The 144,179-nt window shown below is 45.1% G+C and overlaps 1 protein-coding gene and 2 long non-coding RNA genes across 3 annotated transcripts in view; all 3 read right to left on the reverse strand.

The window, feature by feature from the left end:
• Positions 1-27,430: 27,430 nt before the first annotated feature.
• Positions 27,431-78,609, reverse strand: LOC130295548 (uncharacterized). Its single transcript, XR_008848901.1, has 3 exons — positions 78,560-78,609; positions 27,717-27,850; positions 27,431-27,622 (listed from the first exon to the last, which is right to left on the reverse strand). It is a non-coding gene; the product is annotated as an uncharacterized LOC130295548 (long non-coding RNA).
• Positions 78,610-87,481: 8,872 nt separating this feature from the next.
• On the reverse strand, positions 87,482-100,596 carry LOC130295549 (uncharacterized). Its single transcript, XR_008848902.1, has 3 exons — positions 100,550-100,596; positions 88,022-88,112; positions 87,482-87,616 (listed from the first exon to the last, which is right to left on the reverse strand). It is a non-coding gene; the product is annotated as an uncharacterized LOC130295549 (long non-coding RNA).
• Positions 100,597-133,823: 33,227 nt separating this feature from the next.
• BRMS1L (BRMS1 like transcriptional repressor) overlaps positions 133,824-144,179 on the reverse strand; it is a 37,873-nt gene continuing 27,517 nt past the window's right edge. Inside the window, exon 9 of the mRNA XM_056545040.1 lies at positions 133,824-138,452. Coding sequence (XP_056401015.1) covers positions 138,335-138,452 — 118 coding nt within the window. The 3' untranslated portion in view covers positions 133,824-138,334. The remainder of the gene's footprint in view (positions 138,453-144,179) is intronic.

Genomic DNA, 144,179 nt, shown 5'->3' on the forward strand with positions numbered 1-144,179 from the left:
CCGCGGCTTCTGGGTCCGGACGCCAACTGAAAAATACCTCCAATTGGCGATTGAGCCGAGAGGCAAACAAATCTACGGCCAACGGCCCCCATAACGACTGTATTGACTGGAACACCGCCGGATCCAGCGTCCAATCGCTGGAATCCCTGAGGTACCTGGAATTCCAATCCGCAATGGAGTTGGAAATCCCAGGTAGGTACTCCGCCTTCAACACAATGTTCCGTTGAAGACAGAAATCCCAGAACTCCGTCGCCAGATCCGCGAGGATTTTCGACTTCGTTCCGCCCAGTCGATTGATATACTGCACCGCCGCTACGTTGTCCATACGTAGCAGAATGCAACAATCGGACCTGTGGGATGCAAAACTCCGGAGCGCGAACGATCCCGCTAGGAGTTCCAAGCAATTGATATGCAACTGCGTCTCCGTCCTTGACCATTTGCCTCCCGTGGAGGAAGTCCCGCAACGAGCGCCCCAGCCGGAAAGACTGGCGTCCGACTCCATCACTAGGTCCGGTTTGGAATTGAAGATGGTCTTCCCATTCCAATCCTGGACATGCTGAAGCCACCAGAGGAGTTCCTCCCTGGCCTCCAGAGATATCGGAACCTCGTCCGAGTAAGACAGGCCCCCTTGCAAATGTCTGATTTTTAGACGTTGCAGGGCCCGGTAGTGTAAAGGTGCCGGAAATATCGCCTGGACGGATGCCGACAGCAATCCGACAATCCGTGCGATAGCTTTCAAGGACACCCTTGTCCTGCGGAGGATCCTCCGAATCTCCTTGCGTATCGTGGTCAACTTCTTGACCGGAAGACTCAGAGTGGCGGACTGAGTATCCACCAGAAAGCCCAAAAACTCCAAGTTCCTTGCCGGTGTCAACACCGACTTCTTCCCGTTGATCAAAAAACCTAAATCCATAAGGAGTGAAATCGTCCACTGGACATGCCGCCTGGCCAGCACGCATGTAGGAGCCATGATCAAAATGTCGTCGAGGTAGACGATTAACCGAACACCTCGACTTCGGAGCACCGCCATGGCCGGTCTCAGCAGTTTGGTGAAACACCACGGAGCCGAGGAGAGGCCGAACGGGAGGCATGTGAACTCCCACTTGCGACCTTCCCAACAAAACTGCAGGTACCGACTGCACGAGGGATGGATTGGTACAGTAAGGTACGCATCCTTCAGATCTACCTTCGCCAGCCAGTCGCCCGGTTGCAGCAGATCTCTGAGGAGGTGTATACCCTCCATATTGAAATGGCGGTAGACAACGCATTCGTTGAGATAGCGCAGGTTTATCACGGGTCGATGTCCGCCGTCTTTCTTTTTGACCAAGAAGACATTGCTGACAAAACCCGGGATGTTCCAAGGCACCTCCTTGATGGCACGCTTTTGGTTTAGCTCCAACAGTTCCGCGTGGACCAGATCCCTGTCCGCGTTCGTAAATTGAATGGCCCTTGGCCAATGGGTCTGTACAGGATTGCATGTGAATTCTATGCAGTAACCCGACACCACCTGGAGCACCCACGGGTCTGAAGTGATCCGGGACCAAGCGTGGGAAAAATACATCAGACGGCCCCCTACCGGTATATCCGGTAGTGGGGTAGAAAGTCTCACCTGTGCCTCTGGTTCTGGGAAAACCACGTGTGGAACCTCGAGCCCTCCATGGACGACCTCTGGTCGGGAAGAACGGGGTAACCGGTTGCACAGGTGGGGTGGGTGTATAGTGCTGTCTGTCTGGTGTGAAGTGGACAGTTCCTCTATGGTAGGGTCGGTAATACGAACCACGGCTGGAAGGGCGACCCCTACCCCTTCCAGCCCTGTTGAAAACCTTCCCCTGAGAAGACTTTTTGAGAGAGGACTGGGCCTTGTCGAGGCTGGAGAACAGCCCGACAAATTTATTAATGTTTTTAATGAAGGAGTCGCCAAAGAGCAGTCCTTCTGCACTCGGACCCGGTTCGTCAGAGGCCAAATGGGTCAACTGAGGGTCCAAGCGCATCAAGATAGACCTGCGGCGTTCTGCCGACATGGCCGTGTTGGCGTTGCCGAGCAGACAGATTGCCCGCAACGCCCACCCCCTTAGGATCTCTGCATTTACAGGGGCGCTAGAAGCCACCGCCTGTTCGGACATGTCTAAGATTTTTGTCAATGGACCCAGAATGTCCAGGAGTTTGTCTTGCACCCCCTTGAAGGACTTATCAATCCCCTTCTTGGGGTTCTTCCCCGATTTGAGGAGATATCTGACCAGGATGGGGTCCAGATCGGGAGTCTTCGCAACACTACTGCCAATAGATGGCCTCGGGCATTCCGCCCTCAATTTGCTGCGGTTCGCGCGATCCAACGATCTGCGTAGCCAGGTTTCAATGTACTTAGACACTTGGGGAGAAGGCGTCCACTCCCCGGATCTAGGATGAGTAATGTCATCCGGATTAAAAAAGGGAACACCCAATGAGTCCACCGGGGTTCCGGAGGGTTCTGCCTGGGGAGCAGGGGCAGAGGAAGGGCCCGCCTCCTCCTCTAGGCTCTCGTCATCCTCACTCCAATCCGTGCCCTGATGATCTGACGTCATGTCAGATTCGTCTTCTGACAACTCTACGAAAGAGTTAGGTTTAACTCGTTTGGAAATACGAGAAGCCCGACCATTGATGTAATCCCCGTGGGCTGGGGGTCTGATATCCGCAACATGATTTTCCTCAGGCGGTACTGAGGTCTTAGAGTGTGTACCACCGTCTCCCTCAGCTGGCAAGGCAACGGGACGGGTAATAATGTCTATACAATGTCGTCTCTTCCGGCTAGACTTACCGGGTCTTAAAAGGCTGGGCGCCTAAGTCGAAGCATGGGGCACAGAGGGCGGAACTGAAATCGCCGTCGCCTCCTCCTGGCGAGGCGCAGCCAGCGCCAGGGAGACAGAGCGAGATATATTAGCGTTGACTGCTGACATAGCAGACGCAATGGCTGAGTGCATTGATTTGGTGAGTTGCTGTAGCAAGTCAGAGGAAGGGACCTCTGCCTCTAAAGTGGGGGATGGTGCACCATCCAGAGGAATAGGCAGATTATGCACAGACATAGCGACAGTGAATTTGTAGTATACGGAGAACACGGGGCTGTGAAGACAAAAGGGGGCAACAGGATCTGTTAATTGGTGTATTTGAATTATAGTAATGTATTGTATTTACTGTATATAAAGAATTATATATATATAGCTATATAACCCTACATATATGTATATATATATATATATACATATATATATATATATATCTATAGGCCTGTATGGTATACTACGTGTATACAATCCTGTCTATTGCACAGACAGGTATTATAAGGGAATTAAAGAGAACTAGGGCCAGTAGTAACAAGTAGTAAGGGCGCATATGCCCGCGCCCTCAGCGAGACGTGCGCTTCTGAGAAGCACACGACCCGGAGAGCCGCGAGACCGTCGTTGCTACTGCAGGCGAGCGGGAACTCAAACCCGTTCTGCGCTGCAGTCAGAGAGGGAGTCGTCCCCACCCCCTCTATTCCCCTGTCCCCGCGAGAGCCGCGCGTCAGCGACACGCCCCCACCAGAGCGAGCGAGACGCGCGCTCCAGATCTCGCGAGAACAGCGGCGAAGAAGAAGTGCCGACGTGGGGAAATGGCGGCGGGCCCAACGGAAGTAATGCCAAACTAAAGGTAATACCAAAAGGGAACACAAAGAGGGAACACAAAGAGGGGGCCCGGTGTCTACAGTACCGACACCAGGCAGGATAAAATAGTATGAAAGACAGAAGTATGAAAGTTTGTGGAAACAGGTATGTGTGAATCCTATGAAAACTCTATAGGTGTAGAGGTCAAGAAGTATGGAAGACCGCAAGAAGCGGTCCCTAGATATCTAGAGAGACAGGAATTAACCACAAGTAGAGTACTTATCTGATATGCACACTGCTACTGAGCAGAAAGAAAGAGGAGGAGCTGCAGCCAGTTTATATAGGACTCCCTGTGTGTGGTCATTGGTGGAGGAGAGAAAGGGGAGTCACTATGGTTGCTAGGTACCTAGTTACCAGCATTTTTTCTTTTTCTGTTGTTAACACTTGCATTTCTTTCTGCTATTGGGCAAAATAAAGAAGGAATATGCATCTGATACGAGCCTCCTGTCTGTGATAAAATTGTTTCAGTCATTCAGATTCATCATTATCAGCCTCCATTCTCTTATTAATATTTGGCAATGTACGGCCAATAAAGATGATTTTATTGGTCTACACCAAAGATGCGATCAGCTGACAGCTTGCTCGTTTGATGACTGATTGTTGGTCCTTTAACACAAGTCGATTATCGGGAAACAGTGTCCCTAGGAATACCCATGTAATAAGGCCTTTAGTGACAACTGAAAATTATGGTTGAAGAGTTAAGCAGGCCATACACATATGAGAACAATTACCCAAGCATTTATTCAGCTGACATTTATCTTTCCTCACCACTATTTACACATGCAAATGGACTGAGTGTGAACATCATAACCTAGAATAACATTCTAAAGCTGACCAAGCACTTTAAATAAATGTCAGTCACACATCTCAACTTCAATAGGACCGGCCAACCATCATGCAAATGATGGGCTCCCGACTCCCCTGATAATAGATGTTGGGCGAGAGAAGGATCAGGTATGTTGCACTTCAACTCCACAATACTTTTGTTCTTGGGAAATAAGTCATCACCAGAGGAGTCTGACAGTAGTTTGGCCCTTGCCGCAACCCAACCTGCTTTCAATGATTGGCAGAGGGCTGAAAGCCGAGCCCTGTGAAAGAAATTGAGCAGCTTACCCAGAACCATCATATGAACTCCTTACAGTAACTTTTAAGGGAGATCACATATACCCCTTATTGATTTGATTGTCGTTCTATTAACTTTTTCTAGCTATCTTAATTTTGTTAGGATCTGTTACTCAAAGCTGAACTGCATATTCAAGATGTGATAGCAGCATGAGTGCGGTAATGGGTTGTCCAGGGTGCGGAAATCATCTAAGGCTTTCTGCTCCCCGATGCTCTTTTCACCCTCTCCAAGTATACCTTCTGAAATGAGAGAGGGCGAGTTGCAAATGGGGCACGCGATGTCCAATACGAGTAGCTGTATGTAACAATGTGCAGCTATCAGTCGTTGTGTACTGGCGTGGATTCGCTTGCATGTGATGATCGGGACGGGCACCTGCCTCCTTGTCCTAGATGGTTTATGTGGACATACCTCAGGTGACATCACAGGAGAGCAACTAGAATCTGTTGATGTCTGAAGTGAAGGAGACACACACTGGCTCACATGTGTACTAGCGCTTCCCTGATTATTGAACATAAGGGTGCAGTTTTTACACATCAAGCTATAGTCAAGTCATATGTCCCACATCTTAGCTACTTACAAATAATTTTATAAAACAATGTGGGAGATTTTGTAATCAGCCTGAAACCCTAATTGTCTTATTTTTCCCACAGCAACCAATCACAGCTCAACTTTTGTATCTTAAAGGGGTACTCCACCCCCAGCCATCTTATCCCCTATCCAAAGGATAGGGGATAAGATGTCTGATCAAGGGGGTCCTGCCCCACAATTTCAGCTGCAGCATCCCAGACATCCGGTGCACAGAGCAAACTTCACTCCATGCTGGATGGCTGGCGATGGGGGCAGAGGCTCTTGACATCAAGGTCAAACCCTGCTCATGACGTCATGGCCATGCCCCATCAATGCAAGTCTATGGGAGGGAACGTGATGGCCGTCACGCCCCCTCCCATAGACTTGCATTGAGGAGGCGTGGCCGTGACATCACGAGCAGGTGCGACCTTGATGTCACGAGTCTCCGGCGCTGCACCCAATGCTCTAAACGAATGCTGGGTGCAGCATGGAGATCGCAGGGGTCCCCAGCGGCGGTACACCCGTGATCAGTCATCTTATCCCCATCCTTTGGATAGGGGGATAAAATATCTAGGGGCAGAGTACTCCTTTAAGGAGCTCCTGTAAAGTAAAAGTTTTAACAGTATACTTCCGAGATGTGTAGAGCGCCAGGTAGCAAGTTAGACCTTTTTGCTTCCCGAACAACCCCTTTAACAGAATAGTAAAATTATACTTTTCTCTACGTGCCATATAGTGCTTGATTTTTTTAATGAAGAAGCCTAGCATTGTCTTCTATAATTTAGTTTATTTTATATAGGTGTAAGAGAATTTTCACCTATATATATAGGTATATATAGCAGTTTACAAAGAAACTTGACATTGACCACTGCAAACAACAACCCAGAGATAGGTAAAAATTCCCTATAATACTACACAAAAGAAAAAAATGTACACAACCATTAAATAAGATGAATAAACAAATCTTTATTAGAAAAAAAACACAAATATAAAACATCACATTGAAAAATGTAAATGGACATAAGCACACATACTGGACAGTATATTCAGATCAAAATACTAGAACCCTAGACACGCGAAAAGGTTAAACAAAGTATAGCGGATAAGCAAGTATTGCAAGGCAGTTAGCACCAAATGATCATGTACAGAAAGTAAAGTAAAAGCTTAGAGGATAAAGGAAGGTACCTAAATACTGGAAAATGAAGGAGAAGTCCAGCACTGCAGTGAAGGCAGCTTTATTGAGTGAGAAGCACACAGTAAAAACACACTAGTCAGACATGTTTCAAGCGCGAACGCTCTTCCTCGGTGACCAAGGTCACCGAGGAAGAGCGTTCGTGCTTGAAACATGTCTGACAAGTGTGTTTTTACTGTGTGCTTCTCACTCAATAAAGCTGCCTTCACTGCAGTGCTGGACTTCTCCTTCATTTTCCAGTATCCGGGGTGCCTGGCCGGGCACCGGTCCGTGCATAGCACGATACGGGAGGTGAGCTGGACTTTCTTTATTCTTTGCTAGGTACCTAAATACCATGTGTGGAGCCAGATCCATACATACATACGGCAACGCATGTTTCGCAAGGGCGGAGTGAAAATTCTTTGTAACCCAAAATTGTTACATTTCTGAATACTTACATCTATGGCTTTAGCCTATACCTCAAACTTAAACTAACAAATATCTGGTAGGTTTTAGAAAATCAGTACTATGGAAGGTTGTATGAAACACATTATGACACTTTATGAATCATAACCAAAAAAAACTGGAAGCACTGGTACAAATACCGAGGAATAATGATAATAGTCCAGTGGTACAGCCAAATTAATCACCTATAAAAAGAAAAACCACCAAATACAAAATATAATGAAGTATAATGTATACAATCTTTATTTCATAACATTATTCCAGTAAAAGCTGTAACAATCACAAGAGGTATAGGATAGAAAAAAGAAGAAGGGAGGGTACTGGGGAGGGGGGTACTCAAGGGCACAAAATGCATTTGGCCAAATACTTGTACAAATTTAGAGAAAACATAGTTATAGCTGGGTGACCATGCAGGCTATAGTATCATAATAAGATGTACAAATCTATGCATGGCCCAAGAAGTACAAAGTGATTAGTACTCAAGACAATAAAAAAATATGACCAAGCTGAACAAGCTAAAGTGCATGTAGAGTACAGTGAAATACAACATAGCCCAATACCCCAGTTACCCACTACACCACTGACACGTCTTCCCAGAGAAACTTGTATATTAGGGTATATGTTTGGCTTTTATTTCAGTGTTTACTTTACATCTTATGATACTATACTCGGCATAGTCACCCTACTATCACTACGTTTTCTCCAATTTGTGCATGTATTTGGGCAAATGTATTTTGTGCCCTTGAGTGCCCCTCCCCAATACCCACCCTTAATTTTTTCTATACTTTACCTCTTGTGATTTTTACAGCTTTTATTATGTTATGAAATAAAGGTTATATTTATATTAACATACACTTTATGGTCACGCTATGCTGTAGTTCAGTCTATGCCAGTTCTACCCAAGAGCTGTTTGTGAAATAACAGATTAAATCCAGTAAACATAAAATACATTTGTATTCCTACCGGTTTTGGACTACTAAAGGAACTCTTACTATTTTGCGTAGCTGTGAGAGCTGCTTCATTCCCTGCTCTCTGCATTTGTTAGGGGAAGGGATTACAAGTACAAGGTAGGTACAAGGACTCTTGTACTACTGTGCATACCTGGATATGTTCACTTAATTTCTATGTACCTTCCCTCCTTAGAGCCCAGCAGTCTCGTAATCACCCTTATTTTGTACTGTGAAAGTAGACACAGGTTGTGTTCGCCTTCCAAGCCTTGTGATATTCAGTCATTTAAGGAGAGTCAAAAAGTGACCATACTGGAGGTGAAAGGAAACTATTTTTCAGGGGTAGCTGACTACATCGTATACTATAAAGACAATTGGTTACCAACGACGGTAAAATGTAAAAACTATTTTGCTACAAATCACATTGTAAATGCTTTTCTATGTCACGATGCCGGCTGGCAGGAGGTGGATCCTCTGTGCCAGAGAGGGATAGCGAGGACCGTGCTAGTGGACCGGTTCTAAGACACTACAGGTTTTCACCAGAGCCCGCCGCAAAGCGGGATGGTCTTGCTGCGGCGGTAGTGACCAGGTCGTATCCACTAGCAACGGCTCACCTCTCTGGCTGCTGAAGATAGGCGAGGTACAAGGGAGTAGGCAGAAGCAAAGTCGGACGTAGCAGAAGGTCGGGGGCAGGCGGCAAGGTTCGTAGTCAGGGGAGATAGCAAAGTTCTGGTACACAGGGTATAAACACACAAAAACGCTTTCACTAGGCTCTAGGGCAACAAGATCCGGCAAGGAAGTGCAAGGGAGGAGACTAGATATAGCCAGGAAACAGATGGGAACCAATTAAGCTAATTGGGCCAGGCACCAATCATTGGTGCACTGGCCCTTTAAGTCTCAGGGAGCTGGCGCGCGCGCGCCCTAGAGAGCGGAGCCGCGCGCGCCAGCACATGACCGCAGGAGACGGGAACGGGTAAGTGACCTGGGATGCGATTCGCGAGCGGGCGCGTCCCGCTGTGCGAATCGCATCCCCAACGGCCATGACAGGGCAGCGCTCCCGGTCAGCGCTGACCGGGGAGCTGCAGGGAGAAAGGCGCCGTGAGCGCTCCGGGGAGGAGCGGGGACCCGGAGCGCTAGGCGTAACAGTACCCCCCCCTTAGGTCTCCCCTTCTCTTTATCGGGTAACTGCCTCCCCTGGGATGAGGACACCGGGAAAGGAAGGAGGGATTCCTCAACGGCAGGCAGAACCGCAGGAGTAGGAATGGGGAGAGAGGGCAGAGGGCGAGACCTGGCACGGGGCAGTGTGACACCAGGACGAGGGCCATGAGGGGACACAGAAGCTTGCCTGGGAGGGGGGGAGGGGCATTTCCTGTGGCAGGCAGAGTCCTTAATGACCTTAGGGGGACCGGATACAGGAGGAACCACAGAGTTACGGCAAGGGTTACTGGGAACCGGTTTTAGACAGTTCTTGGCACAAGAGGACCCCCAACTCTTGATCTCCCCAGTGGACCAATCCAGGGTTGGGGAATGAAGTTGAAGCCAGGGAAGTCCAAGGAGAATTTCCGAGGTGCAATTGGGGAGGACCAAAAGTTCAATCCTCTCGTGATGAGATCCGATGCTCATAAGAAGGGGCTCCGTGCGGAAACGTATGGTACAGTCCAACCTGGCTCCGTTGACCGCGGAGATGCGGAGTGGCTTGACAAGACGGGTCACCGGAATATGGAATTTATTCACAAAGGACTCCCGAATAAAATTCCCAGAAGCTCCAGAGTCCAGACAGGCCACGGCTGAGAGGGGAGAGCTGGCTGAAGTGGAAATCCGAACAGGTACCGTGAGACGTGGAGAAGCCGACTTGGCATCAAGAGACGCCACACCCACGAGAGCTGAGTGTGAGCGTGCGTTTCCCAGACGTGGAGGACGGATTGGGCAATCCACCAGAAAATGTTCAGTACTGGCACAGTACAAACAAAGATTCTCTTCCTTACGGCGATTCCTCTCTTCCAGGGTCAGGCGAGACCGATCCACTTGCATGGCCTCCTCGGCGGGAGGCCTAGGCGCAGATTGCAGTGGAGACTGTGGGAGAGGTGGCCAGAGATCTAAGTCTTTTTCCTGGCGGAGCTCTTGATGCCTCTCAGAAAAACGCATGTCAATGCGAGTGGCTAGATGAATGAGTTCATGCAGGCTAGCAGGAGTCTCTCGTGCGGCCAGAACATCTTTAATGTTGCTGGATAGGCCTTTTTTAAAGGTCGCGCAGAGAGCCTCATTATTCCAGGAAAGTTCAGAAGCAAGAGTACGGAATTGTATGGCGTACTCGCCAACGGAGGAATTACCCTGGACCAGGTTCAGCAGGGCAGTCTCAGCAGAAGAGGCTCGGGCAGGTTCCTCAAAGACACTTCGAATTTCCGAGAAGAAGGAGTGTACAGAGGCAGTGACGGGGTCATCACGGTCCCAGAGCGGTGTGGCCCATGACAGGGCTTTTCCAGACAGAAGGCTGACTACGAAAGCCACCTTAGACCTTTCAGTAGGAAACTGATCCGACATCATCTCCAGATGCAGGGAACATTGGGAAAGAAAGCCACGGCAAAACTTGGAGTCCCCATTAAATTTGTCCGGCAAAGACAGGCGGAGGCTAGGAGTGGCCACTCGCTGCGGAAGAGGTGCAGGAGCTGGCGGAGGAGATGGTTGCTGCTGCTGTAGCTGAGACTGAATCTGCTGTAGCTGCGACTGGAGTTGCTGAGTCATGGTGGTCAAGTACGACAGCTGGTGATCTTGTTGGGCAATCTGTCGGGCTTGCTGGGCGACCAGTGTGGGGAGGTCGGCGACAACAGGCAGAGGAACTTCAGCGGGATCCATGGCCGGATCTACTGTCACGATGCCGGCTGGCAGGAGGTGGATCCTCTGTGCCAGAGAGGGATAGCGAGGACCGTGCTAGTGGACCGGTTCTAAGACACTACAGGTTTTCACCAGAGCCCGCCGCAAAGCGGGATGGTCTTGCTGCGGCGGTAGTGACCAGGTCGTATCCACTAGCAACGGCTCACCTCTCTGGCTGCTGAAGATAGGCGAGGTACAAGGGAGTAGGCAGAAGCAAAGTCGGACGTAGCAGAAGGTCGGGGGCAGGCGGCAAGGTTCGTAGTCAGGGGAGATAGCAAAGTTCTGGTACACAGGGTATAAACACACAAAAACGCTTTCACTAGGCTCTAGGGCAACAAGATCCGGCAAGGAAGTGCAAGAGAGGAGACTAGATATAGCCAGGAAACAGATGGGAACCAATTAAGCTAATTGGGCCAGGCACCAATCATTGGTGCACTGGCCCTTTAAGTCTCAGGGAGCTGGCGCGCGCGCGCCCTAGAGAGCGGAGCCGCGCGCGCCAGCACATGACCGCAGGAGACGGGAACGGGTAAGTGACCTGGGATGCGATTCGCGAGCGGGCGCGTCCCGCTGTGCGAATCGCATCCCCAACGGCCATGACAGGGCAGCGCTCCCGGTCAGCGCTGACCGGGGAGCTGCAGGGAGAAAGGCGCCGTGAGCGCTCCGGGGAGGAGCGGGGACCCGGAGCGCTAGGCGTAACATTCTACACTGTCAGAAACTCAACATGTAGATAAAATAGGTCTATTAACCCTTTTGTTAGCCAAGAAGCCAAAAAATTGCTTATTGCAGCTTGTCTCCTACATGGAAAGTGTACAGCCCCTGAAGTGTGATAGTCATTAGTCATTAGCAATGCTTGACAACCATTCAAATGAGTGGCTGTTAAAAGCAGACAATGACACTTTCGTGAATGTGGCCCAAAAAGTCAACTGCTATTCATATATATAGTCAGCCTGAGCGAGTAGGATTGTGCAGTCCTGCCATCTAGCGGCAGCTACATTAATAGGAAATGTCAATTCTCTATAAAGCTACATTTACGCCATTTGCTTAATTCATATTTACAGGAAATTCAAAATAGCCTTAGCACAAAAGCTATGTCCCTATGTCTACAGAGTATTGTGCAATATATTGTGCAATTCAGTAAATAATACATTTATCTCTAATCCTTTATTTTAAAATCTCAGAGAAAGGATCATATTTATTTTTAGTTTTGCATATCATATAATGTTAATTAAATCTATGGGGATTTGCTTCTAATCTGGACACTTTCAAAATATTAACTTAAAATATAAAATATTTACAAGAACTGATTAAACAAACAAAAAAAAAAAAAAATTTAAATAATCTTAATCCTTCCAGTACTTATCAGATGCTATATGATCCACAGAAAGTTATTTTCCTTTAGAATTTCCTTTCTGTCTGACCACAGTGCTCTCTGCTGACACCTCCGTGTCAGGAACTGTCCAGAGTAGGAGCAAAGCCCCATAGCAAACCTATCCTGCTCTGGAAATAGACAAAGGTGTCAGCAGACAGCACTGTGGTCAGACAGAAAGGAAATTCTAAAAGAAAAGAACTTCCTGTGGATCATATAACAGCTGATAAGTACTGGAAGGATTAAGATTTTTTTAATAGAAGTAATTTACAAATCTGTTTAACTTTTTAACACCATTTGATTAAAAAAATATATTTTTTCTGGTGGACTACCCCTTTAAGGTCCAGGTGTCCGGGTGCTCGGCTAGGTCCAGGGGTCTAACCACAACCCTGTAAGAACAGCCAATTTCCCCCCCCCAAAAAAAGGTGACGAGATCCAATAATAAAGTGGTTTATTCACACATTTGTCAGAACATGGTGCAACATTTCAACCTTCTCAATTAGGTCTTTTTCAAGCTTGCACTCTGGTCAGTGAGGAGTTACAGTCCCGGGCCAATCAGCAGCTGAGGTGCAGTATTTAAAATCCACCTTACCCTTCTGGCTTTGCTCTTCATTTATTTAAATGTAGCTTTGTGCTGTTCTTAGTCTTGTTTGTTTCAGTTTTGACAGCTTGATTTTACCATGGCTTTGCAGGTCTGACCCATTTATCTAGTTTTTAGTCTTGTCCTGTCTGTTTTGTAATCTTTCCGTACATATGGTAAATTGTATCCTGTTTAGTTTGTGTCTATTCAGTCTTGTCTTACTTTAACCTGTATCCTGACTTGTAATCTGACCTGTTTGTGTTTCATACCTCACCTTGGTATAGGTCCTGATCCATTGCTCTTCTTTGCCCCTAGCCTTGTGTGTTATACTTCTGTTCGGTTTGACCCTGAACCTGTTAATTCTTTATCTTTATAGTATCCTGACTTCAGTTACCTGTTTACTCACCCCTTTTTTCCTGGTAAACCTGCTGCTATATCTTTCTGGAAATCTGTTTGTCATTACTCTCATACCTGCCATATTGCTTTTCTCCCGAACATGTTAGTCAATGCTCTATATACCTGCCATTATATTTTCCTGATACCCATGTGTTACTACTTTGCATTCCTGCCATTATATATTATCTTGGTTCCCTTTTTGTTTGACCTTGCCTGTTTTCCCTTCGCGTTCCAATGGGACACACACATACCAAACGTCTACGCATTCATCTATTATCATTGTATCATGGCTGTACTATGGATAGCTCCACCATATCCACTCTAATAGTCTGACTGCCTGACGGTATAATATGTGTTTAATCAGTTCTTGTAAATATTTTATATTTTAAGTTAATATTTTGAAAGTGTCCAGATTAGAAGCAAATCCCCATAGAAAACCTCTCCTGCTTTGCTGACACCTCTGTCCATGTCAGGAACTGTCCAAAGAGCACTGTGGTCAGACTGGAAAGAATTTCACAAATTTCTCTGAAGAATATCTGGGCATGCAGCAGCTGATAACTACTAGAGGGGTTAAGATTTTTTAATAGAAGTAATTTACAAATCTGTTTAATTTTATGGCACTAGTTGATTTAAAAACTTTTTTTTTTAACCAGAATTCCCCTTTAACCCATTCCTGCTAAAGGGCATATGCATACGTCCCAGCACCCGACACATTCGCATGTATGCATATGTCCTAGCGATCTCCTGCACTGCCGTGGGCAATGCAGGACATCAGTGGGCGGACCCAGCTGTCAATCACAGCCGGAGTCCCGCCGCAGCTCCCGAGCCGCGATCGTACCGGTCCCGGCAGCATTAACTCCATAGATGCCGTGATCAATCCTGATCACAGCATCTATGGTGTTGACAGGGGGAGTGTTCACCAATGGCAGCGCCGTGATACGATCGCGGGTCGCCGTTGGTTGCTATAGCAGCAGGAGGTCAGATCATGCAAAGGATATCAGCCTACTACGGAAGCCTGTCAGATCCATCCACAGGCTGGATCACACAGGCTGTACTGTGTGCAGCTGATCGGGTCATACTGTGCTGCAGTACAAATGTATTGCAGTATAGTATAACCTGCAAAAAGTGTGAAAAAATAAAAGTATGAAGTGGGAAAAAAAATGTAAAAAAAATGCCCCTTTCCCAATAAAAGCCGCTTTCCCAATATTATCATCAAAAAAGATCAAAAACACAAATCATATACATAATAGGTATTGCCACATCCATAATGACGTGTACTATAAAACTATAATGTAAATTATCCCGCACGGTAAGCGCCGTAAACATTTTTACAAAAAAGCGCAAAATTTGCCAATTTTGGTACAAATAGCAGAATAAAAACTATCAAAAGGTAGCACGTATCACAAAAATGATACCAATAAAAAATACAGCTCATCCTGCAAAAAATAAGCCCTTACTCAATGGCGTCGGACGAAAAATAAAAAAGTTACGGCTGTTGGAAAATGAATGGCAGAAAAAGAATTTTGCTCGGAAAAGGAAAAAGCATTCTAAAGTTATTACCATTTAAAGATACCCAGTCAAAAAAAAAAAAAAAAGAGCCTAGTCATTAAGCTAAAAAATGGGTCCGTCCTTAAGGGGTTAAAGATTATGTAGACACAGGTCCATCAAGTCCAACCTACAACCCTTCAGTTTTACATTGTCTCCTCGGAACATTTTATTAATGGTTTTACATAAAGTTTCTGGTAGCTTTGTTTACTTGGATGTTCTTACAATAGTTTTATAACTTCTAGACAACAAAGCAGGTCACAATATGTCACCCAGTGGTCACTCACTCTCTAGTGTTTTTCCATTGTTCCTTGTCATCCATTGAGAATCTCTTAAATATGAAAGACAGATCTGTAGTTCTAAGTTTAGGTCTTTGTTCTGCAGAAATAAGCTTGATCTATGGTTAGTCTACCAATGTCTTAATTTATGCTAGTGGCCTTCAAAGGTTGTACTAGACATCTATAGATAGTAGCTTGAACCAGCTACTGTATTTTGATATAGATCTGTCAACAAGAGGGGTATTAAAATAGGAGGTAGCTGTGGTGCCTAGAGAGTTGCAAGAAACAGGGACAACCTGTCCTGAGAGAAATCCGTGTAGTTTAGCAAAAGGACCCTTCGAACCGGGCACTGCTGCCTCTAAAGTCAAGGATGGGATGAAGAAATCCAAAAATACCTCTTACTGCAGAAAGGAATAAAATGGATACAATTACAAGTTTCAGGGTCACCTCTCCCTTCATCAGAGGGAGGTGATGAAGGGGCAGGGGACCCCCGAACACGTAATTGTATTCTTTTAGATTTAGAAAAGACATGTTTCTATGGATTTAGCATATCACAAAATGGCACCAATCATATCATTGCCATGGTTTACACATTTTATTTCATTACACCCCATAAGGCTGCAGTTGACCTGGTCGGACGTGAATGGCCCAAGTTGTCATGAAAAAAAACACAGTGACATCACATTTCTATAATCGTGTAATAAGGGTTAATATTCATATAGTTAAATGGATAAAGTATGGACTTGAGGGTCACAAACTCCCAGGTATTCGGGATAATTCTATGTGATGTTATGATTGCCGGAGCTATTCTTAGCTCGCTGTAATTCTTTCTCTTGTGTGAGAATCAGAGTTATAATTATCCTGCCGAACTCAGCTAAACAAATCTCACTCCCAGTGCAAAGTTCACACTGCACATTACAAATCCGAATTTATATTACTAGTTTACTAGGAAAATGAGCTTTGAGAGTCTTTTTCCAATACCATTGAGCATTTCACAGGATCGAGTGCATATTACAATGTGAACGTTATACATATTGTCAACGTCCTGCCCCTGAAAAAACTCTACATTAATAAAAAGTTATGGAGTCGTCTTCTAGGTGATAACCAACATGGCAGCAGGGATCGTGGATACTTGCATAACTTTGTTATATTTTCATCCACAGAGTAATACAAGGGCTTGTTTTTTGCGGGGCTTTTTAATGGCACCCTTTCTTTTACCAAATATGGTGAACAAAAAATATATGTGGTGTAAAATAGAAAAAAATGCAGTTCTGTAAAAATGCAGTACAAATTCCATACTAACTTTACTACAATTGTATTATCACCAACCTTATACAGTTTTTCCTATACCTATACCACTGTCGGTGGTTTCACGCAAGGGGATTATGCGCTTCTTCCAGCCTCGTACTAGGAACGAGGCCGGAAGAAGTGCGTAATCCCCTTGCGTGAAACTGCCGGCAGTCGACTCTGAGCGCCCCACGCCAAGTACACCTGCGTGTCGGATGAGATGTCCATGAGAGGAGCCGAATACAGTGTACCTAGGCGGTGAGTGCAGGATTGCCTTTTGTTCTTTATTCATTGCACATTCTTATCCTGAATTTCATTGATCCTAGCAGCACCACAGGACAAGTTCTTATCTGTTACGCACCGAGTGTATCCTTTACTGTTCCATGGATAGTGGTTGTATGAATGTCCAGACTGGTAGTGGTGCCACTCGGATTTCTTTTTGTTACACAATGATGGCAATAACAAATTTACTTGTTTTACTATGGACCTGTGTAAGGCTTTCACTTTTGCATGGTGAGCTGTAGTTTCTATTGGTACCATTTTGTACACATATGACTTTTCAATATTTTTTTTCCATATATTTAATTATCTAAGTTTGTGTTTATCATGGGTAAAAAATATCAAGATACATTGACAGCTCACACCACAGACCCAGAAATACCAAATGTATAGCTATTTTATCTTAGTTATTATTTTTGCTTTTTTCTTGTGATTGTGAAAAAGGGTCCAACTTGACAACTAGGTGATGCGATCACTAGTATAAGCAATTATTCTGTATCGCACTCTACTTGGCTATGATAACAATCCTATAACACCTTGCCTCTGGCAACAGAAGCATAATAGACCTGGCGACTTTCATCAACTCCCTGACTGCCATCTCAACTGCTATACATGATATGACATAATTGGATTGCTATTGACTACGGCATTAAGTGGTTAAACAGATGGGAATAGACTTATACACAACTGGTACCTTCCATTTATGGAGTGGGCTTAGGTCCTGGGTCTGCTCTATGCTTCCCACCCAACATATTGATGTAACATAGGAGAATGTAGATTTGGTCACTGAAGGAATAAATCTTTAGCATTCTGTTAGCACATGTATGGTGCAGGATTTAGGATTTTCTAACTTCATTCATTTCATAAACCTAAATTACAGTAAAAGTACCGGAAATCTTCATGGGTGGTAAACAGTGATGTCAATATCAAGGACTTAATTTTTACTCTCTTGGTGGAAATATGTGACATGACAGTCTGAAAGGCCCATCCAGAGAAGTCCTCCCCGACTTGGTTGACAGGCTGGCAGTGGTCTGTCCAGAGGCCCAATGAAATTCAAAAAGGCCCTTGTACGACTTCTCTTTTCTGGAAAACACTCTCCCCTTGGAGGTTTGAGACAATGTAGGAAATGACAATGTTGCTCCCAATCTCAGGTGCTCTTCTCTTACAGATGCTGGTGGTCAATTACAATTACTTGACGCAGCAGTGTCCTGCCTCAGCCAGTGATTGGCTGATTAACACTTGCTGTATTGACCCCTAGTAACCGGAAGATGAGAGCACCAGAGACCAAAAGTAGCCTTACTGGAGGCACCAAGAGAGCATGTACAGGTTTGATTTTTTTTTCTTTTTTTTTTATAATAAACAGCCTGGGTATATTCATAAAAAAAAAAAAAACCTTCTGACAAATAACTCCTTTAAGGGCAGCCATTCTGGGGTACATGTGGTACTGGCTGGAGCTAGCTAAGGCACATGTGTTTCTCAAAAAGGTCAGAACTAGACTACTGTTGAACTGGTTTGGGTCTACCTTTTTCCCCAGGAGAGGAGTATTGGACCTGTCACTTTATTCTGCATGTACTGGCTAGCAGACTACATATAGCCACATCAACCTTTCAGCTGTACATGAAGAGTTAAAGGGGTACTCCCATGGAAAACTTTTTTTTTTTTTTTTAAATCAACTGGTGCCAGAAAGGTAAACAGATTTGTAAAACACTACTATAAAAAAAATCTTAATCCTTCCAGTACTTTTTTGGGGCTGTATACTAAAGAGAAATCCAAAAAAGAAATGCATTTCCTCTGATGTCATGACCACAGTGCTCTCTGCTGACCTCTGCTGTCCATTTTAGGAACTGTCCAGAGCAGCATATGTTTGCTATGGAGATTTTTTGACTGGGTGACTAAAATAATAGATGGCGGAGGGGCAGTAGACATCGCATATCTAGATTTTAGTAAGGCTTTTGACACTGTCCTACATAGAAGACTTATCAATAAACTACAGTCATTGAGCTTGGACTCCAATATTGTTGAGTGGCTGAGTAACAGACAACAGAGGGTTGTAGTCAATGAAGAATATTCAGAGCAAGGTCTTGTCACCAGTGGGATACCTCAGGGATCTGTACTGGGACCAATAATGTTTAATATCTTCATTAGCGATATTACAGAAGATCTCGATGGTAAGGTATGTCTTTTTGCTGATGTAACAGGGTTGATTTTCCTGGAGGGATCCACCAAATGGAAAAGGATTTAGGCAAACTAGAAGAATGGTCAGAACTCTGGCAACTGAAATTTAATGTGGATAAGTGCAAGATAATGCACCTGGGGCTTAAAAACCCTCAGGCAGAATATAGATTATTTGACACAGCCCTGACCTCAGTATCTGAGGAGAGGGATTTAGGAGTAATTATTTCAGAAGACTTAAAGGTAGGAAGACAATGTAATAGAGCAGCAGGAAACGCTAGCAGAATGCTTGGATGTATAGGGAGAGGTATAAGCAGTAGAAAGAGAGAAGTGCTCATGCCACTGTACAGAACACTGGTGAGACCTCAATTGGAGTATTGTATGCAGTACTGGAGGCCGTATCGCCAAAAGGATATAGATACTCTAGAGAGAGTTCAGAGAAGAGCTACTAAACTAGTACATGGATTGCAGGATAAAACTTACCAGGAAACATTAAAGGACCTTAACATGTATAGCTTGGAAGAAAGAAGAGACAGAGGGGATATGATAGAGACTTTTAAATACATAAAGGGAATCAACACGGTAAAGGAAGAGAGCATATTTAAAAGAAGAAAAACTACCACAAGAGGACATTGTTTTAAATTAGAGGGGAAAGGTTTAAAAGTAACATCAGGAAGTATTACTTTACAGAGAGAGTAGTGGATGCATGGAGTAGCCTTCCTGCAGAAGTGGTTGCTGCAAATACAGTGAAGGAGTTTAACCCCTTAAGGACCAAGGACGTACCGGTACGTCCTTGGTCCTGCTCTTCTGATATAACGCGGCGTTACACAGTAACCCCGCATCATATCACGGCGGGCCCGCCGTCATAGTGAAGCCGGGACCCGCCTCTAATAGCGCGCAGCGCCGATCGCGGCGCCGCGCGCTATTAACCCTTTAGCCGCGCGCTCAGAGCTGAGCCGCGCGGCTAAAAGTGAAAGTGAAAGTTCCCGGCTAGCTCAGTCGGGCTGTTCGGGATAGCCGAGGCTAATCGCGGCATCCCGAACAGCTGACCGATCGCCGAATGACTGCTCAGTGCCTGAGATCCAGGCATGAGCAGTCATGCGGCAGAATCGTTGATCACTGGTTTCTTATGAGAAACCAGTGATCAACATAGAAGATCAGTGTGTGCAGTGTTATAGGTCCCTATGGGACCTATAACACTGCAAAAAAAAAGTGGAAAAAAAAAGTGAATAAAGATCATTTAACTCCTCCCCTATTAAAAGTTTGAATCACCCCCCTTTTCCAATAAAAAAAAAAGCACAGTGTAAATAAAAATAAAAATAAACATATATGGTATCACCGCGTGCAGAAATGTCCGAATTATAAAAATATATCATTAATTAAACCGCTCGGTCAATGGCGTGCGCGCAAAAAAATTCCAAAGTCCAAAATAGTGCATTTTTAGTCACTTTTTATATAATTTAAAAATGAATAAAAAGCGATCAATAAGTCCTATCAATGCAAAAATGGGACCATTAAACACTTCAGATCACGGCGCAAAAAATGAGCCCTCATACCGCCCCATACACGGAAAAATAAAAAAGTTATAGGGGTCAGAAGATGACAATTTTAAACGTATTAATTTTCCTGCATGTAGTTATGATTTTTTCCAGAAGTCCAACAAAATCAAACCTATATAAGTAGGGTATCATTTTAATCGTATGGACCTACAGAATAAAGATAAGGTGTCATTTTTACCGAAAAATGTACTACGTAGAAACGGAAGCCCCCAAAAGTTACTAAACAGCATTTTTTTTCCAATTTTGTCGCACAATGATTTTTTTTCCCGCTTCACCGTACACTTTTGGGCAAAATGACTGATGTCATTACAAAGTAGAATTGGTGGCGCAAAAAATAAGCCATCATATGGATTTTTAGGTGCAAATTTGAAAGAGTTATGATTTTTTAAAGGCAAGGAGCAAAAAACGAAAATGCAAAAACGGAAAAACCCCCGGTCCTTAAGGGGTTAAACATGCATGGGATAAGCATAAGGCTATCCTCCATATAAGATAGGGATAAGCATAAGGCTATCCTTCATATAAGATAGGGCCCGGGACTATTCATAGTATTCAGATTATTGGGCAGACTAGATGGGCCAAATGGTTCTTATCTGCCGACACATTCTATGTTTCTATTAAACCCATTTGTGGTCTCTCTGGACCCAAACTGCATCTGTGACATCTAGACAAGCTAGAATCTGTTTTAGTCTCATATAATTTTTGACATCATGTTTTCAAAGGTCATAAATCATTTTTGTGGTTCAGTCACCAGGTTAAAGGGGTACTCCGGTGGAAAACTATTTTTTTTAAATCAACTCCGGTGGAAAACATTATTTTTTAAATCAACTGGTGCCGGAAAGTTATACAGATTTGTAAATTACTTCTATTTTAAAATCTTAATCCTTCCAGTACTTATCAGCTGCTGTATGCTCCACAGTAAGTTCTTTTCTTTTTGAATTTCTTTTCTGTCTGACTATAGCAAACCTACCCTGCTCTGGACAGCTCCTGACATGGACAACGGTGTCAGCAGAGAGCACTGTGGTCAGACAGAAAATACATTTAAAAAGAAAAGAACTTCCTGTGGAGCACACAGCGGCTGTTAAGTACTGGAAGGATTAAGATTTTAAAATAGAAGTAATTTACAAATCTGTATAACTTTCAGGCACCAGTTGATTTAAAAAATGTTCTTCTTTACTGGAGTACCCCTTTAAAAGTTTCCCTTCCACCTGTTCGGTGTCTGAGCAAAGTTTACTGAGCAAACCAAGTTTTACCAGAATTTTGTTTACTTATTCAGTTTCACGGCGAGATATACACTGACTATTCACTTAGGTACACCATGCTAGTGCCGAGGTAGGACCCCCTTTTGCCTGTAGAACTGCCTTTATTCTTTATGGTTTTCTTTCCACAAGGTGCTGGAAATATTCCTCTGAGATTGATTGGATGATTGGACAGTTGCCCTGTCATTTCATTTCCACCAGCACAATGTGATGGATTTAATACCGTATGTCACATTTAGGTGCTTTGCACTAATAGTAAGAATAACAAGACAAGTATAACTACTTACGTTTATACAATAAAGTGGCGCACAAGTGCCTTCATTTCAAGTTCCATGAGCAATATAAAATTATTTTGTGAATAGCAAGGGGAAAAAAAAGTGTTCTGATTTTCAGACACAAGGATGCATAAGTAGCCAACATGCCAGGGTGAATGGGCCACCAGTGAGGTTTGCGATTGTCAGACACCGGAAAACTGTGGGTGGCCTGCAGCTTAGCTGGGAATTGGTCTTGTTAATTGAGTGTAAGCTCTGGCCTATTCACAGACATGAACTCACATAGACAAAGATCATCTATACACAGAGGTCAAAAGTGGACAATGCCTCCTCCCTCCCATTTCCCAGCACCTCAACTGATCCCGTGGTCTCCATCGCTTGGCTTATTCTTGTACTGACATGATAGCACCAGTGACATAGATGGTATGCTAATGCACCGCCATTGTGGATTGGGATTTACAAGGAACTATTAATTCTTTTCCAGGCATTGTATGGACTATACCGTTCTTCTTATTCCTACAACTGACCTTAGCAAAAGAACATTTTTTCATGTTACACAGTTACATTTAACGGAAACCTTAGTTGCCCCGTATTTAATAAATTACCTAGAAAGTAATTTCTTTAGTTTTTTTCTTTAATACAGCACAAGCAACAGTCCCATACAAGAGAAGAAGGAACATTGATGGCCGAAGCAACCTGGAATGAATCCATTTTTTTCTGAATTTTACAAAAGTTTTAGATTCATCTGAATATTTAGCTATTCGCTTTGGACAAATCCATTCAGGAGCTGTCCTTTTTCCTATACTTACTGAGGAGGGAGGGATGTACAGTATGTATATACCGTGCCTTGCGCAGAGCTTACAGCATCATCACCTCCACTTACATTCTGCTCCTGGTCCCATGAGTGTTCACTGAGCAGGAGGTATACAGTATATGGCTCCTGCACAATGTGTAGTTTTATTGGTGCCTTATTGTAGGGTATCACAGAAACTACAAAGAGGAGCAGGGACTCTTGTCACTTTGACAAGAAGTCACAGAAGTAGGGGTATTTTGGCATCATAAATTTAATGGAAAATGGACACAAGGTGCACTCAAAATAAAACTATTCTCAATTGACTTGATTTCCCACAGCTTCCCTCTTGTAGCACATCATTCCTGCAGCAAATGTCCAAATGGTTGGGTCACCTTTGCAGCAGACATTGGCTGAGTAGACATTTGTTCCAGGGACAACTCATCATAAGAAGAAAGATGTCATGAGAACCAAGCACTGTCAGACAAGGAGCTGGGGACCAACAATTTTATGGATCTAAGGCTACATGGGGTAGGCAGAGTGGACAGCTGTACTGTAAATTATTGGAGGCTGCCATTAATACTTGTCTCCAGACTAACTGAGCAGTAAGGCAAACAGCATATGCCTCACTGCTCAGTAGTTCATTTTTATGGTGCCCTAGGAAGTGGCAGCTAATAGAAATAGCCATCTGTCCTTCTTGTCAGGAAAAAAAACAGAGGCTCTGCAGTAAGAATGATGATACAGCTAAAAAGAAGACTTCTTAGTAGGGGGAGTAAGAGGAGTTGCAACCCTGTACCCTTGCTGTCCTGTCTGGCGGACTCTATTGCAGTGTCCCCTGAGTCCCCCTTTAAGCTGAGTAGTATAAATGGTTAACAAGTGCCTTGTATTATCTATTGCACTGTATGTATAATGTTATGTACCTTTAAATGTTGTTGCTAAGTCATGTAACCAGGGAAGGTGTCACTGACCAGATGACTTGTGGGTGACCTATAGGACCCCTCCAAAGTCTCCCCATATATAAAGGGGAGGAGCTAGTTAGTTTCAGTTTAGAGCATGCTTAGGAACAGTCAAGACCTGAGAGTGTCTGGTGTCCTGAGGAGACCCAACGCCTACCACGCAGCCACGCTTCCACTAACCAAGTGCCCCACAGGTGAATGTCAAAACCTGGTAAGCGACACAAGGGGGGAAGTCTAGTCAGTCCTAGTCAAGTCAGTCAAGATCAGTCTGTCTAAATACAGCCTGGGTCTCCAGCAATTAATCCAAGTCCACTACAAGTCCCAGCGAGCCCACAAGTCTCTAAAGTCACTCGTCACTTCCTTGGGCCTAACTGAGCTGTAAGGACTATTCCATCTGTCTACCTCAGTGAAGCTGCTGTTGTCCCGTAACTTGGCGTCGGAGTCATTATTTGCGCCGTGCCTAGCCCAGGATCCAGCGGCCATACCTTCGGGTGGTGTAGAGGTAAAACCTCACCCTAGCATTACAAACACAAGGGTTTAATGCCATCTGCCCCTGGGGTAATGACATCTGCCCTTCATCACATCCTCACCACAAATGTTGTCGTCACGAACAGGATACAGGTGTGCGCCTTATTCGAAAAGTACACAACTGTGTCCAGTATTGCCGAAAATTTTCACGCTGATGCGAAAGTAAATTGCGCCAGAAAGTGTATGGGACTTTGTCAGTGAAATCTGTTTATTGCGAGGCGCTTGTGAAATAGAGGGGGAGGTAAAGAAAAGTCTGCTATCTGCAATTGTGAACAGTAAAAGAATTGTGCAGTCATGTGCAAGATAAGTGCTGAAGTTATGCTCCGTAGTAAAATGCTGGCCATACCTGAAAGAGTTAAAGATGTGCAGGAGAAGCGCGCAAAAAGTCCCGCGCTGGTTAGCGTCCCGCCTCTGGGAATGGAAGTCATGTTGCAATTCTGAGTCCTAGGTGGAACCTTAAAGATCCGCCCCTTGTTGCTGGGGGAGCGGAAGTCAGCGCTGCACCGCTGACATACTTCGGCAGGCGGCCATCTTCCTGAAGTCCACTATAAAAGAAACAGCGCTGCTGGACCTCTTCAGTTTGCCGGAAGTCTGCGGAGAGAGCAACATGGCGGAGGAGCAAGCAAGCACGAAGTCTGAGAGTCCTAAGATGGCACGAAGCACCTGAAAAGTCACAGCGGCCACGGCTCAGATATTCCAGGAGCTGGCGGACCAGCTGCAGAAGATTTACATTGGGGCCTAAGACGCCTATTTAAAAGTCCCTCTGTCCGATGAGGATGGAGAGTGGCCAGCAACTCCGGCGGGTGGAACACCTGCATTGTCCAGAGGAGCGTTGCCGATGAGGCTGTCCCCACATCACTGGACCTGAGGATCTTGGGCGGAGATCTACACGTAGGAGTCTCAAGTGAGTACCCAAGCTGAGGCCACTTTCTCTACACCTCTATCTATTCCCAGCCCAGAGCATACCCCCCAGGTCCAGAAGCCCACAGCACGCCCGGTCACCACCGCTGCCCCGGTGGCTATTTGACGATGAGCCGAAACTCATCCAGTACATGAGAGAGAACCTTTTACCCCTGCCAGGGAAGTCCCATCCCCCAGTTCTGACAGCCCAGTCCAAGAGGGCTAAGCAAGTGGCCCAGATGGCTGCCATAGTGGAGGAGATGCGGGCACAGAGGAGGAAAGAGTGTGGTCCTAAACAAGTGCCATACAAAGTGTTCCAAGCGCAACAGAAGGACACAAAAAGTCTTGAAGCCCTGTATATCAGGATGCTAGAACACCCCAGACAGAGAGAGCCACCCCTAGAGAGGCGCAGAGCCACAGTGATTAAATTTAACCCCTTAAGGACTGAGCGTTTTTCCACTTTCATTTTTTCCTCCTTACCTTTTAAAAATTGTAACCCTTTCAATTTTGCACCTAAAAATCCATATGATGGATTATTTTTTGCGCCACCAATTCTACTTTGTAATGACATCAGTAATTTTACCCAAAAATCTAGGGTGAAACGGGAAAAAAATCATTTTGTGACAAAATTGAAGAAAAAACTACATTTTGTAAATTTTGGGGGCTTCCGTTTCTACTCAGTAAATTTTTTGGTAAAAATTAAACCTTATCTTTATTCTGTAGGTCCATACGATTAAAATGATACCCTACTTAGATAGGTTTGATTTTGTCGTACTTCTGGAAAAAATCATAACTACATGCAGGAAAATGTAAACGTTTAAAATTGTCATCTTCTGACCCCTATAGCTTTTTTATTTTTCCGCATACAGGGCAGTATGAGTGCTCAGTTTTTGGCGCCGTGATCTGAAGTTTTTAGTGGTACCATTTTTGTATTGATCTGACTTTTTAATTGCTTTTCATTCAATTTTTCATTATATAAAAAGTGACCCAAAATACGCTATTTTGGGCTTTGGAATTTTCTTGCACGTACGCCATTGACCGAGGAGTTTAATTAATGATATATTTTTAGAATTCAGACATTTCCGCAAACAGCGATACCACATATGTTTATTTTTATTTACCCAGTTTGTTTGTTTTTTATGGGAAAAGGGGGGTGATTCAATCTTTTATTAGGGGAGGGGTGAAATGATCTTTATTCATATTTTTTTCCACTTTTTTTTGCAGTTTTATAGCTCCCATAGGAGGCTATAATACTGCACACACTGATCTTTTACATTGATCAATGGTTTCTCATAGGAAACCATTGCTCAATGATTCTGCCGCTTGACTGCTCATGCCTGGATCTCAGGCACTGAACAGTCATTCAGCGAGGAGGAAGGTAGGGGACCCTCCTGCTGTCCTACAGCTGTTCAGGACGAAATTGCGGCGGTCCCGAACAGCCCCCCTGAGCTAACAGGCAGCATTTTACTTTCACTTTAAACACTGCTATCAACTTTGACTGCCGCGTCTAAAGGATTAATGGCGCGCGGCACCCCACGGGAGCGTACTCAGGGCATACAGGTACGCCCTAAGTCCTTAAGGAGTTAATAATGTGCGGGCGTTTGGCACCCTCATGGACTGCTGTCACAGGGATACCATTCCAGTAAACCGAAGGGCAATCAGAAGAGATTATCTCCCCCAACATCTGCATTCTCTGGAGAGCGAGGAGATAGTGGAATATACTCCGGTCAACAGCGTGAGAGTAGAGTGTGCGGCAGCAGTGACACGTCTGAATAACCTTACGCAGCTCCCTTTCCCCTACATTCCATCAAACGACTGGGATGGGAAGTTTCCAAGCTAGAGGTCTACGTGTGATAACTTGTTTTCTTACTGTTTAGTCGTGAGACTGACATTGTTCCGTGGGAGTACCACTGTTGTTTTCCAGGTTGACGCAACGTTTAAGAAAAGTGCATGGTGGACTAACCAAGAACTCTTGTAACCATTTTGCGTAAGTTTATGTGCCCAGATTATAGCCGAGATCCTTTACTACAGACTCTTCTATACCAGAACTGTGCAGCGGTACTCAAAACAACTTGCAGAGTATTATATTGTTTATCTTTTTGTACAAGTGAATGCAATTACAATTATGGTTGTGAAACTGTAATATTTGGGTCACCTTGTAATAAAGTGTATATATAGAAAGTTTTCACCAAATGTCTATAGTGTTTAATGTTCTTTTACCCATGGCATTTGTACAGGAGGTGTCCTGACCCTGTCAGGAGAAGCATACCTTAATCACTTTATCGCCATGTATGCTAGGTATAGAGCAGAGATGAGTGAATTGAATCTGACGAATCTGAATTTGTTACGAATTTCAGGAAAAATTCGATTTGCAACGAATGTGAATATCGCTGCGATATTCGATTGAGCGAATTGCTTTATTAAACTCCATTTATTGCAGTCCCAGCTCCAGGGCATCTAAAATGGCGGATCCACATGCGAGGACATGGTGCAAGGAATGCTGGGGAGGCGGGAACAAGGGTAGGTGGGATGACTCTAAATCACATGCAGGATGGAGCCTATGAGCAGCCAGTCACCTCTGTGATGCCACAGCCCGATATAATCGGCAACAATATTCCAGCTAGTCACTTCATCCTTTCACTGCAGAGAGATAGAAAAAAAAATCAAAAAGGGAGAGCGGACATTTTCGATATTAAGCTGCATTAATATAAAACAATCATTAAGGTGCACCTACTTCACTGAGGAGGGTTCTTACGTCCCCACACCCTCCTCAATCCTGCACGCCTTCTAACGACCAGTCTGAACACCACATGTGGGACCGGGCGTTCTCCTCGTGTCTTTTCTTTCCACTTCGAAGGTGTTTGGAAGCTTCAAATGCAGCCAAAAAAACAGGGGTTCTTTTTTCTTTTCAGATGGAAAATTATTAAACTAAAACATACATGAGACATACATACAAATAGAATAGAATACTAGTACAAAACATCCGAAGCATTACGGGGATTATTCCCCTTCCTCAGGGATATATTTAAGCTAGAATTAGGAACTTTCTTATATACTCTGAATTGACCCGGATGCGAATTTCTATTGAGCCACACCAACACCTGACATTTAATATAATTAAAATTTTTAAAAACTATTCATATACTTATTTTTCATAATATCTATCTGCAAATATTTAAGGGCGTTTGATACTCTCATTAAAACCGTTCGGGTATAACGTATTCAATTAAAAAATATAAAAGCTTTCTCTTTTGCATAAAGTAGCGAAACGCCGGAGCCCTTCTGTTATTTGCTCTACAGGCGTAACCCGTAGCAACTCAGGATCAGCATTATGGTGCACGGCAAAATGCCGAGATACACTATGTTTCGGATATTTATGTTTTATATTAAACCTATGAGAATTAATACATTTACGAAGCGTTTGGGACGTGCGTCCCACATACTGGGTACCGCACGGACACTCCAACACGTATACCACAAAATTACTGGCACAATTTATATGTGTTTTTATGGGGATTATCTCCCCTGTTGCCGCACATACAATATTCTATTTTCCGTTCTCTATGTGTGAACATGTACCACATCTCTTTTGGTTGCATTTGAATGAGCCTTTTTGTTTAATTATCTCTTTTTCCTTTTCAATTAATTTCGGATATGAAGGTGCTATATCTTGTGCAATATTTTTCGCTCGCCAGTAAATGAATTTAGGTTTAAAATGACTCGTGCCTAGTGCCTCATTTAAGTAAGGATCCTGCTTTAATATGTCCCAAATTTTTTCAAACTATACTTTCTACTTTTTTTGTATCTCCCGAATATCGGGAGATAAAAGCTGTGCAAAATTCAGCATTATTATAATCACTTTTATTCTTCTTATATTTTCTACTTTGTTTCTTTATTTGTTCGCTTCTCACAATGGAATCTGCTTTTTTCTTTGCTCCTTCTACTATAGCATGTGGATATCCTTTATCTAAAAATCTATTTTGTATTATTTTCGCTTGATCTTCATAGCTGCCGATTTCAGAACAGTTTCTTAAAATTCTGTTCAGTTGCCCGAACGGTATATTAACTTTCCAGTTTTTTAGATGGCTACTTTTAAAATGCCATTACCCATTGGCATCTATAGCTTTAAAAAAAAAATTTTGTGTTAATGTTATTGTCCTTAATATATAGCTCTAAATCTAAAAAAAAGTTGCAGTTTTTTATTGATGTGTTCCGTAAATCTCATACCCCATAGATTTTCATTTAGTTCACTAAAAAATTCATAAAAACTCTCTTTGCTTCCCTCCCAAATTAAAATCAGGCCGTCTATATAACGTCTATTAAATGTAATACTTTTAAGCACCCTGAAACGTGTTGCATAACTTTAATAAAATTCCTTTATACCGACCTGACGTGTCTGTCCCTGGTCAGCACCGTGGAGACCCACCATCCCTTTGAAGTCGATCCCTGAGGTCAGTCAGCAGCTACTGCCCAGCCAAGAAGTGAAGGTGACATCCACCGCTTCCTCCGCTAGGTGGGCAAGTAGTGATGAAGAGAGTGACTTGGGAGGTAGTGTTGCCATCATTCAGTGTCCTGAAGCAAACACTGTTGAGGAACCTTAGGAGGACATTAGTGACGTGCAGACACTTGTTGATGATGATGAAGCCGATCGCAATTGGGAGTTGGGTGCAGAAGGGGCTTCATCATCATCATCAGGAGAAGAGGGTTGCAGGTTGCCCGTGAAGCAGCAGCTGAGCCAGCAAGGTGGTAGCATGGTTGGCAGTCAGCATGGTGGCAGAAGTGGAAATTCTAGAGCCAAACAAGCGCGGGGGAGAACACCTGCTTCGCGGCAGACTACCTTCTCGGGAAGTAGTGGAACAGGGGTTCCTGGAGACGGCGGCAGTAGCAGTCAATTAGTGCGGACTGTTGGTGGGAAAATCAGCTACTCAACGGTATGGCAGTTTTTCATCAAGCATCCGGAGGAGGTTAACATAGCTATCCACATGCAAAATGTGTCGGCAGAAGGGGAAGCGTGGCCAGGGTCCCAATGTTGGCACCACGGCCCTGCATCAACATATGCTGCGCCACAATAAAATGGTCTGGGAGAACCATGGCTCCCTCTTTCAGCCAGCCAAGGCTCCACCACCTCAGCTGAAGGGAGCTGTGAGTCATACCCTCCTTATGTCGCTCTAGATGCTCCTGCTCCTCCTACTTTTAGTCATACATTCCGCCAGCAATCCATCGGCGAAGCCATGTCCAAGAGACAACAGTGTGCGCCCACTCATCCAATGGCGCAGAAGCTGAATGTGCTCCTGTCGAAGTTGCTGGTGCTGCAATCCCTCCCTTTTCAAGTGGTGGACTCTGCACCGTTCAGAGAACTGATGGCTTGTGCCGAGCCAAGGTGGAGAGTCCCAAGCCGTTATTTCTTTGCGAAGAAGGCAGTAACAGCCCTGCACAATTTTGTGGAAGAGAAGGTGGGCCAGTCTTTGAGCCTGTCGGAGTGTACCAAAGTGCACGGCAGCGCCGACCTTTGCAGCTGTAACTGTGGTCAGGGACAATACATGTCCTTTATGGCCCACTAGGTGAATGTGGTTCCTGCACAGCCACAACACCAACTTGGACAGGTCACGCTGCTTCCTCCTCCATGCTCTCAGGCTGTTGGTCCTGTGACAGTGTGCGACCCTGCCTCCTCATCCTCCACCGTGTCCTCAGCCTCCACTGCACGTACAAGTCTCAGTGCCCCTTCAGCATACCATGTGTGCAGGGCACGGCGGTGTCACGCTGTTCTTCACATGGTTTGCCTTGGCGAACGGAGTCACACAGGAGAGGAACTGCTAAAAGTCATTCATAAAGATATTGGAGCATGGCTTACTCCATGAAAACTGGAAATGGGAACCATGGTGACAGACAATGGGAAGAACATCTTGTCTGCGCTGCTACAAGGGAGGCTGAGCCATGCGCCCTGCATGGCACAAGTGTTCAATCTGGTTGTCAAGTGGTTCCTGAGTGTTCCTTCCATTTGCAAGACATCCTAACAATGAGAAGGAAACTTTGTATGCACTTCAGCCACTCATACCCCGCAAAGCACACCATCCTTGAGCTGCAGCGTCAGAACGGTATCCCCCAACATAGTCCGTTCTGTGACGTTGCCAAGCGTTGGAATTCCACCCTCCATGTGTTGGACCGACTATACGAACAGAGAAAAGCCATCACCAATTTCTTGATGATCCAAACAGATAGGGGTACTCCCCTGTGTAACTTCAATGTCAAACAGTGGCAGCTCATACGTGACACCTGCTGTTTGCTCAGGCCCTTTGAGGAAGCAACATTATTAGTCAGTCGCCAGGATTACGGGATGGACGTCATTCCAGTGCTTCATTTCCTACAACACGTGTTGGAAACGATTGCTGATCAGGGCACTGGAGACATGGCGCCCACATCTCACGGCCACATGAGCCCTGTGGGGGCTGAACTAGAGGAGGAGGGGGGGTACAGTAGAGCACAGTTTAGGTTTCGTTAAAGGGGTACTCAGGCACTAAGACATCTTATCCCCTATCCAAAGAATAGGGGATAAGATGCCTGATCGCGGGGGTCTCGCCGATGGGTACCCTCGTGATCTTGCACGCAGCACCCCATTACAATCAGTCCCCGGAGCACGTTCACTCTGGGTCTGATTACTAGCGATCACGGGGCCGGAGCATTGTGACATCACGGCTCTACCCCCGTGTGATGTCACGCTCCACCCCCTCAATGCAAGCCTATGGGAGGGGGCGTGACAGCTGTGGCGCCCCCTCCCATAGGCTTGCATTGAGGGGGCGGAGCCATGAAATCTCAATGCTCTGACCCGTGATCGCCAATAATCAGACCCGGAGCGAACATGCTACGGGGACTGACTGTAACGGGGTGCTGCGTGCAAGATCATGGGGGTCCCCAGCGGCGGGACCCCCGCGATCAGGTGTCTTATCCCCTATCCTTTGGATAGGGGATAAAATGTCTTAGCGCCGGAGTACCACTTTAAATGGGCAGTTTTTCTAGTCATCTTGCCACCTTATGGTCTCCTCATGCTGCCGCCACCTCCACACTGTGTCATTTAGCCACTATATGTTCTACTCATGCTGCCGCCAACTCCAGGCTGTGCCATGCAGCAACTACATGTTCTCCTCATACTGCTGTGGCCAACTCCAAGCTGTGTCATTCAGCCACTTTATGGTTTACTCATGCTGCTGGACCTGGGACATTACCTAAAAAAATTTGTGGTAGCACTAGCTATCATAAATTTCCAATTTAAATTTGAAAATTCATCTTTTAATCTTAGGGATTGTAAAGCCTTATTGTCTCCTCATGCTGCTGCCAGCTACAGGATGTGTCATTCAGCCACTATATGGTTTAATGATGCTGCTGGGCCTGGGACATTACCTAAAAAATGTAATGGTAGCACTAGCTACCATAAATCTTCAATTTAAATTAGAAAATTCATGTTTTAATCTTAGGGATTGTGAGGCCCTGTGGTCTCTTCATGCTGCCTCAACTCCAGGCTGTGTCATTCATCCACTATATGGTCTACTCTTGCTGCCGCCAATTCCAGGCTGTGTCATTATGCCAGATTATGGTCTCCTCATGCTGCTGTCACCTCTAGGCTCTGACATTGTGCCGCCATGTGACTCCTTGTTAGATTGGTTTTTATCGTCATACAGTATTAGTTAAAAGTAAACGCTGGAACATTTAACTTGGGAATCTTCTATAAATCTTAAATTTAAGTTTAAAAAAATCTATGTAATCTTTTCAAGACTGAGTCCGTATGGTCGTCGAAGTCACATTACCTGTGGAATTATCACAAGAATCCAATGAAATAGCTTGGAGCAATAACAATCAATCATAACTGATTAAATGAAACATTTGCACTTTCACAGAGAGGCAGGTGCTGGAACAGGTGGTGTCTCACCTGGCGGAGGACCGCCAGCTCGATGCTCATCAGAATGGCTAATCAAAAAATTTAAATAAATTTCAAATTAAATTAAATAAAAATTACATAAAAAATCTGCAACATCAAGATCTGCAGTGATTCTAATAGCGATGCATGTAATCTGCATGTCATACTGAATAACAGTATTATTTCACTAACACAGCACACTCCCTATGCGCTTTAGGAAAAGGCAAAGTGTTCTACACCCCTATTGAGCCTCTCTGTTGGCCAGAAAAAGCTGTTTTTAATATTGATTCACCGCAAATAAATTCGGTTTGAACCAATTTTTTTTTTCTGAAAATGTGGCGAATTGGCCGAATCAAATTTTTCAGAAATTCGCTCATCTCTAGTATAGAGAGTAAAAACACCTATGTGAATAAAAGTTATCAGTCTCATTATAGAAAAGCTAATTTTGTGTATAGTAACGTACATAATATATCTTATGTATCTAACATAGTCAAATATCACATGTTTAGTCAGGACTGTAGCTATCTAGTCAATGTATCCAGTCCATAATAGTTGTAACACCTGCACTCCAGTCAGACACTCCGGCCGTGAGCGCTCTCTAATTATGTCCCTGCTGTTGGCGGGCCTCCTAGGGCATGCTCGCGACGGAGCTCTTACATTTAAAGGGACAGTACTCATTTAATTAAGTGTCTACACCTGCACCCTGTCTTTAAGTATCAGCTCCTCCCTTTGTTCCCTGACGGATCTTTGTTGCTTTGTGCCCTAGTGAAAGCATACTGTGTTCCTGATATCCATGTTCCTTTCCTTGTTCCATTACCTGGCCCTGCACCTGTGCGACCTGCCCTGATCTACTGCTACCTTGACCTCATCTTGCCTGTTTCCTTTTGTGCCACGCCACATCCCAGCTACCTGTGTGGAAGAGTCGTGCCAGCGGTAGCGACCTGGGTGCCGTTTGCTGCAGCAAGACCATCCCGCTTTGCGGCGGGCTCTGGTGAAAACCAGCGGCACCTTAGATTCTGCTCCCTGGCACGGCTCACGTCATCATTCACACAGGCCCAGAGGATCCACCACCTGCCGTGACCCGTTACAATAGTCATTTAATGTCTAATGTCTATTGTTTCCTGTCCACTGTGCACAGGGTTCTCTTCTGCCAGAGAGTTCTCCTGAGAGGTGTAAGTAGCACGTAAAGTGACAGAGCTATTGTGTACATATGTAATATTTTCATGTGTTGTCAGAAAAATTTATAACTGATAGTCAAATGTTGTGGGAAGAAGTTACTTAAGCCGAAAGGCCCTAATAGCACAGGCATCAGGAAAAGGAAAAGCCTCAGGCAGCCCGATCCAAACTCATTTATACCACCAAGCAGTTATAAGGTCATAATACCTCAACGGAAACCTTTTTCAAATTCATTCTGGTCAACACCTTCAAAAGACTGAGCATGTATGGACATTGTGTACAAATGCCACATGGACTCTTCCCCAGTTCATCAGTCCTGTGAAGGACATTGGTGGAATGCCCCAGGAACTGTCTTGTTGTTTCATGGCCTCAGTGGCCACTTTACATTCATCCACCCTCCAGGACTGGGCACAGATGACGGCTGTTGTTAAGAGGAGTTTGCGGAGGACCAGTACAGGAGTTGCACTCCTGTACTCTTGCTGTCCTGTCTGGCAGACTCTTTTGCAGTATCCTGTGAGTCTCCCTTAACCCCTTAAGGACTTAAGGATCCAGGGCGGTCAGGATTGACTGGTGAATAGCAGAGCAGGTACAGAGAGTAACTGGAAGTCCAGGCAGAGCAGGGGAAGATGGCGGCGGCGACGGTCGAGGGGGCCAGTGTGGCAGGGGGACCAGCGGCAGTTACCTGATCACTGGCAGAAGGCAGCGGGGACTGGTGCAGGCAGCAGGGGACCGGTGCAGGCAAGTGAATTACGTGAGGGGTGTAGTTTCCAAAATGGGGTCATATGTGGGGGGGGGTCCACTGTTCTGGCACCATGGGGGCTTTGTAAACAGAAATGGCCTTCAATTCCAAACAAATTCCCTCTCCAAAAGCCCAATGGCGCTCCGTCTCTTCTGAGCATTGTAGTTCACCCGCAGAGCACTTTGCATCCACATATGGGGTATTTCCATACTCAGTAGAAATGGGGTTTAAAAACTTGGGAGGATTTTTCTCCTATTACCCCTTGTGAAAATGAAAATTTTGGGGTAACGCCAGCATTTTATAGAAAAAAATAATTTCATTTACACATACGACTTTAAAGGGGTATTCCGGGCATAAACATTTTATCCCCTATCCAAATGATAGGGGATAAGATGTCTGATCGCAGGGGCCCGCAGCTGGGACACCCGGCGACCTCCCTGCAGCACCCGCATTCTATGCAGGAGCTGCGTCTCCAGTTTCGGAAACCTCTGGGTTTCCAGGACTGGGGACGTGACGTGACGTCACGCCCCCTCCATTCACGTCTATGGGAGGGGGCATGATGGCCGTCATGCCCCCTCTAATAGACATGAATGGAGGTGGCGCGCATGACATCACGTCCCCAGACCCGGAAACCCGGAGGTTTCCGAAACTGGAGACGCAGCTCCAGCATAGAATGCGTTTGCTGCAGGGAGATCGCCGGGGATCCCAGCCGTGGGCCCCCCGCTATCAGACATCTTATCCCCTATCCTTTGGACTAGGACCAGGAAGCCTGAGACATGCGCCCTACATTGCACACGTGTTCAATCTGGTTGTCAATCGGTTCCTGAAGTTTTCCCCCATCTGCAAGACATCCTAACAATGGGAAGGAAACTTTGCATGCACTTCAGCCACTCATACACCGCAAAGCCCACCCTCCTTGAGCTGCAGTGTCAGAACGGCATCCCCAAACATGATTTGCAACGTTTCTGTCACGCCTCTGCATGCAGCGCTCCGGTCGGCACCACTGACCGCGAGCGCTGCTCCCGTGTCACCGGAGGGGACGCGATCCAAGGCACGGGACGTGCCCGCTCTCGGATCGCGCCCCATGTCACTCACCTGCCCCGTCCTCCTTCTGTCCCGTCTCTAGGGCGCGTGCGCGCCGGCTCTCTGAAATTTAAAGGGCCGGTGCACCACTAATTGATGCCTGGCCCAATCAGTGCAATCACCTCCCTACACTATATTAACCCACTTCCCCTTCCTGTCCTTGCCGGATCTTGTTGCCTTGTGCCAGTGAAAGCGTTCCCATGTGTCTTTTGCCTGTGTACCCAGACCCTTGCCGTTGCCCTTGACTACGAACCGTTGCTGCCTGCCCTGACCTTCTGCTACGTCTGACCTTGCCTTTTGCCTAGTCCTTCTGTACCGTGCCTGACTCAGCAGTCAGTGAGGTTGAGACGCTATTGGGTGGAACGACCTGGGGGTTACCTGCCGCAGCAAGTCCATCCCGCTTTGCGGCGGGCTCTGGTGAAAACCAGTAACCCCTTAGATTCCGTTCCCCTGGTATGGCCCACGCCATGACCTCACTGACATAGAGGATCCACTACCTGTGTCTACCCTGCATACCACTCCGGATCCTGACAGTTTCCACACATTGGAATTCCTCCCTCCATATGTTGGACCAACTACACGAACAGAGAAAAGCCATCACCAATCTCTTGATGATCCAAGCGGATAGGGGGACTACCCTGTGTAACTTCAGTGTCAACCAGTGGCAGCTCATACGTGACACCTGCCGCTTGCTCAGCCCCTTTGTGGAAGCCACATTATTAGTCAGAATTACGAGATGAACGTCATTCCACTGCTTTATCTACTACAACACATGTTGGAAACGATGGCTGGTCAGGGCACTGGAGACATGGTGCCTACATCTCACGGCCACATGAGCCCTGTGGGGGCTGAACTGAAGGGGAGGGGCACAGTGGAGCACAGTTTAGGTTTTGCGAGATGGACGGTTTATCTAGTCATCTGACAGGAGAGAAGGAGGAGGAGCATCTAGAGGGTTATGAGGAAGGCGAGACTGAGGACTCAGACACACTGTGGCAGTATGCAGTGGAGATGGAGGCAGGGAGTCCCTCCAAGTCACTTGCATAAATGGCACAATGCTCAGTTGCTTGCGTAGTGACCGGTGAATTGTCACCATTCGGCAGCGGGATGACATCTGGCTCTCCACCTTATTGGACCCTCGCTACCGACAAACTGGGAAATGGCAGTGTTTGTAGGTGGAAATAGGGAGAGGTTCAATTGTGGGGCCACCCTTTTTAGGGCAAGTAACACTTGCCAAGAAGGGAATTAATAATGCAAGAGTATGGCCTTACAGGGGAAGTTTTTATCCCCACCAGTTACAATAGACCAGATAGGGCTTAGGAAAACCTGGCAATGGAGTTGTAATGGAGACTTGGCAAGAAGGAACTAAGTGAAGACAACGCTTATGGCAAGAAGATCCCCAACTTTTAATGTCCCCAGTGGCCCAGTCGAGACTAGGCGAGTGACGTTGGAGCAGAGGCAAACCCAGAAGAATTTCAGAAGTACAGTTGGGCAGCACAGAAAATTCAATGTGTTCGTGATAGTGAATTCCCACACTCATGAGCAGAGGTTGAGTGCGGTAACGCACAGTGCAGACCAGCCTTTCTCCATTGATGGATGAAATGAAGAGAGGTTTGACAAGACGGGTAACTGGAATATTGAACTTGTTGATGAGGGAGGCTTCAATGAAACTTCCTGCTGAACCAGAGTCCAAGAAGGCCACAGCAGAGAAGGAAGTATTAGCGGACGTAGCAATCCGCACAGGTATAGTCAGTCTTGGAGAGGAAGAATTTACACCTAGCAACGCCTCTCCTATGTTAACAAGGTGCGCGCGTTTCCCTGACGCGGAGGATGAATAGGACAGTCCTTTAGGAAATGTTCGGTGCTTGCACAGTATAGGCACAGGTTTTCATTCCTACGGCGAGTCCTCTCTTGTAGGGTCAGGCGAGACCGATCCCCTTGCATGGCCTCCTCGGCGGGAGGCACAGGAACAGATTGCAAAGGACGCTGGAAGAGAGGTGCCAGGGGAGGAAACCGCGAACAAGATCCTTTTCCAGACAAAGCTCCTGGCATCTTTCCGTGAAACGCATGTCAATGTGGGTGGCCAAATGGATGAGTTCAGACAGGGTAGCAGGAATTTCTCGTGCGGCCAGCACATCTTTGATGTGACTGGATAAGCCTTTCTTGAAGGTCGCACAGAGGGCCTCATTATTCCAGGATAGCTCAGAGGCGAGGGTGCGGAACTGGATGGCGTACTCGCCCACAGAATAATTCCCTTGGACAAGGTTCGGTTCAATAGGGCTGTCTGGGCTGAAGAAACCTGGGCTGGCTCCTCGAAGACACTGCGTACTTCTGAGAAGAAGGACTGGATAGTAGCAGTGGCAGGATCGTTGTGGTCCCAAAGCGGTGTGGCCCAGTACAAGGCCTTTCCAGATAGCAGGCTGACCACGAACGCCACCTTAGACCGTTCTGTAGGGAATTGGTCTGACATCATCTCCAGGTGCAGGGAACACTGGGACAGGAACCCACGGCACAATTTAGAGTCCCCATCAAACTTGTCAGGTAGGGACAAGCGGAGTCTGGAAGTGGCCACTCGCTGTGGAGGTGATGCAGGAGCTGGCGGAGGAGATTGCTGATGTTGAGGCAGAAGCTGTTGTATCATAGCAGTCAACTGAGTCAGCTGTTGTCCTTGTAGCGCGATCTGCTGAGATTGCTGGGCGACCACGGAGGTTAGGTCAGCGACACTGGGCAGCGGGACCTCAGCGGGATCCATGGCCGGATCTACTGTCAGGATCCGGACTGGTATGCAAGGAGGACACAGGTTGTGGATCCTTTGTGTCAGTGAGGTGATGGCGTGGGTCGTACCAGGGGAACGGAATCTAAGAGGTTACTGGTTTTCACCAGAGCCCGCCGCAAAGCGGGATGGACTTGCTGCGGCAGGTAACCTCCAGGTCGTTCCACCCGATAGCGACTCAACCTCACTGACTGCTGAATCAGGCGTGGTACACAAGGATTAGGCAAAGGCAAGGTCAGACGTAGCAGAAGGTCGGAACAGGCGGCAATGGTTCATAGTCAAGGGCAACGGCAAGGGTCTGGATACACAGGCAATGGACACACGGGAACGCTTTCACTGGCACAAGGCAACAAGATCCGGCAAGGACAGGAAGGGGAAGTGGACTTTTATAATGTAGGGAGTGCTTGGAACTAATTGGGCCAGGCACCAATCAATGGTGCACTGGCCCTTTAAATCTGAGAGACCTGGCGCACGCGCGCCCTAGAGAGCGGGGCCACGCGCGCCGGGACTGAGCAGGAGGACGGGGCAGGTGAGAAACATGGGGCGCGATTCGAGAGCGGGGCATGGGAGCAGTGCTCGCGGTCAGCGGTGCTGACCGGAGCGCTGCATGCAGAGGAACGCCGTGAGTGCTCCGGGGAGACAGCAGGATCCGGAGCGCTCGGCGTGACAACTTCAGAGACTCTAGGGCTCGCTAGGACTTATAGTGGTCTTGGACAATTTAATGCACGGCCACGCTGACTTGACACAGATTGATCTTGACTGACTTGATTGAGACTGACTAGACAGACTTCACCCCATTTGTAGCTTACCAGATTTTGAGGTTGACCTGTGGGGTAGGGGACTTTTGGATGTGTGGCTGCGTGGTAGGCTTTAGGCCTCCTCAGGATACCAGACACTCTCTCGGAACTTGACCTCACTGTACTCAGCAAAGACTTGTACTAAGAGGCTGAACTAGCTCCACTCAGGGTTTATATGGGGGAGACTCTGGAGGGGTTCCATAGGTCACCCTGAAGGTCACATGGTCACTGGTACCTTCCTGGATTAATACACTTAGCAACATTACTTAAAGGTATGCGACAAGTTATATACATTACAATGGATTACATGAAGGATTATTAACTGTTTAGGAAATACAGACAAAAGAGGGGCCCAGGGGTCACTTAATGGAGTCTGCCTGACAGGACAGCAAGGGTACAGGGGTGCAACTCCTGTACTGGGTCATCACAATAGCCTATCTCATTCACTTTAGTAGGAGCTACACTGCAATAATCGGGCACCACCACTACACAATGAACTGCGCCGGAGTCATTTATTGAGTATATGACAAACAGCTGATTGGTGGGGATTCTAGGCATTGGCACCTTGCCTACTTTCATGGCCTATCCTGAAAACGTTTAACTCCTTAAAGGAAAATGGTCACATGTTCACCCACACTATAACCCGATACGTCAGGTTATAGTGCGGGTAAACAGGAGACCGATGCAGGGTCTCTGACTGCTATACCTACCTGCAGTACGGAACCCCAATCCTCAAAAGTCCCTCTTCTTCCTGCGCTCACTTGTGCACTGAGGCGGTCCCGCCAGCTAGATTTAAAGATTCATAAGCGCCGGCGCATCACCGGTCACGTGATCGCTCAGTAGGCACGAGCGCTCACGTGACCAGTGATGTGCCGGTGCTTATGAATATTTAAATCTAGCCGGCAGGACCGCCTCAGTGCACAAGTAAGCGCAGGAAGAAGGGGGACTTTTGGAGGATTGGGGTTCTGAACTGCAAGTAGATATAGCAGTCTGAGACCCCGCATCGGTCTCCTGTTCACCCGCACTATAACCCGGTGTTTCGGCTTATAGTTCGGGTGAACGGTGACCATTCTTTAAATCCCCTTCCCCCCTCCCCTAAACAACACAGAATAAAATTTGTCCATTTCTATTCCACTTGCATAAGAGATATTTGCTTCTTGGCAACCTCTAGTCCCTAGTTAATGCGCTTTCAACTAAAGAAAAGGGCCTATTAATATGTGTTATTAAAGAACCCCAAAATTCTTTGTAGTTCTCTGGAACACCGTAATAAGTCTGTTTTAGGTTTGCTATCCATACTTCGTGTTCTGGCGATAATAGTTTATTGCAGTTATTCTGCCCTACAAGCAATGTCTTCTACAAATGAATCGGATAGGAAGAACCTCCATATGAAATCATTCAGTATTGGCCCATGGACTATTATGGATCCTGTGTTACTTTTCCATAAGATTAGAGACTTTTATGAAGCCATAGAAACACGCATATGAGATCTTACCTTGTTTTGATCAAAGCTTTAGAACACACGTCTATATATGAGCAACCACTCCATTACACTTATACATATTGACATTATTTTTAAACTACCAGAAAATACTTTTTTCCCTTAGAAATTGCACAGCAGTGAAGATAAAAAAATAAAAAGAATAATTTTCTGACACATTTATGTCTTTTCCCTGAACATTTAAAAGTAGGATGGATAACGTTGTTACTTATCATTATCTTCCAGGGTGCGTCTGAGAATAACTTACCGCATTATTCAGAGGTTTGAGTTAAACCTGTCATACAACAGTAATAACAGTGGTAGAACTGAGTGATATCAGGGCATACAGTGCAGTAGTGAGGTGTGGGCGTACTCACAAATTGAGCAAATGTTTCCCATGGAGGAGTTAATGGGCTGCGCATAGTATTCGTGTCATTACAGACAGTTTTTCACTTGGTGCGTTTCTATTTCTCCCACTGTACTACCTGCTGTTCACCCCTTTGTGGGAGCATTTTTGGAAATTCTTAAATCTGTTTTAAATTGGCGCGGCAGATTGAATACTGAACTGCTCTTAAGATGTTAACCTTTCTTCACCTGCAATTTAGTGCTACTTAATTTTATTTATTTTTTTTGCGAGATGTTGTCATGTAGTTCGGAAGGGGAAGAGGCCAAGATAGTGTACAGTGTGTGTCACTTTATCAGTTTGGGAGATAAGGGAGATATACTTAAAGCGAAGAGTTATAGGGGAAAAATGTATCATTGTATGTGTAAATCAACTTTTTTTTTTTACGCCATTTACCTGTGCGTATGTCATGTGTACTTGCACCCAAGAGTGTAACGCGTAACTTCAGGGGGGGGGGGGGGCAATGGTAGCAGTCACACCTGGGCCTGGATGCCTAAGGGACCCCAAAGTCTCCTCTGCCACCTAAAAAAAAATGTTGTCTTATGAATGGCCCTGGAGCAAATTGGAACATTGGTCTCAAACCTGTGACTGGAAATTATAGCTTCCAGAATCATCGTAAGCCAGTATTTTATCCAAATGGAGAACCACAGGTTGGAGACCACTGTCATAAGGTATGACCGACTCTGCATACTACCAGGTTACAATAGGGTTGTTCTTTTTTTTCTTCTAATTTTTTAATTAAATATAAAAACATCTTTGGGTTGTAGGAGTTGAATCATGTCATCATGTTATTACTATTTGAGTAGAGTTTCCTCCTTAAACAGCTAAAATAAACAGGAGTCATTACTTTCCATCATTATTACAATAGCCATTATTCCAACAAGCAAGTAATATGTCTGCCTGCAACTTGATTGCATTATACATCTTGATATCATTTACTTTCCTGGATGCGAGTGCAATCACACAGGCATAGAAGTAATGGCAACTAATGAGAGCTAATTGTATCGCAGAAAAGCAAGGACACAACCCATCCCTAACATCAATTACATTAATTGAAGTAGAAACAAGGAAGCCTTTAATAACAATGCTGATACCAACACAATTACATTTAATGAAATAAATAGAGGGGACAATCGTGTTGCTATGAGGCTAAAGTTTCTCTGTTTGGATTATCAATTTTGAGGGGTCATCTATAGCAATATTCAACTCATAGATATTGAAACACTGTCACCGAGGGGTGGGATCCCAAATTTTAACAAGAGGTTTCCAACTCAAAAATCTGCAGTGTACACCTAACCTAATAAGAAAATATAATAGTTACAATATTCCAAATATATTATACAATGTTGTGGACTCAAATGTACCCCCCTGAATATAATACCACCACGTGCCCCTGAATAAAATAACACTGCCTACTGTGCCCCCTGAATATACAGTAGATAAACTTGTTGGAATAAGCTGAATTCCTAAACTGATCACTAATGTGAATGGACAAGCACAATCCAAGTAACAAACACACGGTTGTATTGTTCATGTGTTAATTGAGCACACTGAGTAAACATACATAGTGCAGGGAGAGATTGGAAAAACTTCATTCCAACAATAAAGCATTGTGGAGGGAGCATCATGGTTTGAGCCTTCTATGCAGCCTGGAGGTTCTACAATCATTGGGTAGCAATACATTAACATTTCCCAACAATTCTCTGGGGAATGTACAGGTAGCAGTCCATGACATCAAGCTAAAGAGATGTTAGTCAATGAAACCAGACAATTAACTCAAAGCATACAAGTAAATCAGCTAGATAAAAGCTTAAAAAAATGTATTTGGGAATGGTCAAACCAAGTCCTGACCTTCACCCTGCTAAAGACGGCTGTGCACACAAGACATCCCAGAAATACTGATGAACTGAAACACATTTTTAGGAAGGAATGGTCTCAAATTGCTTCACAACAAATGTGTAAATCTTTTCTGCAGATATAGGAAGTGTTTGGTAAGCTTGATTGCAAGTAACAAGGTATCTATCTCCAGGTTAATACATGGAAGGGTACACTTGCTTTTTCTCCCTGCACCTTGGATGTTTACACTACATGCTTAATAAAACATGTGAGCAGTACAACTGTTTGTACGTTATTAGTTTAGTTAGATTGTGTTTGTCTATAATTGCCTAGATAACAATCAGACCACATTTCATTATGTTATTCACTTACTTATTCTTGAAACTGTATTTATACTTTACTGTTACCCCTGATTGGAGCTATACTTAAAAAAAAATGCTGACATTACGGTATACTTTAGTTTTTTCATGCATTTTAAGCACCCAATAAACACCAAATAAACCTTAAAAGCAGCCATAATAAAGCTTTCTTTTGCACAAGAAATTTTCAGATCTTTTGTATTTGCCAACAAATGTGCTGAAAATGTTGCAATCTGTCTACAATAAAGCTAATGTTAGAAAATGGAAGAACCAAGAACATTGATGTCATGCTTCGGTAATGTCAATCACTCCATGGTAGATTCACGATTTCTAAGGGATACCTGAATTTAACATTTAACTTTATGAATTTGGCTTTGCTATAATATATATATATATATATTATTATTATTATTATTATTATATTATTATTTCATTTATTTTTTTTGCTTTTACATTCTCCAGTCTTATTTTTTTTTATCTGCTTATCAATTAACAACGAACATGTTGATGCTGGTTCTTGTGATGTCCTATGAAGTAGAATAGACAGCTATAACTAGCCACCGGTACTAAAACAGCCCACAATACTGATGATGTTTTTAAGTTATTTGGTGGCCCAGTACGGGATGGTGTGTCCCCGTACTCCTCCTGCCCTGTCAGGCAGAGTCTCTCCATGTCCCCAGGGCCCCCATTATGTGTTATCCCCTATGTACATAAGTTTTATAATGAAATGTACTATTTCTTTAATAGCTGTTACCATGCGATTGTTACCCAGGAGGCACTAGTGACCAGGTGACACCTATGGGCTCCTTGCCTAGCCCGTCTATAAAACCATGGGAGGGGCTGCAATCTCTCTCTTAGCTCACTGGTATTCCTGCTGAGGTCCAGTGTGTGTCCAGAGCATTGGAGGCCTCAAGCCTAAAGTCTGCAACCACAAGTCAGATCAAATAAGCTAAAGTCATCATCTTGTCAGTCACAAGTCAGTCATCAGTCAAGTCAATTGTCTAGTCACCATGGCCTGTACTAAAGGGTCTCTACATACTGCAAGTCCCAGCAAGCCTGCAAAGAACCCCCTGTGTCATTGGTCACCTCCTTTGGATTCAGGCTGTACTGCATAGACTGTGTCATCTATCTAACCTCAGTAAAGCTACGTTTGTCCGTAACTTGGCGTCTGTGTCTTCATTGACCCCGTGCCTAGCCCAGGACCAGCGTTATTACCTTTGGGTGGTTAAGGCTAAAGGGTGCGTTCACACCCTGTTTGAGTTCTGTTTTTGCAAATTGTAAACGGATAAAAAAACGGTTTAAAAAAAATCCCATTCATGTCAATGGGATTTTTTTACAATCCGTTTACATCCGTGTGCACCCGTTTGCACTAATTTCCGTTTTCATGGAAGAAAAAATTGGCACATGGTTATATCTTTATAAATGCGCTGGGGGGCTAGATATATAGCGCTATATATCTTGCCCCCCTACAGCGCTTTTAATATACATTGTCCATTTTAAAATCCCTGCAGGGTGCCCCGATTGGCTCCTCAGTATTGGCCATTCAGAGCTCCCCGCGGGGAATTTAAAAATGAAAGTAAAATAATATAATAATAATAATACATCAGTGATGGCAGGGTTGCGGACCATGCCGTCCGCTCCCCTGCTTAATAACTTCTGATCGGATCGGGTCTCAGAAGTGAGACCTGGTGCGATCAGTCCCTCAGCCCCTGTACTACAAACCCCATCATGGAACAGAGTCTGATCCATGATGGGGGTAGTAGTACATGCACTAATGTAGCCTCCCCAGCCTCCGGCAGACTCCTGCAGCCAGGAACTACTACTCCCACCATGGAAACAAGTCTGTTCCATAATGAGAGTAGTACTAGTCCTGGCTGCGGGAGTCTGTAAGTGGCTGATTTTTTCATTTTAAAAAAATTGATTAAAAACGGTTACAAACGGTTCAAAACGGATACCCGTTTGATATGCCGTTTCTATCCGTTTTTTTAAATCCATTTTTTTTAAACAGAACGGGGGCAAACGGCCGTGTGAACGCACCCTAAACCATGCCCTGTAGTCACGACAAGAAGGGGTTAATCACATCTGCCCCTTGGGTTATAACATCTACCCTGCATTGCACCCTGCTGACACCACAGTTAGTGGTGTTTATCTCCTGAAGTCTACTGCCCAGGCAGTTCTTTGGGCCTTCATCTGGCTGGTATATGTCAGGTGTGGAATAGGAGAAAGAGCAGAAACTAGTGGGTCATGACAGGAAGAGTAAGAAAAAGATGGGACGATTAAAAAAAAAAAAGGGGGTCATGTAACATTTGCCTATGAAAGGCAACTTTTGCCAGAATATTGCATTTAAAATCAGTCAATAAAGAACACATGGGGGGGGGGATTTATCATTATGTGTCTATTGTAGACACAGTTCTACCCCTTTACACTGCTTGTCTATTGTACACTCTCGCTCAGAATTTAGGCTGTGCACTCCTTGATAAATATTGTGCAAATATAGAACCCCCCCCCCCCCCCCTCACTCTACCTCTAAGGAAAAGTGGACGTAGGGATCTTACTCTATTGCTTTGAGGTTTGAGGCCAGGATTCCATTGAGGTTTTTTGTCCATCAGCAAAAATGCCAAAAATAATGGGGGGTTGTAGTTAAGCAAAGGCTGGAGGCCCACTGGTTGCAAAACACTGAGTTTGTTACTTAACTCAGTGTTTCCCAACCCGTCGCCTCGAGCTGTTGCAAAACTACAACTCCCAGCATGTACGGTTTGTCAGTGCATGCAGGGAGTTATAGTTTTGCAACAGCTGGAGGCACACAGGTAGGGAAACACTGAGTTAGGAAACAGACAATGTTTCCCAACCAGTGTGCCTCCAGTTGTTGCAAAACTACAACTCCCAGCATGCCCAAACTGCCAAGGCATGCTGGGAATTGTAGTTCGGCAACATCTGAAGGGCCAGTTGTTACAGAACTACAACTCCCAGCATGCCTGGACTGTCTGAACATGCTGGGAGTTGTAGTTTTGCAACATCTGGAAGAGCACAGGTTGGAGACCACTGCACAGTGGTCTCCAAACTGCGACCCTCCAGATGTTGCAAAACTACAACTCCCAGCATGCCCAGACAGCCAAAGGCTGGGAGTTGTAGTTTTGAAACTACCAGAAGCAGCAGTGAAGAGCTTCACTGCTGCCTCTGATGCAGATGCTGCCGTCGCCTCCTCCACTTAACCGCCGCCGCAGCCGCCAACTCGTGTGCCTCCAGCTGTTGAGAGCCTGCTGCCAATCCCCACTGTCGTGCCGGTACTTGGTAAGTGCCGCGGTCCCCGCCGCAGCTCTTGGTGTCATCTTCCCCTGCTCTGCCCGGACTTCTAGCGGCAGGCAGAGCAGGGGAAATGAACTTTACCCCCCAGTCAGCTCATTCACTGTGATTGGTCCACAGGGACCAATCACAGTGATCGCTGACAGGACCATCGACAGATGGTCCTGGGGGGGTGTTGCAGAAGTTGTCCCCTGCTGGAAACAGCGGGACTTCTGCCAGTTAACCCGTGCGATGCCGCACATCGCCGGGTTAACTGAATGCCGTTTATAAACGGCGGAATACGCGAAGGGCCTGCGCAATCCGCCGACAACGGCATTATGCAATGCAGATCGCAGCAGATCTCCAGAATGATCTGCTGCAATCCGCATTTAAATTAAAAAGCCGGTGGTACATGCGTCTACATCGCACTGCCACCGGCTCCTATATACACTGTCATAATTCAAAATCCCCGCCGGGAGGCGGGAGCTCTGATTGGTGGAACTGGATAGCTATTGACCAATCAGAGCTCTCCTCTTCCGGCGGCGGGGAGTATGAATTATGACAGTGTATATAGAAGCAGCGGGTCTCTGGATAATGACCTGCACCTCAGCCCCTGGACTACAACTCCCATCATGGGCAGAGTCTGTCCATGATGGGAGTAGCAGTCCTTACTGTGCCAAAATAGACACTTTGGTAAGTGTTCTCCGAGGTGATGTATATTTGCGCAAGAAAATGCCGTTTGCAAATTTTTTTTGCACAAAGAAATAAAAAACAGCAGTTAGTAAATTGATTCTACAGTAGAAAATGCGGTTAGTAAACTTAACCGTAGAAAAGGTGATGAAGTATTCTATCAAAATTTGCAGGAAAAAAAGACGCAAAAAAACACTTGCGCATATTTTTGCGCAAAAAAAATAGACACAAAACATCTCTATATACAATGATAAATTCCCCCCCATGATGTACTTTATCCTGAGCCTCCTTGTGTGCTGTGACTTTGGATATTCTGGGGGTCATTTATTAACATCTGGTCAATGTTTAAGGTGCTGTCACCTTTTGATAAATGGCAGCTAATGTTTACAAACAACTTCAAGTTAATGTGAGCGCACATCTCAGTCAGCCTGGAGCAGCTGCCTGTGCCTGGTCCCGGCAAAAATGGCTATTGCGCAAAATTTTGCGACTTTAGCAAAAGTCGCACATCATGAATCAGTGTGCAAACTGTGTGCCTAGGAAACTAAATCCACTGGATTTGGCAGTGCAGAAACCATATAGGATGGTGCCAGCTCTGCGCTGCAACTTTGTAGATATATAGACTAATCTGGGCCTTGTCAAATGAGCCCCCCTGTGTTAAAATTTTAGCTATGTTTTTTGCCATTTAGTTTGGTTTTAGTAGTTTTTGAAACATTTTTAAGATGTTTTTTTATTTTAGACTTCTTTTATGTTTCCCTCTTTTCTTTTGGTAGTTTTCACAATTTGCAAACAAGCTGTTGGGCCAAAAAGGCCCAAAAAGGGCAAAAGCTATTCAAAAAGATGTTTTTTGAAATGTAAACATCCCAAAAATCCTACCTTAGGGTACGTTCACACGAGCGGATCCCCAGCACGTATTATACTGCGGATCCACTGCTGAAGGACCGCTGTATGCCGCCTTTACAGGTGCCTGCTCGGAGCGGCAATCCGCCGCTACGAGCAGACGCACTGCGATGTGCAAGTAGCCGCGCGCATGCCCAGTATACTGGCACATTGTGGCTGCTCTCGGCCTAGCTCAGGGAGCAGGGGGAGTGGCTGCGATGTATGCGAGTACACCGCGCATGCGCAACAACTCGCACGTCGCGGCAGTGTGTCTGCTCATAGCGGCGTATTGCCGCTCTGAGGAGGTACATCTAAAGGCACCCTTTCAGTAACCATTTGCGGACACAAAACTAACTGTAAGGGTCCTTCAACAGTTGATCTGCAGCATAAAATACGCTGTTGATCCGTTCGTCTGAACTTACCCTTACAGTTAGTTTTGTGGCCGCAAATGGTTACTAAGAGGGATTTTTCAGGAATACGGAACTAAGGCTAATTTTGCACGGCAGAGTTACATAGTTACATAGTTAGTACGGTCGAAAAAAGACATATGTCCATCAAGTTCAACCAGGGAAATTCCACATTGGAATTCTGCAATGTCTGCATAAAGAATAGACATGTCTCGACATGAATTGGCATTCTTTTTGGAGCACAGAGCTCTCTGCTGACATCATGACCACAGTGCTCTCTGCTGACATCTCTGTCCATTTTAAGAACTGTACAGAGTAGGAGAAAATCCCCATAGCAAACATATGCTGCTCTGGACAGTTCCTAAAATGGACAGAGATGTCAGCAGAGAGTACTGTGGTCATGATGTCAGCAGAGAGCTCTGTGTTCCAAAAAGAAAACCATTTCCTCTGTAGCATACAGACTCTAAAAAGTACTGGAAAGATAAAAATTTTTAATAGAAGTAATTTACAAATCTGTTTAACTTTCTGGCACCAGTTGATTTAAAAAAAAGTTTTCTACGGGAGTACCCCTTTAATGTATTTACACCCTCCGAATAGGGGACATTCCCAATAGCGGACGCGGACACAAAGGGTCCAAAACACTCTCATTAGGGGCCAAAACACTCCCAATAGGGGACAAAACACTCCCAATAGGGGACAACCAGGCTTCTGTGCCGGCCCTAGCTTGTACACAGGGCTGCCATCAGGGGGTACAGCCAATAGCAAAGTAAGGGGCCCAGGCTCCCACTGCACCCCCCTGCAGAAGCCCCAGCACAGAAGCAGAAGACTGCTGTTTAAACACTGGTTTCCTGCTTCTGTACATATGCCAGCCACATAATTTACCCCCCTCCTTCTCTGATCCCCCCCCATGCCCCTTTATTTCCCCTATGCCAAATCACCTCCCCCCTCGCTTTTTTTTTTGCCACATTATTTCCTCTTGATCCCCCCCCCCCCTTTATTATCCTCTTTGCAAATTCATCACCCCCTCTTTACCACAGAGGAATGAAATGGGAAAGGGGGATCAAGGGTAAATGATGTGGAACAGGGGTAATTGGGGGATAATTTGTGGCACGGGACAATAAGGTGGCAATGTAAAATATTATGTGGTGGCCCAGTACAGGAGTTGCACCCCTGTACCCTTGCTGCCCTGTCAGGCAGCCTCCCTACAGTGTCCCCTGGGCACGAATATTCGAAATGCAAATTTTTACCGCGAATATCGGCACTTCACGATTTTGCGAATATTTTGAATATAGTGATATATATTGGTATTGACAAATACATTTTTTTTTATGCAAATTCATGCAAATATCGGCATTTCCAGACTGGACACTGATCCCTCCCTTCTTTTAGGTGAAAGATATAATTGTGCATGCGCACTATGCAAATTTCATAACGAATTTTCGCATGGGAAAAAACGAACATAGCGAATATGCAAATTTCGCGAACATAAGACAAATATTTGGCCATATATTAGTTAAATATCGCAAATTCGAATATGGCCCCTGCCGCTCATCACTATCAGTGACCATGTGACCTAAGGGTGACCTATGAGACCCCTCAAGAGTCTCCCCATATAAGCCCTGGGTGGAGCCTCTGCTCGCTCTCTTACTCTCTTGTATGCAGAGTTGTAGTGAGGTCACGTCCTAGGTGGTGTCTGGAGTCCAAAGGAGGCCTAAAGTCAGTCAAGCAGCCACGGATTCTCAAGTCCATCGCCCCACAGGTCAAGTCAAATCCTGGTAAGCTACAGAAGGGGTGAAGTCAGTCATAGTCTGTCATAGTCAAGTCAGTCCAAGTCATCCTGTCTCAAGTCGACATGGCCTGCATCCAAATTGGCCAAGTCCACTATAAGTCCCAGAAAGCCCTAAGGTCTCTGAAGTCACTGGTCACCTCTGTGGGCCTAGCCAAGATGTATAGTCTGTTACACCTGTCTGACTCAGTAAGGCTGCCGTTGTTCCATAACTTGGTGTTGGAGTCATTATTTGCCCCCGTGCCTAGCCCAGGATCCAGCGGTATTCCTTCAGGTGGTGTAGAGGATAAACCACGCCCTGGCATCACGAACACAAGGGGTTAATGCCATCTGCCCCTAGGGTAATTCCATCTTCCCTCATTACACCCTCCCCACAACTTTATTTAACAGGCACAGGGTATAAAGGGGGGTTGAAATGATACTGGGGAGGGATAAAGGATGATTTAACAGCACTGGGAGATTCTACTGTATTATTGCTTTATATAATATTTTATAGGTATTTGCACTTCTAAATGAGTACAGTATTCGGTCATTTAGAAAGATTTTTGAGCCTTTTTTCCCCAATTTTGGACACCACCCAATAGCGGACACTTATTCTCAATGAGTGTCCACTATTGGGAGATTCTACTGTATTAGGATTTCAAAAACAAATACAGACTGTTATATAGGAAACAAACAATCTTTTTTTTATTTCCCCAGCATAAGAATACAAGAGATGTCACATGACCATTCAGAACAGGTCAATAGATATTGGTGGCGGAGCAGCTGCAGCGGAGGCAGAGAACCTGCACCTGTGTACACAGCCATTATTCTTCCATCTCCTGAGCTAATGAATCCTGTGCTGTGCTCTCGCCGCGTCCTTTAAACCTTTTGATAATTGCTTAAGGGCACATTTCATGTTGTTCCTGGAAGTGCTTGCTGCCTTATTACTTGTGTTCTTTTTGTGAGTCTCTCCATTGTTATACAACAGACAGTCAGTGGGGGTACTGGGGATCAATACAATGCACTTACACAAAGCAATTAGCTCTGTTTTTCCCCCGCAATTCATTGCATGTATATGTACAAACCAGACTATACAGAATTGTAGAAATGAGTAGTTAGAGGGATTTATATTCATAAATGATGTATCCCTCTCTGCTGCCCTATAACCTAATGGCTTTTACTACAACTCTCACTGGAAACTGGAGTGGTCAATGGGGTTTGTCAGCCGCCATGTATTTCCACAGTATATGTTGCTGTTCTCCTATGATGGATTGTACAGCAGACATGCCTAACGCAGATTTGAAGAAAGCCTTATACAAGTGTATAGTTGCAGGGTAGGATAGCTGCTTAAAGGGGTACTCTGCCTCTAGACATCTTATCCCCAATCCAAAGGATGGAGGAAAAGATGTTTGATCGCAGGGGTCCCGCCGCTGGGGACCCCCGTGATCTCCCTGCTGCGACCGGTGTTAGTTTAGAGCGTCGGGTGCAGCGCCAGAGGCTTGTGACATCACGGCCACGCCCCCTCAATGCCGTCACGCCCCCTCCGAAAGACTTGCATTGATGGGGCATGTCAAAAGCTAGTCATCTGGCATGGAGCGAAGTTTGCTCTGTACAACGGATGTCTGGGGATAAGATGTCTAGGGGCGGAGGACCCCTTTAACTAGGCAAATGAGAAACTAGATTTTGTAAAGATGAATAAGGATACCATGATCAATTTTTATGCATAATTGTTACTGTAGGGATTGTGGCAAACATTCAGCAAAAATTGTATTTCTACTAGGGCCTAGGTCTCTGTACCTCCAGTTGTTGCAAAGCTATAACTGCCAGCATGTCTGGAGAGCCAACAGGTAACATCTGGAGGTCTACAGTTTGGAGACCACTGTACTAGGGCATATGGGCAGGGTGAGGACTGCAGGTTGCATTGGTTTGCTCTGGGTATTTGAGAGGGATCCCAGGTGGCATATTTACTGAGGTTATTCAGATAAGACAACGCCTTTAAAGTGTGGTCCTTCCATCGTTGCCTGGGTTGATATAATATTCAGGCTCCATGTTGCCTGTATACAATGCTGACATATGCCAAGATGTACCCACAGTGAGCCTATTCACTTTAATAGACCATCTGTACTCCACCAGTGACCACATTTGGTCCATTTCACAAATCGAGGACTCAAAAGCATGTGGTGTCCTAGCACCAATAGCTGTCCTGTGGCTAGTTTCTTCCAAAGAAGGTAAAAGCAGGACCTGCCTGCTCAGCCAATCCGTGGCCACAGTGGTTTCTGGTCTCAGCCAGTGATTGGAGGGGCAAGCTGTGCATAACTAGCTTGCCCCCTGACTGGTGAGCAGTTAAGGGGTTAAGAAATGTACAGGCAAGGTTTTTTAGCCCCCTCCCCCGCCTGTAAACTTGCCAGTGGCTACAGTGGTATGTCCCATGGGTAGGGGGGAAGGAGTGCACCAATCAGGGGTTTAATAGTTTCCCGGGCTTTCAGGGGCCCTCCCCTGGGTATTTATAGCTGGGGTGCCTCCCTTCCCCCCTCAATCTGCCCAGGACCCGGAGTTTTGCCCTCCCTCCCTCCCCTTTTTTTGTATCTCTGTTTCTTGTAAGTCACAGCTTGGCAGTAAGAAGACGGTGAAAGCGGGGTCAACCCGGGGTAGACCTCCAGACAGGACGGTGTGGCAGCATCTATCGGGTTGGTAAGAAGCCAATCGGTGTCTTTGTTACTGTTAAATTGTTATTTATATAAGTAATTTTATAAATAAAGCTGTGGCCGATCCCCACCCACAGAAAAGTTAAATTGTTGTTGTGTCAGTTATTATTTAATTATTTATTGTAGTAAGGGGGAGGGGTAGTTATAGCCTGCTAGGAGCTAATTGGGTCTCAACAGTCTTGCTCAGCAGATAGGTCCTGCTCCAACCTAATGTCTTAGAAGCAGGCTGAAGGGACATAAGGGGTTGGAGGTGGGTGACCCAAAGGAGCCGAACAGGAGCTGCAGTAGGGAACCAAAGGTAAGTAAATAGCATTTTTTTCTTTTCTCTACAGCCTCGGCCTTATATAAAGTTTTTGGGGACACTAAAATATTCCATAAAAGAACATGTTTAGAAAATGGACTGAACATCGTCACTATTAGACTATGTTTGGTCAATTAAAGTGGATCCATGCCACAAAATGCGTTGGCATAACCTTTTGCCTGTATTACCAAGAGCCAAAACATGATGCGACTCCAGCCTTATTTGCCTTAAAACAATTCCTATTTTTCACTAGCAGACAGCACTACGGGACCTGTCATCCTATACAAGAATGCGGCAGAACCTATTATTCCATCCTGATCTCTAGAAATGAGCAGTTATTACAGTAAGCCGCTACTATACAATACCATAATGATAATAATAACGTAACATGATAATAGAGTACTAGAAGACTGTACCTCACATTACATATTGTCATATACAGAACATCCTTCCGCAGCCCAAATATGTCCCTCTTATTGTACACATTCTATGGTAAAGAACACTTTGTATTGCTACATATTTCCCCTTATATAGGGGGGGGGACAAACAACTGCATACAGCACATGAATGCGGGAAAAAAACACCAGAAAAAGCATGACAGGGAAAAAAGATGCAATAGATACATGAGTAGATGAGGAGCACATTCGTTCAGCTTCCCTGCAGTAAATTGCTTGGATTTGGAAGCTCAGACTTTCATCTCTTCAGGTTAATTGCTGCTCTGAGGTCTCATGTTCGCCTACGTATCAGGGTTCTTCAGAGTAGCTAAAGCCTTAATTCTCCTCCCAAGCTGGGATTTTGCAGGCAGTGCACATAACCCCGAGAATAAATAGGGACGTCCTAAGAGGTCTATGTCCCTTGTGGAAGAATCCTACAAAGAAAGATTACGACGGAGGAGCAGGACACATCTGTGTGTCATTATTCCTGCTTGTATGTATGTCCTTTGCTGCATTGATGCAGGGGCTGCGTTAGGCTTGGTACAAAATGAAATACAACATTGACTTAATAAGAAAGGATGAGATCAATCAGGGGTTAAGTGCGCCCAGTAAGAGGGTTTTTTCTGATCACCAATGTTTGAGGAATCAAAAATACGGAAATATTTGTGTTAGTGTCACACGGATAATGAAGTCATGAGGTCCATTATTAGGGGACTTTGATGTTTGGTAGTCGTAATATTGTCTATTTTATTTTATTTTAAGGTCTATGTGCAGATATTTTTCCCCATTCTAAAGGACAACACTGCATTTTGTACAGAAGGCTAGGTTCACACTACGGAATTTCTGCCTGCAATTCCGCTTTGAAATTGCAGGCAGAAATTCCGCTTACTAAAATGTATAGTGTAGTGAATGGGTTTCCATTCACAAATTCACACTTCGGAATGGAATCCGCTTGGAAATTTCCGCCTGAAGAATGGCGTTGCTCATTCTTCAGGCGCAAATACTCGTGGAACACATTGCAGTCTATTGGAGACTGCAGTGTCCACATGGTCTTAGCCCCGACTGATTCACTCGGAATATCCGGGTGGAAATTTTCTGCCCGGAGATTCCGCAGTGTGAACCTAGCCTTATAGAATAAGGGCACTCTATCTCCGTGGTCTTAAAAAGGTACTCCAGTGGAAAACATTTTTTTTTTCTTCTAATTAACTGGTGGCAGAAAGTTAAACAGATTTGTAAAATAATTCTATATAAAAATCTTAATCCTTCCAGTACTTATCAGCTGCTGTATGCCACAGAGGAAGTTGTGTAGTTCTTTTCAGTCTGACCACAGTGCTCTCTGCTGACACCTCTGTCAGTGTCAGAAACTGTCCAGAGTAGGATAGGTTTTTGCTATGGGGATTTGCTTTTACTCTGGACAGTTCCTGACATGGACAGAGGTGTCAGCAGAGAGCACTGTGGTCTGATGGGAAAGAACTTTACAACTTCCTGTGGAGCATACAGCAGCTGATAAGTACTGGAAGAATAAATATTTTTTAAATAGAAGTAATTAACAAATCTGTTTAACTTTTTGGCACCAGTTGACTTTAAAAAAATTATTTTCCACTGGACTACCCCTTTAAACTGGGGCCCCCTCAGATGTTGCAAAACTTTAACTACCAGCATGCCTGGACAGCCTTTGACTGTCCAGGCATGCTGGGAGTTGAAGTTTTGCAACATCTGGAGGGCCACAGTCTGAGACCACTGCTCTATCTGTATTGGATCACATTTCCCATTAGGGATTATCCATATAGCCAATATGGAATTCCCATCAATGCTTTTTTTTATCATTGAAATATCTTCAGATGGGCATTGTGTTGATGGCATATAATGTCTGCAAATGTCAAACATCTGAAAAATACCCATTTTTGAGGTTCAAAATGAGTTTAAAAAATTACAAGGAAATAGTACGCCCCCCACACCTGAGGGATGCGGCTCTCGCTCCCCGCACCTTCAGCTACATATTGCCTTTGATGTTTGGACAATGAAAATAAAGACATTCTTGGCATCTATCTCAGAGTGGGTGAGTGCAGCTTTTTTCCTACGTCTTCATTTTGCCCTTTGCTGCATTGCTTCTTTTTAAGCTTGCACCCCCACCTTGTCAACTGCGATTCCCTTGCTGCTGTGGTTGTATATGGTTGCAGTGCCTGATTGCCGTCAGCCGTTTTGCTATAAAATATATGTAAATAATGATGTAGATCCAGTGAATTAATTTAAAACAATTTATTATTACAATGATAGTGCTTGTGGTGTCCTTTGTAGAGTCCTTACATCGGACTCACCACGATAAGCAAGGTAGTGAATGTATAAAATAGTCATACAATGAAATAAAATAAAATAGACATATAATATACAGGGTAAAAAGGTGCTGGTATCCCAATGTGGTAAACAGTCTGCATCGCTTATGGATGTATGCATGGAGATCCTGCCTTGTATGGTTGATTACAAATAGTCTGACAAGCAATGTCTCTGTATAACTCGTATCTGGCCAGGATACTGCATGCGGCAGTGTGTTGGTAAGGGGTTAAAATCAATGCGCTCTGCGGTACTGGGGTTTCCTTGTGTGTATCCCACTCTACCCTGGCTGCACAGGGATAGAGATTGGTGAGTGGGATATAGATGATTGCTATTGAAAAAGAGGTAGATGAGTACCTTGAAACGCGTCTAGCCTCTATCACCTGTACCCCAGTATTGGCAAACCCGACGATCTTTACCATCATTCACTGGATCACAAGAAATTTACCGGAGCACGCTTCCGGGGTTGTATGCATCCCGCCTGCCAGCGGACATCTCCCTGGCGAAAACCTTTCATACACCATGCAGGGTATGCTGGTATACACTCTTTCTTAGCATGAAGCTCTGCTGCTCCCAAAAGAGTTCTGTTTATTACAGGAAGTAAATTTGTTTTTTACAAACTGAGAAAAGGGGGAGGGTAAAAGGTAACATTATGCATCGTTCTATATGCTGATTGGTCATTTGAGCGTGGCGTAGCATTAGTCATTATCTTGCAAGTCCTCTTAGCTTAAGTTTTTAGCATCTTTCCACAAAGTCCAATGTTTAGACGTCTTGTATCCATAGTCTCCATCTCAAGACTCTAGTCTTAGTTACAGGCAAAGCGATAAGATTAAATGTTTTGCATTTAACATTCTGATTTAAATGGTTAAAGGGTAAGGGAACAGATATTTTTCCAGCAGCAATGGCATTTAAATATGAATATATTGATCATTAGAAACATAAGGGTCATCCCTATCACTGGTAAGAGGCACAGTGTGCCAAATCCACAAATCCACTCAAAACTTTCCCTGTGCTTCCAGGATAGAGTGGTCCACATTTGAGGGGCCTCCAGTGCTGCAGAGCGCAGCCTCATGCACCCGCAGGATTACAATTAAGAGACTATCTATATCCCACTCACCAATCTCTATCCCTGTGTCGCCAGGATAGAGTGGGATACACACAAGGAAACCCAAGCGCCGCAGAGTGCATTGATTTCAACCCCTTACCAACATGCTGCCGCATGCAGTGTCCTGACCAGATACGAGTTATACAGAGACATTGCTACTCAGACTATTTGTAATCAACCATACAAGGCACGATCTCAGTGCATACATCTATAAGCGATACAGACTATTTGCCACACTGGGATACCAGCACTTTTTTACCCTGTATATTATATGTCTATTTTATTTTATTTAATTGTATGAATATTTTTTACATTCACTACCTTGCTTATCGTGGTGAGTCCGATGTAAGGACCCTACAAAGGATACAACCAGCCCTATCATTGTAATAATAAATTGTTTTAAATTAATTCACTGGATCTACATAATTTTTTACGTATATTTTCTATACACCCATTTATTGGTGACAATCAAGCCCAGACTTGAGGAAAGTGTTCCCCCACTTTATACATTGTTCGCAGGTTGTATGGGAAACACAACACATTTTTCACATTAGTACTCGTCTGGCAGTAATACTATTGTCCCTATTGTCAGGTTGCAGCTACCTATACATTTTTTTAAATGCTGTTTTAAGCGTAGTGGAGCATATGGTCCTCCTGTCATGTCTGTATTGGCCTGTGTTCACACACAGCTATTGGTTAGGTTGTGTGTGAACAGTTTTATGTTCCCCGGCCAGGGAATAGTTAATGCCTCTGGCTTTTTCAGCCAATAACTCCCAGGGTGTGTCTATTTAAAGTCAGCCCACTGCTGGTGATACTTCATTATATCCTGACTTGCTAAGATGCTTGACATGCTGCATGGAGCTCTTGGTGAAAAACTCTTTGTTTGAGCTTTTATCTATTTTCTCTGCTTTAGCATGCACTTTGTATTTTCTGGTTTTAGCCATGGTTAGGTGGCATGCTTATAGTAGGTTTTAAGCTGTGTTTTAGGATTTGTATGTCCTTTTTGCTATGTGTCTGTTCACACTGGCCCTCATTTACTATTGCAAACCCAACATGTTTTGTCATTGTGTGCCAGATTCTGCCGCATTGCGCCAGAAATTCTGTCTGCGCCAAATTTTGCGCCAGAATTTGCGCCAGAATTGAAAAAATACCAACTAGCTCTCCATTTCACTAAGAAAACCCAAAAAGGGGCGTCACCACTAGGAAAAGGGGCACGATCTCTGAAAAGGAGCGTGTTCCCGACATTTTGACAAACACCCAACATATTTACTGAGGTTTCCACATAAAATGTGGTGGATTTGAGCTGAGGAAATCCAGGCAGATCAGAGCATGTGTTAAAAAAAAAAAAAAAAGCAAAGTGTAGGGAAAGTGGAAAATGTAGGGAAACCTTAGTAAATACCGTGGAAAATAAATTGTAGGGAATTAAAACCCACAAAGAAACCGACACTCCACTCTTAGTAAATAAGGGCCACTGTGTTTTCTCTTGTATCCGTTTATATGAAGTTCTGTGTTTTATATTTCTGTTTTCCTACTGGGTCAGCTTCTGACCACACTGGGAGTGTGCCGCTGGCCAGTAGTCTATTTGGATTTATTATTAATGGCTACTTCGTAAGTGGAGTGGAGTGTCCAGTTTGTGTGTCCAGTGTTAACAGTGTCTTATGTTGCATCCCTATTACCCCTCCATGGGGACTCCTTGTCTACTGGAGGGGTTTTATGTGGGATTGTGAATGATCCTGTCTTGTGTTCAGTGTGAACAGTGTTCTATAATTATATCCTGTTGTATCTGTTTTTCTGAGTTGTAACTTGGCATCCCTGTTGCCTGTCCATGGGGACTCTGTGTCTACTGGAGGTGTTTGGAGGGATTGCGATTATTCCTGTTTAGCAATAGATCCCATTTACCTGTCTGTGGGGACTCAGAGGGTATTGTTATTCCTGTGTCTACCAGAGGTTTTTCTAGGTGATTAAGCTTATTCCTGTTTTACTCTGGAGTATGTTCAGACTTATCCGTTTTCCTGTCTGGTGTTTTGAACTCTATATATTTATGATCTCAGATCTTGGAGTTCTGTACATGACTGCTTATCTATAGTGTCCTCTGTTCACAACAACCAGGGCCTCTGTTCATGTCTGTTGATATAGTGTCCTCTGTACTAACTCTCTGATCTGTGTCCTCTGAACTTTATGTTATAGAGTTCTATGTTCTTGTTATGTTTCTTGTTTGTGACCAACTGTTTATTAGTATTTGTTTTTAAACCCACTGCACTTTAGCTCAGGGAGGGACTGGCGCTCAGTTGTCGTTCCACCGTTTAGGGTAGATGGGCAAGTAGGCAGGGAGAGTGGTTTTAGGGTCAGTTTAGGGCACACTCTCCCTGTCCCCTGGTCGGCCCTTGACACCTCCCCTCATAAGTGCATACCACATACGTACATCTACGTGGTGTACAATTTTGTTCCTGTTATAGTCCTAAGGGCCTAGTTACTGTGAAAGGCCAGCCAAAAGTACACACCGGCTGTTGTTGAAGACAAATACTGTTTTAAGCATAGTGGAGAGTATTGTCCTCCCCTCCTAAGTGCATACCACGTACGTTCATCTACATGGTGCACCATTTTGTTCCTCTTAAAGTCTTAAGGGCCTAGTTACTATTAAAGGCCAGCCAAAAGTACACACCTGCTGGTGTTGTAGACAAATACTGTTTTAAGCGTAGTGGAGCGTATTTTCCTCCCCTCATATATGCACTAAGTATGTCTGGCAGAGAAGTGCCAGGACATGCACAGAGGAGTGGCAGAGGCCTAAATTCATCATGTGCAGGCAGAGCTCGCAGCAGACTAGGGGCGAGTGGCAGCAGAAGTCGCAGTGAGATACCTGAGCTCCCGGTATCAGCTAGCGGTTGTGTCTCGACCAGCAACCCATCTGCCGTCTTCGATTGGTTAACTCAGTCATCCACAGCATCACAAGTGACATCTGACACCCCCAGTCAACAGTTGGTGGGTTCCTCAGACACAACCCTCAGTTGGCATGGCCAGGGAGAAGTCGCTGTCCTCCCATTGCCTCTGTCCTAAGCTGTTTCCTCCCCCACAGAAGTATCATATGCTGTGGGTTCAGCTCCACTATTTAGTGAGGATGATCTACTAGAGGACAGTCAGCAGCTACTGCCCAGCCAAGAAGTGGAGGAGAAATCACCCGCTTCCTCCACTAGACGGGCAAGTAGTGTTAAGGAGACTGGCGATGGAGGTGGTGTTGCGAGTGTTCAGGATCCTGAAGCAGACACTGTTGAGGAAAGTGAGGAGGACATCAGTGACGTGCAGACATAACCCAATGATGATGAAGCCGGGGCTTCATCATCATCAGGAGAAGAGGGTTGCAGGTTGCCTGTGAGGCAGCAGCTGAGCCAGCAAGGTGGTAGCATGGTTGGCTGTCAGCATGGTAGCAGAAGTGGAAAGTCTGGAGCCAAATGTGCCCGGGGTAGACCAACTACTTTGCGGCAGCCTACCTTCACAGGAGGTAGTGAAACAGGGGATCCTGGAGTCGGCGGCAGTAGCAGTCAATCAGTGCAGACTGTTGGGTGGAAAATCAGCTACTGTGGTGTGGCAGTTTTTCATCAAGCATCCGGAGGATGTTAACCTGGCAACATGCAAGATGTGGCGGCAGAAGATGAAGCGTGGCCAGGGTCCCAATGTTGGCACCACGACCCTGCATCAACATATGCAGCATCACCATAAAGCGGCCATGGAGAACCGTGGCTCCGATGCGGTGGTCCAGCCTGCTGCATCACCCAGTGGCACTCCGCTCCCTGTTTCAGCCAGCCAAGGCTCCACCACCTCAGCCAAAGGGAGCCGTCTGTTATACCCATCTTCTGTCGCTCCAGATGCTCCTGCTCCTCCTACTTCGAGTCAGTCATTCTGCCAGCAACCCATCGGCGAAGCCATGTCCAAGAGACAACAGCATGCACCCACACATCCAACGGCACAGAAGCTGAATGTGCTCCTGTCCAAGTTGCTGGTGCTGCAGTCTCTCCCTTTTCAAGTGGTGGACTCTGCACCTTTCAGAGAACTGATGGCTTGTGCCGAACCGAGGTGGAGAGTCCCAAGCCGTCATTTCTTTGCGAAAAAGACAGTACCATCCATTCCCTGCACAATTTTGTGGAACAGAAGGTGGACCAGTCCTCGAGCCTGTCGGTGTGTACCAAAGTGCACGGCAGCACACGCCGACGTGTGGCGCTGTAACTATGGTCAAGGGCAATACATGTCCTTTACTCCACCTCTTCATCCTCCACCGAGGTCCTCAGCCTCCACTGTACGGACAAGTCTCAGTGCCTCTCCAGCAAACCATGCGTGCAGGGAACTGCGGTATCACGCTGTTCTTCACATGGTTTACCTTGGTGAATGGAGTCACACAGGGGAGGAACTGCTAAAAGTCATTCATCAAGAAATCGAATCATGGCTTACTCCACGAAAACTGGATATGGGAACCATGGTGACCGATAACTGGAAAAACATCTTGTCTGCGCTGCCACAAGGAAGCCTGAGCCATGCGCCCTGCATGGCACACATGTTCAATCTGGTTGTCAAGCGGTTCCTGAAGTGTTTCCCCCATCTGCAAGACATCTTAACAATGGGAAGGAAATGTTGCATGCACTTCAGCGACTCGTACACCGCAAAGCACACCCTTCTTGAGCTGCAGCGTCAGAACAGCATCAGACAAAATAGTCTGATTTGCAACGTTTCCACACGTTGGAATTCCACCCTCTATATGTTGGACCGATAGGGGGGCTCCCCTGTGTAACTTCAATGTCAACCAGTGGCAGCTCATACGGGACACCTGACGTTTGCTCAGGCCCTTTGAGGAAGCCACATTATTAGTCAGTCGCCAGGATTACGGGATGAACAACGTCATTCCACTGCTTCATCTACTACAACACGTGTTGGAAACGATGGCTGGTCAGGGCACTGGAGACGTGGGGCCTATATCTCACAGCCACATGAGCCCTGTGAAGAGGAGGGGGACAGTAAAGCACAGTTTAGGTTTCACGAAATGGGAAGTTTTTAGAGTAATCTGACAGGAGAGGAGGAGCAGCCGGAGGTACTAGAGGGTTATGAGGAAGACGAGACAGAGGACCCAGACACACCGTGGCAGTATGCAGTTCTTACGCCGAGCGCTCCGGGTTCCTGCTCCTCCCCGGAGCGCTCGCGGCGTCTCTCTCTCTGCAGCGTCCCGGTCAAACCCGCTGACCGGGAGCGCTGCACTGACATTGCCGGCGGGGATGCGATTCGCATAGCGGGACGCGCCCGCTCGCGAATCGCATCCCAAGTCTCTTACCCGTCCCAGTCCCGGCTGTCATGTTCTGGCGCGCGGCTCCGCTATCTAGGGCGCGCGCGCGCCAGCTCTCTAAGATTTAAAGGGCCAGTGCACCAATGATTGGTGCCTGGCCCAATCAGCCTAATTAGCTTCCACCTGCTCCCTGTCTATATTACCTCACTTCCCCTGCACTTCCTGGCCGGATCGTGTTGCCTTGTGCCAGTGAAAGCGTTTAGTGTTGTCCAAAGCCTGTGTTCCAGATCTCCTGCTATCCTCATTGACTACGAACCTTGCCGCCTGCCCCGACCTTCTGCTACGTCTGACCTTGCCTCTGCCTAGTCCTTCTGTCCCATGCCTTCTCAGCAGTCAGCGAGGTTGAGCCGTTGCCAGTGGATACGACCTGGTTGCTACCGCCGCAGCAAGACCATCCCGCTTTGCAGCGGGCTCTGGTGAAAACCAGTAGCAACCCTAGAACCGGTCCACTGTCATGGTCCACGCCAATCCCTCGCTGACACAGAGGATCCACATCCAGCCTGCCGAATCGTAACAGTAGATCCGGCCATGGATCCCGCTGAGGTGCCGCTGCCAAGTCTCGCTGACCTATCCACGGTGGTCGCTCAGCAATCGCAGCAAATTGCCCAACAAGGACAGCAGCTGTCGCAGTTGACCGCCACGTTACAGCAACTTCTGCCACTGCTACAGCAGCAACCATCTCCTCCGCCAGCTCCTGCACCTCCTCTGCAGCGACTGGCCGCTCCTAGCCTCCGCTTATCCCTGCCGGACAAATTTGATGGGGACTCTAGACTCTGCCGTGGCTTCATGTCTCAATGTTCCCTACATATGGAGATGTTGTCGGACCAAGTTCCTACAGAACGGTCTAAGGTGGCGTTCGTAGTGAGTCTTCTTTCTGGAAAGGCCTTGTCTTGGGCCACACCGCTCTGGGACCGCAATGATCCTGCCACAGCCACAGTCCAGTCCTTCTTCGCTGAAGTCCGTAGTGTCTTCGAAGAACCAGCCCGAGCTTCTTCTGCCGAGACTGCCCTGCTGAACCTGGTCCAGGGTAATTCTTCAGTAGGCGAGTACGCCATCCAATTTCGTACTCTCGCTTCCGAATTATCTTGGAATAACGAGGCTCTCTGCGCGACCTTTAAAAAAGGCCTATCCAGTAACATCAAGGATGTGCTGGCTGCACGAGAGATTCCTGCCAACCTGCAAGAACTTATTCATTTGGCCACCCGCATTGACATGCTTTTTTCTGAGAGACACCAGGAGCTCCACCAGGAAAAAGACCTTGATCTCTGGGCACCTCTCCCACAGTATCCTTTGCAATCAACCCCTGTGCCTTCCGCCGAGGAGGCTATGCAAATGGATCGATCTCGACTGACCCATGAAGAGAGGACTCGCCGTAGGGAAAAAAATCTATGTCTGTACTGCGCTAGTACCGAACATTTCTTGGTGGATTGCCCTATTCGTCCTCCACGTCTAGGAAACGCACGCACCCAGCTCACGTGGGTGTGGCGTCCCTTGGTACGAAGTCTGCTTCTCCACGTCTCACTGTGCCCATGCGGATTTCTCCTTCTGCCAACTCCTCCCTCTCAGCCGTGGCCTGCTTGGACTCTGGTGCTTCTGGAAATTTTATTCTGGACTCTTTGGTGAATAAGTTCTGCATCCCGCTGACCTGTCTCGTCAAGCCGCTCTACATTTCTTCGGTCAACGGAGTGAAGTTGGACTGTACTGTGCGTTACCGCACAGAACCCCTCTTAATGTGCATTGGACCCCATCACGAAAAGATTGAATTTTTCGTCCTTCCCAACTGCACCTCTGAAGTCCTCCTCGGTCTGCCATGGCTCCAGCATCATTCTCCCACCCTTGACTGGACCACCGGGGAGATCAAGAATTGGGGTTCTGCTTGCCGTAAGAAATGCCTCACATCTGCTCCCAGTCCCGTCTGTCGGGCCTCAGTCTCCTCCTGTGCCTGGTCTCCCCAAGGCCTATCTGGACTGTGCCGCGCCTCCTCATAGCCCCCGTCCTGGTGACACTCTGCCCCGTGACAAGCTTCACCCTCTGCCCCCCCTCCCCATTCCCACTTCTTCTGAACTACCTGGTATAGCTACCCAGGACTTCTTTTTTCAAAAAGAGACTCAAGAGGCGTCCCCTATGTTCTCGTCTCTTTTGAAGGGACAAGGAGACAAAAAGAGGGGGAGACCTATGGGGGGGTACTGTTACGCCGAGCGCTCCGGGTCCCTGCTCCTCCCCGGAGCGCTCGCGGCGTCTCTCTCTCTGCAGCGCCCCGGTCAGACCCGCTGACCGGGAGCGCTGCACTGACATTGCCGGCGGGGATGCGATTCGCATAGCGGGACGCGCCCGCTCGCGAATCGCATCCCAAGTCACTTACCAGTCCCGGTCCCCGGCTGTCACGTTCTGGCGCGCGCGGCTCTGCTCTCTAGGGCGCGCGTGCCAGCTCTCTAAGATTTAAAGGGCCAGTGCACCAATGATTGGTGCCTGGCCCAATCAGCCTAATTAGCTTCCACCTGCTCCCTGTCTATATTACCTCACTTCCCCTGCACTTCCTGGCCAGATCTTGTTGCCTTGTGCCAGTGAAAGCGTTTAGTGTTGTCCAAAGCCTGTGTTCCAGATCTCCTCATTGACTACGAACCTTGCCGCCTGCCCCGACCTTCTGCTACGTCTGACCTTGCCTCTGCCTAGTCCTTCTGTCCCACGCCTTCTCAGCAGTCAGCGAGGTTGAGCCGTTGCCAGTGGATACGACCTGGTTGCTACCGCCGCAGCAAGACCATCCCGCTTTGCGGCGGGCTCTGGTGAAAACCAGTAGCAACCCTAGAACCGGTTCACCGACACGGTCCACGCCAATCCCTCGCTGACACAGAGGATCCACATCCAGCCTGCCGAATCGTAACAGCAGTGGAAGATGGAGGCAGGGAGTCCCTCCGAGTCACTTTCACAAATGGCCCGATGCATGCTCACTTGCTTGCGTAGTGAGCGCCGAATTGTCACCATTCAGCAGCGGGATGACTACTGGTTCTCCACCTTATTGGACCCTTGCTACCGCCACAAAATTGGGGACTTTTTTTCTCACCCACTGAGAGGGAGGACAAACTGACCTACTACAGAGACATCCTACATAGTCAGTTGGCCGATGCCTATCTGCACCATCGTCCATCCTTTCACAGGTCTTACTCGGAGCAGCCATAGCTGCTGGGGAGGGGTGGGGTGGCAGGAGCAGTACCAGCTCCATCAGCAGCAGCCTGAGTCTAAAGTCGCTGATGAGTAGCTTTCTTTACCTGCATAGTAAAGCAACTCATCAGCAGCAGGTAGACCTGCAGCAGGACTTGAACCATCAGGTGGTGGCATACCTTGACATGACCATGCCAAAACACTTTGAAAATCCGCTGGACTTCTGGACAGCCAAACTTGATTTTTGGCCGCAACTAGCAGAGTTTGCCCTGGAAAAGCTGTCCTACTCGGCCAGTAGTGTGACATTAGAGTGGGTGTTTAGTGCGGCGGGGGCCATAGAAACCCCAAGGAGAACTTGTCTGTCCATGAAAACTGTGGCGCGACTGACCTTTGTCAAGATGAATCAGGCATGGATCAGCCAGGATTTCCACCCACCAATGCCTGATGCATCAGAGTGGATTGACCATGGTGCCACACAAACACTTCCCAAATATGGATAGTGCAAAACATATTTAAGATGCTTCTCCCCAGTTTGAGGATATGCTCTAGCTAAAACCTAACTTTTCTTAGGATAAAATATTTGGACTTTAACCCCTTAAGGACTCAGGGTTTTTCCATTTTTGCACTTTCGTTTTTTCCTCCTTACCTTTTAAAAATCATAATCCTTTCAATTTTCCACCTAAAAATCCATATTATGGCTTATTTTTTGCGTCGCCAATTCTACTTTGCAGTGACATTAGTCATTTTACCCAAAAATGCACAGCGAAACGGAAAAAAAAAATCATTGTGCGACAAAATCGGAAAAAAAAAAATTTTGTAACTTTTGGGGGCTTCCGTTTCTACGCAGTGCATATTTCGGTAAAAATGACACCTTATCATTATTCTGTAGGTCCATATGGTTAAAATTATACCCTACTTATATAGGTTTGATTTTGTCGCACTTCTGGAAAAAATCATAACAACATGCAGGAAAATTTATACGTTTAAAAATGTCATCTTCTGACCCCTATAACTTTTTTATTTTTCCACGTACAGGGCGGTATGAGGACTAATTTTTTGCGCCGTGATCTGAAGTTTTTATCAGTATGATTTTTGTTTTGATCGGACTTTTTGATCACTTTTTATTCATTTTTTTAATGGTATAAAAAGTGACCAAAATACGCTTTTTTGGAATTTGGAATTTTTTTGCGCGTACGCCATTGACCGTGCGGTTTAATTAATGATATATTTTTATAGTTCGGACATTTACGCACGCGGCGATACCACATCTGTTTATTTATTTATTTTTTACACTGTTTTATTTTTTTTATGGGAAAAGGGGGGTGATTCAAACTTTTATTAGGGAAGGGGTTAAATGACCTTTATTAACACTTTTTTTTAACATTTTTTTTGCAGTGTTATAGGTCTCATAGGGACCTATAACACTGCACACACTGATCTCCTATGCTGATCACTGGCGTGTATTAACACGCCTGTGATCAGCATTATCGGCGCTTGACTGCTCCTGCCTGGATCTCAGGCACGGAGCAGTCATTCGTCGATCGGACACCGAGGAGGCAGGTAAGGGCCCTCCCGGTGTCCGGTCAGCTGTTCGGGACGCCGCGATTTCACTGCGGCGGTCCCGAACAGCCCGACTGAGCAGCTGGGTCACTTTCAGTTTCACTTTAGAAGCGGCGGTCAAAACTTCTAAAGGGTTAATACCGCACATCGCCGCGATCGGCGATGTGTGGTATTAGCCGCGGGTCCCGGCCGTTGATGAGCGCCGGGACCGACGCGATATGATGCAGGATCGCGGCGCGATCCCGCTTCATATCGCGGGAGCCGGCGCAGGACGTAAATATACGTCCTGCGTCGTTAAGGGGTTAAAAGGTGGAAGGGAACAACGTATGGCCCATTGTAACCGGTGGGGGTAAAAACTCCCCCTGTAAGGCCACTCCTGTACTATTAATTCCCTTCTTGGCAAGTGTTACTCGCTCTACACATGAACCTCTCCCTGTTTCCACCTACAAACACTGCCATTTCCCAGGGTTTTAAGGTGGAAATAGGGAGAGTTTCCAGTGTGGGAGTAGGGCGAGTAACACTTGCCAAGAAGGGAATTAATAGGGGGCGAGAGTAGGGCCCTACAGGGGAAGTTTTTACCCCCATCTTCTACAATGGACAATACTCTGTTCCCTTCCACCTTTTCGAGGAAAGTCTTACTCGTCTTAAAAAGGGCGGCCCCACACAGGAACCTCTCCCTATTTCCACCTAAAAACCCTGGGAAATGGCAGTGTTTGTAGGTGGAAATAGGGAGAGGTTCCTGTGTGGGGCCGCCCTTTTTAGGGCAAGTAACACTTGCCAATAAGGGAATTAATAATGCAAGAGTAGGGCCTTACAGGGGAAGTTTTTTACCCCCACCGGTTACGATGGACGTAATACCTTGTTCCCTTCCACCTTTTAGAGGTCTTTGCATCCCATCAATACTTGGTGGTGTAGGTGGCACATGGTGTTTTTTGTACACCTTTCCTTTTGTAAAAAAAAAAATAACCAAATACATATATTTTATCCTAAGAATATTATTAAAGGTTAAGTTTTACAAAATGCATATCCTCAATACTTGTACACACTAACACTTTTACAAAAGAGACCGTTTTCTTCTGCCTACCTGCCTCAGCTACTATTCTGATCCTGACACCCGCCTGATGCAAAACATCTGATGCCAAGTTCTCCTTTTTTCACCCACCTTCGTCACCGGGTAATGGTATTGCCACCCACCTCCCCACTCTGTCACCGGGTCACTTTCAGGACTCCTGATGCTGCTGATGCCACCTACAGGCTGTCTCATTCGGCCACCACATGTTCTCCTCATTCTGCCACCATATGTTCTCTTCATGCTGATGGCAGCTTCAGGCTGTCTTATACTGCAACCATATATTCTCCTCATGCTGATGCCACCTCCAGGCTGTCTCATTCTGCCACCACATGTTCTCCTCATTCTGCCACCATATGTTCTCCTCATGCTGATGCCAGCTCCAGGCTGTCTCATACTGCCACCATATGTTCTCCTCATGCTGATGCCAGCTTCAGGCTGTCTCATTCTGCCACCATATGTTCTACTCATGCTGATGGCTCCCCAGAAATGTGTCATCCACATTTTTATTGTTTTTATACTTCTTAATAAACCACTCCAGTGTTTGATATTATCCATGGTCGCAAGGGTTATTTTCTTCTTCCTACATTGACTTTCATCAGGTTTGGATTATTCCTTCTCCTGGAACCTGGGCATAGCAAGCAGTTCCTCTTCATACTGGTAACCCACTTGTTGGGTTGATATGCAAATTTTCCATTCGCTCAAGGTGAGCGGCCATTACCTAAGGGAGAGTTGTGCCCGGCTAACTGCCTTATTTTACTCCACAAAAGGTTTAGTGGTAACACACGTGGCGCCTCTATTGGTCTCTTCTTTTCTTCTATTCTTAGAACTCCAGGCTGTGTCATTCTGCCAGATTATGGTCTCCTCATGCTGCTGCCGCCTCCAGGCTGTGCCACTGTGCCGCCATGTGGTCCTGTCATGCTGCTGGCACATTAAATAAAACTTTTTAGGTTCATCTATTTGAAAACTTAAATTTAAATGTAAAAAAATATCTTTAACTATTTCAATTGTAAGGCCCTATGGTCTCGTCAGGCTGTTGCCACCTCCACGCTGTGTCATTCAGCTACTATATGGTCTCCTCATGCTGCCGCCACCTCAACGCTGTGTCATTCAGCTACTATATGATCTCCTCATACTGATGCCACCTCTATGCTCTGTCATTGTACCGCTCTGCAGCAGTGATTCTATTAGCGATGCTGGTAATCTGCATGTCATACTGAATAACAGTATTATTTCACTAACACAGCACACTCCCTATGCGTGTTATGGCAAGGCAAAGTGTTTTACACCCCTATTGAGGCTCTCTGTAGCCCAGAAATAGCCGTTTTTAATATTCGGCGAAATTCGGCGAATCGGCAGAATCGAATTTCTCAAAAATTCGCTCATGTCTAATACCAGCATACAAAGAGTGTAGCGGCATCCTGGGACCAGTAGTACCTATACAGCATTATGATTTGTATCTATTAACATGTTAACCATTGTGGTGGCCTTGTCTTTTCTACCTGAAACTTATTGGGGGACATTTATCAATGTTTGCTTATGTATTCCTATTTTTAGTTATTTTTTTCTTACTATTTTTTTGCTTATGTGCAACTTATTTATCGACTGGTTTCAGCCTGTTGATAAATTTCTTTCACTTAAGCAATTTTTCTTTTTTTGCTTTGGTAGTGGCTTTTTCTGCTCCATGTCTGAGCTGGAGTAAATTAAATAGGTTTTTTCATGCGATGCGACTTTTTTGCGACTTTCGCACTTGATAAATCTCTGACCACTGCAAGTCAAAAATCACTTTTTGCTTTGGTAAGCAAGATTTTTATTTTTTGCTTAGGACACTGAACATGCAAAAAGTCGCAGAAAAAAGAGCGTAGTCGCACATGCAACTTTTTTGCGACAATTTTAAGCAAAAAAATCTACGCTTTGATAAATTTCCCCCATACTGTTTTGAACTTGCACTTTTCTTGCTCATTTGGCCCTATTGGGATTTGAGCATTTAGCCGCCTTATATTGCAGCAGTCTCAAACGCCATCTCGCATCCTTATTTGCTGTTTATACATTTCTCACAGCCACCTTGTTTTTATATATTGTGTCCCAGGATTGCTGCCTTTTCTATGCTGTTTTCCTCCTTTTTTAATCATGTATTTTTAAATATGTTGTCACTTGTTTACAATAAAGAATTTATATTTGATTCACCTAATTTTTGAGTAGCTCCGTTTTGTGTATTGTCCCATTATATTATCACCATACATATTATCATCATACTGTTACTGTCCAAATCCTGTAAACGGAGACCAATATTACCAATAATACCAGTATACAAGAAGGAATGTTATCATCATACATATTACCATCATACTGATACTGACCAAATCTTGTATACTAAGACTAATATTACCAATAAAACCACTAAACAAGGATGAATATTATCATCACACATATTGCTTCATACCGTTACTGACCAAATCCTGTATACTGAGACCCAAATTACCAATAATACGAGGAACAATTAATACTGATACACCATGACCACTACCACCACAGAATGATTAAAACCCCAAGAAACTGCTATTGATTAATCCACTATACAAAGACCAATATTTCCTCCATACAGTGACCATATACAGGGAGATACTGACCCTACACAGGCACTGCAGACCGTATAAGTGACTCATTTAGGGACTCACAGGTAATGTATTCTCTAAGTGAATCACATTTGACGTCTTCTTTGTTGAAAGTCGTTCACTTTTACTTTTCTTCTCCGTCTATCTGGGGTATCATGAAGACTTCTTCCGGCCAAAACTTGCCTCCACAGAATCTGCCTGACAAACATTTTAGGCACCTCACTTCAGCACCATCCACACCTCTATACAAACTTACCATCAATATTATCCCACATAGTAATAGTGCCCCATATAGCGGTTAGGTCCCCTCTGAGCCCCCATATAGTTAGGTCCCTCTCTGTGAAAATAAAACAATAAAAAGCTCCCCTTGCCGCCGTGCCCATGCAGAGCTGTTCCATCTGCTCTAATAACCTCTCAGTTGATAAATTTGGGACAGTGTCTGCAATTTTCAACTCGGGTATCCCAGTGACACCATCTTTTTTTCACTCAGTGATGGGGGAGAACATTATCTGTGATGGGGGAGACCATTATCTGTAATGGGGAGAACATTATCTGTGATGGGGAGAGAACATTATCTGTGATGGGAGGAGAATATTATCTGTAATGGGGGGAAACGTTGTAGCGTTAGATGCAAAAGAGCTGAACCGGTGTTTATAACAGAAGCTGTGAGAACAGCTAGCCAAGATAGCTACAGGTGTAGGCTGGCTGGAACAAGCAGCAAGCAGACAGGAATCTGAGGAAAGGCAAAGTCCAGTATACAGGCGGGGATCAGGAACAAAGAATCAGCAGACCTGAGATTTACCACGGTTTTAGGTCCGGTCACAAAAACGGATACGGGTCAAAAATGAGCCGACCGGAGTCACCGTTTGACTGGATTACAGCGCCGTCCAGCTGGGGTACGGGAGTGCTGGTTTTCCCCTCCCCCAGCTGGATCCGGCAACCGTTGGCTGAGAACGAGGTGTGAATGCAGCCTATGTTGATCTTCTGATGAATTTTAATGGGTGTATCGGGTATCAATGGAAAAGCAACCATCTAATATAAAATTATATTTCATAATTCTTGCTTAACATTCAATAAGAGGATACACTTATAAGGAGATAAACTCTAATACAGAAAGAGTAAAGGCCGGTAATTTCATTACATTATCCAGGTTGTGTTTGCACATATACAAGAGACCGTATAGATTTTCTTAATTGCCTTATTATGTAAGCGGGGATGGAGCTGGGAGCATTTCTAAGATAATTACACCATAAGTTTCCCGATGATGAGGTCATTATACTCATTAGATTTATATTGTGCAAAAAGCAGATTTACTCCCCTCTGCAGTTATTGATCTCTGTATTTTTAGTATACCATCTTAAACAAAGAATCTCATTAAATTAATGAGTCAATACAGTAATTAAATGTTTGTTATATCATTCGTTTGTTAATTCATTAATGTCAAAATAATCTCTACAATAATTATACAGTTGTTACTGTTTTTGTTGTTGTTACTATCCACATCTCAATGTACGAATATATTTCATTACCATTGCTGTCCTGTGTCTTTCCAGACAATTTCCTTTTATATTCTAACTATAGAGGGGTAATATATTTTGGATTAGGAAACCCACATGTCTTGGCACTAGATATTTTTTATGCCTAAATTATAACATGCCCATAATCCAGTCTCAAGTAAAGTGCCATCCCTCTCACTCTGAATAAATCCAAGCTGGTGTAGAATTTGACTGCAAACAGGAGTAAATTGTTATAAATTTGGCACAAGGGGGAGGCCATGCACCTTTTGCACCATGCTTCACACCCACATTTCCCTGCCAATTTTTTACACAAACACAGTCTTTTCTCTAAAATGAGAAATTTCTTAATAAATCTTTTGCAACGTTTCTTTGTATTGAAGTAATGTCCTGTATTTAATGGGCCGGAATTTGGACTTCACACATGCCAAAATTGTGGCACAAAGCAATTGAGACACATTTATTATGCTGTGTGCACCAAAAAAAAAGAGGAAAATGCATCTCACTCATGGGATACAAGGTAAAGAGTTATGGTATGGTTGAAAAGGTGGCATGATCTAAAATGCCATTTGGGCACATTACTCCTGCCCGAAGCCAACTAATACTTTTGTAAACTAAAACTTGACAGCTTTAGCCACTGTGATGCATCCGGTGCATTTGAAGTGTAAGTTTTCACTATCTACAAATTAAACAATATAAATCAATTCCCACTTTTGTTGCTTTCTTCAACAAGAAACAGGGGATAGAGCCACAGTGTAATGCCCATTTATTTAGTATTTGTTAGTATTTGTATTCGTATTTGTTAGTATTTGTATTCTGTCTGGTATATCTGGTTGTCTAGTAGTTTTTTGTTTCTGTTCTGGTCTGTGACCGACTATGTATATTATGTGTTTTTACACCACTGCACTTTAGCGCAGGAAGGGACCAGCGCCCAGTTGTCGATCCACTGTTTAGGGTGGATGGGCAAGTAGGCAGGGAGAGTCTTTTTAGGATCAGTTGGGGCTCACTCTCCCTGTCCCCCAGTCGGTCATGACATACGGAGAGGTGATCATAGCTATCTTTGATTTTATTTATTGTAAAATGTAGTATTTTAACCTCCACCCTAATGGCTTTGTGGCTTATGTCATTCTTGGAGAACACTAGTTTTGCAAACCATTGTGGCCCAATGACTTGTAGTCCAGTGCTTTGATAATTTTGCCAATCATATTTTTTTGGGGTCCATCACGTCTAGTGTCACGATTCAGTCTCATTTAGCCCATGTACCTGCATTTTTGCCAAGTGACTCTCCAAAAACAGTCTGATCAAATGAGCTGAAAAGAAAGTGAATTGTCATCTTCAGGTTATGAAACTTTCACTGGGCCAAGTTAGGTCATCTTGCCTACAGGGCAATCCTCCCAACACAACAGGCTGAAGCAGTGGCAACTTTGTGCTTCGTAATAGGGCCCTTAGTAATATATCAATATATCTGTTGCTTTTTGATGGCCAGAATATTCTAGCATGATGCTCCATTATATCTAGTGAAAAGAAGTGTAAACCTGAAGGACCAAGTCAACAGAATCCATTAGAAAACATATATTGAATTTATACTATCCATGACGCTAGTGTGGACTGAGCCTTAAAGGGGTACTGCGCCCCTAGACATCTTATCCCCTATCCAAAGGATAGGGGATAAGATGTCTGATCACGGTGGTCCCACCACTAAGACCCCCACGATCTCCCTGCAGCACCCAGGGTTTGTTTAGAACACCAGCTGCAGCACCAGAGGCTCGTGACATCACAGCCATGCCCCCACAATGAAAGTACATGGAAGGGGGCGTGGCGGACATCACAAGGGGGCGTTACCGTGACGTCAGCGCTGCATCGCTAGTCATCAGGCGCAGAGCGAAGTTCATTCCGTGCACTGGATGACTGGAGTTCCGCAGCAGAGATCGCTGGGGTCCCAGCAGAGAGCCCCCATCCTTTGGATAGGGGATAAGATGTCTAGGGGCAGAGTACCCTTTTATGATATCCATTAGTATGATTGTATTAATATGTTGTATTTTTCTGTATTTACAAATTAAATTACATTTTAAGCTAAATATTACCAGCAAAGAAAAATCCTTTAGATTTCCCACATGCTAACCCCAATTTCAAAGCTGCACACGGGAACAATGAAGTCTCAGTAACACTCTTAAGCACTTTGTTTAATATGTATGAGATAACGTTTTAGATGGTAAGGTGCAGAAGGTGTAAAGGATTTTTAATGAAATGTGGAAGGTTCATCTTGTTCCGCGTTTACATTATTTGTGGATATAATGAAGTCTACAATGGGGACCATTATGTGAAACTGCAAGTGATCTAGGAAATGAATTAGACGGTACTTGAAAAATGGAGGGATAAGAGAATAAATAGATAAGCCGTAAATAACAATGCCATCTGATATGCAGGGCAGATTTTTTAAATGTGAAAGTCCAAGGATAGTCTCCACAAGGATTCAGCACCATAAAATGTTGTGAGCTAAGGAAAGTAATTAAGGACAAAGGCTAATACCTAAATGCGAATAAATACAGTCACAGGCACAAAGAGACTCGGGAAAAAAAATGGTTATACACTGCTCAAAAAAATATAGGGAACACTTAAACAACACAATGTAACTCCAAGTCAATGACACTTCTGTGAAATCACACTGTCCACTCAGGAAGCAACACTGATTGACAATCAATTTCACATTATGTTGTACAAATGGAACAGATAACAGGGGGAAATTATAGGCAATTAGCAAGACACCCCCAATAAAGGAGTGGTTCTGCAGGTAGTTATCACAGATGACTTCTCAGTTCCTATGCTTCCTGGCTGATGTTTTAGTCCCTTTTGAATGCTGACGGTGCTTTTACTCTAGTGGTAGCATGAAACAGAGTCTACAAACCACACAAGTGGCTCAGGTAGTGCAGCTCATCCAGGATGGCACATCAATGCGAGCTGTGGCAAGAAGGTTTGCTGTAGGAGATAGGCTAGTACATCAGGAGACGTGGAGAAGGCCGTAGAGGAGACACAACCCAATAGCAGGACCGCTACCTCTGTCTTTGTGCAAGGAGGAGCAGGAGGAGCACTGCCAGAGCACTGCAAAATGAACTTCAGCAGGCCACAAATGTGCATGTGTCCACTCAAACTGTCAGGGACCGACCAGGGGATAGGTAGAGTGAGCCCTAAACTGACCCTAAAACCACTCTCCCTGCCTACTTGCCCATCCACCCTAAATGGTGGATCGACCACTGGGCGCCAGTCCCTCCCTGAACTTAAGTGCAGGGGCCTAATAAAAACACATTCTAATAAATAGTCGGTCACAAACCACAAACATAACAGGAACATAGAACTCTATAGTATAAAGTTCAGAGGACACAGATCAGAGAGTTAGTGCAGAACAGGGACGTGCACAGGAATTTTGAGGGGCAGGGGCTCAATGTGAAAAAAAGGGCACACCCGATCCATATGCAACTCCCTAGACCAGTGTTAACCCAAGCACAGTCCTTAAATCACAATTGCAGCCAAAATTTAAGTTATCCCCTATCCACAGAACAGAGGATAAGTGTTTGATCGCGGGGGGTCCGACTGCTGGGCCCACCTGCGATCTCCTGTACAGGGCCGCGGCTGTGCCGTGGCTCTCCCGTGCAGGGGGCATGCCGGCCGCAGCATGACGTTGCCCCCTCCATACATCTCTATGGGAGAGGCGGGGAGGCAGCCTTCATGCCTCTCCGCCTCCCCCATAGAACTGTATGGGGACGGGGCGGGGACGGGGCGGGGACAGGGCGTAAACCGTCGAGCTCAGAGCTCGATGCTACGTGCATTAGCGCTCACAATGAGCGCTAATGCCGGCGCCCCGTTAGGGAGATTGCGGGGGTCCCAGCGCTAGGACCCCCTGCGATCAAACACTTATCCTCTATCTTGTGGATAGGGGATAAGTTAAATTTGACTGCAGTTGTCCTTTAAATACCCCCAACAGGTCATGTTATCAGGTGATATACTTGTAGAGATGCATGATGCACAGACCAGAATTATATCACCTGTGAAAGACTAAGGGAATCTTGAAAACTTGAACTGTTAGGGGGACTTGAGGACCGTGCTTGGGAAATCTACAGGATAGAGAATAAGTGTTTGACCTCCGCGATCTCCCTAACGGGGCCCCCGCATTAGCACTCAGTGAAAGGTCGACAGTTACGCACCCTCCCCACCCTGTCCCCATACAGTTCTATGGGAGAGGCCGGGAGGCACAAACGCTGCCACGACATGCACTCAGCCTATTACTGACCAAGGTGGGACATCACTGCGGCTGGAGATAAGTTCATCGCCGTGTCCTGGTGCTGTCCACACCTCGTGTCACACTGGATCTGGTGCTACATAAGCTGCATATGGACTATGCTCAGTTATCAGCTGTGGACAGTTCCAGGAGTGGGGAGAAAGGAGCCCTGTTAAAAGGGTACTCTGGTGGAAAACATTTTTTTTTTTAATCAACTGGTCCCAGAAAGTTAAACAGATTTGTAAATTACTTCTATTAAAAAAATCTTTACCATTCCAGTACTTATCAGCAGCTGTATACTACAGAGGAAATTATTTTCTTTATGAATTTCTTTTTGTCTTGTCCACAGTGCTCTCTTCTGACACCTGATGCCTGTATCAGGAACTGTCCAGAGCAGGAGAAAATCCCCATAGCAAACCTCTCCTGCTCTGGACAGTTCCTGTCATGGACAGAGGTGTCAGCAGAAAGCAGTGTGGACAGGACAAAAAAGAAATTTTAAAAGAAAAGAATTTCCTCTGTAGCATACAACTGCTATATTATTAAATAGCAGTAATTTAGAAATCTGTTTAACTTTCTGGCACCAGTTCTTAAAAAAAAAAAAAAAAAGAAGTACCCCTTTAAGGTATTTAGAAGCCAAATTGGTTCTGCACAATAGTTATTTATCATGAGCAATGGAGTTGTGCTTTACAGTGTGAATCCAGCCATTGGGATTTTGCTACAGATTTTTTTGCTGCAGATTTTATACTGTGGATTTTGTTATTGAATTACCAGCAGAAATTCTGCAGCAAAATGGGGGAGATTTATCAAAACCTGTCCAGAGGAAAAGTTGTCCAGTTGCCCATAGCAACCAATCAGATCGCTTCTTTCATTTTTAACAAGGCCTTTGAAAACTGAAAGCAGCAATCTGGTTGCTATGGGCAACTTTTCCTCTGGACAGGTCCACAAGAAAGGTGGGACAATACAAAAATTGTAGGGACTGATGATGTGGGGAAGATACAGATGTGGAATGGCATTATAGGGGCACAGGTGGGTAACACTATTGGTTTATAGCAGTGTTTCCCAAGCAGGGTGCCTCCAGCTGTTGCAAAACTGCAACTCCCAGCATGCCTGGACAGCCTTTGGCTGAGAGTTGTAGTTTAGTACCAACTGGAGGCCCCTGGTTGGGAAACACTGGTTTATAGGGAGGGAGAGAACAACTGTGCTGGACTAAGCATTTCAGGTACTGTAGGTGGGGGACACTATGGGGGAGATTTAACAAGACCTGTCCAGAGGAAAAGTTACCCATAGCAACCAATCAGATCCTTTCTTTCATTTTTCAGAGGCCTTTTCACAAATAAAATAAGAAATCTGATTGGTTGCTATGGGGAACTTTTCCTCTGGACAGGTCTTGTTAAATCTCCCCCATAGTGTATATCAGAATAAATAAGGAAAAAAACAAAACAACACAAAAACACACTATAATTTCCCTGAAGCTGCTTGTACAGAGGAGGCCAGTCCTCCCTGACAGACCACCCTGCTGATCATCAGTTACTGTCACTGTGGACTCTTCTACGTCCCCTCACACAGTCCACCGTCATTACAGTCCTCCCTGACAGACCCGGCTGATGATCACTTACTATCCCCTCATGGCAGCTTCAGCTGATCTTCTATCCTCCATCTCTTCCTTTCCTTACCCAGAGAGGAGCAGGGAGGGGCCGTCAGCAGCACCAGGACCCCGGGAGACAGTGTCCAGAGAATGCCTGTATGACAAGATGTCACTTCCTAACACTTTTATCTGCTCTTTCTTCTTGTCCCCTGCTGTTATCTCTACCAGCCGTGCCTCTATACACTCCTGCCCCTGTGCCTCTGTGCCTCACACAAAAAAAGGGCATTAAGGGGCAGGTGCATGAAAAGGCAGGGGCTCAAGCCCCCTTTGAGCCCTATGTGTGCACGTCCCAGGTGCAGAGGACACTATATCAGTGGACATGAACAGAGGACTCAGTGGTCGTGAACAGAGGACACTATAGATAAGCGGTCATGAACTGAACTCCAAAGATCTGAATAAAGAACTAATAAACATTTAGAGTTCAAAACACCAGACAGGATAAACATACACGTACTCCAGAACAAAACAGGAATAAGCTTAATCGCCTAGAAAAACCTCCGATAGACACAGGAATAACAATACCCTCTGAGTCCCCACGGACAGGTAAGCGGGATCTATCGCTAAACAGGAATATTCGCAATCTGCTGACCAAGTAGGAAAACAGAAATATGACACACAGAACTTCATATAAACGGATACAAGAGCAGTGAACAGACACATAGCAAAAAGAACATACAAATCCTAAAACTGACTATACAAATACAGATTAAAATCAACTATAAACATGCCACCTAACCATGGCTAATACCAGAAAATACAAACTGCATGCTAAAGTAAAATAGTAAATTAAAAGCTCAAATAAAGAGTGTTTCACCAAGAGCTCCAAAGCATCATGTCCAACCTTTTAGCAAGTCATGATATAATGAACTATCACCAGCCCAGAGGCTAGGCTGAGCTGATCCTTATCTAGACACACCAAAGGAGCTATTGGCTAAAAAAGACAGAAGCACTAACTGGCGCTGAACAGTTGCCTCAAACCAGTGGAGGATCGTCCGTCCCGCAACGAACGTATGCTACATATATTTAATGCATCCAATACAGGTACTCAAGACTGTGTAGATTTACGTATACACATGCAGGATCTAGAGGAAGCTCTTACCTCTGAAACGAAAATCTGGTGGGATCTGTCGACCCTAAAGAAATGCATGGAACAAAGTATGGTTCCAAGGGGACTTCGTATCAGGAAGTTTCCTACCACCATTTTCTCGGACCGATTCCGCAAAGACTGGGATGACTTATTAGCCGACTCCTCACTGCGGTTAATGAGACTTAACATATCATACAAGGAGGAGGCTTTGACACAAGTCAAAGAGAAGATTGCCACATTACAAGCTAATCTCACTATATATGAAAATAACAATCTCTTTCTGGAAATGGATACAAAAATCTTCGCCAACCTAGCTAAGTTACAGACATAAAACATACCAAATTTTTACGTGACCCACAAGATTACAAAGTCAATAATGTTTTCCAGTGGCCGGATAAACAGGGATCAAATACACCACGGTCCATTTTGAAAAAAAAGGAACCTAGGCCGAAAAAACTGTTTGAAAAAAGATGTGAAAGTTAGCTTTAACTCCACTAACATGGAATCTGCAGCGTCTACATTGGATCAGGAGGATCAATCACTACACTCTGGCTTACCTACTCCGAATGCCGCATCATCTCCTCTACCTCCCACAGGTGAAAGCCGATCTACACGGGCAAAAAACGCCATCGGGCGGGGAGGAAACACCACCGTAAACAGCAGGAGCACCAGACGCCACAAGAGGGAAAGACTATACCTATATTCAACTTATCAGCTAAAATATTCTCTTCATGTCAGCTTGCCGTTTTATCCCGAGGACTTTCATTTGCTCCGTCTATACACTTTGATTTATACAGGACACTGCTTGATGTCAATAGACTGGTCCGCAATATAACTGTCAAGAAATATTTTTTGGCATGTGATAAATCTAATGAAGTATGCATTTCCCCCCATGGTTCAAAAGGTCGCCATCTCCTCCTGTAAGCCATAATGTGTCTGTCAACGCTGATGTATGCACTTCTAATGTACTTCTAATACTTCTAATAAATAACTTGCATAATGAAATATATGATTCCACGTGTGATAGGGCCCAGGCAGGAAACTGTACAGGGCTGCGAATGATTTAACTTTTCAGGATCTTGTGTATATCTCGGAATTACAGGATCTACACAATGACCCTTTAATTTCAGATAAGGTGGAATTTTCCACCCCTAACCCGGGGTTTTACCCTGTGTCTTCGCGAACCCCTACCCTGGATTATTTCTAGGAGGCAGTGGAACGTGAATTTACAGAGCTGTTATTTACCCCACATGAAATCTAATCTAACAAAAAGGGAGAGGGATGCATTAAATGAAATTGCGGACATGGAGGATATTGTAGTACGCCAAGCAGACAAGAGAGGGGCGGTTGTTATTCTCGACAAGGGTCTGTATTGCAAACTGAATCTTGCCATGTTGCAGGATGTGGAGACTTACAGACCCTTGCCGAGTGACCCTACTAATGTTTTCAGACAGCAACTAGTTCTCCTTGTGGACTCTGGTGTAGCGAATGGCATCCTGACGAAAAAACAGGCTGAATTTTTGATTGTTGATAATTCCATCATTCCAGTATTCCATTCGTTGCCCAAAGTCCACAAGGATATTTTTCCTCCCCCTATGCAGCCAATAGTCGCAGGCATTGTGTCTCTAAATGAAAGGATGTGTTCATGGGTGGACGCCACTCTTCAACATCTTATTGTCCAAATGCCGGGATATATAAAGGATACAGGTCATGTATTAAATATGTTGCATGATATTTCCTGGCATGAGGGACTAAATTGGGTAACAGCAGGCGTTACGGCGCTATATTCCGTTATATCACATCATCTTGCACTGCGAGCACTGTCCTGGTTTCTTGAGACATACTCCAGATATTCACAGAATCTTCAAGAATACATAATTTTGGTAGTGGATTTTTTGTTACACCACAACTTTTTCATGTTTAATAACCAATTTTTTCTCCAGATCACTGGAGCTTTGATGGGGGCGAAGTTCTCGCCCTCTCTCGCCAAAATTTATATGTGTTGGTGGGAGAGGGCGACTCTCTTTGCCCCCACCAATCCTTTTATTGCATCAATTTTCTGGTATGGTCGCTACACTATTTATATGGGGGTCCAATGTGGCGACCATACCAGAATTTACAATGTATCTCAATGACAATCCACACAATTTGAAATTTACTGTGTCTTATGTGGCTAATACAGTATCCTTTTTGGATCTATATCTGCGGGGTGACACGGAGAGGCAAAAAATTATGACATGCACCTATAGAAAAAACACGACAGAATTCTGTCTTACATGCCTCTTCGTGCCACCCACCTCATGTGGCAAATAGTAATATCCCTACTGGTGAGATGATCAGGGCGCGTAGAAATTGCTCCATAGAATCCGATTTTATTAGTGAAGCCGATCAGATAGGACACCGTTTACATGCACGAGGATATTCTAAGTGGAGCATAGAGAGAGGAAAGAAATTTGCATTGTGGAGAGACCGTAATACACTAATTAACTTTAATTCCACATCTGCACCCATTATTTTCTCTACCCAATATAGCCATGAATTCAAAAACATCTGCAATATCCTACATAAATACATGCCATTAATCACCAGTTATCTGGCCTTTAGGGAGGTATTCTCTCAGGGCTATAAATGCATCTCTAAAAAGGCCCCAACAATTGGACAGAGAATCTTGCCAAGTCTGTTTTCTGACCGGATTGTCCAGAATAAACCGACTTGGCTAAAACATATAGGATTATACAAATGTGGACATATCAAGTGCATTTGTTGCAGACTTATGTCTAATTCATCCACTGTCACTTCCACATCCAATGGTACTTCCTTTCAGATTAAATAATACATAAATTGCAATACATCGAATGTGATTTATGTATTTACGTGTCGTGAGTGTGAAGTACAGTATGTCGGTTGTACATCGAACGCATTGAAAGTTCGAGTTAGAAAACATTTATCCGGCATTCCGCACTTCAACTCAAGACAAACTTCTATGGTATCCAGTCACTGTGCGGAGAGGCATGCGGGGAGCAGTGCCTCTCTTATTGTACAGGGGCTTGAGAGAATTAATATACCGACCAGAGGCAGGGACATCAGAAAGAAACTGATGCCAGGAGGTCTGAACAAGAGGATGGACACGATACTACATTATTAACATTTGATATTTATGATATTTTACATTTTTCGTTCACATCCTTCCTCTTTGTTTCCTCCCCCCCCCCCCCCCACTTTTTTCTAGTTTTCACCGTGTGATTTTGTATTTGAACATTTTTACAAATGATATTTTATAGCTTCCGTCAATAGCCTAAATATATAGAATATAATGAATTGAAGGCTATACTACTAGATCCCTACATGTGTATATTTTCTCCATGTGTACGCACATTATCGCCCTGTGTGAATGGGAGGCTAACTTCTGCATAAGCATGAGGAACAGATAATCTTATACTTATATTATATTCTTTTAATTATTTCCACTATGTTCCTCCTGTTCTGGCAGAGCGTATGTGCTTACATCAGTATGGGTGGGTAAATATCTGTACACCCACATCCCTGGTTATTACAGCATCCGTTCAGACTATTATGCGTTTGTCCTTTCCTTTTTTCGTTCATTAATATATAATAAATGCTACAATAACAGTTATAGGTCTGAACATGCATTGTTCCTCTGTTGGTGGTCATCAGAGGAACATATGCATGCTTGATAATCGATGTTGTCTGAATTGTTCTTATATCTATTTTTATTTTTATATGTACACATTTATTCTTTACCCATGTCTGTTAGAGGATGCCTGAGTCTTGTAAGTCCCCGCTGTGCAGGGTTAAGTCCAGGAGCTGATCACTCCTGGATTATACCTGTAGACGGAGACCTGGAGAGAGTGGGCATTAACTATCCCTCTGGAAACAGAGGTGGAGTTTTTCTTCCCGCTCTCCCTATATAAAGATTCACTATGCACTTTGTTCTTTATATGACTAAGGTTCCTTGTTAAACCGAAACGCGTCATCTGTCTATGCTGTCTATGTACCTGTGGATGAATATGCAATAAAAGCTACGTTTTAAGGGAGCTGCGCTGGACACCTTTTCTTGCTTTCTTATCTACTCTATGGTGTAATCCACACCAGTCCGGGCGCACAGAGACACGGAGGGGAGCTGGACTCTTTGTATGCTATTTTTAGAAGCATTAACTATACCCTGACCAGGGAACATAAAACTGTTCACACACAACCAAACCAATAACTGTGACATCACTATATACCTTATTCCTGTACTATGACATGACTATATAAGTTATCCCTGTACTATGACATCACTATGTACATTATTCCCGTACTGTGACATCACTGTGTACATTATCCCTGTACTGTGACATCACTATAGACATTATCTCTGTACTGTGACATCACTGTGTACATTATCCCTGTACTATGACATCACTATATACATTATCCCTGTACTGTGACATCACTATATACATTATCCCTGTACTGTGGCATAACTGTGTACGTTATCCCTGTACTGTGACATCACTGTGTACATTATTCCTGTACTGTGACATCACTGTGTATATTATTTCTGTACTGTAACATCCCTGTGTATATTATTCCTGTACTATGACATCACTATATACATTATTCCTGTACTATGACATCACTGTGTACATTATCCCTGTACTGTAACATCCCTGTGTATATTATTCCTGTACTATGACATCACTATATACATTATTCCTGTACTATGACATCACTATATACATTATTCCTGTACTATGACATCACTGTGTATATTATCCTTGTACTGTGACCTCAATGTGTGCATTAGTTGAGATCAAAGCATATGTTTTTCATATTTCGAACGTGCTGCCAAAGGTTGGCATAATGGAGTGGGGCAATAATCCAAATTTTTCTATGGGACCTCATGGTCATGTTACACTTCTTGATGTAACAAAATAATAACTTAAGCTAGGTTCACACCATGTTCATGCTCAGCAGTATATATTGGGATACAGGCAAAATGGAATTATCATGAACAGTGACCATGGCTGCAGGGGGCACATTGTCCCTATACGCTGTTCTATTCAAAGGTTCCATCATGGGATATGACCATGGAATAACACTATAGACAAGACTTATGCAATCTATTCAGTCCGTGTATCAGCACACCTTGGATTCCTTGCAGTATATAAAGGCTAAATCTTATTTCATAGGGTTAGTATGACTGCAAACATTAGGGTTCTCAAAAATGGATTAGTAGATAGGGTTAGTAGCATCAGTACGAGGGAGACCTTTTAAAAATCGGAAGCGGTATATGGGTGAGCGTAAAAACCCTTATTACAAATTGTAGATATTGGAAAACCTTGTTTAAGTACCAGAAAGAAGAAACTAGCAGATGCTATGAATGCGGAGGTAATTATACTATACATGGTTTCTATGGCAGTCTAGTGTCATTATAATACAATGTGTGGGAAACATTTGCATGAACAAAACATTCACAGCAGAACTACGGAAATATTACGGAAATATTATTAGATTTCCTGCACAGGGTCTAACACAAGCTGCTTAGTCTGTATAGATGTGTTCATTGTTATATGTAACACGGGTCAAGATTTTTTTCTCTTATACTTGAAATTACATTGTGAAAAAAAAATATCTATTGTGGAATGATACACTATATAGCAGGACCAAATGAAGAGGAGGGATAATGAAGGCACAGTGTAGAGTATAATATACTGTATACTGTACCAGGGTAGGCTAAAAGGGGACTTTCTTTTCAAAATGAAAGGGGTACTCCGCCCTTGACATCTTATCCCCTATCCAAAGGATAGGGTATAAGCTGTCTGATCGCGGGGGTCCCACCGCTGGGGGCCCCAGCGATCTCGGCTGCGGCACCCCAGACATCCGATGCACAGAGCGTAATTTTCTCCGTGCAGGATGACTGGCGATACGGTTTTAGGTCCGGTCACAAAACTGGATACGGGTCAAAAATGAGCCGACCGGAGTCACCATTTCACTCCAGTCGGCTCATTAAAGTCAATGGAGTTCAGCGCTGGTCCGGCTGGGGTACGGGAGAGCACGGTTTGCCCCTCCCCAGCCAGATTCGGCACCTGTAGTGTAAAATCAAGATGTGAATGCAGCCTTATACAGATCAATGCTGTACATCTGTTGGTAGAGCCTGTCACAGCTAAGCTCTATCAATAGAAGATCCCTAGCAGCCACTAAAGCCTCCTGCGATGTTTTCAATGGGATTCTGCTGCACTGTGCACATGGTGGAATTTCCATGGAGAAAATATCTGCCGTGAAGATCTCGATTCCGGACTGAATCTGCTCAGAAATGCATTGCCATCTATAAAGATTTCTGCGGACGCCTGCTATTTGTGGATTATTCCCATGTGTTTCTGCAAATATGCCACTGTGTGAACATAGCCTAAGGGCCCTTTCAGACTGTGGCATTTCCTAGTATAATCCAGCTTAAAAATTCAGCTAGGAAATTCTGCTATAAAAGGTTAACATTGTGGTCTGGGGGATTTCTGCTGTAATATTCACAAGCAGAAATTCTGCAGTCCTGATTCTGCAAAAAGAATGAACACATTAATTCTTTCAGCAGAATCTGATCGGAAATGCATAGCCGCCAATGGAGTCCACAATGTCCGAGCTGTCCTTGTGTCGACTGATATTGGCAGCCGCTGCTGCATACAGAATTTCCTAGTTGAACTTTTAGGGTATGTTCACACGTGCATATTTTCTGCTGCAGAATTGCTGTTGCAGATTTTGCTGCCTCATTGCTGCTCATTGACTTCAATGAGTGGCAAAATCTGCTGCAGCATATCTGTAGCAAAACTATGCACGTGTGAATGTACCCTTAAGGTGTAATACACGTATAGTATCCTGTGCATAGTTGATGCGCAGGATTTGAAGATGCAGATTTTATGCTTCAGAGCTGAATGTAGACTTAAAGACTGAACACAGCTTTAAATCCTGCACAGTAAATATGCACAGGATATTGTATGTGCGAATAGATCCTAAGGCTATGTTCACACGTCGGAATTTAAACAGAATTTTGCTGTACTGTGCACACACTGGAATTTCCATGCCAGATGTTTCCAGCATGGAATGGAGATTGTGGTGGTCCCCAGCGGCGGGACCCCTGCGATCAGACATCTTATCCCCTATCCGAAGATGTTTTTCACCAGAGTACCCCTTTAACTCGCAGTGGACTTACTTCAGCGGGAAGCCCGCTGCTAGTTACCAGTGTGTGAACGTACCCTTAAGCTGAATTCCACAAGGAAATTCTGCTGTGTGAAAGGGTCCTTAGTATGGACAAGTCAATTCTAGAAGCAAAAAAATAATCCTTGTGAGGACCTTCGACATCAATGGGGCTTTAATTCCAAATGGAAATTCAGCAGAAATCTGCCTCATATTACTTAGGATATGTTCACATGGCAGAATTTCTGAGCACCATTAATTCACTTCCTCCCTGAGTCTACTCTGCTGTGCTGGGTCTCTTTATCCAATGGATCTCTTCATCCAACCTCCTCCTCTCTAATATCATGCTGCAGTCTGATAGGACAGGAGTGAGCACAGAGGAGTGCTAGCCCCGCCTTTACTTCCTGGACTTTTTTTCCAGCCTATACTTAAGCTGAGAAAAAGATGATACTGCAGCCGTACAGGATTATGTTCTAGATGGTATGGGGACCCCTAGTGGCTTTTTTTTTTTCTTTTTTATGCCATGATTTCTATAAAAAAAAGTATTCCAAATGTATTTTTTTTAAGTATATTAGATGTATAACATATAAAATGTTTTTGATTCTGACAGTGCCCATTTAATATCAAGCATTGCACTCATGGGTCCAAAGCAGTGTTTCCCAACCAGTGTGCCTCCAGCTGTTGCAAAACGACATCTTTCAGCATGCCCGGACAGCCTACCATTAAGATTTTCAGGTTGTGCTTTCTTTGCTGTAAAACATTTAGGGGAAAACAAGCGAGGTTTCAGCTAACTGACAGTAAAAAGTAGAACAAATGTCACAAAATCTAAACATCCTTTTCATCCATACGATGACATTACTGCACAAGCTAAAAAAAAATAAAAAATAAAAAATTTTTGTTGAGTGATACCATTAAGGGACTAATGAGAGAATGGGCGCCTTCATATCAGGATGCACACTACAAGTATTGAAGATTTCAAGGTTACCCTAGATTGAATACAAATGCACGGCTATCCAGGCATCCACTGAATGTCTTGTTTCACAAAATAGTTTCTTTCTTTAGTGTTGATTACCAGGAGTCACGGCAGGCACACAACAGAACATTTAGATCCCTTACTATTGAGGTCAATGGTGACATAGTCTGTCATTCACTTACTAACAGGCTGCTTCTAGCATTGTGTTAAGAGCAAGTAAAAAGCTTCCTATTATCAGTAGAGACGCTTCAGGAACAGTTTTGTTCATGGAGACTTTACAAGAGAAAAAAACAGAATTATTTCATTATTTCCACATTGTGATTTACATAAAGGAACAAAGAGATTAACAGATAAGCATGACAAAAAAATCTGTCTAGGACAGAGATCCCTGCTCCCACTTAAAGGGGTACTCCGCTGCTCAGCGTTTGGAACAAACTGTTCCGAATTCTGGAGTCGGTAGCTCTTGATGTCATAGCCCCGCCCCCTCAAATGCAAGTCTATGCATTGCCGTCTATACAGCCATCACGCCCCCTCCCACAGACTTGCATTGAGGGGGCGGGGTGTGATGTCATGAGGGGGCGGGGCAATGATGTCACGAGCTCCCGGCGCCAGCTCCAGCGTTCGGAACAGTTTGTTTCAAACGCTGAGCAGCGGAGTACCCCCTTAAGAGCAGAAAGTGCACCAAATTTGGTGCACATACTTTTCAAGAGCTAGGTCTATAGCTAGATATAGTTGGATTTATACTGTACATATGCTTGTAGCTTTCATACGCTTATAGCATTCATACTGTACACTCGCTCGTAGGTTTTATACTGTATACACGCTTGTAGGATTCATACTACACACACGCTTGCTGTACACGCGCTCGTAGAAATTATACTGTACACACGTTTGTAGATTTATACGGTTCTTACGCTCAAAGGATTTATACTGTACAGGCTTGTATGGTTGGATTATATGTGTGTTCGTGGGAATCATGCTGTGCGTGTGCTCGTGACATGTGTGCGGTACATGCGCTTGCGGGTATTGTGAGGTTAGCGCGCTCGCAGCTTTTATGCTGCGCACATGTTCGTACAGCGCATGGGGTGTGGCTCTGTGCGCAGGCATGTGGTCATAATAGTTACTACATGCATGCTTATTTTTTGTCATTGGTTGTGATTGGCCACATGTGCGTTCGCTTTGGTGGTGCATACGCGCATATAGTTGGCCTGAGTATAGGGTCATCAAGTTTGGTGGTACAGCCATGCATAGCTGTTATACGACAGTTTCGCACATAGTCGTTCTGTACACATCTGTATATAGGCAGGGAGATACATGGTGTAGTTGTTACTGACACGTCTTCAGAACAACAATAACTCGACACACAGGTGGTGTATACCCATTATGCCTGCCACGCCTGCAGGGGGGTACCTTGCATTATTGTTACTGACATGCCTTCAGCACAACAATAACACAACACATTGGTGATGTATACCCATTATACCTGCCACGTCTGCAGGGGGATACATTGCATAGTTGTTGTTACTGACACGTCTTCAGAGCAATGACATTACGACACATAGGTGGCGTATACCCGTTATGCCTGCCACGTCTGCAGGGGGGGTACGTTGCATAATTGTTGTTACTGACACGCCTTCAGAACAACAATAACAAGACACATAGGTGGTGTATACCCATTATGCCTGCCACGTCTGCAGGGCGTCACATTGCACAATTGTTGTTACTGACATGCCTTCACAGCAACGACATTACGACACACAGGTGGTGGATACCCATTATACCTGCCACGTCTGCAGGGGGGTACATGGCATTATTGTTGTTACTGACATGTCTTCAGAGCAACAACATTACGACATATAGGTGGTGTATACTCATTATGCCTGCCACGTCTGCAGGGGTGTACGTTGCAAAATTGTTGTTACTGACATGCCTTCAGAGCAACAACATTAGGACACATAGGCGGTGATATACTCATTATTCCTGACTATGTTTGGATAAGTTGCTCTGTTTATCTGTTCATATAGTTTGTTCAGTGCATATGCTCGCTTATGCAGTTCTTTCTAGCCACACATTCAGTCTGTTCGGTGTACGTGCTCAAAGCTTTATACATACGCCTATATAGTTCTGACTGTGTATACGGTCGTGAGTTGTTTGAGCATGTGGTTGTGGTGTTAGTGAGGTGCATCTGGCCTTGATTGTTATGCCAGATGCACTTTTATATTTTTATGGTCTGCGTGTGGATCAAGAAGTCATGCAAGGCATTGTTACGCCGAGCGCTCCGGGTCCCCGCTCCTCCCCGGAGCGCTCGCTACACTTCCCTCACTGCAGCGCCCCGGTCGGTTCCACGGACCCGGGGCGCTGCGTTACCACCTCCGGCCGGGATGCGATTCGCGATGCGGGTAGCGCCCGCTCGCGATGCGCACCCCGGCTCCCGTACCTGACTCGCTCCCCGTCAGTTCTGTCCCGGCGCGCGCGGCCCCGCTCCCTAGGGCGCGCGCGCGCCGGGTCTTTGCGATTTAAAGGGCCACTGCACCGCTGATTGGTGCAGTGGTTCCAATTAGTGTTTACACCTGTGCACTTCCCTATATCACCTCACTTCCCCTTCACTCCCTCGCCGGATCTTGTTGCCCTAGTGCCAGTGAAAGCGTTCCTTGTGTGTTCCTTGCCTGTGATTCCAGACCTTCTGCCGTTGCCCCTGACTACGATCCTTGCTGCCTGCCCCGACCTTCTGCTACGTCCGACCTTGCTTCTGTCTACTCCCTTGTACCGCGCCTATCTTCAGCAGCCAGAGAGGTTGAGCCGTTGCTAGGGGATACGACCTGGTCACTACCGCCGCAGCAAGACCATCCCGCTTTGCGGCGGGCTCTGGTGAAAACCAGTAGTGACTTAGAACCGATCCTCTAGCACGGTCCACGCCAATCCCTCTCTGGCACAGAGGATCCACCACCTGCCAGCCGGCATCGTGACAGTAGATCCGGCCATGGATCCCGCTGAAGTTCCTCTGCCAGTTGTCGCTGACCTCACCACGGTGGTCGCCCAGCAGTCACAACAGATTGCGCAACAAGGCCAACAGCTGTCTCAACTGACTGTTATGCTACAACAGTTACTACCACAGCTCCAGCAATCATCTCCTCCGCCAGCTCCTGTACCTCCTCCGCAGCGAGTGGCCGCTTCTGGAATACGACTATCCTTGCCGGATAAATTTGATGGGGACTCTAAGTTTTGCCGTGGCTTTCTTTCCCAATGTTCATTACACTTGGAGATGATGTCGGACCAGTTCCCCACTGAAAGGTCTAAGGTGGCTTTCGTAGTCAGCCTGCTGTCTGGAAAAGCCCTGGCTTGGGCCACACCGCTCTGGGACCGCAATGACCCCGTCACTGCCTCTGTACACTCCTTCTTCTCGGAAATTCGAAGTGTCTTTGAGGAACCTGCCCGAGCCTCTTCTGCTGAGACTGCCCTGTTGAACCTGGTCCAGGGTAATTCTTCCGTTGGCGAGTATGCCGTACAGTTCCGTACCCTTGCTTCAGAATTATCCTGGAATAATGAGGCACTCTGCGCGACCTTTAAAAAAGGCCTATCCAGCAACATTAAAGATGTTCTGGCCGCACGAGAAATCCCTGCTAACCTACATGAACTCATCCATCTTGCCACTCGCATTGACATGCGTTTTTCCGAACGGCGTCAGGAGCTCCGCCAGGATATGGACTCTGTTCGCACGAGGCGTTTCTTCTCCCCGGCTCCTCTCTCCTCTGGTCCCCTGCAACCTGTTCCTGTGCCTCCCGCCGTGGAGGCTATGCAGGTCGACCGGTCTCGCCTGACACCCCAAGAGAGGACACGACGCCGCATGGAGAATCTCTGCCTGTACTGTGCTAGTACCGAACACTTCCTGAAGGATTGTCCTATCCGTCCTCCCCGCCTGGAAAGACGTCCGCTGACTCCGCACAAAGGTGAGACAGTCCTTGATGTCTACTCTGCTTCTCCACGTCTTACTGTGCCTGTGCGGATGTCTGCCTCTGCCTTCTCCTTCTCTGCTGTGGCCTTCTTGGACTCTGGATCTGCAGGAAATTTTATCTTGGCCTCTCTCGTCAACAGGTTCAACATCCCGGTGACCAGTCTCGCCAGACCCCTCTACATCAATTGTGTAAACAATGAAAGATTGGACTGTACTATACGTTTCCGCACGGAGCCCCTTCTAATGTGCATCGGATCTCATCACGAGAGGATTGAACTGTTGGTCCTCCCCAATTGCACTTCTGAAATCCTTCTTGGACTTCCCTGGCTTCAACTCCATTCCCCAATCCTGGATTGGTCCACTGGGGAGATCAAGAGTTGGGGGCCCTCTTGTTCCAAGGACTGCTTAAAACCGGTTCCCAGTAAACCTTGCCGTGTCCCTGTGCTTCCTCATGTAACCGGTCTCCCTAAGGCCTATATGGACTTTGCGGACGTTTTTTGCAAAAAACAAGCTGAGACTCTACCTCCTCACAGGCCTTATGATTGTCCCATTGACCTCCTCCCGGGCACTACTCCACCCCGGGGCAGAATCTATCCTCTGTCCGTCCCAGAGACTCTTGCCATGTCTGAATACGTCCAAGAAAATTTAAAAAAGGGCTTTATCCGTAAATCCTCCTCTCCTGCCGGAGCCGGATTTTTCTTTGTGTCCAAAAAAGATGGCTCTCTACGTCCTTGCATTGACTACCGCGGTCTTAATAAAATCACGGTTAAGAACCGCTACCCCCTACCCCTCATCTCTGAACTCTTTGATCGTCTCCAAGGTGCCCATATTTTTACCAAACTGGACTTAAGAGGTGCTTATAATCTCATCCGCATCAGAGAGGGGGATGAATGGAAAACGGCATTTAACACCAGAGATGGACACTTTGAGTATCTGGTCATGCCCTTTGGTCTATGCAACGCCCCTGCCGTCTTCCAAGACTTTGTTAATGAAATTTTTCGTGATCTCCTATACTCCTGTGTTGTTGTATATCTGGACGATATCCTGATTTTTTCTGCCAATCTTGAAGAACACCGCCAGCATGTCCGTATGGTTCTTCAGAGACTTCGTGATAATCAACTCTATGCCAAAATAGAGAAATGTCTGTTTGAATGCCAATCTCTTCCTTTTCTAGGATACTTGGTCTCTGGCCAGGGACTACAAATGGACCCAGATAAACTCTCTGCCGTCTTAGATTGGCCACGCCCCTCCGGACTCCGTGCCATCCAACGTTTTTTGGGGTTCGCCAATTATTACAGGCAATTTATTCCACATTTTTCTACCATTGTGGCTCCTATTGTGGCTTTAACAAAAAAAAATGCCGATCCCAAGTCTTGGCCTCCTCAAGCGGAAGACGCCTTTAAACGACTCAAGTCTGCCTTTTCTTCGGCTCCCGTGCTCTCCAGACCTTACCCATCTAAACCCTTCCTATTGGAGGTTGATGCCTCCTCAGTGGGAGCTGGAGCTGTCCTTCTACAAAAAAACTCTTCCGGGCATGCTGTTACTTGTGGTTTTTTTTCCAGGACCTTCTCTCCGGCGGAGAGGAACTACTCCATCGGGGATCGAGAGCTTCTAGCCATTAAATTAGCACTTGAGGAATGGAGGCATCTGCTGGAGGGATCAAGATTTCCAGTTATTATTTACACCGATCACAAGAACCTCTCCTACCTCCAGTCTGCCCAACGGCTGAATCCTCGTCAGGCCAGGTGGTCTCTGTTCTTTGCCCGATTTAATTTTGAAATTCACTTTCGGCCTGCTGATAAGAACATTAGGGCCGATGCTCTCTCTCGTTCCTCAGATGCCTCTGAAATTGAACTCTCTCCTCAACACATCATTCCTCCTGACTGCCTGATTTCCTCTTCTCCAGCCTCCATCAGGCAAACTCCTCCAGGAAAGACCTTTGTTTCTCCACGCCAACGCCTTGGGATCCTCAAATGGGGTCACTCCTCCCATCTCGCAGGTCATGCGGGCATTAAGAAATCTGTGCAACTCATCTCTCGCTTCTATTGGTGGCCGACTCTAGAGACTGATGTGGTGGACTTTGTGCGAGCCTGCACTATCTGTGCCCGGGATAAGACTCCTCGCCAGAAGCCCGCTGGTTTTCTTCATCCTCTACCTGTCCCCGAACAACCTTGGTCTCTGATTGGTATGGATTTTATTACTGACTTACCCCCATCCCATGGCAACACTGTTATTTGGGTGGTCGTTGATCGATTCTCCAAAATGGCACATTTCATCCCTCTTCCTGGTCTTCCTTCAGCGCCTCAGTTGGCTAAACAATTTTTTGTACACATTTTTCGTCTTCACGGGTTGCCTACACAGATCGTCTCGGATAGAGGCGTCCAATTTGTGTCTAAATTCTGGAGGGCTCTCTGTAAACAACTCAAGATTAAATTAAATTTTTCTTCTGCATACCATCCTCAATCCAATGGACAAGTAGAGAGAATTAACCAGATCTTGGGTGACTATTTACGACATTTTGTTTCCTCCCGCCAGGATGACTGGGCAGATCTTCTACCTTGGGCCGAATTCTCGTATAATTTCAGAATCTCTGAATCTTCCTCCAAATCTCCGTTTTTCGTGGTGTACGGCCGTCACCCTCTTCCCCCCCTCCCTACCCCCTTGCCCTCTGGTCTGCCCGCTGTGGATGAAATTTCTCGTGATCTTTCCACCATATGGAAAGAGACCCAAAATTCTCTCTTACAGGCTTCTTCTCGCATGAAGAGATTCGCAGATAAGAAAAGAAGAGCTCCTCCCATTTTTTCCCCTGGAGACAAGGTATGGCTCTCCGCTAAATATGTCCGTTTCCGTGTCCCGAGCTATAAGTTGGGACCACGCTATCTTGGTCCTTTTAAAGTTTTGTGTCAAATTAATCCTGTCTCTTACAAACTTCTTCTTCCTCCTTCTCTTCGTATCCCTAATGCCTTTCACGTCTCTCTTCTTAAACCTCTCATCCTCAACCGTTTTTCTCCTAAATCTGTTCCTCCCACTCCTGTTTCCGGCTCCTCGGACATCTTCTCTGTCAAAGAAATCTTAGCCTCTAAAAAGGTCAGAGGAAAAACTTTTTTTTTAGTGGATTGGGAGGGTTGTGGTCCAGAAGAGAGGTCCTGGGAACCTGAGGACAATATCCTGGACAAAAGTCTGATCCTCAGGTTCTCAGGCCCCAAGAAGAGGGGGAGACCCAAGGGGGGGGGGTACTGTTACGCCGAGCGCTCCGGGTCCCCGCTCCTCCCCGGAGCGCTCGCTACACTTCCCTCACTGCAGCGCCCCGGTCGGTTCCACGGACCCGGGGCGCTGCGTTACCACCTCCGGCCGGGATGCGATTCGCGATGCGGGTAGCGCCCGCTCGCGATGCGCACCCCGGCTCCCGTACCTGACTCGCTCCCCGTCAGTTCTGTCCCGGCGCGCGCGGCCCCGCTCCCTAGGGCGCGCGCGCGCCGGGTCTTTGCGATTTAAAGGGCCACTGCACCGCTGATTGGTGCAGTGGTTCCAATTAGTGTTTACACCTGTGCACTTCCCTATATCACCTCACTTCCCCTTCACTCCCTCGCCGGATCTTGTTGCCCTAGTGCCAGTGAAAGCGTTCCTTGTGTGTTCCTTGCCTGTGATTCCAGACCTTCTGCCGTTGCCCCTGACTACGATCCTTGCTGCCTGCCCCGACCTTCTGCTACGTCCGACCTTGCTTCTGTCTACTCCCTTGTACCGCGCCTATCTTCAGCAGCCAGAGAGGTTGAGCCGTTGCTAGGGGATACGACCTGGTCACTACCGCCGCAGCAAGACCATCCCGCTTTGCGGCGGGCTCTGGTGAAAACCAGTAGTGACTTAGAACCGATCCTCTAGCACGGTCCACGCCAATCCCTCTCTGGCACAGAGGATCCACCACCTGCCAGCCGGCATCGTGACAGGCATATATTCTTAGGGCAAGATTGTTCTATTCGGTATAGATTCATAGGTTCATTAGGTACACGTTTCATGATATTTTGTTGTGCTATGTTATGGTATTTAGACCATACACCCGTGTCTATGATACTGCATGGGTTTCATGGCTTTGGGCGAATCTGCACGGATAATTACGTGGGTTACCATTTTATTAACATTGAGTCGTGCATACGAAAATATAGCTGGGGTTCGGTTTATTACTTGCTAAGTCGACAGGTCAAGCATGGTTACGACCTGTGTCAGCTTCAGGTTGATGTCATTACTAATAGTAGTTATGTACATTGGTAGAGGCTTTTAAATTCAGCTAGATCAATCACATCTACAGGTCAGTCCGGGTACAACTTGACATGACTTCAGGTTGACGACTATGTCATCATACGTTGTGTTATTCAGTTGTTGGGTTATGCATAGGGATATAGCTTTATTTTCCAATGTGAATTGTCACGTCTATAGGTCAATCACGGTCACAACCTGTCTCGGTTTCAGGTTGATGTCGATACTAGTAGTCACATATGTTGGTTGAGGCTTTAATTCGGCTAGATCAGTCACATTTGCAGGTCAGTCTGGATACAACCTGACACAACTTTGGGTTGGCGATAATGTTTTTGTATACATTGTGTTTTTTCAGCAGTTGGGTTATGCTACAAGGGTAGCTTTATGTTTCCATTGTTAATTGCCACGTCTATAAGTATATCATGGTTACGACCTGTTTTGGTTCAGGGTGACGGTCATACTGTTAGTTACAGATTTGGTTGAGTCTTTCCTTCATGTTTCGGCCTGTCTCGTCTACAGGTCGGTTCAGTTGCGACCTGACACACCTTCAGGTCGGCGGCAACGTCATCATGTGTCCATATGTTTACTTAGCATTAGGGACATAGCTTGGTTCTGTGTGGTTGGTTTTGTTTGTCTTGACTTAGGTTGACGATGATAGTAATCACATGTTGGTTGAGTCTCATCATCATGTTGCTGCATAAGTGGTTTCATTGCCGTTAACGTCCACAGGTTGGTTACAGTGGTAACCTGACACAGGTTTAGGTTGGTGGTTACGTAGTCTTTTGTGTATTCACATTATTAGCACTTGGAGTTGTGTATACGGGCATAGGGTTGTTCTCTGTGGGGACTTTTCACGTCCGCAGCTCACTGAGAGCTTCCAACTTTCACGATATTTTACATTAGATACTTAGAGGATGTCTCATGTGCCATTTTTTTCCTTTTTGCATTTATCGGGTTTTGCCACTCTTCTTTGCATCCAGCATAATACTATCAAAGTATATCTGTCAGGTATCCAGCATAATATCACGTGGTCTTGCTCTGACATGGCGTCATCGTTTGCATTCCATGCCATCAATTCTGCCCGGGTGAGTGTGTAAGAGGGAGGTTCGCAAGCCCTCTAGCCATCAGCTCTGGCAGCTGGCTTAGTTGGTTGGTTAGTTAGTTGACGCTTTGGGTAGTTCCCCATGGCGACATCAGGACAGCTTAATATTAGAGGCTGCGCTGTCCTTCAGTTGTCATGGTTTCCTAAGGTTTAGGGGAATTACATGCAGATGCATGGCTGTAGTTACAATAACTTTGCAGGGATGCAGATAGTTACGTATTGATATTGTATAGCAGATGAATGTTATTGTCAGGTTATCATCATACGGTATTCTCCCGAGTCCCACAAGTGATGCTCAGCTCGAGTGTGGCTAGCTTCGCTTCCACATGTCAAGGATCCAATGGGATCAGCCGCTGCCATTGTTAGGGGGCGGCACTCACTGTAAGTTGTTTGTCAAACATGTACGTATTCTTGTTAAATTCTTTATAGCGATTCGTCCTTTATATCCAGTCATTCCCTTAGCATTGGGGCTGCTTCACCGACGTCACATTGTGGTGTGCCAGCATACGTGGTTATGAAATTGGGGTGCTGGGAATTCAGTACTATGTGCACTACACCCCCATTCCATAGTATGTATTGCATGAGGCATTGCAGTCATTGGTCACGGGGTTATTGCGCGTGTTAATAGTGCTTTGTTCTCATTATGAGTTTTGCCCTCTATTTTTCAGGTGTACTCCTACGCGGCAGTATATGGCACAACTCGGTTTAGTTAGGTAGGCTCGGTATACGATTGAGCACCGACCACAAGTTTTAAGGCTAATTTATTAGCCTGTATTTGTGGGAGAGGCGGGATTTTGCTATAAGAACCCACGGCGTTACCTGCGCTTGACGCCGCGGGTTCGTCACGTCCTACGCAACCCTCCCTCAATATCATTTTCACTTCATGACTATCATTACACATCAGGGTATGCCCTCTATTTTTCAGGTGTACTCTTACGCGGCAGTACATGGCATAACTCAGACTGCCTAGATAGGTTACAGGATGTAGTTGGGAATAGGAGTTTAGTTAGAGGTTTAGTTAGGTAGGCTCGCTATACGATTGAGCACTGACCACAAATGAATATGTGTATATATGGGCTAAAGACCGCCTTGGGCATCCCTGTTGTCTAAATATTGGGCCCAGTGCTGTCTGACCTGTTATAATGTGATTTATTCCTGTTTCATGTTATATGTTAATTTATGCTCTGTACCTTTAAGGGATTGTGGCAGAGGGACCAGGTGACCCTGACACCAAATAGGAGACCCCCAAATCTAGCCCTTAAAGGGGTACAAACTGTTCCGAATGCTGGAGTCGGGAGCTCGTGATGTAATAGCCCCGCCCCCTCATTATGTCACGCCCCCTCCCCTAGGGCAGGGCGTGACATCATGAAGGTGTGGAGCTATGACATCACGAGCTCCCGACATCGGCTCCAGCGTTCGGAACAGTTTGTTTCAAACTCTGAGCAGCGGAGTACCCCTATAATGTAGTGTAGAGGGGAGTTCAGTTTCAGTCAGTGAGGAGAAGAAGTTGTTGTGTGAGCTGCTGTGAGGAGAAGGAGGGTGTGTTCCAGCTAGCAAGCTGGGGAGAAGCCTTGGGAGAAGTCTACTAAATTCCACAGCCACACCAAATCTCAGGAAAAGACTCCGGCGCTCAGGTGAATTGTCAAAGCCTGGCGGTAAGCAAAGCTTTTATGGAAAATCTCTACTTCAATCAGTGAGTCAAGTCTCTCAAGTCAGCGTGTGCTGCTACTAATGTTAAAGCTGCATTCAACAGCCACTACAACTCCCAGCAAGGCAACAGGCTCCCCAGGTTCCACTCTGCCCATCCCTCTGCAACCAAAGTCTGTATTGTTTGAGTTCTGCTACCTCCAGCAAAGTAAAGAGACAGTTTTCTGTAACCTGGCATCGGTGTATTTATTATCCTGCTCAAGGCCCAGGAGAAGCTGTCGTATAGTTGGACTGTGTAGGTTAACGGTGCCCTGGCATCACAAAGTGATATATCTAACCACCCAGAGTCACGCACAGTATCTATGCAATCTGCACCCCAGTCAGTAGCTCTAGTGGCCGCCACACATTCACATGTTCCGGATGACACACGGATTTTGACAATGGGGCTGTGGAACCCTGCTCCCGTGCAACAGAAAATTTGCAAACGATGCAAGTAGCATCATGCTACTATTTCTTGCTATTTTTGTGGATTCCACAAACAAAAGACAAGACATCAATAACAGTAGAGCTATTCCTGGTGCAGATCTGCTGCAGTTCAAACTACACATCTGCAGCAGGAAAAAAAAAGACAGGATTATGTAAAATTTTATTTATTTTTTTCATTGTTTTTAGGTTTTATAGAGAAGCCTATGCTGGAAGCCTATTATACGTTGGCAAACTGTCCCAAAAATGTTCTTTCATTGGTACTTCACAGCCTTCTGACTGGAAAGGGGATACGCTTTTTGATCATGGGGGGTCCGACCATAGGGACACCCAACCCCATACTACCCTCCGAACCCCACATGTCCTGCACAGGACTCTGGTAATCCGCATGCATGGAGCGATCTCCGTTCCATGCTGGATGTGCACAAGAGAAATTTTCGTTTCGTTTTTTCGTTTTGGGTAAAATTATCAGTTCGGTAATTTTTTCGGGTTTGATTTTTCGGATACAACTGGGTATTCGTCTTTTTCGGGTTAGATTTTTTCGGGTACATTCAGTATTCAGAGTATCGTATTAATGTTTTATTTAACTTAGTTTCATCACATTTTGTTTTTTTCTCTTTTTTGCCCTTTTGCTGGGGTACCACGAAAAAGAAACATGCTGTGGGGAATTGTGAGAAACAAATTAAATTTTTTGCTAGTAATAAGCAGGGGACCATTATCGGGAGCGGGTGCAGGAAAAGAAGGGAGCCGCAGAGATTGGAACATTGAAAGATAGGTAAGTTAATGTATAATTTTATGTGATTAATTAATACATGATGTAATGCTGCATGAATGATAGATGTGTTTGATCGATGTGTTTGATTGACGGGTGATTTATGTATAACATGTCATGTTGGTTATTTTTATTGTATTCTTCATGTAGATATTTATAGTAAAATATGTGATTTGAATATATACTTATTGTTAATACATACATTTTTATGTAATGTGTATTTTTTGAACATGTCAAACATGTTAGATATACTTGCGCTAAAACAGTGTTTCTGAAACTTTCTGTTACCCAACAAACCAGGGTGCCTCCAGCTGTTGCAAACCTACAACACCCAGCATGCCCTGACAGCCAAAGGACTCTCAGACTATGAGTGGGGGATTTATCAATGTGTGTGCTGTGTGGATGCTTTTTTGCACTGTTTTTAGCTGTGGGGAATTTGACTTGACCTAAATTTATCAACAGCCACACATTGCATGATAAATGTGGAGCAACCTATAAAACACCTAGGAAATTGACTTCACTTCACCAGTTCTTGGTCACCTTGGAGGAGATTTATCAAAACCTGTGCAGAGGAAAAGTTGCCCAGTTGCCCATAGCAACCAATCAGATCGCTTCTTTCATTTTTAACAAGGCGTCTGCAAAATGAAAGAAGCGATCTGATTGGTTGCTATGAGCAACTCAGTAACTTTTCTTCTGCACAAGTTTTGATAAATCTCCCACAACTTCTGTTTGTTACCTCAGACAATTTAAACTAATAGTTAAAGATATGTAAAATGGCTTAGAATTTGACTACTTTATGAACTACTTTATTTATATTACACATCTGCAATACAAAAACGTTAAAAAAAACACAGTGTAGGTAAAGAAGGGTCTGTGAAATAGACAAGTTTGTAAGTGTAGTCCGTGGGTGGTGTAGCTTTGCACAAAAATGTTGCCTTTTGTTGCATTTTTTTTTTTTTAAATCAATGTCCACTGCATCCACCCTTAACCACCCCCCAAAAAATTACAAGTAGACACAAACTTTGTGGATATTGAAAAGGTGCAAAAAAAAAAAAAAGCATCTAAAAAGCAACCTGCGACAAATGTGGGACTTTTCACAACACAAATAAATATGCCAAATTCAATCATAAATTCCCCCAAAGTTTTTGGCCGTAATTCTAAGGCTATGTTCATATGACGGAATATCTGCACGGAGAATCTAGGACCGCACACGAATGCAGTGTCACATAGATGGCTATGCATTCCGTGTGGACTTTGCACAAAGAATAAACGTGTTCATTCTTTTGTGCGGACACAGAAATTCCGATGTGTGAGCAAGTCTTTGGCTGTCCGGGCATGCTGGAAGTTATAGTTTTGCAAAAGCTGGTTGGGAAACAGTCTTAAAGGGGTACTCTGGCCCTGAGACATCTTATTCCCTATCCAAAGAATAGGGGATAAGATGTCTCACCGCGGGGGCCCCGCCGCTGGGGACCCCCGCAATCTTGTATTCACCACCCACCTGTTTGAGCTGCACGCCGCGGTGCCAGCTCACAAACAGCCGGGTGGCGACCACGGGGCAGGAGTATCATGACGTCACGACTCCACCCCCGTGTGACATCATTCCCCGCCCCCGTTGGGGACTCCTAGAGGAAGCAGAACAAAATCCATCGGAGTGTGAGGTGGGGGAACATCCTGGAGGAATCTCTATCGGATGCATTGGTCTGTATCATGAGCTCCTATGTTTGGAATTGTTGTTATCAGTCAAATTGCATGTGTGTTTGCCTATCTTTCATCTACCGTATTTATCGGCATATAACACGCACCTTTTAGGCAAATTTTTTTAGCCTAAAGTCTATGTGCGTGTTATACGCCGATAAGCCGCTGCAGTTCAATGATTTAAAGCGGGCGCTTTAAATCAATGAACTGCAGCGGCTTTGCAGGTGCAGAGACCTGCCGTCGCTGCCGGCTTCTCTGCCCCTGCCTGCCCTGGGGTCTAGAGCCCTGCTGCCAGCCCTTCTCTCCCCTGGCTATCGGTGCCGCCGCCCGTTCTATCCCCCTGACTAGCCACGGGGAGAGAAGCGGTGTCGACAGACAGGGGGAGAGAAGGGGCAGCGGCACCCATTGCCGGCGCCGCTGCCCCGTTGCCTCCCCCCATCCCCAGTTGCATAATTACCTGTTGCCGGGGTCGTGTCCGCGCTGCTTCAGGCTTCCGGTGTGTGTCCCCTGCGTCGTTGCTATGCGCTGCACGGCGCGGCGCATGACGTCAGTGCGCCACGCTGTGCAGTGCATAGCAACGAAGCAGGGGACGCACACCGGAGGCCTGAAGCAGCGCGGACCCCACCCCGGCAACAGGTAATTATGAAACCGGGGATGGGGGGAGGCAACGGCGCCGGCAATGGCCCTTCTCTCCCCCTGGCTATCGGCGCCGGCAATGGGGCGCCGGCACCGATAGTCAGGGGGACAGAACGGGCAGCGGCGCCGATAGCCAGGGGAAGAGAAGGGCCGGCAGCAGGGCTCTAGACCCCAGGAAAGGCAGGGGGAGAGAAGCGGGCAGCGACGGCCTCTCTCCCCCTGCCTTTCCTGGGGGTGTATCGGGGTATACACGTGTACACACGCACCCTCATTTTACCATGGATATTTGGGTAAAAAACTTTTTTTACCCAAATATCCTTGGTAAAATGAGGGTGCGTGTTATAGGCCGGTGCGTGGTATACCCCGATAAATACAGTATGTTTAATTGAGCACAATTTATTTTATATATATTGCACTCTCAGTATATACTTAGTCTTTCTTATAGGACCATGTGCAATATTGATTAGTATATACTTATTATATAGATATGCTTTATAGGGCCACGTGCAATACTGATTAGTATATACCTATCACATATATATGACCGTTTAGGGTCTCCTATTAACATTATAGGTGCGCCTCCTATGGGGCGAGGTGCAATATTGCAATATAGTGTTACAGAGTCACGTGCAATATAGGATTATGTGCAATACTGTAATATAGTACCACGGAGTTATGTGCAATATAGATGTATAGTGCTCTATATGTAGAAATTATTTCCAAATATCAGTTGTCATGCTTTGCTAAACCATTCATAGATTTAATCATACAAAGATAGTGTAATAGCAGTCCTCATCTTTCAGTGCTGCTCAGGATGTTCCCCCCATTAATTATTTTAACATTGTCTCGTGTGCCATTTTGTGTTTTTTACTGGGGAGGGAGGCATTGCCAATCCTGTTGTTTATTATACATATTTTTCTCTAATAAAGTGTACTTTTTTGATAATTCTACCTTGTACTATATTTATTTGATACACGTTTTAGGGCAAATACTTTGTAGGTTTATATATTATGTATGGCGGTTTGCCTTTTTTTGTGGGTTATTAGTACCCTCTTTATGTTGTGTTTAATAGATGTCCCCCTGGTAGGAACTTAATGGGCCGGGTCCCCAGGTATACATCAACATACCTTTCTACCAGAATGCAGACATATACCTGTTTTCTACTATCCGAAAACAAGTAACACACATACTAAATATTAGCCCCTAATATTTATTGACATTTTTTTTATTTTTTTCTCTCTTTACTTTTTGGCTTATACATAAGGATCTTCTGCAGCATGCTATGTCTGAATAAAGGCAGAGGATTTCTGAAGCAACACTGCCACCTAGCTAACAAATGATGAATGATGCTATCAAGGCACAACCATCAAGCCAGGCCTATGATCAAGAAAAAGACTGGAATTCCTATGCTATGTAATGGCTAGCTAGTTGCCGCATAAGGGGTAATATATATATATACACACACACACACACATCTATCTATATGCAGCAACAGGAGAATACAGCAGCACACTGCTAGCACAAAGATATAGATGAAACATGAGTATATAGATAAAACATGAGTATATAGATAGAACATGAAAAGCTATACAGCTGTAGTGCAATAAATGAAATTATGAAACTATGAAATTATGAGGTACTTAGCTTGCAAATTTGGCGGCCAAATAGCTTGGACCGTCCCACCACGGTAAGGTGACCTCATTCTGGGACGGACCCTACACTATGAATATGCCTCTGTGTGAACAGTACAGCAGGCATTGCAAGGTCTGAAACATTCAAGGCACCTTATATACACCTAACACAGAGGCATATTCATAGTGTAGGGTCCGTCCCAGAATGAAGTCAACTTACCGTGGCTGGACGGTCCAAGCTATTTGGCCGCCAAATTTGCAAGCTAAGTACCTCATAACTTCATAGTTTTATATTTTCATTTAATGCACTACAGCTGTATAGCTTTTCATGTTCTATCTATATACTCATGTTTTATCTATATACTCATATTTCATCTATATCTTTGTGCTAGCAGTGTGCTGCTGTATATTTAGCCCAGCAACCTGCACCTGTAAGCCAGGTCTTTACAATAGTTTGGAATCAATAGTGCTGGCCAACTTATTCTTGGGATCGATCGATTCCCAAGAATAAGCCCTTCTGCTCTACGGGAGGTTTCTGTCCTCCCTGAGACTGCCTACGATTAAGCTTTTTAGCGAAACGCGTCAGACTTTCTACCCTGTACCGCAGAATCTTGAAATAAAAGAATAAGAAGTTTTTACTTGCAACCTAGTGCCGGACCTTGTTTCTTCTTGCATATATATATATATATATATATATATATATATATACACATACACACACACCTCATATTACATAAAGTGTGGACATAAAATTATGTGTATACAAAACCAGATCAATTTACAAGAACTTAATAGAAATACAAGGATCTATTCTAGAAATCAGACATACTTTATTTGGCAGGTAACATGCAGATCTTGTACATTTTCTGTGGGAAAATGTCTCCTTCTGGACTAAATAAAGTTCACACCAACTTGTTACCTTTGTCCAAGTGCTGAAAACATGATGTCCAGACAAAATGGAGACCTCTTTATAATAAGAATAAATCAGAATAATATTAAATAATAATATTAAATCTGCCTAGACTGGCTAACTCCTTAGTCTATGTTCCCAGAAAATTTAAGACACCCACTGATTCAGTCATAGCTGGGACCACATATTTGAGCGGATTCCGCCATAGAATGAACGTGTCCAGAATTCGAACTTCCTGAAGACAATGGGGGACATTTATCATTGTATGTACACCGTTTTTTTTATGTTGAGATCTTTTTTGAGTCTTTTTTTTTGGATAGAGCATTTCAGATTGTTTCCTATGTTATGGTGGTTGGTGGATACTTTTTTGCAGTCGATAGCGAGTTATTATATGCGCTTTTTCTTCAGTCGAGCACTAATTTTGCACATAGTAGCATTATTATGCATAACCCTACACCATCAATGAGGAAACGCCGAAATGTGTCATATAATCAATATTGAGATACTGTGTGAGGTTTTCTAATTTTGCGGAAAATTTATCATCCACCATGCACACATTCTTTTGCACAACAGCGCAAAGAAAAGGAGAGGAAGAAGGGGGGGGGGGGGGGGAGAAAACATCCAAAAAACACCAACATTGATATATGTCCCCGTGCTGGGAAGGTGCTGCACCATAATTTCCCTACTCAGAAATGTTGTAGTGTGAACGCAGACTTATATTAGAAGCATCTAAAGCTCAAGTATTGGATAGGAGTCTGCTAAGGCTGCCAACTTTGGTGGAGTCTGCCGACTGTCCAAAGTGAATGGGACTGTCCCGATTCTCCCTCGATATCTGCTATCTGTTGAATCCTCTCTGGGAGATAAGATGAGAGTACAAAACAGATTGAAAACAATCTAGAAGAAAATTTTTGTTACTTTTCCATTTTGGTATCTACAGGTTGTTGGTATGTAGGTTTTGCACCTAGGTTTCAACAGTCAATTTGGTAAATATGCTCATCACCCTTTTCATATGAAAGTCACACTTTAGTTTATATTTTCTGAAGAAGTGACAAAATAGATAGGACATGGGTAATAAGGGGATATCAGCCCCTTAAATGGGTGCTGTCAGATACAAAAACTTTTAAAGTTTTACTGATGAAAAATTTAAGATGAAAAAATGTTAGATCGCAGGTGATCTGACCACTGTGGCTCTCCGCGATCTTTTGTACGAAGGCCTGGCTCTCCCCCAGAACGGCACATCCTGTGGATAGGGGATACGTTTTTCTGTACTTCAAGGCATGGTAGTTCTCCTTTAACCCCTTAAGGACCAGGTTTTTTTTCCGTTGTTGCATTTTCGTTTTTTGCTCCTTGCCTTTAAAAAATCATAACTCTTTCAATTTTGCACCTAAAAATCCATATGATGGCTTATTTTTTGCGCCACCAATTCTACTTTGTAATGACGTCAGTCATTGTGCCCAAATATCTATGGTGAAACGGGAAAAAAAATAATTGTGAGACAAAATTGAAAAAAAAAACGCTGTTTTGTAACTTTTGGGGGCTTCAGTTTCTACGTAGTACATTTTTCGGTAAAAATGACACCTGATATTTATTCTGTAGGTCCATACGATAAAAATGATACCCTACCTATATAGGTTTGATTTTGTCGTACTTCTGGAAAAAATTATAACTTCATGCAGGAAAATTAATACGTTTAAAATTGTAATTTCTTACCCCTATAACTTTTTAATTTTTCCGCGTATGGGGCGGTATGAGGGCTCTTTTTTGCGCCGTGATCTGAAGTTTTTAACGGTATTTTTGCATTGATAGGACTTATTGATCGCTTTTTATTAATTTTTTCATGCTATAAAAAGTGACCAAAAATGCACTATTTTGGACTTTTGAATTTTTTTGCGCGCACGCCATTGACCGTGCGGTTTAATTAACGATATATTTTTATAACTCGGACATTTCCGCACGCGGCGATACCATATATGTTTATTTTTATTTACACTGTGTTTTTTTTTTTTTTTCTATGGGAAAAGGGGGGTGATTCAAGCTTTTAATAGGGAAGGGGTTAAATGATATTTATTCACTTTTTTTTTGCAGTGTTATAGGTCCCATAGGGACCTATAACACTGCACACACCGATCTTTAACATTGATCACTGGTTTCTCATAAGAAACCGGTGATCGATGATTCTGCCGCTTGACTGCTCATGCCTGGATCTCAGGCACTGAGCAGTCATTCGGCGATCGGACAGCGAGGAGGCAGGTAGGGACCCTCCTGCTGTCCTGTAAGCTGTTCGGGATGCCGCAATTTCGCCGCGGCTATCCCGAACAGCCCACTGAGCTAACCGGCATGGTTTCAGTTTCACTTTAGACGCGGCGTTCAACTTTGAACGCCGCGTCTAAAGGGTTAATAGCGCGCAGCCTTTGTTAGAGCCTTTGGTTTCAGTTTCACTTTAGACGCGGCGTTCAACTTTGAACGCCGCGTCTAAAGGGTTAATAGCGCGCAGCCTTTGTTAGAGGTCGGGCCCGACCCGCTATGACGCGGGGCCACGCCGTGGCCCCGCGTTATAGATCGGGAGCGGACACATGACGTTCCAGTACGTCATGTGTCCTTAAGGGGTTAAGAAGAAAACGGCTCCTGAAAATCCCACCACTGGGGATGCCCATACCTACAAGGACACTAACTAGTCCTGAGCAGTATCAGGCTTGTCCATGAGTCATGGACAAGAGATGAATTATGGACAAGGCTGCATGAGTCACCTCCCACCACCACAAGGGCCCTCCCTTGCCAAAGCCAATGAAAAGAGGGATTTTTTATAATAAACTAGCTGAGTACCCAGCATTTCCTGGTTTTTCCTTCCTAATCCTTGTTGTGGAGAAAAATCAACAAAGGAGGAAGCTTTTGACTTCATTTCCCATCCTCATATATTGTTGTCATATCCCAACCCCATATCCCGTCCTCATATCCTGACCTCCTATCCTGTCCTTATGTCCCATCCTCATATCCTGTCCTCAGATGGGACTGATTTGTGATGAAGATATTGTAAGCTGGAAATAGAAGGGGACGTGACTTTGTGGGATTGGGTGTGATTTGCAAGCCAGACCCATGCACAAAAAGGGTAGAGAATAAAAGGGTGGGGCTTAAACAGTGGGCGTGTCTTTGTGAGATGGGGTGTGGCTGGCAAGCTGGACTGACACATTCACCAGGAGTTGCAGAGTGGAGCTTGTGGAGTAAGGTACTGGAAGTCCCATATACTTGCATGGGTCTTGAAACAGCTTAATTTAACTATCATATACACTGGAACAATAAGATAACACATCCTAGATATGAATGAATGAACTAATCGTATAAAATACTTTCGTTTTTATGTAGTTGAATGTGCTGACAACAAAATCACACAAAAATTATCAATGGAAATCAAATTTATCAACCCATGGAGGTCTGGATATGCAGTCACACTAAAAAAAAAGTTGAAAACCACACTACAGGATGATCCAACTTTGATGTAATGTCCTTAAAACAAGTCAAAATGAGGCTCAGTAGTGTGTGTGTGGCCTCCACGTGCCCGTATGACCTCCCTACAACACCTGGGCATGCTCCTAATGAGGTGGCGGACAGTCTCCTGAGAGATGTCCTCCCAGACCTGGACTAAAGCATCCGCCAACTCCTGGACAGTCTGTGGTGCAATGTGGGGTTGGTGGATGGAGCGAGACATGATGTCCCAGATGAGCTCAATCGGATTCAGGTCTGGGGAACTGGCGGGCCAGTCCATAGCACCAATGCCTTCCTCTTGCAGGAACTGCTGACACACTCCAGCCACATGAGGTCTAACATTGTGAGGAACCCAGGGCCAACCGCCCCAGCATATGATCTCACAAGGGGTCTGAGGATCTCATCTCGGTACCTAATGGCAGTCAGGCTACGGCTGTGCGCCCCCCCCAGAAATTCCATCCCACACCATCATTGACCCACCGCCAAACCGTTCATATTGGAGGATGTTGCAGGCAGGATGTTTGCAGGGCTCTGGCAGTGCTCCTCCTTAAACAAAGGCAGAGGTAGCGGTCCTGCTGCTGGGTTGTTGCCCTCCTACGGCCTCCTCCACATCTCCTAGTAGTGCCTCCATGCTCTGGACACTACTCTGGCAGACACACCAAACCTTCTTGCCACAGCTTGCATTGATATGCCATCCTGGATGAGCTGCACTACCTGAGCTACTTGTGTGGGTTGTAGACTCTGTCTCATGCTACAACTAGAGTGAAAGCACTGCCAGCATTCAAAAGTGACCAAAACATCAGCCAAGAAGCATAGGAACTGAGAAGTGGTCTCTGGTCACCACCCGCAGAACTACTCCTTTATTGGGGGTGTCTTGCTAATTGCCTGTAATTTCCACCTGTTGTCTGTTCCATTTGCACAACAGCATGTGAAATTGATTGTCAATCAGTGTTGCTTCCTGAGTGGACAGTGTGATTTTACAGAAGTGTGATTGACTTGGAGTTACATTGTGTTGTTTAAGTGTCCCCTTTACTTTTTTGAGCAGTGTATTTTTATTTGACATAAGTAATTCGTGCTCAGGGCTTACATTCGTGCTCGTGGTTGCAACATTTGAATACAGCTTATACATGGCCATACATTGACTTACCAGGTTGTTGAAGTTCTTTCATACTTGACATTGCACTTTACATGCAACCCTGTACACCTATAACAAATGAGAAAGACTAACGAAGCAGTTGAGTTGTGCCCAAAACCGCGTATGAGGGCACGCCTATAGAGGGCAGAAAATCAAGAAGTAGAATTAATAACATTGTTCCTAACCATGATGACCAAGGCCACCCACTAGTCATATCTATCTCCCCTAACTGTACTAACTGAACTAGAGAAACAAAGAGTTATGCCTGCTGGCTAGCAAACACAAGAGGCAGTGCTTGATGTTGCGAAGCCATGGTAGTCATGCCTACTACGAACGGCCCGACACTGGAAACGGGACCTGACTACGTACTAGCTAATTCGTGCATGTTGACATACTTACTGTGCCATTGCAGAAAGGGGAAACCCATAAAGCTTGTCAAGCATGACATGTCCTCCACTCCGTGCTAAATAAGTGGCAAAAATTCACTGTTAGTTGGTGACGCACAACCTGACTATGTGACCGACCCTCGGTAGATTTTGCCAGGCATTTAAGTGCCCTGGTGCCTGTAGATGTGACAGGTCTTTGCGTAGATGTTTTGCCTGACGAGACAAACCTAATTCGAACCTCGTACCTGTAGGTGTGACAGGTCTTGAGTAACCCTTGTGTCTGTGGACGTGACTGAAGTTTGCGTGACACTGACAAGCGTGGACAAGACCGGTTGATTAGAGACAATGACCACTTGTGCGTCGTGAAATTTATAAACTTATGACTTGTGTACGGGAAACATTGACTATGCTGTAAATCTCCTGCAGGTGTGGCAGGAGATGACGATGTGGAACCCCTAAGTATGACGGTGTCGATGCTCTGAAGACGTGTCAGCAACAACTAAGCAGTGCATCCCCCTGCAGGCGTGGCAGGCATGATGGGTATACAACTACCTATGTGTCATGACGTAGTTGCTCTGAAGACGTGTCAGTAACAACTATGCAGTGCACCCCCTGTGGTGTGGCAGGCATGACTGGAATACAAAGCCACCTATGAATCGTGAGGTTGTTGCTCTGAAGACGTGTCTGTAACGACTAATAAGCAGTGCCTCCTTCCGCAGACATGGCAGGTGTGACTGGTACAACTACCTATGTGTTGTGACGTAGTTATTTTTAAGACATGACATTATGCATAAGAATATTTCAGCGACAAAGACTTATGCATGCCCTTGGACAAGATGAAAGGTAACTAGTGAGTGTATGACGAGATGCGGACGCTTAAACTGTGACTACGTGCAGTTACTATGGTAATGTACGTGAATCATGTGAGCTACGGGAACTATTAGCCGGTACATCAGCTGTAGTACAGAGCAAATAAGCGTAGTGAAACTAATGTGTGCATGGTATGTTACTTATGGTAGTGAGCTTGTGACAACACTATGTGGATGAATATGAAGAAGCCGTCTCGTATATGCATGACTTGTAGCAGTGTACGGGAGTAATGGAATGTAACAACATGACACTGATTACTACTATACGGTACGCTAAGGACAAGTGTTATGATAACTATGATCATGCCTAACACCAACTAACTTAGTGAAAATACAACATGCGTGCTGCGAGCCTATACACAGTGACTGGAGAATGCAGTAAAATGTGCTTAAATTCTATAGGTATGTTAGTGTAAAACAATATACAGCATTGCTATGTACCGGGAAACAACAACGTGATAACCAATATTACAAACGTATGTACCGTAGAATGCTACAATCGTATGTTCCGTGAAAACCCAACGTATGAAAGTGTACTATAACACAACACTGACCGTGCCTACTGGTATATGACACTGTGCGCATATGTACTGTTATACAACAATGTGACCGTACCTACTGCATCTAGCACTGTGAGCGTGTGTACTGCATGCCATGCTGTAACTGTACCTACTGCATGTGACCCTAAGAGCGCATGTACTGTATCTAATACTGGCCATACCTGCTGCATATGACACTATGATCGTGCGTACTGTGTACAACAGTAATTGTATCTACTGAGTATGAAAGTATGAGCGTATGTATTGCATACTACACTGTAACTGTACCTACTGCACACGCCACTGTGAGCATATGTACTGCATACTGTACTCTAACTGTACCCACTGCACATAACACCATGAGCGCATGTGCCGTACACAGCACTGAACTGTACCCCTAACATGAACACTATAAGCGTATGTACTGTATGCAACGCTGCAACTTACCCACTGTATGTAACATTAGGAGCGTAAGTATTATATACGACACTGACTGTACCTACTGCATGTGACGTTATGAGCGTATGTACTGTGCACAACACTATAACTACACACCACTGTAAATTGTACCCACTGCATGACAGTGAGAATGTATACACTGTGTACAACACAGACTGTTACCCAAGCATGACACTGCGGGCGTATATGCTGTACACGACACTGACTGTACCCACAGTATATGACACCATGGGCGCACACCCTGCGCCCAACACTGACCGTATGCTCCGCATGTCTCGCTAAGGGCGCATGTAGCCCACGCATGCAGAGCATACGCTGCGAATGCCCCCACGCAGCATGAGACGCCGTGATCGTGTATGCGTTGTAACCTACGTGCGGTATAGAACTACTATGTCATAAGAGCAGTGATGCTATGAGTGTGAATACCGTACTCATGTTACCGATATGAGCGTAGGAAGCATATAAGCAATATGCAGCATGAAAAAGTGATTGTACGGTATGGATGCTATGACTGCCCGATATGACAGCTATGGGTGACTACACGGAATCACGGCTATAGGTGATTGTACGGTTATGAAAGCTACGAGTGGCTGCACGGTATGAAAGCTACGAGTGACTGCACGGTATGGACGCTACGAGTGACTGCACGGTATGAATGCTAACGAGTAACTGCACAGTATGGACGCTGTGAGTGACTGCACGGTGTGAATGCTATTAGTGACTGCAAGCCTTAAAGGCTTCCCAGGTATTATTGAAATATCTCCAGCCATACGGAAGTTATGCAGGAACATGCAATTTCAATAGATTTGCATGGGACTTTAAAACCCTGAACCTCACAAATGGGGTTAGTTAAGGGATAAATTAACTATCCTATATTTTTAGTGGGCATAGAAATAACATAAGCAAGATGGTATTAACCAGGGCAAGGTGTTGTTAACCCCCTAATGTTCGTGACGTCAGAGTGGTTTTCGGGTACCGGAAACTGGCTAGTTAGTGAAAGAAGAGTCCACAACCAGTTATGGTTTAAAAGAGGCTTTACTGAGTTTAGATGAATTATCTTCACAACTAGGCCAGAATCCCAGAGAGGTGGCCAGGAACACAGAAGGACCTCGCAGCTTGCTGGGACTTGTAGTTATTGTAATAGACTTTAGTTCAGCCACACAGACTAGAATAGACTTGATCAGTGTCTTGACTTTAGTAGAGACAGCAGACCTAGATGAGATGACTTACTGACAATGTGGCTGGTGTACTGGACACAGGATCTGTGATGTCTATGCTTTGCTGTCCTCAGCAGAAAGGGAGAGAATTTTAATGTCCGCTCCCTTATATAGAGGGGGGCTGAGCCAAAGCCCATTGGTCAAGCTGGGGTAATAGGTTAAACTGGGGGTCTCTGGGTAACATCATGTGATAACATAATTATAACATGTGACATCTCACAGGTCCTTTATACTGACTATTCATTAATACACTGACTATAATCGTATGACAATAAATTACACTTCTAATAACAGCAGGGGAGACACTGAAATTTTTTTCCTGCACAATATGAATTTTGCCCATACCGCAATACCAGTTGGGCCCCTCCACCCCTCGAATGAGTGAATTATCTGCCGCAGCACGCTGTCCCCATATTGGGGAACTAATCATATGCAACTCGCTGTTCTGCTTTTCTTCCACCCCCAATGAATTATCAGCTGCGCTGTCCCCACCTCTGTCCCCACATCATGTCACCCGCAAGCGCTCCTCTACTCATCCTCCTACGAGTTGCAGGCCACCGGCGCTAGAAATCTGAACTGTACCACGAATAACGTTGCCCGGGCCGCAAATATAAACTAAATAAACTTTAATCACCTCCCGACGTTCCCAGTTACCGGCCTCACGGTCCCTCCACTGTGGTCCCGAGGATGGGAACGTCACAGAGCCGTCAGCCTATCACTGGCCGCAGCGATGTCCCGCCTCGGCCGCTGATAGGCTGAGCCCACTGTCATGTAAGGAGCAGGCCGGCTTCATACATGACAGTCCGCTCTGTCTATCACCGGCCACAGTGATGTCCCACCCCGGCCGACGATAGGCTGGCGGCTCTGTGACTTTCCCGTTCCAAGGAAAGAGCAAGAGGATTGCAGCGCAGGAAAGTGAAGATGGTTCCAGAGCAACGGAGGAACGTAGGCAGGTTAAAGTTTATTTTGTTTATTTTTGCAGCCCAGGAAACTTTATTTGTAGTACAGTACAGATTTCTAGCGCCAGCGGCCCGAAACTCATAGGAGAATGAGCAGGAGCGCTTGCGGGTGACATGATGTGGGGACAGCGCAGCTGATAATTCATTGGGGGGGTTGGGTGTTGGGAGAGAAGCGGCGCCCAGGACGAATGGGGAGGAATACCATTAAAGGGGTATTCCAGGGGGGGAAAAAATACTATTTTTTTTTTTAAATATGAACTGGCTGCAGAAAGTTAAACAGATTTGTAAATGACTTCTATTAAAAAATCTTCATCCTTTCAATAATTATCAGCTGCTGAGTTGTTGTTTTCTGTCTGGCAACAGTGCTCTCTGCTGACAACTCTGCTTGTCTCGGGAACTGCACAGAGTAGAAGAGGTTTGCTATGGGGATTTGCTTCTAAACTGGGCGGTTTCGAGACACGTGTCATCAGAGAGCACTTAGAGAGAGATTGCAAGGTAAGAAAAGGACTGTGTGGTGAGGGGAGTCAGAAGTGGATACATTTGGTAATATACTGCTGTTTTTTTTCTGTCCCTAATAGATTCTGTCCCTTCCAGAACTGCATTATGGATGACACTGATGAGACTGTGACCCCAGGGGAAAACATGCAGAAAAAGTCAAGGCATGGGAGCACTTCACACAACATCCATCCAACAAGTTTGTTGCCTGAAAAAGTTGCAAAACATCGCTGGCATGGCACGGGAGCACAACCGTGATGACCGAGTACCTGAACAGGAAACATGTTCGCATCACAGAGGAAGGAATAGCCCTGTAAGTAATAAATGATGTATGCAGGTAAAAAGCTCTGTCAAACCTACTCATATATCTGAACGTGAGTAAGGCCAATTTCCCACTGCCGTTGCTCCCCATCGAGAACGGCAGGCAAAGTCTCTTTTTTAACTGACTTTTTCTCATTCACTATTATGAGGGCCAGTGGGCACTGTTATGAATAGTTTAGAGAAAAAGATGGAACAAGCAGTAATTTTTCTCCCACTATTCTGCAAGGCTCTCCTGACAGCCACCCCACTGCCATGTCCTAACAGCAGGGTGAAAGGTGTACAAGAAAGACAGCGGGAGAAAAATTTGTCCTGGCAATGTCTTTTTCTCCCGCTATCTTCGGCCGCAATAATGGGAGTTATAACGGATGTTAGAGGAACCCCATTCAGGTGAATAGGATCCCCTTTGCCCGTTATGACTCCTGTTTGACTGTCCTTAACATCCATTATTGTAACTGAGCCAAAGTGTGTGTGTGTGTGTGTGTATATATATATATTACATATATATATTACATACATACACACACACACACACACACACACACACCATATTTATCAGCGTATAACACGCACTTTTAAAACTTAAATTTAAGGCAAAAAGTCTGCCTGCGTGTTATACGCCAATAAATCTTCTGGTCACTGATTTAAAGTGGCCACAGCAGCGGCTGCTTGTTAAGTATTAGCAGCACGGCCGCGGCCACTTTAAATCAGGAATCAGCGGCGTCTCCTCCCCCACTCTGGAAAACGGTCACTTGTTTTCTCCCGCATTATCCACAGGTACTGGTGGATAGTGCGGGAGATGCTGATTAAAATGAGCCCTACCTTATCCGGATCTGCCCTACCTTTTAATCAGCGTCTCCCGCACTATCCACCAGTACCTGTGGATAGTGCGGGAGAAAACAAGTGACAGTTTTACTTTTTCTTACCTCCCCCTCCCTCATCATTCCCCCTTTCCCTGCTTTTTATAGCAGGTCAGGTCAGGCGGGAGGTCTTGCGGGCTGCGGTCGGTGAAGCAGATGAGTGACATCCTCTCCCGGCTTCTCAGTGCGGCATCAGTGACGTCACTTTTCATTTCCTGTAGTCGCCGCCAAAAAGTGACGTCCCCGATGCCGCGCAGAGGAGCCGGGAGAGGACGTCACTCATCTGCTTCACTGACCGCTGCCGAAGCGCAAGGAAAAAAAAATAAAACTATAAAAAGCAGGGAAAAGGGGGAATGATGAGGGAGGGGAAGAATAGCATACAGTGGTCTTCAACCTGCGGACCTCCAGATGTTGCAAAACTACAACTCCTAGCATGCTGGGAGTTGTAGTTTTGCAATATCTGGAGGTCCGCAGGTTGAAGACCACTGAATATGATGGGGAGATGATGAGACAGGGGGGGGGGGATGATGAGATGGGGAAATGATGGTGGGGAGGCACTAAATGCTTAATGTCTGTATGGCTAGTGGTGGTCTATGACAGGGGGAAATGATGAGACATGGGGGGGTTGGCAATGAGAGGGGTAAATGTGGCACAGGGACTGATAAAAGGGAAGGAATGATGTGGCACTGGAGGGGATGGGACCAAACTGAGGTGCAGAAGAAAACGAAGTTGGGGGGATGATGTGGCATTTAGTCCAAGTCATTTATTTTTTTTACTTAAAATTTCCCAGTTAAAATGGGGGTGCGTGTTATACGCCGATAAATACTGTATATTTAAAAAAAAAAAAAAAACAGCCCTTAAAAAGGGGTTCTCCACCATAAGGTGAGCTTCGTACGTACCTGGCAGACAGTAATTGACATGCTTAGGAAGGATCTGTGCTCGTCTTGGGGCTAAATGGCTATGTTGCGAGATTACCATAACACTGTGGCTAGCTTTTTGTGAACTGGTATTTCCTGTTTGACTTTTCTTTTTTTTTACTACAAATCCCACAATTCCATTTTCCTCCCTCCCACACATCAGCCACCCCACCCATTGAAACATAAATGAGTTTCAAAAGACCTGTGGTTAATGCAACTAAAGCTGTTGCATTAGTTGCAGATTGATCTCTCTGCCACCAAGCGATCGCGCCACCCATTGAAGCAGACAGGCTTCCTGTTCATCAGCTGACTAGTGAGTCAGGTCTCTGCCACATTGCAACCTGGGAAAATCTGAGAGAATAGTCATTCCCTTACGTCTTAACCAGTAGCACAGATGGGGTATTCCACCCCCCGCGAACTGGTTAGGACAGATGGAAGTTTTATTGAACCTAATTAAACAATCAGTGAAGACACACCCACAACACCCTGTATAAGTAAGAGGGTCACCCTCTGTCCCATTGTGTTATTTTCTGTCCTCCCGGACAGTGGGACAGATGGTGACCCCCTTACTCCTGTTATATGAGTAGGGGGGGTTCTTTCTTACTTGCAAATTTGGGCATGGTTTGCGCCCATCTGCTTCTGTACTACGGAGCCGCGACTCCAATCGCGGCCCCGGCCGGAAGTGTGTCAGCGGCGTCTGACGTCACTTCCTGTTTCTCTCTTCGCTTCCCGGCTCGGTTTTTTGCGCCGTTGTTGCTAATAATGCGGCGAAACCGAGCGGGGGAGCCTCTTTCTATAACCCTCTAACTTAGGGTTCCTTTTTTTCCTGTTTTTTAAGCAAGATTTCTTTATCTCTCCTGTAACTCCGCCTTGTGGGTGGAGTCTTGTTTTGGCGCCAGCCAGGGGGATATTTAAACTCCCCCTAGGCTGTCATTCAGCCTCCTAGAGCGCAGAGCTGTTGGTACTTTCACAGTCCTGTCTTTTTGAGATTAGTAGTGCATCCTTGCGGATACTACTGTTTCCCTATCTCTTACCTGCTCTCTTGCTGAGATCTTTGGGTATTTTAAATTATATTTTAGCTAGCCGCAATTTTTTTCTTGCCGCTACATTATCTAATCCTCCTCTCATATTTATCTAGATATGTCGACTGAGGGCTCAGGGGATCGTGAAGGCTTGGCAAAAAGATCCGCCAAGCGCAAGCACCTCTCTTGCTATGACTGCAATACTCCCCTTGAGGATAATTATGAATTTTCCAGGTGCCCTCCTTGTAGGGCTAAGTCTCTACCTTCCCACCAGACTGAGCCTACAGTCCAAGATATGTATGTGTGGGTCTCCTCTAACATGTCGGCCATGCAAGCCTCTATTGAGGAGCTGAAACACGTTGTCTCTCAGAAACGCGCCAGACCTTCTTCACCTCCCAGAATGGAGACGTCTGTGGATGAGGAGAGAGAAGATTCCAAGTCCTCCTCTTCGGATGAGGAGGTCGCTGCCTCCTATTTCTTTCCGCTGGAAAAGACCCAGCGTCTTCTGAGATCCATCCGGTCGGGGGACCAGGATGTTGATCCCGGGGAAGCCTCTACCTCCGCCTCTAAGGGACCTAGGGTCTTTAAAGCGGATGATACCCTTCTGTCCGTGCTTAGAACGGAATGGAATAAACCAGAAAAGGGTCCGGTCTTAACCAAAAGATTTAAGACCATGTTTCCTATACAGGAATCTCAGCTTTCCTCCTGGGGCCCTGTCCCTAAGGTTGATATGGCAGTTGCCAAACTGTCCAAGAGGACAGTAGTCCCTGCTGAGGATGGGTCTTCCTTGCAGGATCCAATGGATCGGAAGGCTGACTGTGCCATGAGGCGCTCCTACTCCACTGCTTCTGCGTCTGCATCAGTGGCGATAGCTTGCTCAGAGGTAGCAAACTTTTTAAAGACCCGCCTTTCTAACATCCAGTCGGATTTGGACCAGGGGGTTCCTAGGGATGAAATTCTTTCATCCTTCAAGACGACCAATCTGGCCGTTGATTTTTTGTGCGATGCTTCCACCCAGCATCTTAAATTGGCCTCCAAGTCTATGGCCCCGGCTTCTGCTGGACGACGTCCTCTGTGGTTAAAACCTTGGAAGGTCGACAACTCTTCCAAGAACACCTTATGTGCTATGCCTTACGAACCCGGCATTCTTTTCGGAGCTGAGCTGGAGCGCATTATGGAGGGACTTTCTGACAAGAAAGGCAAGTCCCTCCCTTATTCCTCCTTTCGTGGTCGAGGGCGGCGTTCTGGGGGCGGATCAGCCCCCCAGCCTAAGCCTCAGAGAGACTGGGGTAATCAACGCCGGGGCGGAAAACGCTCCCGTGGCCCCAAAGACAACAGAAAGCTCTGACTGCGGGCTTCTACGAAGCTCTGGGTTCCTTGCCGAGGTGACCTTTCCAGTTTCCCCTCCTGCCCCCCAGATTCCAGTTGGTGGTTGTCTTCACCATTTTTTAAGCGCCTGGTCCCTCCACATTCAAGACCCTTGGGTCCTGAGATTAATCTCGGATGGTTATTCGATAGACCTCGAAGCAATTCCCCCATCCAATTATGTGGAGACAAGAGTTCTTTCACCAATCAAACAGGGGGTGCTAGAAACTTACATTCTGGAATACATCCAGAAGAATGCCTTAGAGGAAGTTCCTCTTGCAGAGCGGGGGTCAGGAATTTATTCTCCAGTCTTCCTAGTTCCCAAGGTAACAGGAGACTGGCGGATGATTATAGATCTGAGATATCTCAATCAGTATGTAAAGCACAAACGCTTTCGTATGGAAACTATTCAATCTGTGGTCAACCTCATCTCGTCCAGGGGATTACCTGGCTACTCTGGATCTAAAGGATGCTTACCTTCATATTCCTATTCATCCGGTATCCAGAAAGTATCTAAGGATCGCAGTTCAGGTAGGGGGAGTTCTAAAACACCTCCAGTTTGTAGCCCTCCCGTTTGGAATTTCTTCGGCCCCACACACATTTACCAAAGTGGTGGTAGCGGTAGTTGCTGCTCTAAGGCTCCAGGGGCTCAGCATCGTTCCCTACCTAGACGATTGGCTCCTCAGAGCTCCTTTTTCTGCGATCCTGTCCCAACATCTGCAACTGGCAGTATCCTTCCTTCACCAGTTAGGGTGGATAGTCAATTGGGCCAAATCCAATTTCCTCCCAACGACCTCAGTGAGGTTCCTCGGCTTCATAGTCGACTCAATCTCCATGACACTTTACCTCTCTCCCGAGAGGAAATCTCGGGTTCAAGAATCGGCCCTTTTTCTCTCTGTACCCCGGAGAGTATCCATTCGCACTCTCATGTGGATGTTGGGACTTATGTCCGCTACCGTGGATGCGGTTCCTTGGGCTCTTTGGCATCTACGCCCTCTTCAATCAGAGGTGCTCGCCACATGGAATCTCAGGCCCTCGGGCCTAAACAAGTGCCACTCCCTGTCTTATCGAGTCCGGTCCTCTCTCAGATGGTGGTCTCACCTCGAGGACGGCAAGTCAATAATCCAACCCTCTTGGATCATACTTACTACCGACGCGTCCCTTGTAGGTTGGGGAACGCATCTCTTGGATCTGTCAGTGCGGGGATCTTGGTCTCCACAGGAGAGAGGGTTAACCTCCAATCTCCTCGAGATTCGAGCAATCAGATTAGCACTCCTCCACTTTGCTTCTCTTCTTCAAGGGAAAGCAGTAAAGATCCAATCCGACAGCATGACGGCTGTATTGTACATCAACAAGCAGGGAGGCACTCGATCACAAAGCCTCCTCAGAGAGGTGGGTCTGATCTTGGATTGGGCAGAGAGGAACCTAACCCATCTGTCGGCAGTTCACATTCGGGGATCTCTCAATGTGATCGCCGACCGCCTGAGCAGAGGACTTTCAACTGGAGAATGGTCTCTCCATCCAAAGATATTCAAACAAATAACACTCAGGTGGGGTGTGCCGGAAATAGATCTTATGGCAACAAGGTTCAACACCAAGGTGGTGAGATTTTGCTCCCTGTACAGGGAAGACAACCCAGTAGCAATCAATGCTCTCTCAATCCCATGGAGGTTCAGGCTGGCCTACATCTTCCCTCCAATTTCCTTGATCCCAAGGGTATTGATGAAAATCAGGCAGGACCAAGCCTCTGTCATAGCCATAATTCCATTTTGGCCCAAGAGAGCTTGGTTTACCCAACTCTTGCAAATGAGTCGGGGACAATTCTGGAGGCTTCCCCCAGCGCAAGCACTAGTGTCGGGGGACACTCACAGCCGCTCAAATCTTCAAATGTTCAACCTGACAGCCTGGAGGTTGACCAGTCCCTTCCACATCTAGAAGGGCTTTCTAGTGCGGTCTTGAATACCCTCTCGCATTCCAGAGCGGAGTCCACTAACAGAGCCTATAAAAGAATTTGGACAACTTTTCAGTCTTGGTGCTCCAAGAAACAACTACCTGGACAGAATCCAGCTGTTGCCATAATTCTCAACTTTCTCCAGGAGGGATTAGACAAGAATCTATCTCCTTCCACACTCAGAGTTCAGGTATCAGCCATCTCTGCCTTTCTCAATAAACCATTGTCTCAAGACCCACTAGTCAAAACATTCTTGAGGAGATCCTCAAGGTTAAAACCTACAATTATACAACCTGTCCCAGCATGGGACTTATCGGTGGTGCTCAAGGGGTTAGCATCTCCCCCCTTTGAGCCCTTGGAGGAGGTGGACATGAAATTTGTTACCATTAAAATAACTTTTTTTACGGGGGCGTGGCTTGGCTGCCGACAGTGATGGCCGTGTAGCTCTGTAGCTCCGGAGCACAGCGACTTCTTACAGCGACTACGGCACATTATTCTGGCTGAAAAGTACACTGCAGGGTGTCGGAACCCTCTCTGCATTCATGGCCACAAAAAGAAGAACGCGGGGCTTCGGGAGACCCAAGAAATTGACAGACTTCTACTACACGCCGAGGAGCCGCATGACTCAAGATGGAGCCGGACCCCCCTCGCCTGCTCCTTCCTCGTCCAGACGGCGGCGTTCTTCTCCGGAGCCGGAGACCCCGCTGCTACGGGACCGCAGTTGCTCTCTTCCCTCACTAGTCGCACGGGAGGGATCGGAGCAGGCAGCACGTACCTCCGCAACAGCTTCCCAGGTACGTTCATCCACCCCGGCCTCGCCCGCTTCTTCTGCTCAGGGGAGTCCTGCTAAACAGCGCAACAGGCTGCCTACCTCAGGGGCGCAGTCGGGGCCGAATGGAGTGAGAGGGGGACTGCCTGATTTGCCTGACCCCTTCACAGACCTACCTACCTCAGAGGCCCCTGTGACGGAGACCTCTCTGAAAAATATGCTGCAAATGTTAAACTCCTCTATACAAAGCAATATTCTCCTCACTCTGCAACCACTTCAGGCCTCGGTGTCTGAGCTGGAGGGGAGGGTTGACCATGCTGAAACTAAGATGGCAGAGCTGACTGGGTCCCACAACACCCTTATTGACGCTCACTATGAATTGGAGGGGGAGGTTCAGGCGCTGCGGTTGAAAATTGCAGACATTGAAGATCGCTCCCGCAGAAACAATGTGAAATTTAGAGGGGTGCCTGAGGAGGTGCCCACAAAGGACTTAGTTCCATACATACAAGAGCTCATTAAAGAAATGGTCCCGAATTGTTCCCCTGGGGACTTGATAATTGATAGGGCCTATAGGGTCCCGAAGCCAAAACAACTGCCGGATACCGTCCCCAGAGACGTTTTAGCACGTATTCACTTTTACCATATCAAAGAAGCACTATTATACCAAACCAGAGAAAAGGCTGCTATGCCGGCTAAGTTCCTTGGGGTGTCGCTCTATGCAGATTTGTCAGCCTATACACTTCAACTCAGGAGAAGTCTTGTATCGGTGACTCTGGCACTCCGAGAGGCTAAGATGCCATACAAATGGGGGTATCCGACACGCCTACTTGTCCATCAAGGTGACGTTACACATGTTATAAGGTCATTGGAGGAAGGTGCTGAATTGCTGCAAAAATGGGATATTCCTCTTACAGATGCTTCCTTCCGTCCCCAAGAAACAGTTGGACATATCAAGCCAGACTGGCACAAGGCAGGACCGTCGCGCCGTGGACGCCGTTGATAACGGAACTTTTCATATGTGCTTGGAATCTCTACAGTGTTGACTCTCTGTGTGACATAACTAGTTGGCTACAAGGAACTTTTCCTCGCCCCCGAAGTTGGTGCTAACCTGGCAGCACCCACTTTCTGTATGTTTGGGCTCCCGCTAGTACGGGAGCTGTCCTTTCTGTTCTCTATTGTTTGTTTGTCTTGTTTGTTTTTGTTTTCTTCCAGGGCGCAGTCGGTGCTATGCAGTGGTGTCCCATCCAGATATGCCGAAACAACGAAGAGATGGCAATGTTTTCCGCATTTATGGACTTATAGATGGTCTTAAAGGTTTTGTCTATTAATTGTAATGGCCTTAATGTCCCTCAGAAAAGGGCATTTCTTTGGTCTGTGGCAAAAAAGACGGGATGCGATATCCTATGTGCGCAAGAAACGCATATTATGCAAAAAGACGCGTTTCGGATTCGCAGCCCGTCTTATTCTAATGTATACCAGTCCTATTATTCAGGGAAATCACGTGGGGTTATGCTGGCCGTCAAGAGCTCTATAGCGTTTCAACAACTATCTGTACTTACTGATACCAAGGGCCGATATATTATTCTAGTTTGCTCCTGTAACAATGTGGTTTACACTATAGTTTCTGTTTATGCGCCTAATTCAGGCCAAGTTAAATTTTTTAATACGTTGTTCAGATTGATCAATAAGTATAAGCAAGGACATGTACTCATGTGCGGGGATTTTAATGCGGTCCTAGACCCGGTTATGGATACGTCCTCTACTAGTAGACATCTGCCTATATCTCTCTCCAACATATTTCATAGGGAGGAAGTTTTTGATGCTTGGCGAGTCATGCACGCATCTGAACGCGATTTCACTTGTTATTCTCCACGCATAATACTTATTCCCGCCTAGACCTTTTTGTAGTTGATCGGTCACTTCTATCTAAATTGAAATCCACTTCTATTCTAGACCCCACCTGGTCGGACCACTCCCCCATTCTGTTAGAACTGCATGAAAAAGATTCTGTCCCGCCAACTTATATTTGGAGATGTAACGCGTTCTTGATGCATCATTCTCAATATGGCGGCGAGTTGGAGAGAGATCTGACATCATACTTTGCCCTCAATGTAACCCCTGATGTGAATCCAATCACGATTTGGAATGCCCATAAGGCATTTATACGTGGGTCCTTCATTAAATTAGGTCACGTGCTTAAAAAACATCAGACTAAATACCTCAATGAGCTGATACTTAGACAGAGGGAGCTGGAATCACAGAATAAATCCAATCCATCACCAACACTAGCCGCAGAGCTGCGGATGGTGCGAAATGACATCAGAGAGGCCCTGTTAGTGGATTACGCTAAGGCATTGGTTAAAACTAAGTCACGATATTATGCCTCAGACAATAGGTCGGGGAAACTGTTGGCCGCAAGACTAAAAGACAAGCATGTCAAATCTCGCATCCCATTCCTTAAAGGAGATTCCGCCCATACAAAAATTTATCACCCTAGGGATATTGCAGACAAATTTAGGACTTATTATGAATCCCTGTACAACTTGAGGGCTGATCCCTCTACCCCCCAGCCAACCCTACCTGACATAGAAAAGTTCTTGGCTACCCTTAAATTACCTAGATTGTCTGAATCCCATTTATCTGTGCTAAATACGCCCATATCACAGGACGAACTGCGCAAAATTATTAAGTCTCTACCAACAGGGAAGGCTCCTGGGCCTGATGGCCTGACGACCCTATATTATAAGAGGTTCTCAAATATATTAACACCCCACTTACAAGCCTTTTTATCAGAAGTTGTAGGCTCGGGTAATTTACCCAGAGAAAACCAAGAGGCGCTAATTATAACCCTGCCTAAACCAGGTAAGACACCTGATGTCCCAAACAACTTTAGGCCAATTTCGTTGTTAAACGTTGATTTAAAAATATACTCTAAGCTGCTGGCCTCCAGACTGGCCCCCTTGCTTCCCCACTTAATTAGTGTAGATCAGGTGGGATTTGTCCAAAAACGGCAGGCATATGAAAACACGAGAAGAGTACTTAACCTGTTACACATAGTTGAAGGTCGCGCCCTTCCATCCTTATTTCTCTCCCTAGACGCCGAAAAGGCATTTGACCGCATTAATTGGACATTCGCCTTTTCGGTGCTACAAACCATGGGATTTGAGGGCTATATAATGATGGCTATCAGGACCCTGTATACATTCCCGAATGCGAGAGTCTTTACTAATGGGACCCTGTCGGAGGCATTCGACATATCGAATGGGACTAGGCAGGGGTGCCCATTGTCCCCTCTCATATTTGACTTATGTCTAGAACCATTAGCCCAAGCTCTTAGGCAGGACCCCAAGGTGAAGGGTATACTGGTGGGAAATCACTCCCATCTGATCTCGCTTTATGCTGACGACATTATCATCACCCTGTCAGACCCCATTCATTCTCTGCCGAAGACCTTGGAGTGGTTGGAGGAGTTTGGAAAACTGTCATATTACAAATTGAATGTGCAGAAATCCCAGGTTCTCCCTATCCATGTCCCTGCAGACTCTTTAGCGCAGATGTCTAGCTTATACAATCTTGATTGGCAAAAAGATGAGATATCCTACTTGGGTATTAAGTTAACTAGGTCATTTGCCCTATTGTATAAACATAACTATCTCCCTTTTCTTACTAAATTCCAAAAAGAGTTGGATAAACTGGGTAGGTTCGAGGTATCTTGGCTGGGGAGGGTTGCGGCCTTTAAAATGTTGGTGCTGCCCAAACTCCTATACTTATATCGCACGTTACCAATAAGCTTGCCAAGTTCATTTTTTTAAAAGGTTAAATCGGAGCTTCTCAGATATATTTGGGGGTCGAAGAGGCCCAGGGTATCTTCTACTTTATTGATGAAGGATAAGCGGAGCGGGGGTCTAGATTTCCCTGATCTTAGGAGATACCACTCAGCTACCTTATTAGCACAGTTGAAATCATTATGGGGGGAGTTTCCGGTTATGCCATGGACACAAATTGAATGTTGCCTTAGTAATATGTCACACCCTAGAACGTTATTATTTTTTCCTATATGGAATATTGCACTACCTACAGGGATGTCCCCACTCACTAAAGCAGGTCTAATGTGCTGGGCTACATTCCACGGCCATATCTCACACATGCAACACAGTTTTCCTAGAGAAACGCCTATGTGGATTGTTGCTATGAAGATAACAGATATCCACATTAACTCATGGATAGACAAAGGGATACTCAGGATTTCACACTTGTTTAATGATGGATGCATGCTCCCATTCTCCGTGTTGCGCTCTAAATTTGGAATATCAGCCTCTGACTTCTACAAATACCTCCAAATTCGCCATCTTTTCTCCTCCATGGTGAACGGGGAGTGGTGTTTCTCTGATGAGCTGCTCAAATTGTTTTCTTTGAGTGTTAAAGGACTTAAACCCATTTACCAATTGTTAGATCTGAGCGTTGAGTCTTATGGTTCCAATTCTTACGCCAGATGGGCCAAGGAACTGGCGATAGATATAGCACCGGTTGAGTGGAGGCATGCATCCAACTGGATATTTAAAGCACTTAGATCAATTACTCAGGTGGAAGCGGCAATAAAGACGAGACTGTGTTGGTATTATCCTCCCACTCGCTTGCACGCTATGTATCCTTCAACTTCACCGTTGTTATGTTGGAGAGGTTGCGGATGTAGGGGCACGATTTCTCATATTTTATGGTTTTGCCCTGAATTGGAGAGGTATTGGCTAGAGATAGAACGGGTGCTAAAGCACATATGTCCTTCCATGCCGGATCTGACCTCCAAATTGGCACTACTACTCATAGGCATTCAGGAATTCCCGGTGGAGGTTAGACCTCTCTTGTGTAAATTGCTCGTTATCGCCAAATTAATTATCACTAGACATTGGAAGTCCCCCTCCCCTCCGGAGGTGGGGGAAATGGTAGCTTCGGTTAACATAGCGTGCAAATATGAACTCGGTATGAGGGATCGTCTTATGCTAAGGTTTCCTTCATTTGGGAACGGTGGACCCAATCTCCTTACTTTCAGAATTAGAGGTGGGATGTGTGTATATACTAGCCTTGCGCAAATATGACAGCCTATATGTCTGGATGACACCCTTATAACCATAACTGCGATGTGATAATATGGATTGTTCATGCACTGTTACCTGCACGCCTGGAATGTGGTTCTTGGTTCAAGTACTGTTTATACTATTTGTAACATGTTATGTTTTTACGTGAAAAATCTTCAATAAAAAGATTGAAACGAAAATAACTTTTTTACTGGTAATCACATCAGTCAAAAGGATTGGGGAACTTCAAGCGCTCTCGGCACTTGAACCATATACTAAATTTTTGCCAGATCGAGTGTTACTCAGATTTATGCCATCCTTTATACCTAAAGTTCCATCATTCCAAAATATTAATCAAGTTATATCCCTGCCAGTATTTTCTCCTCCTCCATCCTCCAATGAAGATAGTGCTCTTCATTGCCTAGATATCTCGAGATGTCTCCAGATCTATATAAGAAGATCTTTGGAGTTTAGGAAGGATGAAAATCTGCTAATTCTCTTTTCAGGACCCAAGAGAGGTCTTAAAGCTTCAAAGCCCTCCATCAGTAGATGGGTAAAGGATGCCATTCGTATTTCCATGGTATCCCAAGGTAAGGAGCCTCCTGAGTTTGTAAAAGCTCATTCCACCAGGTCTGTATCTACCTCCTTTGCGGAAAGGAGTCTTGTTCCCTTGGAACATATATGCAAAGCTGCTTCCTGGAGTTCACTCTCCACATTTATCACCCACTACAGACTTGACAGTAGATTGGCCGATTTCTCCTCATTTGGACGGACAGTATTATCTGCCGTCAGGCATGAGAGCCCTCCCTCATAGGGTTTCTGCTTGCCATTTCCCCATCTGTGCTACTGGTTAGGACGTAAGGGAATCGTTAATTTCTAACGATAATTTGTTTTCCCTTAGTCCTAACAGTAGCACAACTTTCCCTCCCTACTTAAGTTATTTTCTTCTATTGTTTGCCTTTAGTTCTTCTTGTTACTACACAATGGGACAGAGTGTGACCCTCTTACTTATACAGGGTGTTGTGGGTGTGTCTTCACTGATTGTTTAATTAGGTTCAATAAAACTTCCATCTGTCCTAACCAGTTCGCGGGGGGTGGAATACCCCATCTGTGCTACAGTTAGGACTAAGGGAAAACAAATTATCGTTAGAAATTAACGATTTTGTATGCTGTTAAAAATAAAAATAGTGGGGTGAAAAATCACAGAATTGTGAGAAAACAGTCAGTCACACACAGGTACAGACAATATTATGAACTACACTAACTTTACAGCCCCTGTAACATAGTAAAATAAAAAAAAATCCTGGAATACCCGTTTAATGGCCAACTGTAACGGAGCAACACACAGTGTCAAAGGAGCCTTAGACAGAAATAGATCTTTTGCATATTGCTAATATATTGCTTTTCAATAATTTCAGCAAGAGACAGCGCTCCATTAGTGAATTTGTCCATGTATATCCCCCATGTACGCCAGCACAAGCTTCAGTCCTCACAGATGCTGTATTAAAAATGTTAGTCACTGATATGCGACCACTGTCAATGGTTGAAGACAAGGGATTCCAAAGCATGGTCAGTGCACTAAATCCTTCATACAAGCTACCCTCAAGAACCCATTTCCCCAAACTGATTGAGAGGAAATATGAAGAGACCTTTCAGCATGTGACAGATGTCATTAGTGCTAATGAGAGCAGAATAACGTTGACTGCAGACATATGGACTAGTGTGGCAACTGAAGCTCACCTTGGCATCACATGCCACTACATTGAGGATGATTGGAATGAATTCCATCTGTCTGACAACCATGCCTCTGGAGGAGAGACACACCGCTGCACAAACTGCAGAATGGTTGGAGGAGGTTGTGGATAGATTTCAAAATTCTACCCCAAAAAAATTATTGCCCTGGTCCATGACAATGCTGCAAATACGGTGGCTGCTGCAAACATCCTGGAGAAGCATGGATGGTCCAGTATCGGCTGCACTGGCCCCACTTTGCAGCTAGTTATTAATGCTGCATTTGAGAATGGAGGGATTGAGAGAGCGGTGAGTGCTGTTAGAGGACTAGTGGAACAGCCAGCAGCAAATTGAAGAAGCAAAAGCAGATGGGTACAGTGGAACATAGGCTTGTGCAAGACGTCAGCACTAGATGGAACAGTACATACTACATGGTTGAAAGACTCCTAGAGCAAAGGTGGCCAGTAACTGCAACCCTATCAGGCCCTTCAGTTATCCGGAGTTGCAAACATTATCGGGACCTAAAGCTAGAACAGTGAAGTCTTCTTGAGGAGCTTTCTAATGCGCGTCAGTCTTCTGAATGTCCCACTGTGTTCATGAGTGGGCAAGACTATCCCTCTCTATCTTCCATGCCTGCCCTTATTAAGGGGCTGTTGAGGTCCACTGAGCAAGCTTCCTTTGAAACTGCAGCCATGAGGAGCTTCCTATCAGAACAGGTCATAAATCCTATTATGTCAGCTGTGCTGGACCCAAGTTTTAGGAAGTTGAGGTTTCTGACATCTGAACAAATGATAAATGTGCAGGCAAAAGTGCAGACAGCTGGTCGCTCTAAAAAAGAACAGAGATGATGGAGTTACAATAGCAAATCACCACTTCAGAGTCTACTTCTACAGCTGATGCTGACCCACGACCTTCAACATCAAAAACAGCCTCCTCCATACTACTGAGTCTCCTTGAGTCTGGTGGCAGCAAGTGAGGAAGAAGACAGAGGGACAATACATGGAGGAGGATATTAACAGAGTCATAATAAAAGAAGTCCAGTCCTATTTTGCAGAAAAGCCTCTCCACATGGATGGGAACCCTTTGAACTGGTAGAAGTCTAACGAAGACAGGTATCCAACATTGTCTAAACTTGTAAGATCATACTTTGGTATACCGAGCACATCCACACCATCAGAACACTTCTTCTCTGCAACTGGTAACCTAGTGTGTAAGAAGAGAGCTAACCTCAGTCCTGAACATTCTAATGCAAAAGTTTTATAATCATGTTACTTGTAAAACTAATGTAAAATGGTCATTTTAAAAGTAAAATTAGTTAAATCACTTTGGTAGTTTTGGTGTTTTTTCCTAATAGATTAAATAATTAGCAACTAATCGATTATTGAAATAATCGTTAGCTGCAGCCCTAGACGCAATGCTGGAACATAAATCTCCCCTAATGTGTATGTATCAAAACCTGACTAGAGGAAGTGGTGCAGTTACCCATAGCAACCAGATTGCTTCAAGGCCTGTGAAAAATGAAAGAAGCGATCTGATTGGTTGCTATGGGCAACTGGTCAACTTTTCCTCTGGACAGGTTTTGATAAATCTCCCCCATTAAGTTATACAGGAATAAAAATTTGATTTACATAATCAGAATTAGGTACTGAATAACAAATAAACCTTTACTTATTTATATATTTTTTTTGTGGGATCTGACAGGTACGCTTTAAGGGTAACATTCACTTCAATAGATCTGCCCAAAAGTTGTTAATTGCAGATTTTCCTGGGACCCACTGAAACACATGGAAATTTGAAGATTTCCTGCAGCGCATTAAGCAAGGTGTAAACGTAGCCTGAAATAGGTTCTGTTTCGAACGAGGGCCTGAATGTCAAACCCCATTAGGCTGCGACGTTGCAAGAGTCACCTAAAAAGGCAGCAGTGTCTCCAGATGGACGCCTATGTCTGGTACTGTAGCCAATTTCAATTTTATTCCATTGGATGATAGATAATTTTACACATTAATTGAAAGATACTGTACACAAATGATAAAAGTATAATTTGGCAAAAATATAAAAAAATAAAAGTACAATACACATAACCACAAACACAATGGATTCATCTAGAATACATGCTAAAGTGGTGATAATATTCACATAGCACTGAAAAAAAAAAAAAACATGCATAAGGTATTTTAGTACAAGACCGTACCAGTCAACAGAGAGGAATATCACAGAAGACTTTTCTTGATTGTAGTCAAGAGGCAAATACCATAAAACCAGAGTTGATAGAATCTACAGATTTATTTTCCCAATATGAATCAAATGAATTGGCCACCAGTTTATTTCACAAAGCAGAAATACTTTTACAAAGTGTTCTGAATTTACAGAGAAGTCTGGAATGAGAATTTAGAGACCTGTTTCCTAAGAAGGGTGCCTCCAGCTGTTGCAAAACTACAACTACCAGCATGCCCGGACAGCCTACGGCTGTCCGGTCATGCTGGGAGTTGTAGTTTTGCAACATGTGAGAGGTCCGCAGGTTGAAGACCACTGGTTTAGGGCACAGTAAGGGCCCATTCAAAGTACAGAATTTCTGCCCAGAGATATTCCAGGTGAAGATTCCATTTGCAGCCAACACTGGTGAAATCCATTGGCACGAAATGCGAAAGAATTACCGTAACATGTTTGTTTTATGGTAGATCCGAATATCCGTAGTAGTTCTGGTTCTCATTGAGACACATGGAGGGGCATGTCAGTCACCACTTCATGCGGGGGTTGACACGTTTTTCTACATGATATTTATCCTTTAAAGCAGGGGTGGGCAATTATTTTTCCCATGGGGCCACATGAGAAACTAAAAATATTGTGGAGGGCCGGGTAGTTTTTACCCCCAGATTAGGCAGCATAGTTGTCCCCCAGACATAGTTGGTGGTTATAGTTTTGCAACAGCTGGAGGCAAACACTGGTCTAGAGTCTCATTCCAGACTTCTGTAGGAATCTAAACACTTGAAAAACAAAATTAAATTTTACCACACTATGGCCAAATCCTAACCGGTAGGATTCAATTCTATTTTTGGAAAAATAAAAAATGTAATTAAAAAATTATTGCATCCAGTTATCTTGCAATTATGCCCATATGTATATTGTATAAAATTGCACATATATTATAGATTTCAAAAAGGGAAAGAAAAAAAAATAGCAAAAATGGCAGCTGGCACAAGGAGGCGCTAGGGTTTTCTTGGTGCAAAAGGAAAAAAAAACAAAAAAAAAAAAACTATATTTAACATATACAATACATGACACCACATTCTCAAACTAAAAAACTGTTGGAAAAGTAGAAAAAATGTAATAAAAATATTCTAGACTTGAAGAACTACTGCATATATTTAGAGATCTTTTCCTGTGTGTACCCCAATAACCAAGCTGTCCCGGCATGCCAGTAGTTGTAGTTTTGCAACAGCTTAGAAGATCTGAATCTCCATGATGGAAAAACGGTTTTCTTTTGCAAGGCAATAGAGAATACATTTTGGCTACCTGCAGCCATCACAAGGATGAAGTTTCTAAAGGACAGAGCACACCACTGAGACAACAGCTCTTGCCAGGATGTGGCACGTGACGGCCCCCACACAAAGCTGTAGCCACATGCCCCCTCCATATATCTCTATGAGAGAGACGTAACTAGCTAAACAACTCTCACCTAGAGATATATGGAGGGGGAGAGTGTCAGACATTGCTTCGTGCAGGGGTCATGACGTGCCAAATCCCGGGGAGAGCCTTGGCCCTATACGGAAGATCTCGGGGGAGGGGGGGTCCCCAGTGAACCTTCAGATAGGGAATATATTTTTCAGCATGATACATCTCCTTTAAGAGGGGATTCACAGTTCTGGAACAAGAAATCAAGTCACAAACACCTATAAAGCTACCCTATTTATCAGCGTATAACACGTACTTTTTAGGTTAAATTTTTTAGCCTAAAGTCTCTCTGCGTGTTATACGCCGATAAGCCGCTGCAGTTCAATGATTTAAAGCGGGCGCTTTAAATCAATGAACTGCAGCGGCTTTGCAGGTGCAGAGACCGCCAGCGCTGCCGGCTTCTCTGCCCCTGCCTGTCCTGGAGTCTAGAGCCCTGCTGCCGGCCCTTGTCTCCCCCTGGCTATCAGCGCTGCTGCCTGTTCTCTCCCCCTGACTATCGGCACCGCTGCCCCATTGCCGGCGCCGCTTCTCTCCCCCCTGGCTGTCGGGAGAGAAGCGGCGGCAGCAGGGCTCTAGACCCCAGGAAAGGCAGGGGGAGAGAAGTGGGCAGCGACGGCCTCTCTCCCCCTGCCTTTCCTGGGGGTGTATCGGGGTATACACATACACACACACGCACCCTCATTTTACCAAGGATATTTGGGTAAAAAACTTTTTTTACCCAAATATCCTTGGTAAAATGAGGGTGAGTGTTACAGGCCGGTGCGTGGTATACCCCGATAAATACAGTATATTCTGAAACTCTCACATTTAAAAAGAAAAAAAATATTATGCATGTATATGTAGAAGATGCAGGTTACAATGAAACCAGTGTAGTGGACAGTAAAAAAAAGCAAAACAGATAAGCAATGGAAGTGATGAACAACAGAATGTCCTCAACAGAGAGTAGGCATTCTGCTCCTAAATGACCTCATAATGTATTGGCTTCTATAACCATCAACTGAGCAGCAGGAGAGCGCACACACGTGTAAGGCCGGGTTCACACTGGTGAATTTGAGTGCGGGCAGCACTGACTGAATCAGTTGACGCTAGAACCATACAGACATGGCCGTAAATGTTGGCACTCCTGAAATTTTTCAAGAAAATGAAGTATTTCTCACAGAAAAAGGATTGCAGTAACACATGTTTTGCTATACAAAAGTTTGTTTGTTTATTTCATTTGTGTGTATTGGAACTAAACCAAAAAAGGGAAGAAAAAAAAAAGCAAACTGAACATAATGGACAAAATTATTGCCACCCTTAACTTAATATTTGGTTGCACACCCTTTGGAAAAACTGAAATCAGTTGCTTCCTATATCAATAAGCTTCTTACACCTCTCAGCCGGAATGTTGGACCACTCTTCCTTAGCAAACTGCTCCAGGTCTTTTATTGGAAGGCGCCTTTTCCCAACAGCAGTTTTAAGATCTCTCCACAGGTGTTTAATAGGATTTGGATTATTACAATCCTGTTGCTTATGTGTGATATGTGTGACGTATTTATCAACTGGTTTCAGCCTGTTAATAAATTTCTTTCACATAAGCATTTATAATAAATTATATATATTATATTTTTTATATTTTTTTGCTTTGGTAGTGGCTTTTTCTGCTCCATATCTGAGCTGGAGTAAATTTAGTAGGTTTTTTTCATGCCATGCGACTTTCGCACTTGATAAATCTCTGACCACTGCAAGTCAAAAGTCACTTTTTGCTTTGGTAAGCAAGATTTTTATTTTTTTGCTTAGGACACTGCACAATCAATCAAAAAGTCGCACTTGCGACAATTTTAAGCAAAAAAAAAAAAATCTACTAAATGCTAATCTACTAATAAATCTCCCCCGTTGCTGCCACTTCAGAACTCTCCAGCACTTTGTTGCCATCCATTTCTGGGGGCTTTTTGATGTATGTTTGGGGTCATTGTCCTGCTGGAAGACCCAAGATCTCGGATGCAAACCCAGCTTTCTGACACTGGGCTGTACAGTGAGACCCAAAATCCATTGGTAATCCTCAGATTTCATGATGCCTTGTACACATTCAAGGCACCCAGTGCCAGAGGCAGCAAAACAACCCCAAAACATCATTGAACCTCCACCATATGTCACTGTAGGTACTGTGTTCTTTTCTTTGTAGGCCTCATTCCGTTTTCAGTAAACAGTAGAATGATGTGCTTTACCAAAAAGCTCTATCTTGGTCTCATCTGTCCACAAGACATTTTTTCCCCAGAAGGATTTTGGCTCAAAAAGTTCATTTGGTAAAATGAAGTCTTGCGTTTTTATGTCTGTGTCAGCAGTGGGGTCCTCCTGGATCTCCTGCCATAGAGTTTCATTTCATTTAAATGTCGATGTATAGTTTGCGCTGACACTGGTGCTCCCTGAGCCTGCAGGACAGCTTCTTGATAATGTTGCGCACTGTGGACAAAGGCAAATCTAGATCTCTGGAGATGGACTTGTAATCTTGAGATTGTTGATATTTTTCCACAATTTTGGTTCTCAAGTGCTCAGACAGTCCTCCTCTGTTGTCCATGCTTAGTGTGGCACACACAGACACACAATGCAAAGACTAAGTGAACTTCTCTCCTTTTTATCTGCTTTCAGGTGTGATTTTTATATTGCCCACATCTGTTACTTGCCCCAGGTGAGTTTAAAGGAGCATCACATGCTTGAAACAATCCTATTCATCCACAATTTTGAAAGGGTGCCAATAATTTTGTCCAGCCCATTTTTGGAGTTTGACATTATGTCCAATTTGCTTTTTTCCTCCTTTTTTGGTTTAGTTCCAATACACACAAGGGAATAAACATGTGTATAGCAAAACATGTGTTACTGCAATCCTTTTCTGTGAGAAATACTTCATTTTCTTGAAAAATTTCAGGGGTGCAAACACTTACGGCCATGACTGTATAACCATCAACTGAGCAGCAGGAGAGCACATACACATGTAAGGCCGGGTTCACACTGGAGAATTCCAGTGCTGCCAGCACCAACTGAATCAGTTGACGCTAGGGCCAGACAAAGCTGTCCATAGACGGCAATGTCTGCAGAGCGGAGATCTGCCAGAACATTACACAAGTTCAACGTTCAGGTAGAATTTTTTCGAGGAGATTTTCCGGGCGGAAAGTCCGCCTTGAAAACTCAGCAGTGGGTACGGTGCAGCGGAATCCCACTGCCAGCCATGGAACTCTGCTGCATCTAAATTTCCAAGCGGATTTTCAAAATTAAATTCTGCTAGGAAATTCTGTAGTGTGAACCTGACCTAAGGGTAAAGACACACTAGACTCACTTCAAGTGGAACTCCGGTACATAAGCAGATATTAAAGGGGAACTCTGGAACATAAATACTTATCCCCTATTCACAGGACAGAAATACTAGACTATTACATAGAGCTAGTCTAATGGTGCCAGCCTACAGGCCACATTGCAAGCGTCAGTAAATCTCTGAAATACCAAAAACTTTACAGCAAGGTCGCTCTGCCCAATATGTAAACAGAAAAAAAAGGGATTTTGCATTAACTGTTTAGCAGCTGATTTTAAGAAAAGTGTTCTTACCCTTTATAGCCTTTTAATAGTTTTGATCTAAATAAATGTAAGTTTTGTATATACTTCCTTTATGACAGTCTGGTTCTCGCTTCATATCTAACGCTATAGTCATTATATATTATTGAAGCCTTAATATCTGTTTGGAACTCAGGAAATTTACTTCCCCATTTATAGATCAGCAATTCCATCTTTTTGGACTTGGCTCCATTCCCATTGACATACAGTATGGGAGAGCTGATCGCCTGAATCTAGAGTGAAAGCTACCCGATATTTCACATAAGGGTCTTCACAATTCTAAATATATGGAGGAATGGCAACCACAGCACTGATAGGATAATATAGTCAATAATTGCATAACTGTATAAAAAAAAGTGATATGATCAGTCTTACTCTCAGTGGGGATAATTTACTATTGCAAATGTGCCATTATTCTTGCACAAAACAAAAATGACTTCCATGACTTAGAACACAACATTTATTTTGAGTCTTGTCCTAAAAAGGGGCATATCCTTAAAGGGTTACTCCACTGCCATTTTGTTCTGGGTGAGGGCTGCGGGGGTCGTGATGTCACATCCCCTTAATGCAGGTCTATGGGAGGGGCGTTCTGAACGCTGGTGCAGTGGAATACCCCTTTGATGCACCAAATTGTTGGCACATAATTCCGGCATAATAGACAATCTAGAGATGCACCATATTTATCAAAACAGCCTGAGCCACTGAAATATATCTGGTGCATTTAAAGCGTTACTATAATTAAAAAACAATTACAGACATGTCGATCAGACCTGTCAAAAAATATTGATCGACCCAGGTCTCACTCTTGAGACCCCACTGCGATCGAGAGTTATTAGCTGAGGAAGCGGGAAGACTTGACCTCTACTTCCTGGTCGGCCAAAAGACCCTAACATTTCTCCGCATAGAAGTCTAGATGGACCCGATGCAATCAACAACTTTTGACATGTCTGAAACATCAAACGTCGTTTTTATTGACAGCTACATTTTTGATTTACAACTTATAAAAGGTTTCTGAATCTGACTGTGCCCATCTTGGCAAAATGTTAACCTTGCTAATAAAACTTCCCCATACCATCCAGAACATGGTCCTGTCCAGCTGCAGCATCATCGTTGTCCTAGCTGAAACACAAGCTTGGACAAAATCCAGTAAGTGAAGGCGGGACTAGCAGGAGGAAGGGGTTACAGAGCAGCCAGGAGTGGTTGGATGAAAATACCCAGCACAGCAGACTCAGGGAGGAAGAGGAGTCATGCAGAGTGAGAGACACCACCCCTCCAAAGCACAGGATGACAATCCAAGTGTGCAACACATTGAAAGGTAATTGTGATAGGAATATATGGGCATGATCAGGCTTAAGTACTGAGTAACATAAAAAAAAAAAAAATTGTAGGATATGACAGGTACGTTTTAAAGACTATTGGTCAAAGTTTTAGTATCAGTAAATTCCCCCCATAGTGTCTTTTCATGGGAATCTTTTCATGGGGACTGAAAGTAGCTATGGATAAAAGACCTAGAACGTTCACAAACCAAAATTACAAAAGAATATACATATATGAAATATATAAAATACCTGGAATCATGTTTGGCACAAATAGAAAATTAATGTAACACAATATAATAGGTAGTAATAATAATACCATATAGAAAAAGGTCAGGTCTACAATGATAAGGATATGAAGGCAACATTAGATACCACCACAGTGCAGGGGTGCAACTCAAAAATAATTTCATTATTTATATATTATAATCTAGACCCAAAATGGATTAGCAGTGATTAAGTTTAGGGGCTGACACTTCATTATGATCCCTGCACATAATACAGGTTTTATCTTTACTTGTCAAAGGCTTAATAGTGTTATTGGTCCCTACCTGCACCTTGTTTCCTTGGAAATTGCAATGCAGACTTTACCTTTCAATGGGTTCTCTTATTTACCTTGAAAACACTTACAGTGAATAGATGTTCAGCAAACACTTTCGCCGTTCTCCAAGTAGATTTACTTTGTAGAACATTTTGATTTTAAGAAGAGTTTCAATATAGAACTATATGGTACTTCATCTGAATGGTAGCTTTACACCTATGAATGGAGGAAACCGCAACAAAGCGCCTAAAGGACTTTTATAGGTTCTTTAAACAGAACACAATAAGACGTCATGCATTGATCCTGCAGCCATTCAAAATTGTCATAGATCTTTCCTCGTTCTCTAAAGAGTTGTTGGAATACATAAATGTATATATAAAGATAATCTCATGTTTTAATACTGCCCCATATCACCACTTGCTTTGGCACAGCAATGTCTTCTTTTCCGACTTAATACAACATCCTCCTTAGGCACCCTCATGGAATAGAGTGGCGGAAGGGCTTGCCCAAAAGATGTCAGCAGCTTGGTGAGGTCAGGAGGTTTTCATATGTCTTCTTATGAATGATTATCCTGACATTGTATAACACAACACTGTACACACAGATACACAGTCATGATTTACGGCACATGCTCAGATACACGATCCCGAATATACTTCACAATAGGAGTCATAAGAGTTACGACAGCCTTCCTATGACTTGGCACCAGTTCAGTCCTAAAAATCCTTGAGTCGGACAAGTGCAGACCCCTGTTCCAGTCAGATGTGCTTGATACTGTATTTCCCTTTTTGTAGCTGTGAAATGTACAATTTAGACTTGCTGCCATCTGGCCTCTTAAACCAGACCTCATCACTGTTTACTGTCGTGATGATGGCACTACAAGAAAAGACAAAAAGGACAAGCTGATTACACGTGGCAAGATCATATGCCGGTAAATATCTCATGTGTCCTAATCAAAGTAAGAGTCCAGTGCCACAAAGCTGTTCACATTGTAACATGGGTAGTCAAGAGAGAATTTAATTTGTGGCATTCAGGAAATCAAATAAATTCCACAAATTCAAATGACACATTTACTAGAAGAATCTCATGACTATAACCAGATAACAGGTTGTACCTCTTTGTGACCTCTGTAAATCAGCTGTAATCTGCAGACACTGGAAGCAAAATACTTAAAGGGGTTATCCAGGAAAAAAATAAAAATTATATATCAACTGGCTCCAGAAAGTTTAACAGATTTGTAAATTACTTCTACTAAAAAAAAATCTTATTCCGTTCAGTACTTATGAGCTTCTGAAGTTGAGTTATTTTCTCTCTAAGTGCTCTCTGATGACACCTGTCTCGGGAACTGCCCAGTTTAGAAGCAAATCCTAATAGCAAACCTCTTCTACTCTGTGCACTTCCCGAGACAAGCAGAGACGTCAGCAGAGAGCACTGTTGCTAGAAGAAAACAACAACTCAACTTCAGCAGCTGATAATTATTGAAAGGATTAAGATTTTTTAATAGAAGTAATTTACAAATCTGTTTAACTTTCTGGAGCCACTTGATATATAAAAAAAAGAAGTTTTCCTGGAATACCCCTTTAAAGGAGAACTGTAGTGCAATATAACTTATCCCCTATCCGAAGGATAAGTTATATTGCACTACAGTTCTCCTTTAATTCACTTGCAATGCCCCCAGAGGATAAATTAAGCATTGCAGGCCACCTGTATAGTAGATGTGCCAGCTCCTCCAGAAACAAAAGATACCTATAGCTTCAGTTAACTGTTTAAGGTCCAAAGCACGTATTCCCTATTGATTTGGAGGGGCACGCTCAGAGGCTTTTCAATATTAAAACAATGTTCTTTAAGGAAATCCATTTTAGTAACATACATCCCAAACCAGCAAAGCTGGATGGCAGCTTGGTTATCCTACACCATACTGTCAAAAAGGGTCTGAACTAGCCCCCTACATATGGCTACCATCAACAAACATGGACAAGCTTCCCTAAATACTAGCTTGAGTGGAAGTCATAAATGTCAATGTATTGCCGCATGCATTGGATACATAATGTATATGCTTAGTGGTTATCCATTACAGGGTTGACGTTAGTTAATCCAGTTGCACCAGCTTGTGATCTACAGTGGGGCAAAAGAGTATTTAGTCAGCCAACAATTGTGCAAGTTCTCCCACTTAAAAGGGGTATTCCAGGAAAAAAAATTTTTTTATATCAACTGGCTCCAGAAAGTTAAACAGATTTGTAAATTACTTCTATTAAAAAAAAATCTTAATCCTTTCAATAATTATCAGCTGCTGAAGTTGAGTTGTTGTTTTCTGTCGGGAAACAGTGCACTCAGCTGACATCTTTGCTTGTATTGGGTACTGCACAGAGTAGAAGAGGTTTGCTATGGGGGGATTTGCTTCTAAACTGGGCGGTTCCCGAGACAGGTGTCATCAGAGAGCACTTAGACAGAAAAGAACAACTCAACTTCATCAGCTCATAAGTACTGAAAGGATTAAGATTTATTAATAGAAGTAATTTACAAATCTGTTTAACTTTCTGGAGCCAGTTGATGATATAGAGATTATATATATATATATATATATATATATATATATATATATATATATATATATATATATATATATATATATATATATATATATTTTATTTTATTTTTCCTGGATAGCCCCTTTAAGATGAGCGGCCTGTCATTGTCATCATAGGTATACCTCAACTATGAGACATAATGAGGGGGGGAAAAAAAAAATTATCCATAAAATCACTGTCTGATTTTTAAAGAATTTGCAAATTATGGTGGAAAAAGGAGATTTTTTAACTTACCGTAAAATCTCTTTCTCAAAGGATCCATTGGGGGACACAGACGGTGGGTGTATGCTGCTGTCTCTAGGAGGTATGACACTATGGCAACAAAGAAGTCTGCTCCTCCAAGCAGGATATACCCGCCTCCAGGCCCTGAGGTAATCAGTTTTACTACCAGAGCAACAGGAGAGGACTGACCGGTCAAAGAAAAAACACAAACTGTCCGAGAACCAGAAGAAAAGATATAACTGAACACACCCTCGGACAGAGAACCAAAGAGAAACCCAAAAGGGCGGGAGCTGTGTCTCCCAATGGATCCTTCAAGAAAGATTTTACAGTAAGTGTTAAAAAAAATCTCCTTTTCTCTATTGGCTCCATTGGGGGACACAGACCTTGGGACATACCAAAGCCATCCCTTGGGTGGGCAGAAAGTCAGGCAGACTGCTGTTCCACTGCCGCCTGCAGTAGTCTATGGCCCAGACTAGCATCAGCTGATGCGAAGGTATGAACCCGGTAGAACCTCGAGAAAGTGTGCAAAGACGACCAAGTAGCCGCCCTGCAAATCTGCGAGGCCGAGGCTTTGTTCTGGAGAGCCCAGGATGCCCCAACAGAAACAGGTAGAATGAGCCACAAGACTGAAGGAAGGAATCTTCCCCCTACAGCGATAGGCTTCCGAAATGGCAGACCGGATCCACCGAGAAGTGGTAGCCTTGGAAGCAGGTTGTCCCTTACGACGACCTTCCGTAAGGACGAAAAAGGAATTGCACTGACGAAACAAAGAAAAGATAGAGAGGTAATACATAACAGCCCAAACCACATCCAGTTTGTGGAGTAAATGCTCCCTAGAATGAGAAGGAGCGGGACAAAAGGACGGAAGAACAATGTCCACATTGAGATGAAAGGCCAAAGCAACCTTAGGCAACAAGGAAGGATCTGGCCGGAAGACAACCTTGCCCTGGTGAAGCACCAGAAACTGAGAACGGCAGGAGAGAACTGCAAGTTCAGACACTCTCCGAATGGAGGAGATAACAAGAAAACGTCACTTTCCAAGAAAGGAGGCGCAGGGACACCTCCCCAAGGGGTTCAAAAGGTTCACCTTAGAGTACCCCCAGAACCAGATTCAAGTCCCAAGGGGGAGAAGGTGACAGATAAGGAGGGGAAGCATGCGCCACTCCTTGAAGGAAGGTCCGGACATGAGAATTAGAAGCCAGAGGACACTGGAAAAGAAAGGGCCGAACCTGACCCTTAAGGGAACTGAGAGACAACCCCAGTTCCAATCCCGACTGCAAGAAAGAGAGAAGACGGGAAACCGAAAAGGTAACAGGACACAAGACCTGAGCTTCACACCAACTGAAATAAGACAGCCAGGTACGGTGGTAAATTTTTGCCGGGGAGGACTTACGAGTCTTGAGCATGGTGCGAATGACTTTGGAAGAGAAACCGCGGCTCTCAAAACCGCGGTCTCGCCCGCCATGCCGTCAAGCAGAGACGGTAATAGGGGTGGCACAGGAGTCCTGAGATAGGAGGTCTGGACGATAGGGAAGGCGCAACGTTAAGTCGTTCAGGAGCCTGACCATGACGACGTACCACACCCGCCGGGCCCAGGCTGGGCCACTAGAATGGCGGAAACGTCCCACTGAGAGTTTCCTCAAGACCCCGAAAGGAGAAGAAAGGGAGGAAACAGATAAGGTAGGGCAAGGCTCGACCAAGAGAGGAACGCTTCGGTTGTGGCAGGACAAGCAGAGGTCCACGCCTGGAGCACCCCAGGGGATGCAGATCACAGCAAACACCCCTGGATGTAGGGACCAGTGGCCTTGGACGACTGAGGACCGGCCGAGAAGATCACATCCTAGGGACGGCCGAACTGAAGATAACAGATGGCCGGAAACCAGAGTTCCGCACAGGAGGGAAATTCCCAAAAAGCAAGAAAAGAAAGAATTGCCCTAGCCCCCAAAATGATGAAGGGGAAAAAGCTTCTCGGGGGACCAAGACCCCAGACCGGGCGGCCCCTGAAAACATTTCCCCAGCCTGACAGATGGGCAGGGATGGACAGGATGGAACACCCCCGAAAAAAATGAGGGGGAAAACAAAGCCACCATAGAAGGGACCAACAAGACTGACGAGAGAGAACGATCTTGCAGCAGAGAGACAATGGAGACCTGTCACACCGGAAGAAAATCACCAGTTGAAGAGGTCGGTGATGAAACTGGGCAAATGGCACGGCCTCCACGGCCGCCGCCAATCGACCCAGGACATCCATGCAAAAGCGAATGGAAACTGGGAGCAGGGAGCCGAAGGCATCAGACTCTTGAAAAAGAGTTGGCGGAGTCGAAAGCGGGCAGAGGCCGCATTGAACTGGAGCCCCAGGAGAGCGGTTGGGCTTGTCCCAAATGACCATCCAACCGAAGTGAGACAGTCTCAACCTCCAGACCTTAAGACTCTCCAGGATCTGGGTCCTGGCTGGAGCTCCGATCAGGAGGTAGTCCAAATAAGGAATCCCAGATACAACTGTTGTTGTTGTTGTACAAAAAAGGCTATCACAGGCGCCAGGACTTTGGTAAAGGTCCGCGGAGAAGTGGCAAGACCGAAATGGATAGCCACAATAGAAAATGACCGTCCGGAACTGCAGAGCGGAGGTACCGCTGATGACCGGGAAACAATGAGAAGTGGAGGCAGGCATCCTTGATGTCCACCGAGGAACGAAAACTCCCCTTGAACCATGAACACCAGCACCGAACGGAGAGACTCCATTCGGGATGGGAACGCAAGGTGCTGGCTGAGATACTCGGGAACCAAGACTGGGTGCACAGAAACTCCTTTCTTGGAGACCACAGAGAGGTTAGAATAAACCTAGAAAACGTTTCCCTGAAGCTGCATGTCCAGGCATCCCGGAGGGTAAGAGACGACCAACCACCCGAGAGAGGTCGGTGGGTGGGGGAGACCCTTCAGGCTGAGGAAGGCCTACGGGTGCCTGATTGGGCCGCCAAACGGCCGGAACGGATAGCCGACCTCCGGGAGGAATGGGATCGGAAAGAGGAGCCCTCTTCCCATGAAGGCGCCTGGCTGGACCCTTTGTTGGTACCAAAGGTCCGCAGAACCGGAAGGAGAACTTACGAAGGAAGGCGGTTCTGTGAGTCTTACCAGAGGTAACAAACAACTCTTTTTCAGCCCGTCGCCTCACTTCCTGAAGGTGGAGTCCGCATTCCAGGCTTAAAGCCACATGAAGGGACGGTGGCTACCAGGTAGCTTGTGGTAAAGGCAGCACAGTGGCTGCACATGGAAGCAGAACACAGAAAAATCTCCGGCTGCAGAGCATCGGAGAGCTAGATTAAATAAATCCTCCGGAGGGATCTTGAAGACTACCCTGGCGGAGTTGGAAGACCATACTAAAAAGGGCCTTTGACACCCAGGCAGAAGCAAAAGCAGGAAGAACCTGCTGCCTCAAGGGCAGAGATTGCCAAAATATCCACCTTCATGTCCGCTGGATTCTTGAAGGCAGCCGCATCAGCCAACGGCCGGGTAGGTGCCTTAGTGAGGTGGGAGACCGGGGGATCCACAGTTGGAGAGGAGGTCCACCGAGCAATGAGGTCCTTGGCGAAGAAAATACCGCGCTTGAACCTTCTTCGTTTTCTGAAACTTCTTGTCAGGGTGACTTCAGGCAGATACCAGCAGGGCGTAAAATTCAGCGTGAGAGCTGAAAGTCTTGAGTGCCGGTCGGGCACAAAGAAAGGAGACTTCTGGAGCCACGTCAGAAGTTCCTGGGTCCTTTAGATGGAAGGTGTCTCTTATGGCCGCAACCAAT

Source organism: Hyla sarda, chromosome 11 (genome assembly GCF_029499605.1).
Source record: "Hyla sarda isolate aHylSar1 chromosome 11, aHylSar1.hap1, whole genome shotgun sequence".
Classification (NCBI taxonomy): domain Eukaryota; kingdom Metazoa; phylum Chordata; class Amphibia; order Anura; family Hylidae; genus Hyla; species Hyla sarda.